Source organism: Urtica dioica, chromosome 7 (genome assembly GCF_054948205.1).
Source record: "Urtica dioica subsp. dioica isolate 48M chromosome 7, U.dioica_male_clone48M_v1_H2, whole genome shotgun sequence".
Lineage (NCBI taxonomy): Eukaryota > Viridiplantae > Streptophyta > Magnoliopsida > Rosales > Urticaceae > Urtica > Urtica dioica.
This window is the reverse complement of record NC_142762.1, coordinates 46,150,787-46,277,429: the sequence shown is the minus strand read 5'-3', so window position 1 is coordinate 46,277,429 and position 126,643 is coordinate 46,150,787. Positions and strand designations below refer to the sequence as shown.

The window sequence follows — 126,643 nt, the reverse complement described above, 5'->3', positions numbered from 1 at the left end:
CGTGGATCTAAAGTAGTTGCTTTAGTTTACTAGTGATAAAGCTAGGTCTGAGTTTAATATCTTGTAAATGATTTTTATCGAATTAACTTATGTGACATAAAAAAAATTAATAAAATATAAAATTAAAGTAAATAATAAATTAAATTATTTAATCATGTTCTTTATCTTTTGTAGAACCATCAATTATAGACCTACTAGCTCCCTGTATTTAACCAAATTAAGATTTCTATCACAAATGATGTTTGTCATTCATTTTTATTCGATAGCAAAAAAGTCGATATAGACTTCTTATGATCTGAATAAAATAATATCGATAAGCCAATTACTCAGGTGTTGTGATGGGAATGAATTTATTTCCTAAACTCACAAATTCTCTAGTCTATGAAAATAATTGTCTAGTCAACTTAATTGGACATGTCACATAATGTAAACTAATCATTTAGTAAGCAAATTATTGGGGACAAATTAATTTGAAATATGGATATTTTTGCAAACTAATAATGTGATGTATTGTAGTTCTTGACTTAATTAATTATTTATATAAATTATATTGGACACCATACTCACACAGAGTCACACGGTTGGAATTGGATTGGTTATATGGAAAACTCACTTTCATAATTTCCAAAAGAAAAGTTTTGTGACATTACACCTATATATTAGCTATATAATGTGAATTACATTAAACCAAATATATTAATAATTTAATTCTTTATAAGATTAATTATATAAATCAAACGAGTTCCTAAAAAAATTTGTATTAATTAAACAAAAAAAAAGGCTTAAATATATTAGTTTGCGCTTTGAATATTACCAAAGTACACTTAGATTAACAGTCCAAAGTCCAAAAGAATTTATCACACACCAACTTCGCACTTATTAAGTATCAACCAATAACTCTGATTTGATGCCAAAAAAAAAAAAAAAAAAACTCTAGACATTGATTTGTTGCCAGATAAACTTATTAACGAATAAGCTACGAAATATAAAAATAAATAAGAATATTATTATTCGTAAAGCACTACGTTGGGCCACACACCCCATAAAAACACAATCAAAATCCATTGCATGCACTGTTCATACTTTTTACGTGCATGTGTGTCCCTACTAACACATCGTCAAGCTGTAAGCCTGTAACCTTTGAGAATTGCCAATTCCTTCTTTTGTACGCAGAGATTCAAATACTAGTTATGTATGTGGAACAATAAAGCATAATTAAAAAAGAAAAAACAACTATTCGATCATCGTTATGACGATCAACAGTAGGAGAAATTGTCCGAGGGTTTTGACATTTGGTTATGGCTGACTTACCATATGGCTTTGTATAAACTTGGGCAAATGGTGGGTTTTGAAACTTTCAATAGGACGGAATTTTGATCATTAAAAACGGTACAATTCACAAAATTAAAAATTAATAAAACAGTTTTAAACTTGAAATATATCTTATTATATAAAAAATTTATCACATAAATAATACAAGAAAAATATTTGAAATTTCAATTTAGTGAACCTCCCGAACATAATTACTCACCCTTACATTTTTTATCTTTTGATTAATTTTGGTTTCACTTTCACTATTATCTCTAAAGTGAAGTTAATCACGGATATCGGTGGTTATACTTATGGGAAGGTCTATATCAATGAAGACTTTCGATCATTAAGTACCAAAAATTATGGAATATTGGAAGTGGAAGCTTTTTTCCGGTGAGTTATGATAATAAAAATAGAAAAATTAAAACTTAAAATATATCTTATAATCCAAAATATAAAATTGGATGAACACTATGTTCCAGAAATTCCAAATAAAAATGCTATTTTGAGTTGTTTTTTTTTAAGTAATCAACTATTTTTATAATAATCTACTTTATAATACCATTGATATCATTTTCTTATTAAATACTATTTGATCCTATTTTCCAACAATAATACAACTCTTCAAACTCTTTGTCATCTTTCATCTTCTTTTTTATTTGTAAGTCCCCAAAATAGGATTCCTAAATTGTCTAATTTTTAATTTTATTTTTGTCGATTGAAATTAATACATGCAGACAGGGCTTTGTGTTAAGTCTGTATAGTGTCGCGCAATCTTTATGGAATATTGGATTCCTAAAGATTGTTATTTGTTTTTTATGAATTAATTCACTAATATATGAATAACCTTCTAGGAATCTAGCTATTTACTTCAAATAAATACACAACTCTCTATGACATCTTGCATCGGATTTCGATCCCTCTGACAATCATCACATGATTGACTTTCTTGTCATGGTTTTTATAAATTTTTGAAAAGTTTTTGCATCGATATCTCAATTACTTGCTCTAAACACAGTACGTACACACAAGAAAAATAATTGTCAGAATTGTATATGACTTGGCCACAAGGCACACGTTTGAGAACAATAGTTAAAAAAAAATACTTCGAAATAATCCTTTGGATTTAATTACTATATGGTATTTGACCGAAGATTGTACTTTAGTTAGCAGTCTTCAAGCTTATACCCAAAGATTTAAAAGAAAAAGGAGAGATCTCGTTCTTTTTGACTATGTGATAATATATTAAAACCAGGTGGACAAAGTATAGTTAGTATATTTAGGTCTTGTTTGGTACGAGAGAAAAGAGGAGAGATGGATTATATAGGAGGGATGGATTATACATTTGTTTTGTTTGGTAGGAAGAAAAAAAAAATGGAGGGATGGATTTGTATCCGTGGGATCCACCAAAAAACTTTCCCCTCTATTTTGGAAGGATTGTAGAAATCCATAGCAATTTATTCATGAAAATTACATTTATAATATTTATTGATGCAATTTCATAGTATCTAATTATTTTATACACAATTTATTTTCTAAATTATTTTGGATGTGAAACAAAAATGAGTAAAAGTTAAACATAATTTTAAAATTAATGTTATATACTTTTATTTATGTACCTTGATTATATATTTAATATGTAGACAATATAGTTATTTTACTCACATATTTTACAATATATAAATATTAATATATATATATATATTAAATTGTTCAAATTATTTTTGGATAAATTACACAATTTGGTCTCATATAATAAAAGAGTTATTAATGTCATTAGTATAATAAAAAATAGTCATGTTTTTCTTTATTATTTATACCAAACAACAAGTGTATGGATTTTAATCTTTTCTCTTAACATACCAATCAAGTTTTTAGAAAGATACAATCCATCCATTTCTTTTCCTTCCATTTCCCTCATCTTCAATCCCTCCTTCCATGTTTCCCTCCTCTCTACCAAACAAAGCCTTATTAGGCTTGTAGTAGACCACTTTATTTTCAAAAAACGGATATTCTTTTATATTCTATCATTTTCTGTATGCAGATGCTTTATACTTAATTTCGCAATTCGACTTCCAAATGTACACATATATATATGAATTTCGATTGTATAAAATATTCGTTTGAAGTTAATCAATTAGAAAAACTGTTTGAGATTCGTAACATAATAGTCACTTTATTAGTCATTTAAAATAATAGTCAAATTATCAACTCATCTAGGCAAATAGTCAATTGTTAATCAGAGTTCTAAAAAACCATTTTCCCCCAAATTCACACTTGATTCACCACTATTATTGGAATTCTCGCCCCAATCTCCACCGTTCCTCCAGTCGAAACCGTATCCCGAGCCTCCACGATCGCTGCTAAATGGTCCTACATGGCGATGACTCGGATCTCGCTCCACGTAATGTTATCTCTAAGCCGTACGACAAAACTCGAATTTTGATACGTCTGGTTCAGATTCTGATTGGAGATCGCACGAAGGTATTAACTGTGAAGGTTAATCTGATTAAATGTGATGAACTTCATCCGGAAACGATCTCGAACAACAGAGAGTCCTAGTGATTGGGCCGATCCGACTGCTCGAACCTCGACGTGGTGTCTTCTCGTATTAACTGTGATAGTTAATTTGATTAACTGTGAATGTTAATCTTATTAATTGTGACGATCCTCCTCTAGAAACAATCTCGAACAACGGTTAGTCCAACGGTTGAGCCGATCCGACCACTCGAACCACGACACACGAGGTATTCGCGTATTAATTGTGATAGATAATCTGATTCACAGTGAAGATTAATCTGAATATCTGTGACAATCCTTCTCCGGAAACAATCTCGAACAACGGCGGGTCGGAGCCTCTGTCACAGATCGAAGCTCAATTTCACCAAGCTGATCCCCGACAACGACGAGCGAACCATTGAGATATGCAACAGGCGACAACGAGGTCCGGATGGAAGGATTTTGGCGTTCCCTCCGTCGAGTTCGCCGCCGAAAAACTTATAAGAAATACGCAAGGACTAAAATTGAAAGTGTATGAATTGATTTGTTATTTTTATCTTCTGCGGAGAAGAGAATTTACAAATGCACATGCCGGTGACTATGACTTCTCCAGCACCGATACATATCGGATCTCCGAGCGACAACATGGTGGAACTGAACGATGTGTCGTGGTGGATCGACACAAAGCACCGATCTGCAGCAACGACAGAGCTCACCGGAGAAGAAGACCTATCGTTCTCGAACTCAAACCCATCGTTCATCGAATGTAATTTTTATAATCGTGAAAATGGATGTATTTGAGTATTTTTATTAAAGGGTGCAATTGGAATATTGTAAAGTTTGTAGTTCAGATTGGCTATTTTCTTAAATAAACTAATAGTTTGACTATAATTTTAAATTAGGTGGACTAAATGAGCTAAATGCTTAGTCCGCCTTTGTTAAAACTACAAAATCTTTACAAAAGTAGTCAAAATTAATAAAAATATTAATCCTATTATATGATCTTTTTTTTTTTTTTGTACATTTTCATAAAAAGAAAATAAATAAAAAATTAACTAGTTTTCTAATTTGATGATTATATTGCGAATCCATTTGTTTATAGCTCTCTCTCTCTCTCTCTCTATATTATATATATCATAACCCTTCGCAATAGGATATATAATCTCGCACGTGCCACGAAATTGATCATAATTTATCACTAAACTCACTAGTGGTCCTTTTTAAACACAAACAAGATCATTTTTATCAATGCAATATGTGGGGTTCAAGTTCAAAACCCCAAAATTTTTGAATAATTGAGCAGATTCCTTTTTTAGTTGGTAGGTTTGCTTAGTTGCTTTGCTTTGCGTAATTTTCTTTTACTTATTCTTGTTGTTCTTCTTAAAAATCTTTGGTCGAACCGCTTTTCCTATATATGTCAATTCAATTCAAATTTCACACTCCCGTAAAGTTCATCAATATCTTAGTAAGCAATGTTTTAGTGGGGATTCCACAAAAGAACTTTAAAGATGAAATATACGTCATATATATTCGATCTTCGAGATGAGACAATGTTAAGCTCGCCTGTTTAGGTGATGTCTTTTCTCATTCATAATATCTATACAATGTTGAGACAATGTAATCATACAGTTCTTGCTAATAATGTGTATATATATATATATACATACTTTATATATATATATATATATATATATATATATATATATATACTTTATACTAGTGTCACAAGTTGTCGCTATATATAAATCCACTCCTTAGGATACGTTTCTTCAAATTTATAGCGAAACAAAATAAAGTGGAGATTATCTGACCTACCATGTTTGTTTGTTTGTTTTTTTTTTTTTTTTTTTTTTTTTTTTAATTGAGAGTATATCGGTTCTCTTTTTTATTCCGAAAATACCTAATTTTTTTTTTATAGTTTCTTCCTTCTTGTTTTTTCCCAAAAATAATTTTTTTTTTCTTAACCCTTTTCTTAAATGGGCTTGGACATCTCTAGCTTCCCAGGCATCAAATGTTATCTTGCTGGGCTCAATATAATATTCCAGCCCAATATTTAAGGTTTGGCAGCAAAGGCTTTAATAACAAATCTAGAGCCCAATTCAAGTTTGTTTGTTTGTTTTGTTTTGTTTTTTTTGTTTTTGTTTTTTTTTAATGTTGCAACTCAATAGTCTCAAAGTTCAAAGTTCAAACGACTAGACCATGATTTCCGGAATATCTAAAATTTTGATATATTTTATAAATATCTCACTTTTAATTTTAGGTAATTTCGTTCTGTAAATAACTAAAAAATAGTTAAATAAAATGATAAATAATAAACAAAAAAGCCAAATCAAACTTAAAAAACTAAGAAAAATTGTAAACTAAAGTATTATCTTAAAAAAAAAAATGAAATATTCTAAAAAATAATTTGAAATAAGTAAAGTCGAGTAATTTCTATATTTCTTATAATTCTAGTGGCAAATAAAAAAAACTTTTATGTCACATAGTTTAGCACTACCGAGTACTCTCGTAATTCGTAATTCTTACATGTATCATAAACTTATATCTTATAGTACACAAATTTTTGTTTGGATTGAGCTTTGCATTTTATCCTCCCTCGTGTGTCGTGGCTGAAAAAGTGGATTTTTTCTATAAGAGAAAAAAGTATATTTGCTTTTTTTGCTTATTGTAAATGATAATCATACAGGCGTCACTGAACTTTTTTTATTTATTTTATTCATGTTAATGGAAGAAAACTGAATAAAATATAACCTCCAGATATACCATCATTCGTCCCCTTTCATTTTGGATCACTATATATAGTGGAGCATCTACACACAAGATATTTATGTCCTATATTTAATAATTATCTTCTTAATATTCATTTCATTATTTCACAAGTGTAATAAATTTTATATTTATTGCTCTTACTTTTTTCGGCCCCTTTCAAAATTTTAAACTTAATGTCGTGTATCGCATGTACATTAGTAAATTAGATACTCCCAATAAAATCCATAACCGAACTTTTGTCGTCGAGTTTGGTCTCACTCAATCGACCACGATATTCATTTACAACAGCAACATATACAATGCAGTCCCCGAAAGTGCGAACACGCCAAATGCAAAGAAAAAAAAATTACGCGTCATCTCAATAGAAAAACAAACACATATTTCTTTTTGCATGAAAAAAAAATCCACTGTTTCTACCTTATCTCTTAGTCTCAGCAACGGATATATTATTCAACGCCTTAATAACTTTCCCATTAGTAAATAAATAATAAAAAAATGACAGCACTGCTTTCCATATATTCCTAGACACCAATTCCCTTTATCCAATTCCCCATGAGCCCTGTACTTATCTTAACTTAAGCAAATTCAAATATTCAATACAGATGTTTTTTGCTCTCGTCATTATTGCTGTCCTAACTCGCACACATGAATAAATACTGGCATGACTCATAGAGGTTTCAAATTTCAATATCTCACTCACACTCAAACATAAAGAGATCTGATGGCGAACAGAGTGGATATGCTTCAAGGCATTCCTTTGCCACCATTGTTAACAACCACTGCAACAATCGGTGGTCTCTCTTTGCTGCTTTTTTTCACCTTTAGACGTTTCGTCCTTCCCAAAAGGCCTAGATTCGTCTCAAATCTCCCCCCAGTACCAGGTTTATTGCTTTTTGAAAAAGAAAAGAAAAAAAAATTCTTCGTTACGCGATCCAGGTTGTTTAAAAAACTTTATTAAATTAAATTTTGTTTTTTTGTTTTGTTTGGGCAGTGGTTCCGGGTGTGCCGGTGATAGGGAATCTGTTGCAGCTGAAAGAGAAGAAGCCGTACAAGACGTTCTTGAAGTGGGCCCAGAGTTATGGGCCCATTTACTCCATCAAGACCGGGGCTTCAACGCTTGTCGTTCTTAACTCCACCGAGGTCGCCAAGGAGGTACTTTTCTCTTTCTCATCATATCATTCTTTTGTACTCATCACAGTAAAATTGTTTTCAGAATATATTGTCAATACATTTTGTTTTGGCTTTTTTGGCTCATATTCTCTTGCAAAATGGTCATAAGATTAAATTTTTTTTTAGTATATTTATTGATCTTTGGATGAAATTTATGACTTGAATAAGCTTATAAACAGATTTACCGTAGATTGATAATTTTATAAATATAAAACTAGTTAAATTGTGAATACTTTAAAAAGTCGAAAAAAATCTGGAATTTTGCTTTAATGATATTTTATAAAATTGTGAAGACGTTATTTAAGTTTATATGTAGTTAAAATGTTACAAAATCAAAGTGGTTCACGGACTATTTGGCTAAAAAGCTTATATTTGTTCAACAAGTATTGCAATGGGTTTATACTCTCTACACATATGAAAAGTGTAATTTGATTAATTTAAGTAATGGTCTAAGAGATTGGAAGGACATTCTAGTTGAGCAATAATGCCTCTGCTCTAGCTTTGATGAATTGCTTTGTGATGGTTTGTGATTCACACACAGGCCATGGTGACAAGATTCTCGTCGATATCAACGAGAAAGCTATCGAAAGCCTTGACGTTGCTCACTGCCAACAAATGTATGGTCGCAACGAGCGACTACGACGACTTTCACAAGACGGTCAAACGTTACATACTCGCCAACGTTCTCGGTTCCAACGCTCAGGTTTTGCACATATTTCTCAGCTATATGAAATGATAGTAAATAAATACATGTGTTTTAATGTTCTGATAATGTCTCAGAAACGACACCGTGGTCATAGGGACACCATGAGAGAAAACGTCGTGAAGCGGCTCCGTGATCACGTGGAAGAGCACCCTAACGAAGCCGTGAATTTCAGAGAGATTTTCGAGTCTGAGCTCTTCGGACTCGCGCTGAAACAAGTGAGCCAATTTATTCTTGCCTCTCTGAGCTCTACAAATTTGAATATCTGGTTTCTCATGTGAGTTTTTTTGGGTGAAAAGGCACTGGGAAAGAATGTGGAGTCGATCTACGTGGAAGAGCTCGGGTGCGAGTTGTCGAGAGAAGAGATATTCCAGGTTCTCGTGCACGACATGATGGAAGGTGCGATCGAAGTCGATTGGCGAGACTTCTTTCCGTATTTGAAATGGATTCCTAACAAGAGCCTTGAGAACAAAATCGCTAGAATGATTTCCCGAAGACAAGCCGTGATGAGAGCTCTCATCAACGAACAAAAGAAGCGAATCGCCTCAGGCGAGGTGAAGTTTTATTTTATTTTATCATTATTACATATATTTTTATTGCTTCTAAGCAATGGTGTAAAACAGGAGTTGAATTGCTACCTTGACTACTTAATCTCGGAGGACAAAGCGCTGACGGACGATCAGATAAGCATGTTGTTGTGGGAGACGATAATCGAGACTTCGGACACCACTTTTGTCACGGCGGAATGGGCTATGTATGAGCTGGCTAAAAACCCGGAACTTCAGGTTTGTTAAGTGATCTTCACATCGAGAGAATAAAGAGTCAGATTATTGAGATTTATATCTTATTTTTTGCACTGAAACTTTGGAACTAGGATCGGCTGTATCGGGAGATAGAGAACGTTTTTGGATCGGAGAAGGTATCAGAGGATCGTCTGTCCCAAGCACCGTTCTTGATGGCGGTTTTCCATGAAACCCTGAGGAAGTACAGCCCGGCCCCGATTGTCCCTTTGCGATACGCCCACGAGGACACCCAGTTGGGAGGATATCACATTCCCGCCGGGACTGAGGTCAGTCAAACTTTTCCTCTTAACAAATTATTAAACTAGTGTTTCTAAGCTATTTTTAGCCTAAATAGTCACTAAACTACTATACACCTGATTTCTTTTCAGTCCTGGAACGGTTGGTTTCGTAGCAACTTAATTAGTCCAACTCATTGAATAACTTGTTTAGAATACCAAAATCTTCATTCATACAGTCTTATTCTAACAATAAAAGTTTGTCACTTTTTTTTCAAGTGTTTCATGTTTATTTTATAATTCATTTAGTCTTTTCTAAAGAAAGATGTAACAAGCTATATTCAAATTGTTCTCTTACAAAATTAATGATATTTTTTAAAAAACAGAAAATTAGGAAAATAGCCCACTTAAACGTTTGACATTATTAAATAGCCAACGTTTGGTAAATCTTAGGTAAATAACCACTTTCAGACGTAAATATCAGGTAAATAGCCAACGTTTGATATATGAAAAGTGGCTATTTACTTAAGATTTATGTCTGAAAGTGGTTATTTACTTAAAATTTACAAGACGTCGACTATTTAACAATGTCAAACGTTTAAGTTTTCTATTTTCCTAATGGACGAATTAAGAAAACAATAAACGAACGCTACAAAACAACAATTCGATGATTACTATGAGGCTATTTGAAAAAAGCTAGCATGGTCAATAAAGATTCAGAAATCTCAAAGGAAAGAAGTTTGGTGTGGTGTTTAGATTGCGATCAATATATACGGATGCAACATGGACGAGAAGCAATGGGAGAGGCCCGAGGAGTGGGATCCGGAGAGGTTTATGGGCGGGAACTACGAGGCGTCGGATCTCCACAAGACGATGGCGTTCGGGGCCGGGAAAAGGGTCTGCGCCGGATCGCTCCAAGCGATGCTCATCGCGTGCACCATTGTCGGCACGCTCGTTCACGACTTTGTGTGGAAACTCAAAGACGCCGAGGAAGAGAATGTCGACACCATTGGCCTCACTACCCGCAAGCTTTATCCGCTCCAGCCCCTCGTCAAGCCAAGAACAAGAGCCTAGTTATACTAGCTAGCCACAATAATATTTTTTTTTTTTTTTTTTTATGTTGCTGGGGAAACACAACGGTTTTTTGGCCATGTTATAGCAAATAAGGATCGTTCTTCAGAGTACCTCAAATTTAAATGAAATATTTTGCTTGGAAAAACTCTTGATAAGAAAACAAAAAATAAATAATATTTTTACACAATTTTGAAGCTAATTGATTGCAAAATAGTTTAAAAAAATTTGACGCTCTTAATATTTACAATGACTAGGCTACGACTACCGTTACTGTTGACTTTAATAAGTTAGTATATGTCGTTTTATTCTTTTATTTAAGTTAGTAAGCTAAACGACAAGTGGAGTTATTTACAATTTATATTACCGTTATCAGTGACGTTGATGGGATATAAAGCATAACTAGCTTATTGTGTATTGATCAATTTTCATAATAATAGATTTTTATATCTCGATCTATTAATCACTACTTTCGTTTCATTTCTTCTTCACTCGTCCCTGTAGTTGATGATGGTACCAGAGGTATTCCACGTTCTTCAGTAAAATTCAAAAATCATTATTTTTCATCCTTTCTTTATTGAAAACTTCGATCTGATTCTCATCTTCTATGGGAAATCTTAGAGACACATCGACATAAATCTCTCTCTAGAATCACCGGAGCTCATAAACAGATATCAAATATTTATGATCCACTTAGCTCGTTCTATCTACACTGCTTTGACTCTCCAAGCGCAATTCTTGTCTCTCGTCTCCCCAATAGAGACATTATGTCTTGGAGCCGATTCACGAAGATCGCTCTTTATGTTAAGTATAAAGTGGGTTTTATTGATGAATCCATCTCGAAACCAACCTCAAATGATGTAAATCTTCTCGATATGAGAATCACAATAATAAAGATATTGTGATTTTGTGGATCTTGAACTCTATTACGAAGGAGATTACATCCACTATGCTCTTTGGCAAATATGCGATTAAATTTTCAAAATAAATCGAAAAAATAATCCAACAAAGCAATGGTCCAAAAATCTTCCAATTACGGCTTGAATTCATTAACTTCATTCAAGATCATAAGTCAATTGATGCCTACTTTACCAAATTCAAGTCGATCTATGAAGAACTCAACAACTTTTGTCTAAGTTGTTCTTATGAAAAACTGTAGTTGTGGAAGAGTCGAAGAATTGAATTCCTTCCTAAAGAATAAGTATGTTATACAGTTTATGATAGGAGTCCACGAGTCTTTCACACTACCAAGAGGCCAAGTTCTTCATATGGATATTATCCTGCCTAAAAACAAAGTTCATGCCATGATGTCTTGTCACTCGGAGCAGACTTGCTTGGAAATATAGATCAACCATATCATATCGTCTTGGTCGTTGATGACGGGCAAGAAAGATTGACCGATTTGTAAGCGTTGCAAGATGCTCGGTCACACTATTGACAAACGCTACAAAATTCATGGTTTTCCACTAGGCTACAAATATAAATTCAAGTCACAAAGCCACAATATTGCAGATGGATCATGAATTGTCTCACAAGGCTCATGTGGAGTGAATTCCATGGCGAGTCTTACATTAGAGTAATGTCACCAATTGATTTACTTGCTCTCGAATCATTTCACAAGATCAGCATCTAAAGGTAATGCAAACGGGATCAACATGACTTCGTTTTCCACACGTTGTTTATGGATTTTGGATTCGGGCGCTTCACAACACATCTGTCTTGAGTCTTGACAAGTCCTTGTTCATATCTCTTAAAGATGTTACAAAAGCAAAATTCACTGACCACCATAACCTATTCTTTCTCATAAATCTCCTTATGGATTTACAATACTGTAAATTTGTTGATTGCGATTCATTGAGTGTGTTTCATTGTTTAACTTTTGCATCTACTTTGAGAGCACACATAACTCAATTTCAGCCTTAGCGCAAGGAAGTGCATTCTACTCGGATACTTCTCCAGGAGTTAAATGATATAAATTATTAGATTTTGAAACTAAAAAGGTGTTTCTATCAATGTTTTAAAGGCGTAAATGGTAATTGAGCTGGTTTCTACTTTGTGAGGTGAGGCGGAAGCCTCAATGCATATTGAGGTGTGAGCCTAAAAAATTAGGTGTAAATTAAATATATTTTATAAATCTCAAATAATTTTTAGACTTATAGTGCAATTGATAGTGTAGGTGATGGTCAATCTTAAATGATTCTTATTGATACCACAGTTATTAAATCTTCATTTTAAAATGGGATCTAACTTTGAAATCGAATCTAAGGCACAATTCTGATAATGAAAATATTGATATTTCAGTCGGAGAACCATGACAAATCTTAGACGACAAATCTTCACCTTCAAGGCAGAATTGCGAATATATTGTCAATCATCAATTTAGTTATTAAATTGTCAACTATTCCGATGTTGATCGGTTAATTCTAAATGTTTTAGTGAAAATTGATTCGTGAAAAACTACACTAGAATAATTTTTATTTAAGATACCCATTTATGGGTTGTCTAGATCTAGAGACAACTATAACTAGATAATTATACTTAGAATTCGTGAGATTAGAAACTAACAGTGTAGATTAACCGTAGCCGATAAACAGTCAGTTTAGTAATGATGGTTTGATTGGTAGCAAGTGAATATTTCCGGGATTTAACTTCCGAAAGTATGGCGTGAATTGAGTGAGTGATGTCCCAATCACAGAAACAGTAACGATGCGTTTTTAAAGTTTTAGTGGTTTGTTGTTGTGGATTCTCTTTTCTTACTTACTTCTTGTTGTTTGTTCGTTAATTTGTTTGTTTGTTGTTGTAGCTTTTCTATCCAGATATTCAACTCTCTGCTTGCTAGTTAATAATCTCAACTTTATTTACTCTTTTTAAGTTGCAAAGATTCATGGCAAAGCTATACTACTAAGTGGGTTTTTCTTTTTCACCCATGCTAGGCAGTAGGAAGTCTATATAGTAAGTCAGAAAACGAAAGTATTGTCCTCGCATGAAAACCATACCATGACAATTGCAATTTGGTCACATATAAAATAATCAAAAGAATCTGGTGCCTAATAGATTAATACTATTTAGTATTATTATTGTTATTATTATCATTATACATGCACAAGAAAGAAAGTGACATTTACTCTCATTAAACACGAAAAGTTGCCGACAGTATAAATTGATTCCCCCAAATACACACCTTTGAGGGAAATTCCGTAACTGACTCGTAGACTTTGTGAATGAAACAACAAGCACCGTTGATTTCTCAGTAGCCAATATTCTTTGGTATAATAAACAAAAGCACCTAATAATCACAAGTTCATTATCCACAATTTTATCCCATATCAAGTATCAGCTCAGATTGCCGTCTTCGTAAAACGTGATTAGCAAGAAAGCGTCTCACACTTTCCTTCCCGGCCTAAATATGACAAGTTTATATTCCTTTGTAAAAAAAAATTTAATTTTTTTTGGGTGATTGTGTGAAAGAGCAAAGAAGGTCGGTGGGTTTTAAATTAAACCAGAGAAACAGTGGTGATGTGAGATTTTGGTATGACTATTGTGTCACTCACTCAGAAACCAATGACCCCAAATTGAAAACAAGACACTAGTCTTTCCTTTCCTTGTATTCCTTTCATTGTGTTGGGCCTGAATATTCAACACTGTGAAAGCGACACGTCCTTTGTGCAGTTCCACCCGGTTTTTGACAGCGACGCAGAGATTACGATAGAGACGTCCACACACAATTCCCGGTCAACACACTCGCAGAGACGAATTTCTGACACTACTAATTACAGTCTAGTCACTGGTGTGTGTACAAAACAATACTAGGCTAGGCATAGGTTTGTGTATTTTCTTTTGGACACATAACACAAATTAAAGGTATAGGGATATATTATGATGAAGTTGATGAGAAGGCAAAATCAAAGGCAGTGGCTGATATCACGGGGACCGAAAAATCAGGTCTCCTCAGCTTAGAGAGAGAGAGAGATATGAATAATTAGTGGAGAAAGAAAAGGCGTATATGAATGTGACAATGTGTTTAAGAGGTTTGCCCACTGAGGTAGGCAAACCCAATTATTGCTTCCCACGCTTTCCGACACTCATTATGTTGTCGTTTTCTCTCTCACAACCTTTGACGGTTAAAAAGAAAAAAAAATTAACTTTTTTCACCACCAAGTTCCAACAACGAATTAATCCTAGGAAATAGTTTGTCGCGCTCGCTCGCACTTATCCATATTCCATTTCTCTCTAATTTATAAAAAGAAAATAAAAAAAGATGGTGAAAGGTGAAAAAAAACAGTGATGATTTTCTATTCCACGCTATGACATTGACACCTATGTGCTAAGCATAAACCTTAGGGTAGAATTTAGAAAAAAATAATAATAATAATGATCCCAAAATCACGCTGTGATAATACCTCATAGCGCAATAAGTTTGGTGCAGTCGCCTTATGCCACGTAACACCCGCACGAAATTAATCATACACTCGTCCGCAGGAGATCGATCTATGGAACTGAAAGGAGAAAAAGATAGCTAACGAAAAACGTACGGACACACCTCCTTTTAATTTGTCTTTTTCACTCATTCCTTACAATAACCTTTTTTTTTTTTTTCATTTTTAATTTTAATTTCCCCCAAATTCTCTCGTTCATATACACGTACCGCCATTGCAATCCCACTCACGACTCCACTCACCACTTCCGAAAAACAAAACCTCCCAATATTCCTCAACTCTCTTTCTCTCGTAAATCTCCCGAAAATGCCCTCGGAGTCCGTCGACCACCAAAACCAGCACCTAGCTCCGCCGCCGCAGACGACGGAGGCTCTGCCGTGTCCTCGGTGCGACTCGGTCAACACCAAGTTCTGCTACTACAACAACTACAACCTCTCTCAGCCACGTCACTTCTGCAAATCCTGCCGGAGATACTGGACCCAAGGCGGAACCCTAAGAGACGTACCCGTCGGCGGAGGCTCCCGGAAAAGCAGCAAACGCCACCGCTCCTCCTCCACCGCCGCCGCCACGTCATCATCGTCGTCCTCTTCCTCTCCCTCCTCCGTCCTCATCCCTCACCCGACCAAGTCCGAGCCGGTCCCGACCGCCTCGGTCTCCGACGAGCCGAACCCGAACCTGAGCGGGCACGAGTGCGTGACGTCAGGCAACGGAATCGGCTTCACGTCGCTGTTGAACTCTCACCACTCTCCCGGCGGCGGATTCTTGGCTCTCGGCGGCTACGGCTTGGAGGAGATTTCGGGCTTCGGGTACGGAGCTAGTAATAGTAGTAAGGCGGTTTGGCCTTTCCACCACGAAGTTGGTGATTTCGGAGTCGGTGTGAACGGGAACAACACGTGGCAGATGGCCATTGGAGGAGGCGGTGGCGGTGGTGTTTCCGACGCAGGATTGGTTGACGGGTCTTCTTCGGTGGATTGCTTTGTTTGGCCGGACCTTTCCATTTCCATGCCCGGCGGCAACGGTTTGAAGTGATTTATGTCGTTTTTCGTTACATGTTGCGTTTTGGAGTCAGAAAGGTCGTATTTTTAAGTGCTGGTTTCAATTACTCCGTTTGAGTTCTTTTTCTAAATAAGGGTTTGGTTGTTTTGTTAGGCTCTTTGAGTGGGTTTGTGGTGGTTGGTATAGACTATATAGAGTATATGGTATAGTTGTGATGAAGAACAAGAAGAAGAAAGTTGTAGCTTTTCTTTACTGGGATTCTAAATCGTTTTTAGGTTTTCTTTTGTTTATTTATGTTTATGTAAATCTTTTGGGTTCAATAGGCAGTCTCTGTCACGGGACAGGAATGGATGTTTCTGAGAAAAATATGGACAAAAGGGAATTAAAGAAAGAAAAAGGAAAGGAAAGGGAAAAAAGAAAGAACATAACTGCTTTTGGTTTTTACTTGTAACGAAAAAGGAAGTAAATGCATTATCCTATTTTGCAATTCTGTTGCATGCACGATTTTTCTCTATTTATTTTTTCTGTCTTTCCTCTTCCCTGTTTCGTCGTAAAGAAGTTTATTTGAATAGGATCTTGTTTTCAGTTTGTGTTTTGTTGGATTATTGTGTAAATTTCTCCGATAATTGATCCAGCAAATATTATTTGGTATTGACTAACGTACACAAAACAGATAACTACTCACTTTATTCAAGCCTTGTAACAATTTGAAGTTTGAACCACCATTTCCCACTATATTTTTCCGAAACTAGTTCTGGAGCAATAAAATTGACTTGTGTCCACTAAGTTGATATTTGTAGATCATATTAGGGTTTACATTGTTCACACTTCTTCATGTCGGCATGTGCTTGATTAATGGAAATCAAAAAAGAAATAACAATAATGAAATAAAAACTAATTTGGTACTGGCGTGATAAGATTTTATTCGGCTTAAATAGTTCATCACATTATTGTTTGTGGCAATGTTGTGACTATGAGCGCATATTTGGTTGAAAATTTCGGAGTTGGCCGTCATGGTGGAAGATAAATATCTATGCTTATAGTTAATAAATACATGTGGACAAAATATGATATCATTAACTAGGAATTTTTTATCAATTAATTTATGGACTGTACGAGTATGGAATATCAGAAGAGAGTCCACTTTATCTTTGGAATTTAAGCTCCCAATTATTTAAGCAGAAGAGACCAAATATTGACCATCTTCTTCTATAAGCTAGCCACCTTTTTAGGCCGCTAACAAGGATTTAAAAGTATTTAAAAAACCGCCCAATATTAAAGAACGTAGTGAGTGCATTGGCGACCTTTTTAGTATATTGTTGAATAAAATAATTAGACTGCTAGTCAGTTGATATTTTGATATTGAAAGCAGATAGCGCCAAAATTGTCTACTACGAGACTATAATCAATACGCGAAACGTGTACTTGATATATTAAAAAATGTAAGTACATGCAATGCCGGACTAAAGAGTATATTAATACTATAGTATTTTTCGTCATATTATAAAAAAATTATACAAAATAACCATTTGAAATTAATTGATTAGCAAAATAACTTAAGTTTCAAAATTTCAGAAAATAATTAAAGTTATTTTGTCAAATTTATTTTGACAATTATTATAAGCAATTTATCACTTTAAAAAATATTAATCATAAGATTAATTTTTTTTTCGAAACTTAATTATTGTATATTTTGATTATTTTTTTTAATTTTAGACAAACTTTAACGATTTTGCAAATCATTAGCTTCAGACTATTTATCTAAATCACTACAAAAAAAGTACTATGTATTCGGTCCTTCTTCTCACCGCTTAGTGAGAATAAAGCTTAGAATTATTTTATTGTAAATCATGAAAGTGTCATGTACTAGGAGGACATTTAGCATATTTATTCCCACCAAAAAATCAATAAAATTATTGCGCAACACTTCACATGCAATTGTATAATATCCAATTGTCCTAAAAAAAAAAAAAAAAAATTGTATAATATCCAATAAGGATCATTTGTGTATGTCATATTAACTCTTTTTGTATAAACAAAGAGGAAGGACCACCATGAGAAAAACAAAGGAAGGAAAGCTAATTGTCTCGGCATTCAAGGAAGCGTCTATTATTATTATCATTCGGAACCCCACTTTGGTTAGGAAATCATATAATTTTTGTTACCACTCTGCACCTACTTTGGACACCATTTTGACTTCGTCTCGCTCTTTTTTTCCTTTTATTGTCTTTATGTATCTCTATCTGTCTATCTAATCACTATCGGTAATTATTGCCGGACCTATATATCTATTGGCATGAGAATCCAACAATCATAGCAATCAATGGCGTTTTTTGTTTACTGTTCCTCTTCCTTTTCTTGGTTTGGGGTAGTCAACTTTCTTTCCGTCGACCGTGACTATGACGGGGTGGCCAGGTTTGAAACCCCGCAAGATGCGGATATAATAGTTTACCACAACTTTGCACAAAATCGAAACGAAAACATGTATTTATCTTCTGCTGAATATCAGATCATGTAGTGTGATTCCCAAATTGATCGAGTTTTTTTTTTATTTTTTTTTTTTATTGGTGACGTAGTTAAATATCTAATTTAAAGTTACAAATTTGTAAAATAATCAAAGTTTTTCTTAATTTAGTGAAATAAGCAAAACATGAAATGACCTGGTTTAAAAAAAAAATTTGATCCAAAGAGTAATTTTTTTTAAGTGATAAATTGCTTATAATAATCGTCAAAAAATTTAATCTTGATTGTCAACAAAATTTTGAAAACGTATATTTAACTACTTTATTAAAAAATTTAAACTTTAATTATTTTGCTAATCAATAAGTTTCAAATGGTATAGAGGGACTAAACCAAAATAGTCTTATGACCTCCCTCTGCTAAACTTATAGCTTAATAAAAAAAATAAAAACTGTGTGGCTCGATCGCATGCTACACCTCATTTTATGACAAATTCCTTTATGTGCATAGTTTTTTCATGTACAAATTTTTCATTCAAAAGTGATTTCGTAATTGATGTGGGACAAATTCAGGTGATTACTTTTGAGGACTAAGATTTTTCCTTGGTAAATAATGTCTCACAATGAGTTTCCCTGGTTTGTATATCATTGTCCATTAGCAGGGTGGTCTTTATGATTTACCAAAATTTTCTTCACACATAATTGTCAAAATTTTCTTTACAAGAAGAAAACCATTTAAATTAAATTATGAGCAACGAAGCAATGTAGCCTTTAGTTTTTCGCTATTAAAAAATAGCTAGTAGTTTTACTTTTAAATGAATAGCCAATTGGCCAATCTAATTAAGATAATTCATCTAAACAATAGAGAAGTTGGGCGGCTCTATAGACTTCCCTTATTTATTGATTTAAGAAGTGTATACATACATTATATTTTCAATATTATATACCTTTTACTAAAATTTACATTTCTCTATTTTTTTTTTGTGTGGTAAGTACTACAAATTCATCTATCTTCATTAGCTACTACCTACTAATTTCTTGAAGTGGATAGTGTGAAACATATTTACAATACACAATTACATAATTTTTTTTTTTTTTGTTGGCATTCTTCATTTTGTTAAATTGGAATACTCCACGAAAAACTTCAGTAAATTAACAGACATACACTTCAATTCTTTATGACCGTATCAGAGAAAAGCATATTACAAAAGCGGAAGAACTTGAAACATATATAAAAGCTACACACCCGTATTCAATAAGGCAGACCAAAATCAAATTGTACAAAGGAAAAAAAAAAAAAAAACTAGCTTTGTTTGTATATAGCACATTCATAATAACCCAATTGAACAAAATTCAAAACTAGCTAGGCTTGAAAAACTTCAACTTGAGGCCAGTGTTGACCATGCTCCAAATACCCCCAATAGAAAAGGCCAAGCTGAAAGCGACCCCGAGCCAGCCGAGGATCCAGTTGAAGTACCAGTTGAAGGAGTATTTCGGGGGCTTCTTGATGAGGACCCACATGAAGCAAGGGTACGCGAAGGTGATCGGGAGAGTCAATCCGCCGAGAAGCCCCGCGAAGCTGGAGAGGAACGGGAGCGCGACCCCGATGAAGAACGACACGAAGCCGTAGAAGACCCTGAACCCGGATCGGACCCATATCGAGCAAGGCCGGTTGGTTCGGCTCGTGTAGCCGGCCTCGAAGCTGTCGAAGACGGGCATCGAGTAGATTTGGAAGCTGCTGAGGCAGTTGAAGACAACCAAGAGGAACGTTATCGCGAGGAGGCCCCGGGATATGTCGTGGACGTGGAAACCGTATAAAGCGTTTAGCATTCCTCCCGATGGCATCTGCGTAAATTATACGTTACGTTACTTAATATTATCAGAAAATTAGGAAAATAGCCAACTTAAATGTTTGACATTGCTAAATAGTCAACGTTTAGTGAATCTTAAATAAATCGTCGTAAATAATGACGTGGTCTAATATATCGATGTGGCTATTCATCTAAGATTTACGTCTGTAAATACATGAAAATGATTATTTACCTAGGATTTACCAAACGTTGGTTATTTAGCAATGTCCAACGTATAATTTGACTATTTTTCTAATGAACCCTGATATTATTTACTGGACCAAGCGGTAATGTTGTGGATTAAAAAAAACACTTACGAGGTTTCCGTATGCCCAATAGCCTCCGATGGCGACGGGGAATAAGCAGAGCGCGATGAAGAAATAGGCGACTTTTGCGCCTCTCCACATCGGCACGTGAGCCGGGTTCTTGAATGTTGATGGCATTGTTGCCTGCAAAATCATTCGATTTTATTTTACTTTATTAATATCCGATCATATATGTTTGGGGAAGAAAAATAGAAAGCCGGTATATAATCCTTTGGGATACTGTCTAAGCTTCATATTTTGGAAATTGCATAAATAGCTGATCATTCTGGAAAGAAAAGAAAAAGAACAGAAAAAATCGGCACCCAAGAAGCATGAAATTGAGAGAAGAAAGCTGAACTATGGAATAATTTTCTTAAGGAATTTAGCTAAATGCTTTGATAATAAGTTCAGTTTATGAAAATACTATTTTGTTAGCTCTTTTGTTTCAGCTTTATTGATTAATAAAAATGGAACTTTTAAATATGACATATGGTATAGAATGCCTAAGGAATGTTGAAAATCAATTTAGATTACCAAAAAATAAAAATAAAATAAAATAAAATTCTGGCTGACAAATTGCAAAACTTGGCCATTTTCCAAGGATTTTGATGTTTATTTGGCAGCTAAATGCTATGATTAAAAAAAAAAAAAAAAGAGCGTTGAGAGCAACAAACAATTCGAGTATATACCTGAATCTCGAGTGCCAAATTATGACCTCTAAAAGCAAAAGCGACGATCCCAAGCGCGTTGAGGACGGAGAACACGGTGGCCGTGGACGAGGGAAACGAAAGAGGCTCATACGATATCGGAGGCGGTCTCTGCTGGCTAACCGAGAGCACCCAAACCATAGTCGAGTAGGTGATAGCCGTCACAGCCCCGACAAGAGATAGTCCGGCAATGGAGTTGAGATTCGGCAGCTGAGACAACACGATGCAGAGCGACGTGAACACGAGGTACCACTCGACAGTCGTCAAAGGGTTCGAAGTGCAGAGCGGGCCACAGACGATCTGGAAGAACAGCTTCATCGTCTCTCCTCCGATCAAGATCAGAGCTGTCGCCGTTCCCGCCGATAAGTACACCGTCGGAAACAGAGCCAGCCACACGCCCAGCCTTTCCCCTGCAGATATAAATAACCAACGTTTTGTAAATTTCAGATAAATAAACCAATGGTTTGTAAATTTTAAGTAAATAGCCAACATTTTGATAAAGCATTTCTATCAATTTATGCGAAAGTTGACTAAATGATGACAAAACAAAATTGTAAATAAGACTATATCTAATGGACACTATAAGCAAAGCAAAGATTTTTATGGTGGTTTTTTTAAATTTAAATTTAATTTTATTTATTTACCGAAAGCGGCTTGAGCGAGCTCGACGTATCGGTTGTATCTCTTCCCCGGGACGGCTTCGTGGAGCTGAACCAAGACCCATAAAGTGTAGAGCTGCCAGATATACGCGACCGTCAACGATAATATTCCCCAGCTCCTGTGTATCCAATTAAAGTAATTAACATAAAAAAAAAAAGTTAATTAAAACATATTTAGTTGTTCAACTGCATAGCATCATTATCACCATAGCAACAAAAAAAGTGAATCTCCACATGGAGTAACACAATAGCTTTAGTCAGTGTAAGTAACTTTGGGTGACGCTATTCAAGTCAAAGAGGCGCTGCAATATTAGTAGTAGTACCCAAAGAGAATGACACAAATCATGGGATTAAACAGTGGTCCCAAACCTTTTTTTTTTTTTCGTGGAAGAAAAGAGGAAGAAAAAATTTGAAAAAGAAAAACAAGATATTCTACATTATTCCTTTAAAAAAAATAAAAAATCCTAATCCACTTTAATAATAAAAAAAAACACAAAGGATTCAAAACCAAAAGCCCTAGATGGATTGGATCCACATGACGAAAATGATATGAAGGAATAGGAAATATGATGACAATTATGTAGCATTGAAGTCAGATATATTAACAATGCAGTCAAAAGAGAATAATGTGAATCATAAATACAAAAAGAATGGTCCCAATTTATTAATTTTTTTTATAATTAATGTATGTAGCTATCAAATCAAACAACCGATCTAGTCTAGTCCCTTACAGCATCCAAATCCTAATAAACTTTCCGTAATAAATAAACAAACAAATTAAGACGATAATAATCAAGCTAAATAAATGGGAAATAGATTAGAGATTAGGTGGGGCGAAATGTGTAGTACCATCCGAGGAAGGCGAAGGCGACGGGGAGGAGGAGGGCCTGGAATCCGACGCCGGCGTTGAGGTTGTGGAAGGCGGCGTAGTGGGCGTTGCCGTTGCGGGACTCGGTGATGGGAAGCCACGCGTCCTGAGGGTTCAGCTTCGTCAGGTGACCCACTTCTTCCAAGTACCCCTTCATGTTCACCAGCACTCTCTTCATCGGCGTCCCGATCGGCGATATCAGCGACGTCGGCGTCCACCCCGCCCTCCCCCGCGGCGACCTTTGCCCCGACTCCGGCGTCGACACCCCCCGCGGCGTCGCCGGTATCGATATCAGCTCCGTCTCAGGCCTCTCCACCGCCTCCATTGCTCACCTCTCTCTCTCTCTCTCTCAAGTCTCAACGCAATGAGGAAAAGAAGAGTGCTAACTAGTAATGGACTGTGTCTGTGGGACGTAGTATTTAATTAAAGCTCGTAAGATAAGAAAGTGGGTTTTAGATTTTTAGCCCTTTTGTTTTTTTGCTCTATTGTCGGATTCGGCTGTAATCCATCAATTTATTTTCGTGGACGCACCTTTTTAAGATATTTAATTGGCGCGAGTAGAATTAATTTGAGCTGCATTTTATTACATTTTTTTTTTAATTGGCATAAAAAAAAAAAAAATTAGCCAAAAGTTAGAACCTTTTTTAAATTAGCCCCCCTAATTAATAAGTAATAACTAAGCTCTGCCTTCAGTCTAGTTTTCCAACCGGATCTAATTTCCCAAGTTTATCTCTTGCAGAGTCCAAAGTCCAAACAAATGACACACTAAAAAAAAAGGAATAACATTAAATAATCGCAAAACTAATAAAAGAGCTTCATGAGTTTCCTCTCGCTGTCTAAGATGAAAAATTAGGTACATGCATTTGGGTGTTATTTTTTTGCTAGAAAACTGCATTTGATGTGCTATGAGCGAAGACGCTAAATATATATCAAGAAATCAATTAAATTTTAAAGAGTCATAAATTAATTATTCAAAATGGATGGGACAATCAATTTAGCTAGAGAAATAAAGAGGAAAACAATTGCTTAATGACTTTATTCAAGCCTCTGATAAGCATATAAATCGTCCTATATATGTTAGCTATTCACAAAGAAGTGATATTTTAAAAAATAAGACTCAAAAGAGGAATTAGGTGGCATACTCCTAAAGCTGAGGGAGTTAAAATGAAATTTCATTATTCTACAAATATTTACAGTTTCAGACTTTCAGTGGGTTGGTCTTTGCATGCAGAGCCCAGTCTGACTCCTCGTTGAAAATAGAGCATGTCATGAGAGTTTGCGTAGATTCGATCACAACCGTTGATCTCTGATCGCGTACAGTGTGGTGTACCGTACATACACAAGAGCTGAAAGCGAGCGAGTGGTGGTGGTTGGTGGTGGTTGGGCTTGGGTCTTGTGGTGAAGGAACATGCTAAAGCTACGGTGTGGGGACCAGAGTTGGTGAAAATATCCCACAAAAGGATACGGTTGTGATGACGTGTCGCATTATGTGGGGTCCACGGGAAATGATGAGTCATCATACTGATTGGGCTCGGGTCGGGTGGGTCCCGGATTCTGGAGGCGATGATGAAGTAGTGAAGAAGCTTTGAAAAAAGCGAGGGTCGTAAGGCAAACAACAAAACAGACCGCAAAAGATCAAACTTGTCAGATTTTATTTTCCGACACTCTCACGTGCTTCTATGCCACGCGCGTGTTGCTCTTTGCCACGTCAGATAATTTATTATTACTTTCTATGTTTCAATTCAACGAAAAAACGGTGCTATTAGCCTAGAGATAGCAAAGCATGCGCGTTAACCATAATGATAAATAAAACACAATTATATTTATTAATAAGCTTGTATATTTTATTATCTTTAGTCAATGTTCTAATGGTTGATTTTTTTTTTTTCGTTTTTATGAGGTCTGATAATCATTCTCTTATATTTTAGAAGAAAATAAAGCAGCCGAAAGAAGTCCGGCACTACCTTCTCCGGGCAGAAATATATAATCGAACATCTTTTTAATATATTTTTTTTCAATGCTCCGATGAAAATAAAGATACCGATTAAAACTTTATTAAACTGTTTAGTGGTTATAGCACTTTTGCAGACAACATTTTGCTTTTATCAAAGCAAAATAATAACTTCTATAATCGTTTTTGCTTTTTTATATAATATAAATAAATCTACATAAATATCGTTAGCTGTCAACTATCGTGGTTTTCTATCTTATGGGAATATATAATATTTTTCGGTTTTCGTCTCGCTCTCTCTCTCTCTCGGAGTTCAATACTTCATATTTGGTCGCGTCGTGAAATATGGAAAGACCGATAATTATTTTTTTTTTTTAAGAAAAAACGTATTTGCCTGGCTTAGGCATCTATCCATCTTTATGGGCTTTATAAGAGTGAAATGCCAGCCCATCTTGAGTCATGGGCTTGACTTTATAAATTGGACATGAATCATTTTGGACTTTTGGCATCATAAATCTGAATTTGAAGATAAGTTTGTCATAAAAAATGGGATTTATGAAAAATGAGAAATGGTCTCAATTAATAGCAATTTTGATAATTTTGAAAAAATAATAACTATGTTTTTTGACACTTTTACTAGTAACTGTAGACTTATATATATAATTGTTGCTAATTGTAGACTTATAAGTCTACAGTTTATGACAACTGTATACTGTCATGTCTACAATTACTAATAAAAGTGTCCAAAAACATAATTATTATTATTTTTGTAAAAATTATCAAAATTGTTACTAGTTGATACCATTTCCCATGAAAAATTTATAATATCTTATAACAAATTCGATAATATGTTTAGGAAAAAAAAATGATTAATTTTGGTAAGGAAAAAAAAACCATCCAAGATAACAATATTGATTTCCGATTCGCAGAGGTGAAAGTGAAATAAGAAATTGGTTTATGTACTTTCTTTATAAATTTAATCCCTCAAATAAGTTTGTACTTTTTATTTTTCTGGTTTTTAAGAGTGTTATTTGTCTTATTATTATTTTTTAAAAATCTTCACGATTTCAATTAACTTTTTTCTTTGAAGTTTACAGCATAAACTAAATATTTATGGAAGTTTTAAGACTTTAAAATATTCAGCGAGTGAATTGACACTTTCAAATCATATATTTGTTTAACTCTATCAAGCCGTTTTTGATAGTTCGAGTTCCACAAATTATTTTTTTAAAGTTCGTGACATTAACAGAATTCCACACCATGAAATATTCTAGGAATCTACATATTGGAGGTGTCTTTATATTGGACTCTAATCAAAAGTCTATATTATTGGATACATATATTGTTTTTGGCATATAGTAATCACTCGCATCAAACTTAGAAGCAAAAACGGTATTGTCCTCGTCCTTGGCCTCGTGACCTGTCTATATACATTCAATCAAACCAATGTTTTGTATCCTTTTCACACTTGATCACAAGTTTCATACATTTTTTTTTTGCTTCAACATCACAAGTTTTATACATATGTCCCCCCATATTAGTAACACTACTAGGATGCCAAATAAGACAGGTAAACCAAAACTACTTTTAATTTTATTTTACCCTTTAAACCAATTTTTTTTTTTTTTTTTTTTTTAAGGAACCACGACCTCCATAAATGATGTAAAATTATAATCTAAAACTATAATGTGCATGGTATTTTGATCCTATCCTTAATTCTATGAATAAAATTATATTTTAAATAACAATTTGAATTTTTTTTAGCAAGTATTTGTTACAACAAATCAATATCTACTTTTTTTTAAGAATTTAGCACAAATTTCATTTTATTAGGAAAATAATTCATCGGGTCGAAGTTAATTAAATTCACTGTTCGGTTAATTTATTAACTTCGGACCGGTGTGTTATTTTCTTAATAAAATGAAATTTTGATATTTTTTAAAAAGAATGTGAACTATTGGACTACTGACCTAATTGTTTTTTTTTTTGTCATTTTCAAGATAATTTTATAAATTGTCACTATAGGAAAAAAATCAAGTTGTTCCGTTCCGTATATGCTTATTGTCGATAAAGCCCCGAGTAAAAAGCCTGCTGATGCCAATGTAGAAAAGAACCAACTCATAACATAAGAGCGTTATCCACTAAGCATAATTAATAATAGGGTAATTTAGCAAAATAGCCAACTTAAACGTTGAGAATTGCTAAATAGCCAAGGTTTTGTAAATAGTAGGTAAATAGCCATTTTTATATATTTACAAACGTAAATATCAAGTAAATAGCCACTGTCATATTAAGCCACGTCATCATTTATGGCTATTTACTTAATATTTACCAAACCTTGGCTATTTAGCAATATCAAACGTTTAAGTTGGCTATTTTTCTAATTTTTTGTTAATAATATTAGAGAAGTCAATTGTTGAATAAGACAAGTCAAAGTACGGAAAATAAGGTGGCCATGATATCCGAATAATCGTCGAAACCATGAACACAAAAATTATCAATAAGACATCTCGAGAAGTCTTGAACTCGGCGGTTACTAGTAAGTAACCAACCCATGATGAATGAACTAAAATAATTGATCAACAGTAGAAAAGGGAAAAAAAATCCCTGACGATTTTATGAGAATTTATGTATTGACATTTTGTACATGTTTAGTGTTGTTGATTATTTTTTTTTTTATAAAACTGTAATAGTGGCGTTGAAGCAGAGATGAAGATGATGGTGGACCGGTTGTATGGTTATGAAGAAAAAGATGGGTGATGTGTATGTTTGTGTTTGCACGAGCAGGAGAGACTCTTTTATTTATTATTTTTAAAATCAAATAATTTAAAATAGAAAAAGAAATGTATTGTTAAATTTGAACCGTTAATTTGAGGTAGGTAGTAACAATGATACTGAAAGTAAACAATAGGTGTTTTACCCGCCGAAAAAAAGATTAGGTAGTAAACGGTATCCAACCGAAAATTTTAGGTATTTATGTCGTGATTTTTCCTTTTTTATATATAGAAATAAAATCTGCCTTATAAATGATATAATATACTTCATTGGTAGAAATTGTCCTCTAATCAAAGTTAATTGTTTATGAAAAAAGTAAATTGCATAAAAAAATCAAGGGTGATTTGGTCGACTTACAAATAAAATTTTAACCTATTAATTTCTGAAAGATAGAAAATAAATTAAATATAGGAAACAAATTAGACCTAAACCTGATAGATGAGGTAAAAGGAAAGAGTGCTCTTTAAATCATGGTCGTCGTCTTCTTTGCATCTGATTACACCAAACAATTTCTCCTTTGTGACTTGAATGAGATATTGCTTTGAAGGTGCCAAATTCCTCACTGCAAACCTATCAAAAATTGGAGAGATATCCTCCTATATATGCCAATACAATTTGAATTTCGCCAAAGTTTTAGTTTGGGTAAATTTTAGTAATAAAATATTGACATGTTTTATGAAAACCACTAAAATTTCGTAGTTTATAGGCTCAATCTAGACTTGCTCACGTCAATAAGAGATGGTTTTTTGTGTTAAAAATAAATAAACTGTTTGTGATTTTTATTTATTAAAAAGTATTATTTTCTTTGACAAAATTTTAAAAAGTATTTAATTGCAATGTAATGAAAAAAAAAGGTTGTGATGTGGACAAATAAAGCAACATCTTGCGAATAGGATGTAAATCAGGGGAATGCACTTCATAATAATAATAATAATAAATGAGATGTTTTAATTTTAATTTTTATATGTTTGAGTATATTTTTCTGGTACATATTTGTTTGAAATTGAATGGATAAATTCGCTATCTGAAAACATTTTATAATATTTTTAGACACGTGATAACAACTTATTATTATGACGATTCGACATTATTGATCTGTCCAAGTCCAAGTTCAACTACCTGAACTGGCGAAAAAAAAAAGTCCAACCCTGATATATCAATGGCCATGAACGGTTCTGATAATAAAAAAATGGCCATGAACGTTTATAATGAAAGCAAAAAAAAAAAAAAAAAAAAAAATTGTAAAAATTGTTGACGTACGCGCTTCTGTCATCTATTCCAGTTTCAATATTATTTTATAATATTTATTTCTAGAAGATAGTAACCATTATCAACAATATGTATCTGAAGTTAGAATTCTTCTCTGACCAAAAATAGGAAAAGGTTAGAATTCTTCGTTATTTGATAAGTATCCAAGCCTATGACAAGTACCCAATTCGAAAGGAATGCTTTATAATTTGCGCGCTTAAATACAATTAATTGTACATGTGAAAATATAAGTATGCAAAATTGTAAAAATATAAAAATATTTCGTCTAGTGGTTTGCATAATGTTTTTGTTCCTTTGTATTACTATTTCCCACACAAGTTTCAGAAGTAACAAAATCCATAAGTCATGTCTGTTGGAGCTGATTGTATATTTCAGAAATCTCTTGGGGGAGCTATTGAGAAAATGAAAATTAGTAAAGCTTCATGCTTGGAATTTCAGTTGTTTCCTCGTAGTTGGCTTGGATTTGGAAGGTGGAATTTAATATAGAGCCGGGAAACAGGTAGGAAGGAAAGTCACAGTCGAAAAGTCATCAGTCAAAGTCAACCATATCACAAAGATGATAATGCCCTCGGTTTCTATACAAATTTCAACAACAAACATCGACGTGTATTTTCGTTCCCTCATCAGTCGATTGACGATATTACCCTTTTTCATAGGAGAGTAGACTGCTTCCACAAAGGAAATGAAGCAATTACACTTTTTTTTTTCTTCTACATGTTAAAACTATATATTATTCGCAAATATTCAATGTGAATTCCATATATATATATTAAGGAGTAAATATGGGAACCGTCGAGAAAACCGGCCGAAAACTGATTTTTAACTCTTCCCAACAGGGATTCAAACAAAATTCATTCAAATGCTGTAACAATGAATTTATATAATATTTAGATGTTGTAAACTAGATGCGTGTAACAATGCTGGATTTTTTTTTTTTTTTTTTTTTTTTATTTAACTTCCTCTCAAACACTTGCACTATTTTGCATTGTTTATTATGTCTGTTTTTAATTTTTTTTTAAGTTAAATTGTATTTAAGTGATTAGTAAAATTACTTTTTAAAAGTTAAAAATTAATTTTTAATATTTTAACTACAAATTTAATATTTAAAAGTTATATTTTGAATTTTTTTGTACTTAATTTTGCTTTAGTTTTATACTTTCTCTTTTTTCTAACTCTTTTATTCTATTGCTTAGCTTTTAATTTTAATTATAATTATCTTTATCGTTAAATATACGCTATATACGGTGTATTACGACATTATTACATATATACATACGTTGTATTACGTCCATTATTACATACATATCTGTTTTATTTTTTTAACGTTTGTCTTATATATATAAGAAGTAAGAGGATATATACATTTTGTAAAAAAAAACATAAGACATTAGGCATGCATATAATTAAAATTTTAAATATATATATTGAAATTATGTTTGGTTGAATACAATATATCGCACACAATGTAAATTTAATGTATGCGACAACTTGTTTCGATACAATAGATGTATAAACAAAAGACATTGCGTAAAAGAAAATGACACAAAGAATGGTAACTCAGTTCGGTGCAACATCATCTACTCTAGAGGGTAGTGTGTCAAGTGAAAAAGAAATTCACTATACGAAAAGTAGTCAATAGTACAACAATGGACTTACATGAACGATCTCCACTTCAAGACCTTTTTTCTTATTACTGCCCGTGAATTTCAACGCAGGCTCCCCTGAATCTGATATCCCCCACTTCCACTCTCAGACACTCTCCCAAGTGTTTGATGTTCTTCGATATCAAAACTTGTGAACTCTTCAATCACGAAATCACATAACCCACGCAATCCTCAGACACTCAATAGATCTGGAATAATGTCTAGAGAATTACACCACACAATTAGTTTTTCAGTTCGCCTGTCGTCCATGTCCAAGAACCCTAAATCTATGAATGTATGCGTTAAGACTATTAAGGGCATAACATTGACTTTTACAGTTGTCAACATCTCTGAAAGACAAATTAAAGTTTCCTTACTCATTCACACGGAGAAAATAAATGTAGAATGTCTTCCGCGAAGCATTCTGGTGAAATAAAAAACTTTTCAGTAATACAATTATACACATAGTGACCAAGATGTCTCAATATATCAAGAAGCATGTTGCAAGACATCTTGCCAAACAGACTTGCACTAAAAAAATAAGCCAACAACACACATAACAATATATATATATATATATATATGTATGTATATATATATATATATGTATGTATATAAATTATACGACCAAGCCACATGAAATATTGGAATTCCAAATTAGCCAATGTTTCAACATATTTAGCAAAATAGCCAATAGTTATGATGCGGCACTTTAGGCCCTTTTTGTATTCCAAGTTTAACCTTGATTAATATTTTCCTAGGTACTCATTTTGTATGGGCTTTTAGTCTAATGTTTCTATTCATGGACTTTTTAGTGAAAATCTGTTTGACAAGATATATTGCAACATGCTCCTGTATATATTGAGATATTAGACTAAATTATATGACTAAGGCGCGTGAAATATTGGAATTGTAAATTAGTCAACGTTTCTACATATTCAGCAAAATAGTCAATGTGACACTTTAGCCCATCTTTGTATTCCAAGTTTAGCATTGGTTAATATTTTCTATTATTTATTTATTTATTTTTAAAAACAAAATCCTAGTCTTAATTAAGGAAAATCGGTTATTTTATTTGAAAAATTATTTAGGCAATTAAGTGATTCTATATTATCCTCTCTCTCTCTCTCTCTCTCTCTCTCTCTCTCTCGTGTTTGTGTGGGTTTCAGCATTTTCTCTCTCATTTTTTTTCTTGGTGGATTTACAATAGTTTTTACCTTTTACGAAAGCTCAAATATTTCTATATATATATATATATATATATATATATATATATATATATATATATAATATAAGGAGATGAAAAAAATGTGAATTTGATTTCATAAAGCTCATATCCACTTCCATTTTCTTTTCGCTTTTCAAGTATTTTCACTCTCTCACTCTCTAAATTGTTTTAATGAATATAAACTCGAAATAAACAAGATTTTTGTTCATATTATTTTGGTTCGTATAGTTCAGAGGATAATAAAACTTTGAATCAGTCTCTTTCAAGATTCTATGCTAGTGAGTATATATTTGTTTTCGCTCATTTATTGTTCGAATATGATTTTTTCAACACCTTGGCTTGGACCAATACCCAACAAAAATTCTTTATCTTTATGTCCTTCTAAAAAGCTTTAGAACTTTCATTATTTGGGTCGAGAGTATATCGATCTCCTTCTTTGGTGGTTTCAATGTATATTTTTGATCCGTATATTTGTTGTGTTTATGCAATAGGATCAATATGTTTTGTATTTATTTGTGTTAATATCGGTATATTTGTGTAAATATTGTAAATTTGTCACAAGAACGCAGACTTAATAAATCTGTTATACTACGACGCAACCTTCAAGGTGAAGCTCCCTTGGCCGGTTTTCAATCCATCACTAAAGATCTCAATCTATTTTTTCAAATTTATGGGGTTTTTTGTAATCTATAATAAGAGGAGTTATCTTTCGTTGTGTATTATTATTTTTACCACTCATTTCTTTTATTTTTGTTAATTTATTTATATTCGGTAACTGTTTTTTGAATGAAAGTTTTTTTTTTGTCTTTAGTACTCGTTTATTTTGGTTAATGGCTATTATACAATATATATCAAACGTTGACTATTTAGATAGTTCAAAGTTTTACAATGGCTAAATAGCTATATCGCCCATATATTCAATTCCCATATCTTAGACATACATATTATAAATGGAAGTTTATTTAATTATTGATATAGCTTATTATAATTTTAATTAGTAATAACATATCATAATTATTGAAATACTTAAATTTTTTATTATTCTTTATTGCTATTTATATTTTATTATTATTATTATTATTTTGCTTAGCAATCAACATTCGAGTCTTCGATGCTAATAAAAATCAATACATGACAAATTTAATTATTCTAAAATATTAAAATTCTATAGTTTTTTTTTTTTAATAACTGTTGAAGTTCAGTTCGTCTTCTCAGCTTGACTCATCTTCAGTTCGTCTTACCAACTAGTTGGAACAAACTGGCACGACTTCGGAATCATCATCGATATTCGGACAATAATATTGGAAATTGTGTATATTTATTATTTTATCTTTTTCGATATAGTTAGTTAGAAATGTTCCTATTTTATTTATTGTTTTCTGTAACTTTATATATACTTGCAAATTCATTATTCTCAATAACAAGTAGAATATAATATTAGAATCGAAACTCTATTCTCTCTTAAATTCTACAAAAAACGTTAATAACATTTAGTTAGTAACTGAAAAAAAAACCACTTCTATTATTAAACAAATCGCCATATCATCAAATTAAATATATTTTTTTATTTTTATTATCTCTAATCAAATTGGTAATTTATTTTTATAAATTAGCCGTTGGCTGAAATGTATTTGATAAGTTTTATATGTCGTAGTTAATTATAGTTACGTTAATTTTGTATTTAATTTAAATAATACTAATTACCATTAGTAAAATGTTTTTTCTACTCGCTAGATAATCAATAGTTTCGAAGTTGCTTCTTTCGATTTCACTTCCAATGTAACTGACCGAATAATAATAATAATAAAAAAATCCAAGAAAAAGACAATGAAAAATAAACAGAAAAACCGGGATGAGAAATTCAAAGATCGACCCATACAAAAAAAAAAAAAAAAAATGATCGTCAAGGGACAAAAGTGGAAGCAAAAAATCAATGCTAACGAAAACGGGTATTGTCGTAAATAAAGATCGAAATAGGTCTACTCTTGACGCGGGAGTTAGAAACGCCATTTCTTTAAAACCCTATTTCTCCACCATTGTTTGGCTGTTTTTCTCTCTTTGCATCCAAACACCTCTCTCCTTCTTCTTCCTCTTCTCTCTCGGAGTCGGAGCTCGGAGACGCAGTTCTCTCTCCGAGCTTTTACTCTTTTCCCTTCCATCGCATAGCTGTTAACCCGTGAAAGTTTCAAATCGCCTTAGGTTTCTGAGAAAAATCCCCAATTCTCAGAAGCCAATTCCGACTCACTGATTTCTTCAGCGTAAATGGAATTTATCGGATTGTAGGCAGTCGTAGGTCAACTATCCAGGCACTCCCAGAGGTAACTCTGTATTTTTTCTTCCTCAAGCTAATACAATTCGTCCTTATGGCTATCCGAGTCACTTTCTCCTTCTCCGGCTATGTCGCCCAAAACCTGGCCTCCTCCGCCGGGATCCGGGCCGGAAACTGCCGCGCGGTCCACGAGTGTTGGGTACGAAACCGGATCTTCGGCCCATCACAAAAGCCCGATCTCGACCCGCCCTGTCCCAATCGCAGTTACCGATCCGATTTCCTCCGGAGGACCAAACCCCCGTCTTCTTCCTCCTCCTTCTACTCAACCGTCGCCGGAGAAATTCTCGGCGAGGGCCTGATCTCGATCATGAAGTCAAGGGTCAACGCTTCCTGTGGTTCCGGCCCGTCTACGGCGTTCGGGATCTCTCCGGTGAAAGCCGCGTCGGTCGTTCCGTTTCTGAGCGGCTCGAAATGGCTTCCCTGCAACAACGAGTCGGTTCCGGTCTCTTCGGTCCGGCTCGAGGTCGATAAAGGTGGGACCTTGTGCGGCGAGGTCATCGTCTCCGGCGAGAGCTCGTTGATGAATAAGAGTGGTTGGATCTCTCGGCTGGTGAATTCTTGCTCCGAAGACGCCAAGGCCGTCTTCACGGCCGTCACAGTCAGTCTTCTCTTCCGCTCGAGCTTGGCCGAGCCGCGATCCATTCCCTCGTCTTCGATGTACCCCACGCTCAGCGTTGGTGATCGCATTTTAGCCGAAAAGGTACGAAATAGACTCTCTTGTTCTTTCTTCTTGGGTATTGATTTGATTCTGACACGGTTTATTGTTTCAGGTGTCGTACCTGTTTAGGAAACCTGAGGTTTCAGACATAGTCATTTTCAAGGCACCTAAAATTTTGCAGGCAAGTGATTGTGTGCATTTTTTAGTTGCTGATATTGATTGTGTTTGCTTTGAGTGTTCTCATTTGATTTTTGTTTGGTCCTCAGGAAATTGGTTATAGCTCCAATGACGTGTTCATAAAAAGAGTTGTGGCCAAGGCTGGAGATTCTGTAGAGGTATGCTCCTAGGATATTATCTTCTTTGGATTATTTACATTCTATACGCTTCTGGTTTTTAATTTTTTTTTTTTCCTGATGTCTGGTTTTGGATTTTAGGTTCGTGGCGGAAAATTGCTGATAAACGGGGTGGAACAAGATGAAGAATTCGTTTTGGAGCCTCTGGCATATGAAATGAAACAAGTGGTATAACAATCCTCTTCTGTTTTTGGCTATATGTTTTTCAGTGATTCCATTTTTGGTGCGCATTATTAACAAAGTCTTAACGCATTTTTTGTGTTGGTTGATCTTTCAGATTGTGCCAGAAGGCTATGTGTTTGTACTGGGAGACAATCGAAACAAGAGTTTCGACTCCCACAACTGGTAATAATCGGCTCTTAACCTTGTTTGAAGTACAGTATTTTTCTTTGATTTTTTTTTTACATAATTAATATGATGAACTTGTTTGTTTTACAGGGGTCCACTGCCAGTGAAAAACATCGTCGGTAGATCTGTATTTCGTTATTGGCCACCCACTAAAGCGGTGGCGGTTTCTTGACACCCCATTTTCCGGCAGGAAGAGGATCTCACTTGACAATTTTTTCAAAAATGATTTTAAAATTTTTTTTTTTCTCACTTGCATAAGGCTCACCAATGAGCAGTTGTGAATAGTAGTTTTTTTTTTTTTTAACCGTCCTGGTGTCTTCATGGACACTGTTGGATGATGATATTTATGTTCCTTCAGAGTGTGTTCCTTTTCATGTTTTTCTGTGTATGTAGCCGAATATATGGCCTTTGCTTGATGAATTCTTTTATTTCTTTTTTCTGTATTGACCATTTAAAGACTTATCAATCATAAGAGTGAGTGGGAAAAAAAAAGAAAAGAAAAATGATGTTGTCCGGGAAATGGACATTGTCTAACCGGTGGTGGCTATTTTTTCAGGTTGTAACTTGTATCTATTCTTAACTTTCATTTCTTTACGTATGTATTTCATTATTATTGTTCATTTAGCGTAAGATACTAATAGTGCATTGGTTGTAACTTGTAATTGACAGAATCAAGAGATTGTTAGTTGATTAAAAAAAAAAAGTAACATCAAATGAGATAGAAGAATAGAATGACGAGCAAAAAAAAAAGTAAAAATATAAAAAAAAAGTAAAAAATATATTATTTTTTTTCCTGAATATCTCGTCTTCACTGAGTTAAAAAAAGTTGGTCCATGGAATTGGCAAGTTACAGTTCTTCTACCATTACCGTTTTGCATTTTTACTCGATATTTCTCGTAAATAATTTGGCGAACCGCTAAAAGAGAAAAAAAATATGGCTAAGATGAAACGTGTTAATTTTACATGAAGGCAAAATTTGTCAAAAAGAAAACGAAAAATAAAAAAGCAAGAAAGTTTACAATCTTGCAATATATGTGTGTGTTTTGGATAACGGAAAAGAAAACGATGAACCCTTTCCCAGAACCTCAAACATTGTAAAGGCTCGAGCTTCGCGATTGCTTTACGAATCGGATCTCTCCATTGACGATGGCAGCGATAATCAATCTTCTACTCTTCTTCATCTTCCTTCACCGTTGTTTCATTCCACTTTACTCTTCTTCTTTTTCTCCTACAAACACAAGTTTTCTCTTACAGGTACGTCTTTCGCTCAGATCTTTGCCTTTTAAGCTATCTCACTATCCGTGCCAAAACCGTTTCGTGTAATTTTTATTTATTTATTTTTTATATTTTGTTCTGTGAAAAGGACGTGTTGAAGGAAATCTCGGCGAATCATAAATGGGAACTTCGAGACATCAAGGTCGCAAGATTGGACCTTCGGAGATTCAAGTTCGGGGCTAATCGCCGATTCGGGTTCCGAGTCGGGCTCGGATCGCCTAACCTGTCGCTTTCGGGTCATTTCTCAGACGACGTGTCGTCATGGAAGAAGTTCAGAAAGCCAAGAACCGATTTCGCGTCTCTCATCGACGAAGTTCGTTCTTTCGCTTTTCTTGACACCTTCAAACTCAAAGGCCCTTTCGAGCTTCGCGCCGGCGATGACGAAAACGACAATCCGTCTCTGTTATTGCCGGTACGAGACGGACTACATAATCTTTGGTGCCCTAATTTGTCGTTAATCTTGTTTGATTTGATTGAACTTTGGCAATTAGAAAAGTTTAAGGGCAAAATCCAATGTTAATTTATATACTGTTAATCTTCTTTGGAACGGACTCATTTGAAACCCTTTGGTCTCCAGATGAATCGAACACACACTGGGTTTAAGAGAATCCTTGTCAGTGAAGGTATTACAGTCGAAGTTCGAAAAGCACGTGCTGTGTCGGCTTTTCAAGCATCCGAACTCGGTTCAACCACCAATCGAAGTCGCAACACCGTGATCGATAAAGGCGATTTTTGGCCCATTTCGCATTCGATTTGTAGAGCGTTGGTTCAGATTCAAGTCTCTGGTTCCGCGACCTTTATAGCTTACGCGGCAAGTAACCCCGATGGCCTTGTTGAAAGCAATCGAATCTCAAAGGAGACGATCGAGCTGTTGGCTGACAAGTGCTACGATGGTGGCGTGCACCGGAAGAAGAGATTTCCTGTGGATTCATTGAGTTGGGGATTCTCTAAGCTCGAGAATTTTCTGAAGTATTTAGCCAAAAGCACCGACGGTTTAGTGGCTTTTATCAGAGGGAAAAACAGCGCCGTAATTTGGATCCGGTTTCAGGTCGAGATTGAGGGGGAATCTGGAAGCAATGTTTCTCGCGAAGCGGACTTTGGTTGGAGAACGAGACCCGAAGTTGAACGGGTATGGTTCGATGTATTGGCGAGCGTTGAACAAGATGGGCTTTTGAAGCTTGTTGGGGCTAAGAAGATAAAGTCTCCTTTTATAGCTGACACAGTTCTATGGAGTAATTATTTGTCGAATACGACCTTAACGAAGTTCCCGTCTCTACTCGTTCCGTCTGAAGCTTTAACATTGGATATCAAATGGTAGGCTTTCTTAACCGCTCCTTGTAACCATAGGTTTCGTATCAGTTTTCATTTTCATAAATGTCCAAGAGATTCTACAGATAAAAAAAGAAGACTGTTAACCTTGTTTACTTGACTGATTGTAACAGATTAATTCTGTAGTGTGTTGATTGTAACAGCATAACCACTTTGTAAATAAGTTATCTTTTTTTTAATCGAAGAAGTCAGCAAAATATTGCCCTGTTTCTTGACTACGGAATTTTGATGAGAATATATAAAACAAAAACTAAACCACCATGGTGTTGGTTAACCTTAGTTGTCAAAGGGACCACATAGTATAGATTAACGAGTTCATAGTTGCTGGAAAGATTTATAATTAAAGAGGGCTATTCATGTTGATATGACACTAAAGTCTGCTCAGTCAAAGGTAGCTTGGTTGTTTTATCAGAACCAGGGCATAAAAGAAGTATATAATCAATAAAACTCTTGTATGCTTTAGTGTGACTTGATTACGACGGTGATTGATAAATTTTTCATTTAGATGGTTGAAAATATTATAGTGGTTTAGAATATAGATGATACTAGTCAAAATTGACTTCCATTCATTATAGTGAGTTTTGAAGAAACACAAACATAGAACAACCCCTAAAACACAGTATGCAAAAAAAAAAAAAAAAAAAAAAAAACACCCCTTATAACCTGAATATCCCTAGGCTCTAATTTGCTTCACTTCGACCTGCTTATACTTATACCAAGACGCACACATCACATAGACTCCGAGATTTACCACACTCAGCCCAGACAAGAGCCAATAGAAACTGTTCAAATTGTTCCTGTTGAGATTATTACTGGCCAACCAACCACCGCTGAGCTTGTTCACGAGCTGGACCACGACCGAGCTCAAGTAGTACCCGAAAGCCATGGAACACCACGATATGGCGGTGCCGAGGGACTTCATTCCCGCGGAGCTCTCCGCGTAGAAGAACTCCAACAGACCCACGAGCGTGAACATGTCGGCGGCCCCGAAGATGGCGTACTGAATTCCGAGCCAGAAGACGCTCATGGGCAACGGGTCGAGGCTGTCGACCATGCCTCGCTCCACCGCCAGAGACTTTCTCCGGCTCTCCACCGCCGCCGCGACCGCCATCGAGACGGACGAGAGGACGAGCCCCACCGCGATGCGGTGCAGTGGCCGGATTCCGGTCGGGATTCCGGTGAGTCTACGGGCGAGGGGGACGAAGATTTTGTCGTAGATTGGGAGGAGGATGAACATGAAGAGGAGAGGGATGACGGGGATCGAAGGACCCGGGATTTTGAAGCCGAGCAGGTTCGTGTCCATCGTCGTGCTTTGTTGGATCGAGAAGGTTTGGAGTTGAGCCATGCACGTGTTCATGAACACGGTGCTGAATATGATCGGAAGCATCCGGAGCAGGATCTTCGTTTCTTCGACTTGAGTCACCGTGCAGAGATTCCATGGTCCTTCGTGATCATTGGTTCTCGTTTCGCTGCCGGTTCTCCTCGTCACGGCTGCGCGGTCCAAGAATCTGGGAACCAAGTAAGTATTAACTCTCAAGGCTATTTGAGTTTGTATTTTTTTCCTTCTTGAACTGGGTGTTTATTGATACATTAACAGTAACAAGATTTTTAATGGACCAATAGCATGAGTCTCGAGAATAATGTAGTTTTGTAGGCGTTTAACGTACCTGAATTGCTTAGTTCTCTGAAGAATTTCATAGTCCGATCCAGCTTCTTTGTCCTGTGTCAACTCATGTAACTCGGTTGCGTTCTCAGGGACCGGAAGCTTTCGGTTTTTAATCGAAGCCACAAAAACCTGAATAAATGAATGGTTAGAGAAACTCTAGCCACACTATCTATATTTTAGCCAAATTTTAGTTAAGAAAGCTAAAAAAACTATTTTAGATAGCCTCTCTTGGGTTACTCGCTCCAACCACACACACTGTTATTTTAATAGTAATCTATGTTACTTTGATGAGATTTATCTTGAAAGAAAGAATAATTTTTTTGACTAGCTAGCTATTTGTGGGCTATTGATTTTTTTTAGGTATTCCCTTAAGAGGGCCAAACAGCTAAAAATTGTCAAATCTTATAGCTAAAGAGAAAGAGATCAGTAGTGTAGCTGGAGTTGCTTTTATTACCGATAAAGTTTTCCTATCCAAAACCTGTTTAAAAACTAAGAAAGTTTCAATCTTTATCCGTTTTTTTTTTCCTTTTATCGTTGGAAACCTGTAGAATTCGAAGAAGAGGGCTTCCTTTAGGGACGTTGTTGCGGTACAGAGAGCGTCCCATGGAGAGGAAAACGATGGCGGCGAGGACCGCGGCGGCGCAGACTCCGAAACCCCAGTCCCAGCCCTTGTTGGTGCTGATCCAGACGAGGAACGTGACTCCGAAGATGGAGCCGAAGGTGAGGCTGAAGAGGAACCAGTTGAAGAAGCTCGACAGCTTGGCGGCCTCGCTGGGCTCGTTCTCGTCGAACTGGTCGGCCCCGAGAGCCGGCAGGGCTGCCTTGAGCCCGCCGGTGCCCAGAGCCACGAGGTATATTCCGGCGAAGAGGACGGCCTTTTGCTCCGGCGAAGCTCTCTCGCACACCTCGTGCCTCTGGTCCGGACTCACGTTCTTGCACGCTGTTGGTCTCAGTTCCGACACATGCGCTTGCGCCGTCAATATCCCGTATCCCTGCATTTTGTCCAAGCAATGTCCAAATTACCGAATAATGTCCGAAATACTAACGGAATTTCGTAAAACTCTTTTTCATGGATACACAATCAACATTTTCCGCGATTTATTAAAGAATGTATTCAGATTTTAGATTTTTTTTTTTTTTTGAAGTAACGAGTTTCAGTGTTACCTTAATTTTAATATTTATTTGGGATAATTTTCAATATGATTTTTTAAATATAAGATTAAATAAATCTCAAATTTAGTAATTTGTATATTCTATGAGTATTGGCGATATAAATCGACTTGGCTAATAAGACACACTTTTGGATTACTTTTTTCTCTTGTTCATGCGAGTAAATGTTTAGTTTATCATGAGTGAGCTTAATTTAGGCTCGAAGAAAGGACATCTTTGGAATGATTATTAGACCATAACCATCGCTCATTTCCATTATTTAAGGGTCCACGATTCCCTACTCATTTCCCGCTTTAAAAATGAGCCATATAGTGGCAAGTACATGCCAAAGTAAAAAAAAAAAAACAATTATAATATGATAACACTACTAGACTCTATTCTCTGAAAGAACAGACTAAAAAAATTAAATATCAAGAAGAACTATAATGATCCCATTTTCTCTAGGTAAACGTACCAACAACTCGAAGGCGGCGAAGACGAAGCAAGTCTTGAATCGCGACAAATAGGTGTCGGAGACGAAGCCTCCAACGAGGGTCAACAGATAAGCGGTTCCCATGAAGTTTGTGAGAGTCGTCGATGACGTGGTTAGGTCAAAGTTCATGTAGTTGTAGAAGTAAGTCACCAAGCTTATGGCGATTGAAACAAACGCCATGTTCTCTAGACCCTCCATAGCTGTGATCAAATTATCTCATATCATCAAGCCCTAGAAGATGATGTGCTTAGTAGTAAATAGTAAAAACGGCTAGTTAAATTACCGTATACAAAAAGCGTGGCTCTTGTTCCTCCCACCCTAGCGGCGTCTTGCTTAGGCCGGGGCTTACAATAATCCATGCAAATTCCCTAGTGATCAATTGGCATTATTATATTTACGTAAAAATATGTATAATTCACAACACTTAATGAAGGGGTTAATGAATTACCATAATCAGTGTGCTTTTGAAAATCTGATCTCTTTGAGAACAAGGAAACCTAATCAGACACCTATTTCGTTGAATGCTTGCTTCTCTCTCTCTCTCTCTCTCACTTATTTGGCCTCTCCACATAATATATATATATATATATATATATATATATATATATATATATATGAGTTAATTACAATATGATTTGGTATGGACAATCCATGTGTACAATCTTATGCTTCACACTAAGACGTGCTTTAATTTGTTTTTTTTTTTTTTTTGTTTTTTTTCTATTCATTTGTTTAATAACATTAATCGAGTGGTCATTCGGGCTAAAGATGTTTGACCGTAAATTGTTGGCATGGCATATGCAAATTAATAACCTTATCGTTTCCACATTAAGAGTACGATATATTGTTATTGTATGTATATGAGCGGACTAAATTGGCATCTCTACTCCAGTATGGCCGTTTCGAATATTTTTCAAATGTGACAACTAATTTTTTTTAGGGGTCGTACCAAAGTCGAAGGACTACATCCCATTTCTTATTATTAAAGCACAATTGTTGATCATCATTTCATTTTATAATTAAAAAAAAACGGATACTAGAGAAAATTAGTATCTAGAGGTGCAAAATGATGGTGCTACAAAAAAGTAGTAGACAATATGCAAAAAACTGGATATAAAATTAAGGTGATATGATTTCGAACTTTACTAAAAAATAATATTAGAGGATCATACAAACATGGTTTTACACCTAAGCGGTATAGACCAAATTAATCTACACCAGAAAAAAAAAATAATGAAAAATAATTGAGGTTTAACAAGGTGTGCTTTGATTACAACCCACCATTTCAAAATGATGCGGAATTGAAACCATCCCAATTCCGATTCAACAAAATTAATGATACTCAATTCAAAAAAATTAAATAAATGCTGGCTCTCACTCACCCCATGTGCCTTGTAAGTTTACTATCTTCCTTTCTTATAATTCTTCGCCTATATCTAATCAATAAACCTCACTATTTTTATGGATCGTCATTCTATTTTATGATTAATAATATACACGTTTATTTGCATGATTCGAACGCAGAGTAAAGTAGTTAATGGCACGTATTTTGTAGAAACGATCCAAATCCAATCTTTGTTTCCTATAGTACTGCCATACCACTATCGGAACATATAACACATATAATATGTATATGTATTTGCGGATATATAGCAAAGTATCACGAATGATTGAGATGAGCTTATAAACAACTATCATTCATTTTTGTGGACGAATAAGCCTCTGCACATGTGTATCATGAGAAAAATCATACCCAAATTGACAATATTTCCAACAACACATTGTCACCTCGACAAAAAGGGGCTTTAGACGCGACTAAAGCCCCAAAAGTAACAAATCCCGACTTTAATACAACTGAAAGAAATAGCCAAAAACAATTTTAATGTAGCTGATCAAAGTCTTGAAAACTCGTTAAAATCGAATTTGTTACGCTTCGAGACTTTGATTCGGATTAGAAAATTAATTGGGCCAAATTGTCGCACAAATTGTTATAATAGTTCATGTAACGATTTCGTACAAAAAGCCGTACAGACTCATCACGATTTATAACAATCTGTTTTTTTTATAACAATCTGTTATATATTGCTTGTTAATCCCACTATTAAATGTGCGGCAACAATATATACATAAAAGTTATATATATATATATATATATATATATATATATATATATATAATCAATTAGTATTCTTTAGTTAAGAATAAAACTTTAAATACAACTTATTGCTATCGCAACGCGCATCTATGATTTTACTGGTACTCCGCGTACTTCTAAAGTATTCAACGGATTTTGGAGATAATATATATATATATATATATATATATATATATATATATTGTGTATAAATAGAAAATAAAAAGTAAAAAATTAAAAGTTTGGAATATATGAAGTATTTGTGGTATAAGTTTTGGTGCGGACATAATTTTTTGTTTTTTTTAATTTATTTATTACGGTATTTGAGGTAAATGAAATATATTTATAGTATTTGCAAAAATATAATGATATTTGAATATCACATGCGAGATCTTCATATCGCGCCCACACTCTTGTGAGTAACGGAATACTGCTTATATACATGTACCACGATTGTCGATTTTTATATAAATATTAGCCCATGATGTTTTTAAAACATATTTCACTCAATTTTAAGTCATTAATTTTTTTAAAACTGAAATTTAAATCTAAAGAAACTAAAGTGTTGGATAAAACGGATTTAAAGAACTTACATTGAAAAATAATATTGTTTGTGAAAAACTCTCAAGAAAAATGACGAAAAAAAACCACAGAACAATATTCAAGCCCCCAAAATTAGCTTCGAAGCATGAATCTATATACACTCGGGTCAAGGACTATATGTATGTGTGTAAGGAAAATTATAGAAATAATATTTTAAAGGTGCAATATTTTTAAAATAGTGAGTGTTTTAAATCTTTTCAAGAATAATAATATTTTTTTTCAAACAGTAACCCGTTATTTTTCTTAAAAATGAAACTATAAAAATTAAACAGAGTTAAATGAAGTATAATAAACAATTTTTTTTTTAAATTGGTTACAACTTAAGAAAATTATTTTGTGATAAAAATTTAGACAATCTATGGGTGTTAAAATTTAAATAATCTTTTAAATCCTTCTGCAACGACTCAACTTTCAATCCTTTTGCAGTCGTTTTACTATCACCTGTAACGATACTCCTATTTCCCGCGGCTTGACTCCCACGCTAAGTGTGAATCCATTTAATTTAAATTCCTCATTCTTCGTAGTTTATATCTCTTTTATTTTCCTTTTCTAGAGTTCCTCAAATTAGGTTTTAATTGATTTCATAGTAAAGAGATCTTTCTCTCGCAGGTCCCTATAAATCCTCGTTCGCCTCATTCTTCTTCTTCAAGAACAGCCAAACCACAATCGACTGTCTTGCCGTTAAAAGCTCTTCTTCTCTGTTCTGCGAATTTAGCCCCAAATTTAACCTTGCATGTGTACAAATATGTTATTTCGAACGGAATAGCTGGTAAATAAGAATAAGGATGAGTAATACTGCAACAATTCTCAAGAACTACTAGCCTGAGCTCTCTTGTACTCCTATTAGATTATTTTTTCTTCAATTATTTTGATTTCGTGGTTTTTTTTTTTTTTTTTTTTTGGGTTCAGTCTTGCTGATCTTTTTCTTTTCTTTTGTTGTTCTTTTTGTTGCACCAGTTCTGTTATCCTTTTCTAATTCTCTGTTCCTGTTCGATTAATTTTTCCGAAATGTTCCAATGAAACAGGTTCGAATTTCCCTTTTTCTTTTCAGGAATAACCATGAACACTAGGGAAGCCATGATCAACCAAACCGACGTCGCTTTGCGGCTCTCGAAGCACGTCCTTGAGACAGAAGGCAAGGGAAAGAACGTAATTCTGTCCCCGGCGTTGATCAACGTGGTCCTCGCTCTCGCCGCCGCCGGCTCGAAGGGTCGCACGTTGGATCAGATTCTCTCATTCCTCGGCTTCGAATCCGCAGACCATCTCAGGTCCTTCGCGTCGAAGCTCGTCTCCGTCGTCTTCTCCGATGGAAGCCTCGTTGGCGGGCCTCGATTGTCCTACGTCAATGGTGCTTGGGTCGAGCAACGTTTTCCTCTAAAAAATTCTTTCAAGCAGGTTCTGGAAAATTCTTACAAGGCTGCTATTTCTCAAGTTGATTTCGTCAACAAGGTAATCGAAGACTTTCTTTCTATATTCTTTCTCAAGAAAATTTCAAATTGAGTTTAATTGGATTCTTCCTATGAAGATGTTTCCTGATTAGATTTCAAATTCCCTTTTATGGCGTCGTTAGTTTTGTTTAGTGACTTTAACATATTCATATTATTAGTGAAGATGTTTAGGATTGTGCAATGATAATTCCCTTTCTTGGTTGTATTAATTGAGTTAATGTCTATTTTTCTTTCATTCATATTATTTTATATCTAGGAGACCTTGCTTTGTTTCAAATGCTCTGGTTCGTTATGTTTAAAAGCATCTTCATATTGTAGAAACTTGTTTTGATTACTGTTGTTATTCTTCAGGCTCCTGAGATTTTAGAAGAAGTGAATTCATGGGCTAAGAAAGAAACCAAAGGCCTTATCAAGAACCTTCTTCCTCCTGGTGCGGTCAGCAAGTTCACGATGCTGATCTTAGCGAATGCGCTGTACTTCAAAGGAGAGTGGAAGAAAAAGTTCGATGCTTCTAGAAATATAAACGAATATTTCCATCTTCTGAATGGGGGCTTTGTCAGAGTGCCCTTTATGAGGAGCTGGGAAAAACAAATCGTCGAAGAATACGACGGATTCAAAGTTCTCGGGCTTCCTTACAAACACGGAAAGAACACGAAGAGCCGTTTCATGATGTACATCCTACTCCCGGACGCCACAGACGGGCTTTCTGCTTTGGTCAACAGAGCCGGCTCCGAGCCCGGATTCCTCGATCGCCATCTTCCGCGCCAAGAAATCGAGGTTGGCAAATTCATGATCCCAAAATTCGAGATCACATTCGGGTTCGAGGCTTCACATATTCTCAAAGGCATGGGACTTTCGGCTCCTTTCTGCATGGAAGGTGGTCTATCGGAGATAGTTGACTCGCCTGTTGCCGGTCAACTCCTCTTCGTTTCGGAGATATTCCACAAGTCGGCGATCGAAGTCAACGAGAAAGGCACCGAAGCCGCTTCTGCCACGGCCGCTGTGAAGATGTTAGGGTGTGGGCGGATGGTTCCGAGGAAGAAGATTGACTTTGTTGCCGATCACCCATTCATGTTCTTGATCAGAGAGGACACAACTGGAACGGTGCTCTTCAGCGGCCACGTCCTCAATCCACTTCAGTAGAGATCAGTTTGCTGGACAAATTCATTATTTCGGTTGGCTGATATTCATCACACTGTTTCTCCTACGTTTTGTTTTCTCTCCCTGAAATGGCATCATTTTTCGGGTGTTTTAATTTTTCTGTTAGTTCGTACTTTTGAGTCTTAAACCCACTTTCAATTTACATAATCAGCTGTTATATGTGTGTAGCCAATTTTTTCAACAATTTGATCTATGCCGTCGTTGAATTTCATTCTCGTTGCTTCCGTATAATGTTTTCCTCAGTTGTTAGTTAAATTAAATACAGCAATGCTTTGTCATTATTGTCAAACCACAGCGCTGTAATGAGGACCGATCATGATGGATTTAACTTACGAAAGGTCAAATGGATCATGATGGATTTAACTTACGAAAGGTCAAATAGTCCATTGATCGAGTTTAATTATTCTATTGGCTTTAATATACCTCGACGAAAAAACGGAACTCCACGTTGTTGTGTTGGTACTCTTTGGTGGTCACGTTTTCAATCCACGGATGATAAACTTTATTTTGTTGCGTGTTAGCTCATGTTCATAGTTAGAACTCCGTGGCTGGTTTTAGTAACGAGAAAGTAAACGACAAATTTTAGTAACCAGATATTCTTGCGAGACAAGTTAAGCGATCGGTAACGAACAAAATGAGACGAAGATACAACAAGTATGAAAACGACACAGACTTTATCTTGGTTCGGTCAATACAACCACGCCGAGCTTTGAAAACCAATCATGTATCAAGATCTTGAATGATTGGTGTCATTCCATTTACCAACAGTCAACACATTCTCAAAAGCACTTCAAGCTTACAGACTTAACAAATTCTCTCTTTTGTGTTTCTCGGCTTTTTTAGAATGATGCACTCTTGCCTCTCCTTTCTCTAACTCTCATCTACATTTATGCTTCTCTATTTTTAAATCGTAGAGAGATTATTATTACAGGATAACTTGACAACTAAGCAATCAAATAATTGATTCATCAGACAAAAAAAGCTGAAGTATTTTCCAAGAAAAAATTCTCTCGCCTATCAAGAATTAAAAAAAATAATAAAGTGTGAAATTGGCGTAGTTTTTCTTTTCATCTAGTAATGCTCACTTTTTTTTTCAAATTTGACTTGAGCTACAAGTAAATGAATTTTGCAGCGAGACCACCTTTTAGCAATATGGACGTCAGGCAAAAACTGCGGAAGCCTCGCTGGCGGTAACGAAGACTCTCTCTCTCCATTTTATTTATTTCAAACATATTATTTGTCATATTAGGTTTCATTTCGATATCATATTAGTTTAAAATTTAGCTTTAAAGCCTTATGTATTTCGTTTTTTCCCCTTATTTCATTTATGTAAAAGATCCCACCAAATATATGAAAGGCGAGAAAGAAGGAATACACGAAGTTTCCAATGATATTCAACTTTAGTTATTCCGAAATTAGATTAAAAGCGTTAATCTATTCATACGCTCGGGTTATAATTACGGCCCATCAAAATTTACTCATACTTGAGTACTTAATAAAAACGCTCTAGATATTTCACGGCATATTCATCGATTCATGCCGTGGTCTTGAATTGAGCCTCATCATTTGCAATATATATGAGTAAACTAATTAAATTATTTTGAAAATTGATTGATTACAGTTTTAAAAATTTATTTTCTTGATAAAAACTTTAGAGTTTAGACACACTATATATATATTTATTTGTGTTTAAGTTTCAAAAAATAACTTTAAATCTTGCGACGACACAACTTTCAATCCTTTGTTGTCGTTTTTCTATAATCTTGCAACGACACCCCTATTTCCCGTGGCTTAAGTTCCACGCTAAGTGTGAATCCATTTAATTTAAGGTATGTCGTTTTTCTATAATCTTGCAACGACACCCCTATTTCCCGTGGCTTAAGTTCCACGCTAAGTGTGAATCCATTTAATTTAAAGGTATGTCGTTTTTCTATAATCTTGCAACGACACCCCTATTTCCCGTGGCTTAAGTTCCACGCTAAGCGTGAATCCATTTAATTTAAATACCTTCCTCATTCTTCGTCGCTTTCAAATATTTCAATTCTTGATGTTCAGAGCTAGAAATCTGGAATATCTCTCAAAGACTTATAGTTTCCATACTATTGGAAATCGGTAATTACACTTCGTTCTTGAACCATTCTTGGAAATATAGAGAGAAGTTTCCTTATTCAGATATTCGTTTCGAAGCTCTTATTCATTTGGAGATTTCACGAACAAGGTAAACAATCTCTATTTTCTTTTTCAGGAAATTTTCAACTTAGGTTTTATTTGATTTCCTAGTAAGGATTAATTGCCTAAATCTTTAACTCGCACGTCTATATAAACCCTAATACGCTCATTCATTTTCTTCAACCACAGCGAAACCACAATCTACCAAACACTCGATTGCCTAGCCGTCAAAAGCTCATCCCCAGGTCTGATTTTTTCTTCTCTGTTCTGCGAATTTTTCCCCAACTATTACCTTGCATGTGTAAAAATAAGTTACTTCCAGCAGAATAGCTGGTAGATACGAATAAGGATTAGAAATACTGCAACGATTCTCAATAAACTAACCTGAGTTCTCTTGTGCTCCTATAACTTCTTTTATAATTGTTTTGTTTTCGTGGTTTTTTTTTTCTCAGTCTGTGATCTGTTTCTTTTCTTTTGTTGTTCATTTTGTTGCACCGGTTCTGTTATCATTTTTCTAATTCCCTCTTCATGTTCGATTAAATGTTCGTTTGAATAATTTTTCTTTTTCTTTTCAGGAGTGACCATGAACACTAGAGAAGCCATGATCAACCAAACCGACGTCGCTTTGCGGCTCTCGAAGCACGTCCTTGAGACCAAAGGCAAGGACAAGAACGTAATTCTGTCCCCGGCGTCGATCAACGTGGTCCTCGCTCTCGTCGCCGCCGGCTCAAAGGGTCACACGTTGGATCAGATTCTCTCCTTCCTCGGCTTCGAATCCGCAGACCATCTCAGGTCCTTCGCGTCGAAGCTCGTCTCCGTCGTCTTCTCCGATGGAAGCCTCGTTGGCGGGCCTCGATTGTCATACGTCAATGGCGCTTGGGTCGACCAACGTGTTCCTCTAAAAAATTCTTTCAAGCAGGTTCTGGAAAATTCTTACAAGGCTGCTATTTCTCAAGTTGATTTCGTCAACAAGGTAATCGAAGACCATTTCCTTTATATTCTTTTGCAAGAAAAATTTCAAATTAGATTTAATTGGATTCTTCCGATGAAGATGTTTCCTAATTAGGTTTTAAATTCCCCATTTGTGGTTGTCGATATGGCTTGTTTTGTTTAGTGACTGTAACATATTCATATTATTAGTGAAGATGTTTAGGGCTGTGCAATTATATTTCTCTTTTTTTGGTTGTATCAATTGAGTTAATATCTAATCTCTTTTTTCTTCGTTTCAAATGCCATGTTCACTTTGTTTAAAAGTATCTGCATATTGTAGAATCTAAATTTTGATAACGGTTTATTATTCTTCAGGCTCCCGAGGTTTTACGAGAAGTGAATTCATGGGCTGAGAAAGAAACCAACGGCCTTGTCAAAGACCTTCTTCCTCCTGATGCGGTTGACAAGTTCACGATGCTCATCTTAGCGAATGCACTGTACTTCAAAGGAGCGTGGAAGACCAAATTCGATGCTTCTAGAAATAGAGACCATTATTTCCATCTTCTTAATGGGAGCTATGTCAAAGTGCCCTTCATGACCAGCCGGGAAGACCAACTCGTCAAAGAATACGATGGATTCAAAGTCCTCGGGCTTCCTTACAAACATGGCAATGACATGAAGAGCCGTTTCACGATGTACATACTTCTCCCGGACGCCAAAGACGGGCTTTCTGCTTTGGTCAACAGAGCCGGCTCCGAGCCCGGATTCCTCGATCGCCATCTTCCGTGCCAAGAAACCGAGGTTGGCATATTCATGATCCCAAAGTTCAAGATCTCATTCGGGTTCAAGGCTGCGGATATTCTTATAGGCATGGGACTTTCGGCTCCTTTCTCTAAGGATGGTGGCCTCTCGGAGATAGTTGACTCGCCTGGTGTCGGTCAACTCCTCACTGTTACGGAGATATTCCACAAGTCGGCGATCGAAGTCAACGAGGAAGGCACCGAAGCCGCTGCTGCCACGGCCGCTGTGATAGGATTCGGGTGTTCTGCTCCGATGGTTACGAGGAAGAAGATTGTCTTTGTTGCCGATCACCCGTTCATGTTCTTGGTCAGAGAGGACGTGACTGGGACGGTCCTCTTCAGCGGCCACGTGCTCGATCCGCTCGAACAAGCAGATCCTAGCACTATCGTTAGACAGCCGGCCAAGTCTCCTTTTTGTGCTAATTGGTTTTCTTAGCGAGTCCTTTGTGGTTCCGTTTATTTCTCATTGGTTACAAGATAAATATAAGTGACACGGTCAATTTCCCTTACACTTTCCTTCAACTCGCCTCCGACCTCTGAACCCTTTCCAAACCGAGACGTGCTTCAAATATTCTCTGACAAGTGTGGATAGTGCAGTAAATTCAGCTACATATTGTAGAAGCATATATATTTTCCGGATAGCAAACTACGCGTGTATCACAAGAAAATAATACAAAGTTGCCAATATCCCTTTGAACATATGCTCTTTCTTAAGACGTTTATAGTAAGGATTAATTAGTACAAAAATTGTCTCTGAACTCTTTCACCATTAACAAAGTACCCCTCCATATCTTTGAATCGTTAAACGTTTACCATATATGTTTTCCATTAATAAAGTACAATAAAATCTCATAAATTCATCTTTTTAAGGTAAACGTTTATAACGATATGGTAAACGTTCATAAATTCAAGACGTTTACCATATAGGAAAAAAAATCTCAGAGATCAAGAAAAATACAAAATAATTTCAAAAAAAATATTTTTTATTCTCATATATGTTTTACAAGCAATAGGCTCCGGTGTTGCCCGGGAGGTTTGAAAAATTTTAATTTAGATAATAATGTGAACGTTTTGCAATTGTTGGTTTGTCGCTTGTCATATGTAAAAATTAACATTTTTTTTACCACTTTTTAATATTTATTTAAACCATTTTAATTAAATAATAACTTAGATATAAAAAAAATTAGAAATCGTAAGTTGTAATTATGAACACAATTTTTTTTTAGCAATACAAAAATTATGATTAACCAACACAAAAATTATGATTAACCAACATCATTACTTATATGTTCATTAGTTTTCAATAATTGTACTGATCATAAGTAATTTGAATTATAAAACTATTAATCGGCTAATAATTTTTTTATCGTTTTAAAGTTAGAGTTGTTTATGGAATTTTCGCTTTTTAGAGTTGTTTCTGGAATTTTCGTTTTTTAAAGTCGTTTCTGGAATTTTGTTATACGGTTATTTATGTAATTTTAAAACTTAAATAGGTATTTTTGGAAAATTTAAAAAAAATATATTGGAGTTACTGTACTATGAATAGTAAAATCTGGGTTTTGCTTTATATATATATATATATAATAATAATTTTCATTTTTTTTAAATAAATCTTAATTTGATCAAAGTCGACGAGGAAGGCACCGAAGCCGCTGCTGCCACGGCCATGTTCGAAAAGAGTTGACTCTGTTGCTGACCACCCATTCGTGTTTTTTTTTATTAGAGAAGACATAACCGGAACGGTCCTCTTTAGCGGTCAGGTCCTCAATCCACTTCAAGATGGTGATACTTAGACACGACATTCAAACCTTTAGTTGAGAAAATAGATGATGAACTTTTTATTTTTATTTTTTTATTTTGTGTAGCTCATATTTCTTTGTCAGACTTTTGTGGTGGTAGTGTTATCATGAGTGAATATCATTTATTTCGATTTCTCTTCATGTTCTCCTTACGAACACGTCATGATAATCAACAAATGTGCTGCGTGGTTCAGATTAAAAAGTCCTGTCTTTTTTTATTTTTAGAAAAAACTAAACTGCTTATCTAGTGTTTTGCAAAACTGTTTTTATAAAAAAACTTCAAAAGCGATTTTAGATTTTGTACATGAGATGAAAAATGTATTCTTAGCTTTTAGAAAAAGTGTTTTTAAGTTTGGTATATAAATTAGTGTAATATCCTCGTACAAAATATTATTCATATATATGTATATAAATAAACATATTAATAATTATTATTTAATTATTAAGAACATATCTATTTTAGTCTTTTTACTATAATATATGTATTTTACCAAATGCTAAATCAGTTTTTGTTACCAGCAACAACTGTTTTATAAACAGTTTATCAAACACCTTGTCAGTTTTTGAAAAAAACAGCTAAAAGCACTTTTTTTTATAAAAAAAAAGCTATGTCAAACGGACCGTTATCTAGCAATGAAGCTCTTTGAATACAATTTACTATTGATTAATAAATTTATTCTTCCTCCATCTATGACACGCTCTTTATGACAAGCTCTTAGAGATATACAAAATGGGGTCGATTGGCTTACTAGGACAAAACGAGCGTATAGATGCGACAATTTCCGAATCCAAAAGTAAAAAATGTCACATCTTTTTCGCATCTAAATGCGACATTAGATGCGACAACCATCGCATCTAAAAGTCTAGGATACGACATGTGAGAGGGAGATTGAGAGCGAAACACAGAGATATAGACGAATGAATGTTGCGTGAGGATGGAGCGGCGGCTTGCGTCTCTGAGCGGTGGCAGAGGTGAGACAAAGAGAGATGAGTGAGAGAGAGAGTATGAGTGAGAGCGCGAATAAAAGAGAGAAAAAGAGATGGTTCTAAAAGGTGGGAATGTTGAGTGAAGCCATGAGGAAGAAGAGGCTTTAAACATATTTGACTTATCTTTTAGATGCGACATGTTGCATCTAATGTTGCTTCAATACATTAGATGCGACATATCACTTCTAGATTCTGAAAACTTAATTTAAAAGCACAGCTTTTCGTGATGCCTTTAGATGAGACATATCGCATCTCATTTGACTCTTCATCTAAAAGCCCATCTAGTACTAGTAGTTGGAGAAATCCTTTTTATTTTTTGCCTAATAAAATAGTATTAATTACCCTATTTTTAGAACAATAGACTTTTATTATGCCCTTTTATGTTTATTTTTACTAATAATATCCCATAATACATATAATTTTATGCTAAAAAAATATATTAATTTGGAAACAAACTTAGAATTGAATATAATTACCTATACTAAAAAGAAAATGCGGCAATCTTCCCAAGTCCCTTTTTTATCCTTCCCGAAACAACAATATTATTGTTGGCATTTTTAGTCTCTCAAATTTTAGTAAATGTACTTCATGTGTTTGCCTAATTTGTCCTTCTATTTGATCAATTCATTAGTTGGAAAAATAACATTAATTACCTTTTTTTTTTTCAGATAGTAGATTTTTATGTTTTTTCGTTTTTTTTATAATAATAAACATTTACATAAAATTTTACATTAAGAACATATAAATCAGTAAAAATAATGTAATTTTAATGAAAAAAATGACATCTATTGCCTTTATGATGGTGAATATATATATTTACATTTTTTTTTTAAATGGTGAATATATATACATTCTTCATATTTTTTTATGAACATATTTTACATTTACAAATAATATAACACTAAAAATATACATTAATTTTGAAATAGGTTTAAAATAAAGTAGAGAAGCCCACGTTAAAAAGATGGACATCTTGTCTAGATCCAGGGACACCCATGGTTGAAAATTTTAGGTTGCTTAATTAGTATTGTGGCTTTGTTGAGGGTTAGGATATTCAATATTGACACTTCATTGATTATGATACGATGTTCTTATACCGGAGTCCATTCCGGAAATCCTAGAACACCACAAATCAGAAGTTTGTTGCACACGCGATCGACTTTGCAAAGCCATTTCCAATTACAAGAAGTTTATGTATGTCGACGAGTATGACAAATTGGTTTTTTTTTTCAATTTTTGTCTTTTTCCTTTCGAAAGGTCTTTCGACTATAGCAGCTGGGAGTAGTACTTTGAAAGACGATGTTCGAACAATGCCCACAAAGATATTAGAAATTGAAAGGTTGTATGGATGGATATGTCACGCAACAAAAGAGCTTGGCTATTTTAAAATAACACAAAGAAAAAGTTGTTGGTGCAATTTTATGTACATCAAGAAGTCATTGTTTAAGTCATCATAAAGTAGAACACCACGAATTGACTATTAACCTTAGGGTTGCAGATTTTGCACATGGACCATCGTTTTCTCATAAACTTCAACAAATTTTGAAGACCATAGAGCCATTAATTCATTTACTTCACACCCACCTCACGGATAAGTTTCCGAAAAAAACTTTATTCCGTAAGTTTTTTTTGTTTATTTCGTTTAAATTAAGTAATTTATGTCCAATAAATAGTAAGTTATTTCCTTATAGGTCTCGGGTGAAAAATATGCTCGCTTTGTTTAATAAGTTACAATTATTTTATAATGTATTTTATAAAGGTCAATAAGTTACAAATTACTAATATTTTATAATGTATTCAACTGCATTATAATATGTTAATAACTCTCCGAGGGAGTGCTGCGAGCGCCAGTCGGTCCCGTCGAGCCTCAGAGCGGATTCGAGGGGCAGCTTGTCAAGGGGGGCTTTTAGGGGCGGTTACAAGCGTCCTCTTGCCAGGGGCTCCGCTTGTCGAAGCTGCTACTTCCAACCCTTGCAGCGTGTTGGAGCAGGTCTTTATGGAAGTAGTCATGCTTCTTCTTATTCGAGAACACATTAAAAAATCTAGTCCGGATTTTAAACAGTGATCTTTCCTTTCGTCAGCGCCACCCTCCTATTCTGAATACCAATTTTTTAATGTCGCTTGCGGAGTCTTCCTCCGCAAAGTTATCTGCCGAGTTTCCCATCGCGGCTATTTTCCTGAACAGCAACAGTACTCAAATATTAAGAAACACCAAAATACTATTGAATTTTATACCATAAAAAAAACCTAAATTTTTTGTTCACTTCAATGTTTAAGTAGATGTCCTCTCACCCTATCGCTAAATTCAGCACTTTTTCGATTTTTGTTTTAGGTATCACTTACCCTCAACCATTATTGAGACGCAGCTGGATCAGTGTTCATCCAGTTCTACTAGTGTTGTCTGAGATTGTTTCCATCCATAGATGCCATCGTGAAAATAGGGTTGTAAAAAATGATTTCTTCTGCAGATCATGTTGAAAAAATAAACATTTTGTAAAATAAAATTGTATTTGTCAACATACAAAATTCTAAAACATATTTAACATATATTCATATACAAATGAAATGTTTCATAATGTAATATCAACTACATTCTACTATATTTTGCGTGCATTTAAATCATCTGCAACGCATTCACAACTAAAAATTAGACGAAAATGTTAACAATTCATTTTTTTTCTTTTAATTAAAAATTAAAAAAAAAACACAAAAGATGGATGTAAATCCCAAGAACTCTAGCTCGTTTGTAAAATTAATAATATTAAAGAATTGAATGTGAATTTTGTAAACGATCCAAATTTGCATGAATAATTAAAGGGGCAATCAAACCAGTAGCCCAATAACCCACCCTCTTTTTAAAAATAGTCAAAATTTCATTTTATTAATAACATCGCTTACCAGACTTAAGTAAATTAATTAACTCATTATGTTAATTTACTTCAGAAAATATCCTACCAGGTCGAAGTAAATTAGTTAATCTGAACATTTAATTTAATTAACATCGGTCTGGTGGACTACTTTTTTAATAAAATGAAACTTGGATTAGATCCTTAAAAAAATAAAGAATTGACTAGTTACAAGAAATACTTGATAATTAAATATGTGTAGTATTTTATAATGTAATCAACTACATTCTACTATATTTTGATTAATAATACATAAGCAGGAAAGTGTATAGTACTTGTCATCGGTCGGCAGAGGCGACCTAAAAAGCAGGCTCTTGAAGCATGGTAAAATTTCATGTGGTGTTGCTGTAAATATGATTTAGACAATCCTAATAGGCAAGATCTTAGAACTAAATGATTTTCACATATCATTAGAGATCAAGAAAACCTACATCGATCCATGACGAAAACGACGACGGCGGTGGCGGAATTACCGGAATTGACTTCTCTCTCTTCACCTTTTTAGTCTTGATAGCTTTTCTGTGATGACAAATGAAACTATGTTATGGGTTGAAGGATGACCAATCCTTATGGTTAACTTTATATAGTCCCACAACAATGGTATAATAAAAATTTACTTTTTTTTATTTATTTAATTAACCAATATAATTTATATTATTCATTAATAAACCAATATATGTAAATGCTCTGTACTTTAAAGGAACGTGGAAGACAAAGTTCGATAAATCTATGACCAGAGAGCATGATTTCCATCTTCTGAATGAGAGGTCGGTCAAAGTGCCGTTTATGACCAACAGGAAAGACCAACTCGTCGCAGTTCACAAAGGATTCAAAGTTCTCGAGCTTCCTTACGAACCGGGCACCGAGAAGAAGCGCCGCTTCGCGATGTACATTCTTCTCCCGGACGCCAAAGACGGGCTTTCTGCTTTGGTCAACAAAGCGGGGTCCGAGCCCGGATTCCTCGATCGCCATGTTCTGCATCGGAGAATCGAGCTCGGCAAGTTCGGGATCCCAAAGTTCAAGATCTCGTTAGGGTTTGAGGCTTCGGATACTCTCAAAGGCATGGGACTTTCGGTTCCTTTCCGCATGGAAGGTGGTCTCTCGGAGATGGTTGACTCGTCTGTTGCCGGTCAACTACTCCTCGTTTCGGAGATGTTTCATAAGTCGGTGATCGAAGTCGACGAGGAAGGCACCGAAGCCGCGGCTGCCACGGCCGCTGTGATGCGATTTGGATGTGCGCCGAAAAGAGTACTTGGCTTTGTTGCTGACCACCCATTCATGTTCTTGGTCAGAGAGAACGAGAACGGAACGGTTCTCTTCAGTGGCCAAGTCCTCAATCCACTTCAACGGGATTAAAATTTATTATGGTTTTTGAGTAGATAGATAATCAACTATAATTTATTTTTAATTTTTTGTGTAGCTCATATTTCTTGGTCAGATAGCTGGACAAATTCTCCTCCATCGTTTTTGTTATTTTTCCCTTCCCAGGCAACATAATTTTTGTTGGCGTTTTTAGTCTCTGAAATTTATTTTTAATTTTTTGTGTAGCTCATATTTCTTGGTCGGATAGCTGGACAAATTCTCCTCCATCGTTTTTGTTATTTTTCCCTTCCCAAGCAATATAATTTTTGTTGGCGTTTTTAGTCTCTGAAATTTTACTAAATGTCATTTATGTGTGCCTAATTTGTCAATCAATTTGATCAATCCATTCCTAAAAAAAAATGATATTAGTTACCCCTATTACCCATAGTGAAATTTTATATTATCTCGTATACTTTTTATAATGATGTCTCATATCAATATATAATTTAACGTTAAAAATAGACATCGACTTAAAAAGAAACTTAAGATGACGCCCAAACAAAAATGACTACTATATTCTTATTCAGGGAGGCACATTGTGTGTGCCCCTCAGAAAAAATGTATATATATATATATATATATATATATATATTGTATATTTTAAAATCTTTCTTTTTTATTTTACTTGAAAATTTTACAAATTAGCACTCTCCCTCCCCCTTAAAAAAATTTCGTACCCATTAGCTCCCTTAATACACATTTTTGGCTCTGTTCCTATTCTTATAGTTTAATTTCATCTATTTTTGTTGATTTGAATCTAAAAATGAATAACTGGCATAGTACCCAAAACAAGTTATATATGCACTACATTTAGCTTAATTGTTGGGATTTCAACCAAGTACCTTTTTTTAATAGTTGTAAAAATATGAGTAGTTAATATCATTTTTACTTAGTTATTACTATCAATCCACTTTAAAGTCAGAATATGGGAATTTTAACCAAAAAAAAAATACAAAAAAATTGTCCTTTATTTTATGATGGCAGGTATTTCTAGTTATGCCTTTTTTTTTTTATATATTTATCTCATAATAACGACATATAATTTAACACTAGTAGAAGTTGAGTGAACAGTGATTTGCAAACAAACTTAAAAATGGGTCATTAAAGCCTATCGCTAAAAAATAAACATTCACATCCAAAAGTTTTGCTAGATTTCTATACCACTTGTATTTTTCTCAATGTAATTTCTCAGACGTGATATATACACTACACTTAGCTTAATTAGTGGGATATTTTGACCGGATTACCTCTTTTTGATAGTTATAAAAATATGAGTAATTAATATCATTATCACTTGGGAAAATATCATGAGTGTCCCTCGTGTTTAATCGAAATGCGAGATTTATCCCCTATATTTCTAGAAATATCGGACATATCCCTTCAGTTTAATATAAATGACATATACATCCCATAAAAAAATATTATATTACAAATATCATCCTTTTTCGTTTATTTTTTACAAAAAAATAATTTGAACTCCCCAAAATACCCTGAATGAAATAGTTTTTTTTTTTATTTTCTATTCTATATACAAAAAATTTAAAATTTAAAAATTTCTTTATAAAAAGTTAATGATTTTTTTTTATAAAGAGAGATTTGAATTTTTTTTAATAAAATAGTAAATAAAATTTATTCTATTAAGGGTATTTTGGGGAGTTCAAATTATTTTTTTGTAAAACATAAACGAAAAGGGTGATATTTGTAATATAATATTTTTTTAGGGGAGGTATATGTCATTTATATTAAACTGAAGGGATATGTCTTATATTTCTAAAAATAGAGGGGATAAATCTCGCATTTCGATTAAACACGAGGGGTATTCCTGATATTTTCCCTTTTCACTTAGTTATTACTATCAATCCACTTGAAGTCTTATAATTACGTACGATTTAACACTAAAAGTGAAGTGAACAGTGTTTGCAAACAAATTTAAAAAATGGGTCATTATTGTTTATCCCTAAAAAATAGACATACGCATCCAAATTTCGAAAATTAGTAAAAATTTATTATTTGCTCCTACGTCGATTTCTATACTACTATTATATTTTTCTCCATGTAATTCCTCACATGTGAATATAATCTTACCTTAAAAAAAGAGTGTGTTGGTTCGAAAAGAAAAGTTGGAATAGGAAACAGTGTCCATTTCTCAAATTAATGCCGTTTTTAAACTTTTTACAAGGAACCCATTTTCTGTCGTTTTATCGGCGACGACATCATTATTCCAGCGTACGCAAAGTCAGGAGTCCTCATTCTTGATATTTAATGTCAGGAGTCACGACTCAGGACACGTGTGTTAAGATAAACGAAACAATCGTTTATATGTCAAACGACAACTCTTATGTGGTGATACTATCAGATAAAGAAATGCTGAGTCATATTTCTTACCGTTACAGCAGCAAGGACAGTGACAGCTTGCCAAGGACGACTACCAGCTATTTTCTCATTGTATTCTTTATTCACATATCATTTTTGTAAATATATTGTTGGCTGTACAAAAACCCTAAACATGTCATCCCTATGCTATAAAAGGGAATGAATAGTCTTAATAAAAGTAAGCTGCTTTTATAATCACATCAGAGTTTTATTACCCGTTTCTTTCATGGTATCATAGCTACTGTAGCTTCTGAAATGGCAGACTTACCAGCCCCAGAAATACCAGCTCCAAATGCCCTGCAAAACCAAAACAACCCACAAATAGCCTTACCACTTCAGCCTGTAATAAATCCAGGAAATCAGGTCCTAGCAATACGTCTCATAGACACAAATTACCTACTGTGGAGACATCAAGTTACAGCTGCTGTCAGAGGTCATGGCCTCACAGGTTTCCTGACTGGAACAACCCAACCATCACCTCAAACCATAAATAATCTGCCAACCCAGCCTATGACCACTGGGAACGTCAAGACCAGCTTCTGGTCTCTTGGCTCCTTGCTTCCATTAGTGAGACTGTTCTGACCACCACAGTTGGTCTTGACACCTCCTATGAAGTCTGAACAGCTCTCTCACAAGCTTTTGCTGGTGAGTCTAGAGCTAAGATCCTACAATACAAGTTGCAGGTTCAAACAATGAAGAAGGGTTCAATGAGCATGCGTGAATACCTCACCAAAATGAAGTCATGTATGGCCTTCTTGGCTTCAGCTGGTCACAAGCTCAACGAAGAAGACCAAGTCCTGCACATCTTGGCAGGATTGGGAAGTGAATATGATCCAGTGGTTGTGCCCATCACCACCAGATCTGAGCCCTTCACTTCCAACGATGTAGGAGCTCTTCTTCTCAGCTTTGAAGCCAGGCTTGACAGAAATCCTTCTTCTACCCATGACACTTCCTTGCCGAGTGTCAACCTTACCACACAAAGAAGGCCAAGCTACAACAACAATGGAGGCTTCAGCAACACTGCTAGCCGAGGAGGTGACCGAGGAAACAGCAGGGGAAGAGGACGTTTCAGCTCCAACAGATCCATTCAATGCCAGATCTGTGGCAAGCAAGGACATTCAGCTCAGAAATGCTACAATAGGTTCAACAGCAACTACACCTACGAGGGCAACACCAACTACTCCCACAACAACAACAATAGCAACAACAACAACAATGGTGGCTACAGCAACAGTGGAGGCTTCCAGGCTCAAAACCCATCGGCAATGGCAGCCTTTTCTCGCCAAACGACCAGATGGGAGATGAAGCCTGGTACCCAGACTCCGGAGCAACACCTCACGTCACAAATGACCTGAACAACCTCAATGTGGCCACCGAATATAGAGGGAACAACCAGGTTCAAGTTGGGAATGGTAAAGGTTTACTTATCTCGCATATTGGTAGCTCATCCCTTGCTTCGTCAATTCATAAAACCAAAAAATTCCATCTGAGAAAACTCCTACACGTCCCTACCATTACTAAAAACCTTATTAGTGTAGCTCAGTTTTCATTTGATAAAAATGTGTTTTTTGAATTTCACCCTTACCATTGTGTTGTGAAGGATCGAACAACGGGGTGAGCACTTCTTCAAGGGCGGCTTAGACAAGGCTTGTATCAACTCCATCTCTCTCCCATCCAAACCCTCAAAGTCAGCAAAGTCAACCAGTCAGTCAAAGTAGTCAACAACAAAAATGTGTCTTTAAATTCCCTAAAAGTCACTGAACCTTGTGTCAACATGGTTCAGCAGACTAGAGCGTCTGTTTCTAGTGAGTCTAGTAATTCAAATCAGTCAAGTGATGTAATTGCATGGCACCAAAGACATCCTACAATCAAGGTTATCAAAAAAATTGTCTCAATTTCTCACTTCCTGTTTCCTAAAAATTTCTTTTGTACAGCCTGTCAACAAGGAAAGTCTCACAGACTTCCTTACTCACACAGTGAAACCATTGTCTCAAAACCCCTAGAAATTATTCACACCGATTTATGGGGACCCTCACCAATAACTTCAAGAAATGGTTACAAATACTATGTAAGTTTTATAGATGCCTACACAAGATACACTTGGATATATTTCTTAAAAAATAAGTCTGAAGTTCAAGAAATTTTCATCAAATTCAAAGCCAAAGTTAAACTTCAACTTAACTAAAAAATAAAAAAAAATACAGTCTGATTGGGGTGGAGAATTTCAGGTTCTTACCTCTTTCCTTTCCATGCACGGTATTGAACACTCGGTGTCTTGTCCTCATACACCTGAACAGAATGGCGTAGCAGAACGTAAGCACCGTCACATCGTGGAGACCGGTCTTACGTTACTTGCTCAGGCTCATATGCCTCAAAGGTTTTGGGATGATGCCTTTTTCTCAGGAACATACCTCATAAATCGCCTGCCTTCAAGCACCATTAAATTCCTCAGTCCCTTTGAAAAACTCTTCAACAGAAAGCCAAATTATCATCTCCTCAAAGTCTTTGGCTGCCAATGTTTCCCACACCTAAGACCCTACAACAAACATAAGTTAGAGTTTAGGTCTCAACCATGTACATTCATAGGGTATACACCGCAACACAAAGGGTACAAATGTTTGGCTTGTGATGGAAGAATTTATATATCTAGGGATGTTTCTTTTAATGAGTCTGTGTTTCCCTTTGCCTCTCAGCCACAATTTCATATCAGTTCAACAGTTGATACAGCCCCATCACAGCAACCCTTGATCACGCTTGGCTGCCCCAATGTCGACAAGGTAAACCCACTTCTCCATTCTCCTTCATTATCCACTGAGCCTTCTACTCCATTACCTGCAACTTCAACTCCACCACACACAACAAATCTGTCATCATCACCAAACACATCTGCCACTAACTCATCACATGCAAATCATAATGAGCAACCAATATTAGACATGAGTATTCCTTCACACTTCCAACAGAACCAACACCCCATGATAACAAGAGGGAAAGCTGGAATTAAAAAACCCAAAGCTTACAACATTGATGTTCAATTGAGTACTAACCTTTCAGAAACAGAGCCGTTAACAGTTGCCTCAGCTCTGTCATCTTCACACTGGAAGAAGGCCATGCTTTTCGAGTTGGGTGCCCTCAGCATCAACAAAACCTGGACTCTCACTTCACCACCGGAAGACAGGAAGATTATCGGCTCTCGGTGGATCTTCAAGGTAAAACGACATTCTGATAGTTCGGTGGCAAGATATAAAGCGCGATTGATCGCCAAAGGGTATGATTAGGTCCCGGGGTTCGACTACAATGATACCTTTTCACCGGTTGTCAAGCCAGTCACGATAAGGATCATACTCACCATTGCTCTTGCACGGGGCTGGAAGGTACGACAGCTAGACATCGACAATGTCTTCTTAAACGGGAAGCTGAGCGAGGAAATCTTTATGGAGCAGCCACTGGGGTTTGAAACCTAATCACCTCAGCCTCTGGTTTGTCGCCTCCATAAAGCCATCTATGGCTTGAAACAAGCTCCGCGCGCCTGGTTCAATACGTTGAGCGATACTCTCCTGAAATTTGGGTTCATCGCGTCAAGGGCTGATACATCCCTATTTGTCAGATTTACACCCAGTTCAACAACATACCTGCTCGTCTACGTCGATGATATTATCATCACTGGCATCAACGAAAATGAGGTCCAGTGGATGATTCAACAGCTGAACAATGCTCACTCGCTCAAGGACTTGGGCGTCTTGAGCTACTTTCTGGGAATCGAAGTTCAGCACGCACCGGAGGGTATGCATCTGTCTCAAAGACGATACATCATTGATCTTCTTCGTCGAACTAAGATGCTCGACTCAAATCCATCGCCGACGCCAATGATTAGGAGCCTTAAACTCACAAAATTTGATGGAGATCCGGTTGAAGACGACACTCTTTATCGAAGTGTCGTGGGTGCGCTTCAATATGCCACAATCACAAGACCTGAAATCAATTTTAGTGTCAACAAAGTGAGTCAATTCATGCACTCACCTCTTCAACCACATTGGAAGGCTGTGAAAAGAATTCTGAGATACCTTCGGGGAACGATGAATTTTGGGCTTTTTCTTCATCGATCACCAACTCTCAACATCACCGGATTCTGCGATTCAGATTGGGGCAATGACACTGAAGACAGACGATCAACTAGCGGAATGTGCGTCTATCTTGGAGAAAATCTTGTGACATGGTCTTCGAAGAAACAACCAACAGTTTCGAGATCGTCGGCGGAGGCAGAGTTTAAGAGTCTGGCCACAACCACGGCTGAAATTCTTTGGCTAAAATCTCTACTCGGAGAACTTAAATCCACTGGAAATCGGACTCCCGTTATCTGGTGTGATAACCTCAGCGCAGTGTTTCTCTCAGCCAACCCAGTCCAAAATTCACAAACGAAACACATGGAGCTGGATCTGTATTTCGTGCGAGAGAAGGTCATCGAGAAAACACTTCGAGTTCAGCACCTGCCAAGTCAAGATCAAATAGCCGACATTCACACCAAACCCCTATCTCAAGGATTTTTCATCACTCTGAGAAACAAACTTGGAGTTGTGCCGTGGGGGAGGCTCGAAGAAAAAAGGGAGTGTTAAGATAAACGAAACAATCGTTTATATGTCAAACGACAACTCTTATGTGGTGATACTATCAGATAAAGAAATGCTGAGTCATATTTCTTAGAGCATCTTTAATGGGTTAGCTAAATGTATTAGCTCTATTTGCCACATAGATTTTTCTAGAGCTAAATAGTTAAGCAACTAGCTTAATAGAGCTAATTTGCTTAGCTAAATCAATAGCCAATATGCAAAACAATGGTTAAGCAACTAGCTAAATATTTTTGATATTTACAAGCAAGTCCCTACAATTATTAAACAAGAAACCATTAAAGATGCTCTTACCGTTACAACAGCAAGGACATTGACAGCTTGCCAAGGATGACTACCAGCTATTTTCTCATTGTATTCTTTATTCACGTATCATTTTTGTAAATATATTGTTGGCTGTACAGAAACCCTAAACATGTCATCCCTATGCTATAAAAGGGAAGGAATAGTAAAATAAGCTGTTTTTATAATCACGTCAGAGTTTTATTACCTGTTTCTTTCAACGTGCCCATCACTTCCAAACGAATGAAACTTTCCTCATTCTTCGTAGGTCGATTTCATTTTCCAGTTCCCACATTTATTAATTATTGATCTTTCTGAGCTTTGTTTCGGAGTCACAATGGACGTCAGGGAAACCGTAACCAACCAAACCGACGTGACTTTGAGTGTTACGAATCATGTCCTCTCTACCAAAGGCAAGGATTCGAACGCGGTTCTGTCTCCGTCGTCGATCAACGTCCTTCTCAGCCTCATCGCCGCCGGATCGAACGGTCCTACGTTGGACCAGCTTCTTTCATTCCTCAAATCCAAGTCCGCCGATCATCTCAGTTCCTTCGCGTCGGAGCTCGTCTCCGTCGTCTTCTCCGACGGAAGCCTCGCTGGCGGGCCGCGATTGTCGTTCGCCAACGGCGCGTGGGTCGAGAAGTCTCTTCCGCTCAAGAATTCTTTCAAACAGGTTGTGGGCGCTTCTTACAAAGCCGCTATTTCTCAAGTTGATTTCCAGACCAAGGTAAACGAAGATCTCCTCCTTTTTATTTCTCTTGAAACAGACCGTCAAATTAGGTTTTATTGGATTTTCTTAGTGGAGTTTAATTCGTTATTGTCTTGTTCTATTTCACTTTCGTCCTAGTGATAGTGATATGGTTGATCAATTTTTTTTTTTTCCCTGAGCTATTTAGTGATAGTAACATAAACTGTTCCGTAAATTGACCCTATAATGAAACATAGGGCGTGTTTGGCACAGCTTTTTTAAGCCTGTTTTTGCTGTTAGCAAAAACCAAACTGCAGTATTACTGTTTGGTAAAACAGTTTTTAAAAAAAAATTCAAAAGCGATTTTAAAAATTGTACATGAGTCACAAAAGCTACGAATCTTAGCTTTTAGAAAAAGCGTTTTTGTATTTGATATAAAATTACTTTAATATCCTCACGTGATTATCCATAACACTGTTAAATATTTATTTTATGTCTATTTTAGTCTTTTTACTATGATATATTTATTTTACCAAACGTAAAATCAGTTTTTGTTACCAGCAACGAACAGCTTACCAAACACTTGTCAGTTTTAAAAAAAACATTTTTTTTCCAAAAACTAAATCTAAAAGCGTTTTTTTGTAAAACAAAGCTATACCAAACGATGCCATAAACTAAAACTACATCTCAACTTAGTTCAACCAAGAGTTCAACTGTCCTACAATTTCTAGTAAGTTATTGAGTAGTGTCAATTCTATCGATGACCAAATTTAGAGGAAAGTAAAAACTTCCGTTTAAATTTTGTTTTGATCTTGAAGTCTGTAATTACTTCTCTCTATTGCGATGATGAATTTTTCAAATAAATCGTTTAGCATTACAATTCAATACTCGGATTGTAATCTGTCTGAATCAACCATTCAATTTGATCTATAAACCGTCAAAAAAACCTTGCTTTGTATCAAATACTACCCTGAAATCAGTTGTTTTCGCAGAAAGCTTCTCCGTTTACTAAGTTCTGTAGTGTTTTTTGATGATAATTATTCTTGAGACGATTTCGTTTGATAAATTTAATTCGATAATACTATATTTCCGTGTAACCGAGTAATGAGTTTTCTCGACCGCGACGACAAATTTATGTAAAAAAAACTCAATTTAGTATCACGGTATTGCTCTTGATTGTTTTGATCGTAATTATTCTTCAAGGCTGCCGAGGTGACGAAAGAGGTGAATTCATGGGCGAAAAAAGAAACCAACGGCCTTATCGAAGAGGTTCTTCCCTCGGGATCGGTTGACAGCTCAACGAGGCTCGTCTTTGCGAACGCATTGTACTTCAAAGGAGCTTGGAGCAAGCAGTTCGATGCTTCAAAGACCAAAGAGCACGACTTCCACCTCAAAAACGGGACCTCGGTGAAAGTCCCCTTTATGACCAGCAACAAAAAGCAACTCATCGCCGTTCACGAAGGGTTCAAAGTTCTCGGGCTTCCTTACAAACAAGGCGAGGACAAGCGCCGATTCTCCATGTACTTCTTTCTCCCCGACTCCATAGCCGGGCTAACGGAATTGGTGGCCAGAGCGGGCTCGGAGTCCGGATTCCTCGGCCGTCACCTTCCAAACCAGAAACTCGAGGTGGGCGAGTTCTTGATCCCAAAGTTCAAGATCTCGTTCGGCTTCGAGGCCTCGAAGATTCTCAAAGGCATGGGAGTCTCGCTGCCATTCTCCGGCGAAGGCGGTCTCTCGGAGATGGTTGAATCCCCGGCCGGGAAAAACCTCTACGTCTCGAGCATATTCCACAAGTCGGTGATCGAAGTCAACGAGGAAGGCACCGAAGCCGCGGCCGCCTCTGCCGGGGTGATCAAACTGATGTGTTTGCGCATTGTCGAAAAAGTCGACTTCGTGGCGGACCGCCCGTTCTTGTTCTTGATCAGAGAGGACGTGACCGGAATGGTCCTCTTTACCGGTCATGTTCACAATCCACTCCTCTCGGAGTGATTAAATTCCGGTGAGAGAACACTTTGTGATAATTGTGGCGTTTGTATGGTACAATATGTATTAGTATCATAAAGCTAAGCGCTATACTATATGGAGAAAACAAGTTTAGCGTGTATTTGAATAAACCCACTTACGTATTATGAATAATTATGTGAGGGAAGACTTTTTCTGTGTTTGTGCAGATTTGCATAAATAACAATGTGAGTTTTTGAGGCACATGTGACGTGTTTTCTGATCTCGGATTCTGCCGGGGCATATGCATATCCTCTTAATTGAATCTTCACAGTGAATACTTTTTTTCTTCTTTCTAAATAGGTTTCAAATGCGTATCAATATTGCCCGAGTAACATAAAAGCGAGAGAGATTCATAATTGATTGTGCAAACTTCGGTCTTGAGCTTGAATTGATAAATACTATACTTGCTTTTGCTTAATCTTTTTGGTGTTAGCGATTGTGTTAACGCTAGGACATTCTTGCCATTACTTGGAATGTAATCTATTTTGGAGCTTACAAATACCTTGTTGTTTTTTGGAACTTGTTAATCATGGTGGTTAATTATTCTACAGTCTTCAAAGGTTTTACAAGAAGCGAATTCATGGGTTAAGAAAGCAACCAACGGTCTTATCGCGGACATTCTTCCTCACGGATCAGTCAACAGCTTAACGAGTCTCATATTAGCAAATGCTCTGTACTTCAAAGGAGCGTGGAAGACAAAGTTCGATAAATCTATGACCAGAGAGCATGATTTCCATCTTCTGAATGGGAGGTCGGTCAAAGTGCCGTTTATGACCAACAGGAAAGACCAACTCGTCGCAGTTCACAAAGGATTCAAAGTTCTCGAGCTTCCTTACGAACTGGGTACCGAGAAGAAGCGCCGCTTCGCGATGTACATTATTCTCCCGGACGCCAAAGACGGGCTTTCCGCTTTGGTCAACAAAGCGGGGTCCGAGCCCGGATTCCTCGATCGCCATGTTCCGCATCGGAGAATCGAGCTCGGCAAGTTCGGGATCCCAAAGTTCAAGATCTCGTTCGGGTTCGAGGCTTCGGATACTCTCAAAGGCATGGGACTTTCGGTTCCTTTCCGCATGGAAGGTGGTCTCTCGGAGATGGTTGACTCGTCTGTTGCCGGTCAACTACTCCTCGTTTCGGAGATGTTTCATAAGTCGGTGATCGAAGTCGACGAGGAAGGCACCGAAGCCGCGGCTGCCACGGCCGCTGTGATGCGATTTGGATGTGCGCCGAAAAGAGTACTTGGCTTTGTTGCTGACCACCCATTCATGTTCTTGGTCAGAGAGAACGAGAGCGGAACGGTTCTCTTCAGCGGCCAAGTCCTCAATCCACTTCAACGGGAATAAAATTTATTATGGTTTTTTAGTAGATAGAGGATGAACTATAATTTTTTTTTAATTTTTTTTTGTGTAGCTCATATATCTTGGTCGGATAATCGTTTTTGTTATTTTTTCCCTTCCCAAGCAACATAATTATTGTTGGCGTTTTTAGTCTATGAAATTTTGCTAAATGTCATTTATGTGTGTGCCTAATTTGTCAATCAATTTGATCAATTTATTCCTCAAAAAAATTATATTAGTTACCCCTATTACCCATAGTGAAATTTTATATTATTTCGTTTACTTTTTATAATGATATCTCATATCAATATATAATTTAACGTTAAAAATAGATATCGACTTAAAAAGGAACTAAAGATGACGCCCAAACAAAAATGACTACTATATTCTTATTCTTATTCAGGGAGGCACAATAACATTGTGTGTGCCCCTCAGAAAAAATGTATATATATATTGTATATTTTAAAATCTTTCTTTTTTATTTTACTTGAAAATTTTACAAATTAGCACTCTCCCTCCCCCTTAAAAAAATTTCGTACCCATTAGCTCCCTTAATACACATTTTTGGCTCCGTCCCTATTCTAATAGTTTAATTTCATCTATTTGTTGATTTGAATCTAAAAATGAATAACTGGCATAGTACCCAAAAACAAGTTATATATGCACTACACTTAGCTTAATTGTTGGGATTTCAACCAAGTACCTTTTTTTTTAATAGTTATAAAAATATGAGTAGTTAATATCATTTTTACTTAGTTATTACTATCAATCCACTTTAAAGTCAGAATATGGGAATTTTAACAAACAAAAAAATTGTCTTTTATTTTATGATGGCAGGTATTTCTAGTTATGCCTTTTTTTTTTTATATTTATCTCATAATAACGACATATAATTTAACACTAGTAGAAGTTGAGTGAACAGTGATTTGCAAACAAACTTAAAAATTGGTCATTAAAGCCTATCGCTAAAAAATAAACATTCACATCCAAAAGTTTTGCTAGATTTCTATACCACTTGTATTTTTCTCCATGTAATTTCTCAGACGTGATATATACACTACACTTAGCTTAATTAGTGGGATATTTTGACCGGATTACCTCTTTTTGATAGTTATAAAAATATGAGTAATTAATATCATTTTCACTTGGGAAAATATCATGAGTGTCCCTCGTGTTTAATCGAAAAACGAGATTTATCCCCTCTATTTCTATAAATATCGGACATATCCCTTCAGTTTAATATAAATGACATATACATCCCCTAAAAAAATATTATATTACAAATATCATCCTTTTTTCATTTATTTTTTACAAAAAAATAATTTGAACACCCCAAAATACCCTTAATGAAATAGTTTTTTTTTATTTTCTATTCTATATACAAAAAATTTAAAATTTAAAAATTTCTTTATAAAAAGTTAAGGATTTTTTTTTTATAAAGAGAGATTTGAATTTTTTTTTAATAAAATAGTAAATAAAATTTATTCTATTAAGGGTATTTTGGGGAGTTCAAATTATTTTTTTGTAAAAAATAAACGAAAATGGTGATATTTATAATATAATATTTTTTTAGGAAATGTATATGTCATTTATATTAAACTGAAGGGATATGTCTGATATTTCTTAAAATAGAGGAGATAAATCTCGCATTTCGATTAAACACGAGCGACATTCCTGATATTTTCCCTTTTCACTTAGTTATTACTATCAATCCACTTGAAGTCTTATAATTCGTACGATTTAACACTAAAAGTGAAGTGAACATGAAGTGAACAGTGTTTGCAAACAAATTTAAAAAATGGGTCATTACTGTTTATCCCTAAAAAAATAGACAACTTCCAAATTTCGGAAATTAGTAAAAATTTATTATTTGCTCCTACGTCGATTTCTATACTACTATTATATTTTTCTCCATGTAATTCCTCACATGTGAATATAATCTTACCTTAAAAAAGAGTGTGTGGGTTCGAAAAGAAAAGTTGGAATAGGAAACAGTGTCCATTTCTCAAATTAATGCCGTTTTTAAACTTTTTACAAGGAACCCATTTTCTGTCGTTTTATCGGCGACGACATCATTATTCCATCGTACGCAAAGTCTGGAGTCCTCATTCTTGATATTTAAAAAAGTCAGGAGTCACGACTCAAGACCACGTGCCCATCTCTTCCAAACGAAGGAAACTTTCCTCATTCTTCGTAGGTCGATTTCATTTTCCAGTTCCCACATTTATTAATTATTGATCTTTCTGAGCTTTGTTTCGGAGTAACAATGGACGTCAGGGAAACCGTAACTAACCAAACCGACGTGACTTTGAGTGTCACGAATCATGTCCTCTCTACCGAAGGCAAGGATTCGAACGCGGTTCTGTCTCCGTCGTCGATCAACGTCCTTCTCAGCCTCATCGCCGCCGGATCGAGCGGTCCTACTTTGGACCAGCTTCTTTCATTCCTCAAATCCAAGTCCGCCGATCATCTCAGTTCCTTCGCGTCGGAGCTCGTCTCCGTCGTCTTCTCCGACGGAAGCCTCGCTGGCGGGCCGCGATTGTCGTTCGCCAACGGCGCGTGGGTCGAGAAGTCTCTTCCGCTCAAGAATTCTTTCAAACAGGTTGTGGGCGCTTCTTACAAAGCCGCTATTTCTCAAGTTGATTTCCAGACCAAGGTAAACGAAGATCTCCTCCTTTTTATAATATCTTGAAACAGACCGTCAAATTAGGTTTTATTGGAGTTTCTTAGTGGAGTTTAATTCGTTATTGTCTTGTTCTATTTCACTTTCGTCCTAGTGATAGTGATATGGTTGATCCATTTTTTTTTTTTTTTCCCTGAGCTATTTAGTGATAGTAACATAAACTGTTCCGTAAATTGACTGTATAATGAAACATAAACTACATCTCAACTTAGGTCAACCAAGAGTTCAATTGTCCAACAATTTCTAGTAAGTTATCAAGTAATGTCAATTCTATCGATGAACAAATTTAGAGGAAAGTAAAAACTTCCGTCTAAATTTTGTTTTGATCTTGAAGTCTGTAATTACTTCTCTCTATTGCGATGATGAATTATACAAATAAATCGTTTAGCATTACAATTCAATACTCGGATTGTAATCTGTTTGAATCAACCATTCAATTTGATCTATAAACCGTCAAGAAAACTTTGCTTTGTATCAAATACTACCCTGAAATCAGTTGTTTTCGCAGAAAGCTTCTCCGTTTCGTCCAAGTTCTGTAGTGTTTTGATGATAATTATTCTTGGGACGATTTCGTTTGATAAACTTAACTCGATAATACTATATTTCCGTGTAACTGAGTAATGAGTTTTCTCGACCGCGACGACAAATTTATGTCAAAACACTCAATTTAGTATCACGGTATTGCTCTTGATTGTTTTGATCGTAATTATTCTTCAAGGCTTCTGAGGTGACGAAAGAGGTGAATTCATGGGCGAAAAAAGAAACCAACGGCCTTATCGAAGAGGTTCTTCCCTCGGGATCGGTTGGCAGCTCAACGAGGCTCGTCTTTGCGAACGCATTGTACTTCAAAGGAGCTTGGAGCGAGCAGTTCGACGCTTCAAAGACCAAAGACCACGACTTCCACCTCAAAAACGGGACCTCGGTGAAAGTCCCCTTTATGACCAGCAAGAAAAAGCAACTCGTCGCCGTTCACAAAGGATTCAAAGTTCTCGGTCTTCCTTACAAACAAGGCGAGGACAAGCGCCGATTCTCCATGTACTTCTTTCTCCCCGACTCCATAGCCGGGCTAACGGAGTTGGTGGCCAGAGCGGGCTCGGAGTCCGGATTCCTCGGCCGTCATCTTCCAAACCAGAAGCTCGAGGTGGGCGAGTTCTTGATCCCAAAGTTCAAGATCTCGTTCGGCTTCGAGGCCTCGAAGATTCTCAAAGGCATGGGAGTCTCGCTGCCATTCTCCGACGAAGGCGATCTCTCGGAGATGGTTGAATCCCTGGCCGGGAAAAGCCTCTACGTCTCGAGCATATTCCACAAGTCCGTGATCGAAGTCAACGAGGAAGGCACCGAAGCCGCGGCCGCCTCTGCCGTGGTTATCCAACAGAGGTGTTTGCTCGTTGCCGAAAAAGTCGACTTCGTGGCGGACCGCCCGTTCTTGTTCTTGATCAGAGAGGACGTGACCGGAATGGTCCTCTTTACCGGCCATGTTCACAATCCACTCCTCTCGGGGTGATTAAATTCCGGTGAGAGAACAATTTGTGATAATTGTGTTGTTTGTATGGTACAATATGTATTAGTATCATAAAGCTAAGCGCTATACTATATGGAGAAAACAAGTTTAGCGTGTATTTGAAGAAACCCACTTACGTATTATGAATAGTTATGTGAGGGAAGACTTTTTCTGTGTTTGTGCAGATTTGCGTAAATAACAATGTGAGTTTTTGAGGCACATGTGACGTGTTTTCTGATCTCGGATTCTGCCGGGGCATATGCATCATTTATAATAACAAGATGGATTTTTAGGCCAATCTCTTCAGCCTTTTTTATAATCCATTATCCGAAGACCTCGGCATAGGATTCCCTGCTAATAAGAAGAATAGAGGATCCTGTGACTATTCATTAAAGAAAAACAAAAGGGAAATCTAGGTACTGATATATTTGATGATTGCTTAAAATAAAAATATTATCATTTATGCGAAAAATACAAGCATACAGGTGATACTTGTTATGCAAGTAATATGTTTATAAGGATCCACATGTATTTGACTCAGTCAATTCTTGTTCAAAACGGTTTTAACGTACCTCCATTTCTCGGTTGACCCACTCGAGGCATATGCATCATTTATAATAACTGGCATAGTACTCCAAAACAAGTTATATATGCACTACACTTAGCTTAATTATTGGGATTTCAACCAAATACCTTTTTTTTTAATAGTTGTAAAAATATAAGTAGTTAATATCATTTTTACTTAGTTATTACTATCAATCCACTTTAAAGTCAGAATTATGGGAATTTTAACAAAAAACAAAAAAAACAAAAAAATTGTCCTTTATTTGATGATGGCAGGTATTTCTAGTTATGCCCATTTTATATTTATCTCATAATAACGACATATAATTTAACACTAGTAGAAGTTGAGTGAATAGTGATTTGCAAACAAACTTAAAAATGGGTCATTAAAGCCTATCGCTAAAAAATAAACATTCACATCCAAAAGTTTTGCTAGATTTCTATACCACTTGTATTTTTCTCCATGTAATTCCTCAGACGTGATATATACACTACACTTAGCTTAATTATTGGGATATTTAGACCCGATTACCTCTTTTTGATAGTTATAAAAATATGAGTAATTAATATCATTTTCACTTAGTTATTACTATCAATCCACTTGAAGTCTTATAATTACGTACGCTTTAACACTAAAAGTGAAGTGAACGGTGATTTGCAAACAAATTTAAAAAAATCATTACTGTTTATCCCTAAAAAATAGACATCCGCATCCAAATTTCGAAAATTAGTAAAAATTTATTATTTGCTCCTACGTAGATTTCTATACTACTATTATATTTTTCTCCATGTAATTCCCCACATGTGAATATAATCTCACCTTAAAAAAGAGAGTGTTGGTTCGAAAAGAAAAGTTGGAATAGGAAATAGTGTCCATTTCTCAAATTAATGCCGTTTTTAAACTTTTTACAAGGAACCCATTTTCTGTCGTTTTATCGGCGACGACATCATTATTCCATCGTAGGCAAAGTCAGGACACGTGCCCATCTCTTCCAAACGAAGGAAACTTTCCTCATTCTTCGTAGGTCGATTTCATTTTCCAGTTCCCACATTTATTAATTATTGATCTTTCTGAGCTTTGTTTCGGAGTAACAATGGACGTCAGGGAAACCGTAACCAACCAAACCGACGTGGCTTTGAGTGTTACGAATCATGTCCTCTCTACCGAAGGCAAGGATTCGAACGCGGTTCTGTCTCCGTCGTCGATCAACGTCATTCTCAGCCTCATCGCCGCCGGATCGAACGGTCCTACTTTGGACCAGCTTCTTTCATTCCTCAAATCCAAGTCCGCCGATCATCTCAGTTCCTTCGCGTCGGAGCTCGTCTCCGCCGTCTTCTCCGACGGAAGCCTCGCTGGCGGGCCGCGATTGTCGTTCGCCAACGGCGCGTGGGTCGAGAAGTCTCTTCCGCTCAAGAATTCTTTCAAACAGGTTGTGGGCGCTTCTTACAAAGCCGCTATTTCTCAAGTTGATTTCCAGACCAAGGTAAACGAAGATCTCCTCCTTTTTATAATATCTTGAAACAGACCGTCAAATTAGGTTTTATTGGAGTTTCTTAGTGGAGTTTAATTCGTTATTGTCTTGTTCTATTTCACTTTCGTCCTAGTGATAGTGATATGGTTGATCCAATTTTTTTTTTTTTTTTTCCCTGAGCTATGTAGTGATAGTAACATAAACTGTTCCGTAAATTGACTGTATAATGAAACATAAACTACATCTCAACTTAGGTCAACCAAGAGTTCAATTGTCCAACAATTTCTAGTAAGTTATCGAGTAATGTCAATTCTATCGATGAACAAATTTAGAGGAAAGTAAAAACTTCCGTCTAAATTTTGTTTTGATCTTGAAGTCTGTAATTACTTCTCTCTATTGCGATGATGAATTATACAAATAAATCGTTAAGCATTACAATTCAATACTCGGATTGTAATCTGTTTGAATCAACCATTCAATTTGATCTATAAACCGTCAAGAAAACTTTGCTTTGTATCAAATACTACCCTGAAATCAGTTGTTTTCGCAGCAAGCTTCTCCGTTTCGTCCAAGTTCTGTAGTGTTTTGATGATAGTTATTCTTGAGACGATTTCGTTTGAAAGACTTAATTCGATAATACTATATTTCCGTGTAACTGAGTAATGAGTTTTCTCGACCGTGACGACAAATTTATGTCAAAAACACTCAATTTAGTATCACATACCCCGAAATCGGTTGTTTTGTCAGTATACCTTCATGGTATTGCTCTTGATTGTTTTGATCGTAATTATTCTTCAAGGCGTCCGAGGTGACGAAAGAGGTGAATTCATGGGCGAAAAAAGAAACCAACGGCCTTATCGAAGAGGTTCTTCCCTCGGGATCGGTTGACAGCTCAACGAGGCTCGTCTTTGCGAACGCACTGTACTTCAAAGGAGCTTGGAGCGAGCAGTTCGACGCTTCAAAGACCAAAGACCATGACTTCCACCTCAAAAACGGGACCACGGTGAAAGTCCCCTTTATGACCAGCAAGAAAAAGCAACTCGTCGCAGTTCACGATGGATTCAAAGTTCTCGGGCTTCCTTACAAACAAGGCGAGGACAAGCGCCGATTCTCCATGTACTTCTTTCTCCCCGACTCCATAGCCGGGCTAACGGAATTGGTGGCCAGAGCGGGCTCGGAGTCCGGATTCCTCGGCCGTCACCTTCCAAACCAGAAACTCGAGGTGGGCGAGTTCTTGATCCCAAAGTTCAAGATCTCGTTCGGCTACGAGGCCTCGAAGATTCTCAAAGGCATGGGAGTCTCGCTGCCGTTCTCCGGCGAAGGCGGTCTCTCGGAGATGGTTGAATCCCCGGCCGGGAAAAACCTCTACGTCTCGAGCATATTCCACAAGTCCGTGATCGAAGTCAACGAGGAAGGCACCGAAGCCGCGGCCGCCTCTGCCGGGGTGATCAAATTGAGGGGTTTGCTCGTTGCCGAAAAAGTCGACTTCGTGGCGGACCGCCCGTTCTTGTTCTTGATCAGAGAGGACGTGACCGGAATGATCCTCTTTACCGGCCATGTTCACAATCCACTCCTCTCGGGGTGATTAAATTCCGGTGAGAACACTTTGTGATAATTGTGTTGTTTGTGTATGGTACAATATGTATTAGTATCATAAAGCTAAGCGCTATACTATATGGAGAAAACAAGTTTAGCGTGTATTTGAAGAAACCCACTTACGTATTATGAATAATTATGTGAGGGAAGACTTTTTCTGTGTTTGTGCAGATTTGCATAAGTAACAATGTGAGTTTTTGAGGCACATGTGACGTGTTTTCTGATCTCGGATTCTGCCGGGGCATATGCATCATTTATAATAACAACTCGTAGAAAACACTTTTCTCAATCACCCCAAAAAATTATAATTAAAGTTAAAAGCCTTGAAGAACTCTCCACATGGAGCGACTGATCTATTATAATTTCAGTTTGATTTTATTTTACTACATTTGGTGGGTTTTTACTTTTTATTATTTATATAATAATTGACTAACAAACCGCACTGAAGGGAAAATAAATATATTATTATGGATCTGTTTACACTACTACTAACAATTCAAGCGGAACAATGCTTTTGTTTGCTTCTTTGTCGGTCATTTCTTGTCATTGTCTTTTATTTAAGATTGACCTTTATATTTTGTATTGTTTGCTTTAAGTTTAACATAGTCCAGTGTACGTACTCAGTTTATTACTTTTTATATGATTTATCACGTGACTGTGGCTTTGCTATAAAATTTAGTACCAATTATAAATAATGTTGCGGGATATTTAAAAAATTCCTTTTTAACGGTAGTTTCTGTCGTCTTTTATCGGTTCATTCTTAGTTTTTTTTTTACATTCTTGCTAAAAACAAAACCCACCGACCTGAAAATCTGAATCTTTGGTTCATAAAATTGCCTTTCTTTTTAGTTTTCGTAAAATCTTATAGAATTTCCCGAAAAGCATTTATTACACTGTTTTTTCTTGGCCTAATAAATGCTATAAATATTAGTTTGAAAAAAAATTAAATGTTGAGTGATAAGACAATTGAAAAAGACATCTTCATCGAGGTAATTTTGTTTTTTAATTTTTTTTATGGATCATTGAGGTATAATAAACAGTGAAAATATCTCACATCAATTAAATTTTTTCTTGGCCTAAATGCTATAAATATTAGTTTGAAAAAGAATTAAATGTTGAGTGATAAGACAATTGAAAAAGACATCTTCATCGAGGTAATTTTTTTTTTTAATTTTTTTTTAATGGATCATTGAGGTATAATAAACAGTGAAAATATCTCACATCAATTAAATTTTGTCACAACTCACAACAAAGTTCTTTTTTGCTTTATGTATATCCGTTTTGTGGCTTTTGTTCCGTGGGACCGTGGGTCAGTCTAAAGTTTAATTATTGCATCCGGTGAAAATAAAAGATGAAATAATTTCGTAAAGAGTACTTATATTATTATTACTTTTTTATTAGACATCATATATAACAATTTACTATATTACTCATATTTGTTTGAGAGTTACAATTTAATATATTTTGTTAGACCGCTTTTTCGATCCAGAGTCTCATCATTATCTCTCTCTTTTCACACCTGAGAACAAAAAGAAAAACATGACACGTCTAATTGATTCAGTTTTTTTAATTTAAAGTAGACTAAAATCATTAAATCTTATAAGAAAAAAGACACTGGACTAAATAAAGATAAGTGAGCTTGATACACAAACAGAATCCTTGACGCTCAAGGTTAAACTTAATTTCTATTTAAAAAAAAAAACATATTGCTAATGTAGAATTCATGATTAGAAAATGGAAAATAAAATCAATTTTCATGAAGAATCATCTTATTAAGCTGATAAGAAACTAAATTTTCCTTGGACTAAAAAAAAAAAAAATCATTTTTCCGAAATTCTCATAACTAAAAAATTTATTATACCCATACCAAATTTCCATTACGGTTTCTGACTTATGAGTTATGACTCAACTTTAAAGTACTCTTTAAACGACAAGATACAATAAACGTAGTCACTCTTTTGCCATTACACCGCACTCTAAAAAAGGGAAATCAAACAGAAAATAAACCACAACAAAAATATCAAAGTATTCGCATACAAAAGTTCAATTACATTCAGTCTATTTTTGTGTGGCTTGGTTCTGTGTATTTTATGGGTAGGAGATTTGGGCATAAATAGCTATTTAAATAAGCCAAATAAATGACTTGGACCGTATTGTACTCGTATATCTAAATTTCCTTTCTTGATAGTTGATTTGATTCAAGACAATTCTCTCTCTCTCTCTCTCTCTCTCTCTCTCTCTCTCTCTAGATATACCTCCTCTCTGAGGATTTCCAAGTTCTCTCTCTCAGAGTCTCTCAGACTCTCAGGTTGTTTATTCATTTACAATTATTTATTACAAAAGAGCAAAAACTTCTTTCACTTAGTTTCTCACACACACAAAATAGAAGAAAAGAAAGAGCTTTAGAAGGAACTAGAGGGGTAAATAAAGCGATGGGAGAGGGTGCACACTCCGCGCCGCCACAGGCCGTCCACGTGGCACCGCCGCCGATGCAGATGCCGATGGGAGCGGCGAGAGGTCCGACGTGGGCTCCGGCGGAGCAACTTCAACAGCTTCAGTATTGCATCCACTCCAATCCTTCATGGCGTTAGTCTCGCTCTCTCTCTCTCTCTCACGCAAACATCTTTTTATTAAATTTTGTATTCCACTTTGGATTTTACTTTCTGATTCAGATTACTTTTTTGAGGATAAACAAAAGAAAGGAAGTATTTTAATTTTATTTTATCCGTATTAGAAAAGCTATATTCTATGGCTATCTTTTTGCTTATTCTGCTGAAAAGATTAGTAAAGTTGAATTATTTTTTTCTTTCCTTTTTTTTTTCCTGTATGTTTTGATATTTTTTAGGTAGAAAGTTGTGATCTTTTATTATTATTTATTTATTTTCCTAATGGGCATCTAGCTGATTGTATGTCTACATCTTGGGCGTGCGGTTATGGTGGAGATAGTTATGACGTTTTCCTACTCCACAATTTTGCATATCAGAATTTTTTTTCTTTTCTTTGAAGTTCATCTTCAAGTCTTAATTCTTGCTGTTTTTAATTTGTGTCAATTTCGTAGCTCGTTGTTTTGATGAATTCAGCAGGGTTTTTTTTTTTTTTTTTTTTTGTGGGGTCTAACTTGTCTACTTCTTAGTATATTCTCAAGTCAATTTATTTAATTCTAAAGCTCAAGTCTTTTTCTTTGAATATGTTCTTAACAAGCCAACATTTTCATTAAAACATTTAAGCATATAAGCTAGTACTTTAGTAGTTGAAGATTTGCTAAGCAGTTAGATGTTCCAGGGGAAAATGAAGGCGAGAATATCATTACTAATATTGTTTAAAAGACATAAATTAAATATACTTGGACTAAGTATACCTGGACTGAAATTGATGTATATAAAGTTGTTAAAAATAGAGGTTTTTTTTATTAGAGATAAAGCACTATTTGATTATAATAGGGTGAGAGAAACTATTTGATTATAATAGAAAGCGAAACCGTATAAAAGAGTTTTGGGTTGGAGATGTCGTTACTGAAGAACATTCTAAGCTCCTTCTAATGTTTTAGAAAAGAATATACTCTATATCTGATTTTTGTTTAAATTTAATGGTTTTTATCTACAGCGATAGCATGCCTTTTAGCATTCCAACATTATATTGTGATGCTTGGGACTGTAGTCTTGATCACAAATATGCTCGTGCCTCGTATGGGCGGTGATAATGTAAGCCAATTTCTACCCCGGATTGTATATATTTTATTTTCCCGAGAGTGAAACAAATCCACAGAACTTGACTTTGACATATTACTGTGATGATTGTGTAATTCAGGGCGACAGAGCTCGCGTGATCCAAACATTGCTCTTCATGTCGGGAATTAACACTCTGCTTCAGACGATGATTGGGTCGAGGCTTCCAACGGTTGTGAGCGCCTCGTTTGCTTTCATGTTGCCCGTCTTGTCAATTATCAATGACAATGGGGAAAATCTTTCGGGACATGAGGTATATATATATATGCACATTGATTTTATACGGTAGAAAGCCTATATTACGTCAATGTGCTTAAGCGTACGAATTTCGTGCTTGAACACTTCTTGTAGCAAAGCATGACATAAAAAGGTTGTTAGTTCATTTGATTGTTTCTCAAATTAAGAGAGATTACATGTAGTTGTGCTTACTCTAGTTTCATTACAATTGAGATCTAATGGTGTTGATTGGTTATCACATCGATGATTTAGTAACTTGCAATCACGGTGCTTGCAGAAATTTCTCTACACAATGAGAACAATTCAAGGATCCCTAATTGTCTCTTCCTTTGTCAATATGATCCTTGGTTTTAGCAGAGTATGGGGTAACTTGACAAGGTACTACAACCCGTTTCTATTAATTTAATTATTTTTGTCTTCTTCTGATAATCCATTATATAAATATTATTGTAAAGTAAGCATTCCTGATTGTCACTATTCACGGTTTTACCTTGTAGATATTTTAGCCCTGTTGTAATCGTACCGCTGGTTACTCTCGTGGGTCTCGGCTTGTTTGCGAGAGGCTTTCCACTTGTAATCCCGCTAATCCAAAACCCATCTGTAATTAATTATAAAATAAATGAATAAAAAGTGTATGATACTCATTTTGTTTGTTCACACGCAGCTTGCTAACTGCGTGGAGATTGGCGTGCCGATGCTGATCATTCTCGTCGTGTCTCATCAGGTGAAACTTAAAAGCCTAATAATCTACCACTTGATCTCTCTCGCGAGGTTACTGTAGTAGTTAGCATATAAGTGTCTCTAAAGTCTCAACCTTTAACATTTTTCAGTATTTGAAGAGCATTCATCCGATAGCTCACGACGTGCTCGAGAGGTTTGCTTTGCTTCTGTGCATAGCGCTCATCTGGGTTTTCGCTGTCATTCTCACATCCGCCGGTGCTTACAACCACGCCAAGCTTCAGACTGAGAGAAGCTGCCGTACCGATCGCTCGTTCCTCATTTCGTCCGCCCCTTGGTATCTATCTCCCTTTTAAAACGTGGAATTTTTTTTTTCCATGAGTGAAACGAATTTCGAATGATTTCGAGAGTGAAATGAATTTCGCAGGATCAGAATTCCGTACCCGTTTCAGTGGGGCACTCCGATATTCAAAGCGGGCCATGTGTTCGGCATGATGGGCGCTGCTCTCGTCGCGTCTGCCGAGGTTTTAATCTTCAACCGCAATATTTTTTTTTATCAAATCATTTACGGGACCATGTACTGCAACTTTTTTTTTTTTTTTTTTTTTTTTTTTTGCAAAGTCTTACAAATTTACATTATTTAACCTGAAATTTTCTTATATATCTCCCTTACGTGAAAGGGTACACAATATTTGTTGACAGTGATATACCAGCAAAACACATGCTCGAGAATAAAAATTTCGAGAAAAAATAATAGGAGCCAATGTGTCACCACCCGTATAATGTAATGGCCTTGAATGGACCCTGAATAGCCTAACTGTAAACAACTTTTTCGTTCCGTGGATGGGAAAGAAAAAAAAAATTATATGTAGTGTATTATTTGCCCATCAGTTTTGGATATTATTTGCCCAACTTTTTTTGTGAAGGTGTTGATCTCTGTACTTCAACTTGATGCAGTCCACAGGAACACTTTTTGCGGCGGCTCGGCTCTCTGGAGCCACCGCTCCTCCGGCTTATGTTCTCAGCAGAAGTGTGGGCCTACAGGTTTGTTTATGATTTTTTTTTTAGTTCTGTGAATTCTTTTATATCAGACGGAAATCTGGATATTCGTTTACCGTCAAAAAATATTTATAAAATAAAGGCTCTAATATACGTCCAAATGGCAGGGTATTGGCATGCTGATCGAAGGGATTTTTGGTTCTCTTGTTGGAAATACTGCAGCTGTGTAAGTGATTATTCTGACCTCTTTAGGTTCGTTGGCCGATCTTTTTTTGCTTTCAGAAACTCTGATCATCTGCGAAACCCCAATGCAGTGAAAATGTTGGACTCCTTGGATTGACACACATTGGTAGCAGAAGGGTGGTTCAAATATCAACCGCTTTCATGTTCTTCTTCTCTATATTTGGTTTGTGATTTTCTTTTCTTTCTTTTTTTTATCCATATCGAATTTTCTTCGTAATTTGAGGTCACTAAAATCGAAACAATCCTAGGAAAATTCGGTGCATTCTTCGCCTCAATTCCAATGCCGATATTTGCCGCGATATACTGCGTTTTGTTTGGCCTTGTTGGTGAGTCTGGTTCTAAATAACAACACTTGATAATTCCCTTGTCTTCTTTCTTTGTTTTTTTTCCTCCCAACATAACAAAGTTATTTTTTTTATCGGTTTCCGCAGCGGCTTCTGGGATTTCATTCATACAGTTTGCAAACAGTAATTCGATGAGAAACATGTACGTTTTGGGGCTTTCATTGTTCCTCGGTATATCGATACCCCAATACTTCGTGTCCAACACAACTGGAGCAGGTCACGGTCCGGTTCGAACGAACGCCGGTTGGGTAAGTTATTATTCCCCAAAACCCCACTTCCATTTCCATTTCAAAACCCCAAAATCTTCAATTGACATTTATCGATTGAAATGACTTCAATTCGACAATTTCGTTATTATTTATTTTTTACAAAATCGATTTTCATCAATTGGGACTGCGGTCAGCAGTCGCGCTGATGTCTCCCAATGAGTGGAGCCCAGCTGTCCGGTGGGTCCCACATTTGCGAGACGAGAGCGGTTGGCTGACCGCTGATGAATAGAAGTGCTCTGTAATTAAATATTGATTCATCGGAATTTATTTTTGGTTTCGTGAAAAAAAAAAAAAAAAAGCTTGATCATAAATAATAAGTTATGGATGTTTACTTTTTTTTTTTCCCCGCACTGTCTCGACGGTTACAGTTTGACGACATATTGAACACGATATTCTCGTCACCACCGACGGTGGCGATAATTGTGGGGACGGTGTTGGACAACACGATAGAGGCGAGGAAATTGGATGACAGAGGAATCCCGTGGTGGAAGCCGTTTCAACGCAGAAAAGGTGACATCAGAAACGACGAGTTCTACAATCTTCCCATGCCCATCCATACCTACATGCCCACCAGATTTCTCTGAACCCAAAACATTGTAACTTACTTTTTTCTTTTAAGTTCTGGCTTTGTACATTATTACATCACCTATTCTCTCTTAATTTTTGTGTACTAATTTATGTGTACTAAAGAACTAATCTATGCTGTTGTGTATGGTATGGCCCATAATCATATGGAGAGGATTGTGTTATAAAAATCATAGTGAAATAACATTTGGTTGGTTTGCATTTGTTTCTTGTTTTTAATATAGTGGGGATCAAAAAATATGTACTCGGTCAAATAAATTTCTTATTTGAAAATGGACGATAAAGTACACCGTAATCCGAAAGACGACAAGAAAGCTGAAGTTTTTTTTTTATATATATATATATGAGCTTCGTTGAGTACACTCAGCGAACTCGGCTTTGTTTTTTTTTTTTTTTTTAAAAAAAAGTCATGATAGCAACTCTCTAACAGCAAATAAAAAAACCAAATTTGGTTAAAAAAATTATGTTGAAGAATTGTTAATTGCCAAACTAATTGGCGGTCAATAGAATTTTCAAGAAGATAGATAAGCCTCTCAAATTGGACGGTTCATGATTCATGAATGAATCTCAGCGATTGCCTACTTTTTCATTCTTAAAGATATATTTCAATCCAATTGTGTGTGAACTGTGGGAAATATATACAAAAATTGACTAAAGAACCTTCGATAGCTATTTCCTACTAGTACTACGCGTTTTCATTCATTTCACTTTCACTATATCCGCGTTTGACTAAGCTTCGATATCCAATCTCATTAATTTTATCAAGACTGAAAAATAAAATTGAAAACAGAAAAATAAAATATTACTTTTTGTACATTGTTCATGAATTTTATTTTAGCTTGAGATCGGCGGTAGACGTATATGGGGATTTGAACGGACCCCCTTTTTTAAGTTTTTTTTATTTTTATTATTGTTAATATTATTACGCGTGACATTGAGCGTCTAACAAACTCTTTGGGATTCATTTGGATTTTGGAGATTCCCTTTTCTTTTAATTAATATATTTTCCGGTCCTACATTTTCTTTTTCTTGGGACTCACTCATTCAATAAAAAGACGCCACTGACGGACTATTATAATTATATACAAATTATATACATAATCATAATCATTGATTTCGTCCGTTCACACTTCACCATCACTCACTCGTCAAGCCAGTCCAGGCTGTAGTGCTTTTCGGGCACCTGGACGTGGGCGTTCGGGACCCACTTCTTCACGTCCCGCCACAGCCACGCCACGTCATCGTCGCAGATGACGTGGCGCAGCGACCTGGCGGGAGCGGCGAACCCGGGAAGCCGAGAGAATTTCGAGCAGTCCCTCATGTCGATCTTGGCGAGCCGGTCCATCTTCTCGATCCCGCGCGGAAACCGAGCCAGCCTCAGGCACCGCGACACGTCCAGGTACTCGAGCTGCCGGAGCTCCGGGAGGCTCGCCGGAAGCTCCCTGAGCTCCGGGCACCCGTTCAGCCTCAGGATCCGCAGAGCGCGGGCCCGGCCCAGCTCGGCCGGAAGTGCCCGGAGCGCGTGGCAGTTCGTGACGCTGAGGGCGTCGAGCCGCCGGAGCTCGCAGAGGCTCTCCGGGAGATCGACGAGGTCGTCGCAGCCGTCCACGGTGAGCTCGGCCAACGACTGGAACGCCTCCGCAGAGAGGTCCTGGTCTCCGGCGTTGACTTTGCATTGGAACAAAGAGAGCTTTCGGAGCTTGGCGGCCGCGGAGGAGAGCCGCGAGGCTGAGACTCTCTCGAGCCAGAGGCTCCGGAGGGTCGAGATCTCGGGGAAGTTCCGGAGAGTCGCGGTGGTCAAGTGGTGGTTGACGATCACCAGCGCTCGGAGTTTTGGCATCGCGTCGAGGAACGGCGGCAGAAAGAAATCCTCGGCCGAGAAGTTGATTATGAGAACTTCCGCCTTTGGGAAGTCCATTTGGAACCAGTCCATTTCGCCCATCTCGCCTGTGATGATACATTGATTGTTAGAAATCGATGACGGCAATGAAACACGAAAATCAAAAAGCCAAAATGGATTTGAGCGATCCGTGGTTGGTACCTGTGTGAACAGACACGATCCTGGCGTTGAATGGGCGGTGGGAATTCTTTTCCCATTCTTTAGGGGCTCCGGATTCCCTTTTCGCCATGAACAAGCGAGTTCGGTCGGCAGCGCTGTCGCGTCTGCTCAGATGAAGAGCCAGGTCTCTGAGCACGTCGTGCTGAGAAACCGAAATGTCGTAGTAACTGAAATCCTTATCTCCGGATCTGCAATACCGCATCGAATCAGGCAACAATGAAGAAAAATACAGATTGCTGTCGCAAGTTGAGACCAAGGAGGCTCTTGTTGTTGTTGTACCTCGCGTCCTTGTGGAGGGTCAGGAGGTTCTTGTTGGCGAGCTCGACGACAACTGCGAAGGCCTCGTCGGGGTCGATGCCGTGGAGCTCGGCCCAGACGTTGACGAGGCAGTCGACCGGAATCTTCCGGTCTTCGGGGAAAGCTCCGAGGTCCAAGAAGCATTCGCGGACCATCTCGGAGAGATGGTTGACGCTAATGGCCATCCTATCGAGGAGATGGTTCTCGTGGGATTCCCCGATCGTCTCTCCGCGGGAGAGCTTCTTCACCGCCGCCTTCCATATCATCTCCGGCTCGTCCCTCAGCGACGCCCCTATCACTTTCAGGGCCAAAGGAAGCCCTTTACACTCGCTCACTATCTGAAACATCAACAGTTCCCATTAAGACGGTGCTCAACTATGACTCTATAGGCCAACTATCATGAGATTCCATAACATGCTCACTCAGAATGAAGGCGCTATTAGTTAAGAAAAAAAAAATTGGATATCGGTGGCAAAATGTAAATTTTTTGCTTCGCTATCGACGATTGTCAAAAGGATGCAATCAAAGAAAAAATCGAAGTTCCGGCTAAAAATCGCCGGAAATTTGAAATTCGGGGAAACATGGATTTTTTTACTGAAATTTCCATCGTGACTGGGAGGATTTCGGGAATTCCGGTCAGCGGTATGTTAGACCTGCTTAAGGAATTATGGTTCTAAACTTTATAAAGGGTCTTCTGCAAGATCATGAATATTGACTTGCTATCCAAGTAACAAAAAAAAAAGTTGGTTTTTCACAATGAGTACCTGTTGGACGAGGTTGTGGTCGGCCATGGGCGGGATCGAGGGCTGACCGAAAGCGGAGAGACATAAGAGAGTGACGGCCTGTTCTTCGGTCAAGAAAGCCATCTCATGGGTGGCGTTGACCACCGTGGGGAAGCTAATCCGGGATGTGACCAAGGTCTTGCAGCCGGGGACCTTGATGACGAGCCTCTCGAGAACCGCCAGAGACCACACGTCGTCCAACACCACCAGCCTCCGCACCGAGGGCATCGGGCGGTTCAGGTTCAACCGTGGGACCACGGAGTTACGTCCGTCGCTGTTTCCCGTCTGAAACGCCCAAATTTTGGATCTCAGCTGCTCCACGTTCGGCGACTGAGACACCGTCAGAAACAAAATCTGATCCTTGAAGAAGTCTGCACAGAGATTATTGAACAGAGTCATTACATGATCAATTGATTCAATTGATTGAGTATTTGAGGAATTTAATTCTTACGTCGCACGTTTTCGTCGCGGATTATCTCTCTGACGAGCGTGGTTTTGCCGGAGCCGCCGATTCCGCGGAATCCGACGACGCTTAGGTCATCCCTTCCGATCACCATTTCCTTCACCTTCCTCACCGCGAACTCCATCCCCACGCCGGGCGTCGCGTCCTCCACCGCTTCGGCGGCGGCGATCGTCGCCGCTGCCTCCTCCGCCACCATCCTGGCGGCGCCGGAGCCGGAGCCGATGGTCAAGACTCGGAGAACCTCCTCGAGCTGCTGGCCGTGGCGATCGCCGTCGCGGTCGATGCGGTCGAAGCGCCCGTCGGCGGCGAATCTCGCGTTGTGGACGTCCGCCAAGATGTACGCCTGGAGTGGTCCCCGGAAGAATTGATCGACGGCGCGGCTGATCTTCTCCATCTTCTGCGTGAGTTTGTAGTTTTTTAAGACGTTGTAGCGGTTTGAGAGGAGAGCCATGTTGGCGAGCTCGAGGCCTTCGCGGAGGGTTTCGGAGAACCTGTCGAGCTGCGATTGCCGGAATTCCGGGAGCTCGACGCCGGAGAACTTGATCTCCTGTATGATTGGGAGGGTCTTAGCGATGGAGGCGTGGAAGTTCTCGACGACGGACTTGCGGACGTAGGCCTTGCGGGAGAGTACCAGGAGCTGTTTCAGGAGCTCCGTGACGATCTCTCCGGCAAAGAAGTCCGTCACAGTCATTGATTTCGGTAGAGCCAAAGAAAGTAGTTCGAAAGGTTTGAATTGAATTTCCTTGAAGCTTCTCACTTGTGTTTTGTACTAGTGTGGTTGCTTTGTGAGTAGCCGCGTTGAAAAGTCTTGTGTTCAACCGTATTTATATATTTATTTTTGGTACCTTCGATTTTCATGATAAAATTATACTTTTGGCTTCGATTAATTTTTGAAAACTCAATTTTACCCTCAATTATTTAATATTTTAAAGGAAAAAAATTCTCTCTCTCTCACGGCCTCCAAGACCGTCAATCTTTTAACCTCGATCGTGTTTTCTTGTACCACTTTGTCGTTGGAGGTTTCGTCTCTGGAGGATCTTCTCATATTTGAAAAGCGCGACCATTGGGCATTTTCCCGAGCCTGGACTCGCTCACGTAAGAAGTTCGTCGCGCTATTTTTTTTTTAGGCTAAAACGAACTAGGTCAAATGTTTTTCTTAATTAAGAATTTCAATGTAGAATAAAAAAATTGATTTTTTAGCAAATCAATGTTTATTTTTCCAAATGTATTGTGGATTGCTCTCAATTGCTTTGAGAGAGAGAGAGAGAGTTTTCTATTTCTTTTATAAAAAAAATATTTTTTTCTTTAAAATAGTAAATCATTTAGGGAAAAAAATGAGTTTTCAAAAATTTGTCAAAATCAAAGGTATAATCTTGTCATTTTCATCAAAACGAATGTCAAACACGAGATTTTGAAAATCAAGGGTATAAACTGATCATTTCACATAAACTCATAGTTTATATATGTTGTTTTCTCTGGAAAAAAAAAATGAAAAAAAAACTAACCAAAATATTTCACACATATTTTCTCGTATTCTCTCTTTTGTCTTCTCGGCGTTTTATCTTCTCTAATCTAAACTTACGTCGTCTGAACTCTTATCGCATTGTCATAGTTTGCGTTGCAGTGCTAGAGCATCCAACTGGCCCTAAAAAACAAAACAAAACCAAAATTACAAAAATTTACAATGAACTGAGGTATGCTGCAACTTTTTTTTTTTCTTTTGTCTTCATTGGTATTTTAGTCCAAAGATCTTTAGTTTTCTAATTTTTTTACAACTTTCATATATAAACTTAATTTTGTACTTCATTAGTCATTATTAATGAAATTCTCTTATATAACTACACTGTAAACTTTATTATAAAAAAAAAAGTTGAAAAAAAAACGCAAGAAGCACAAGATGATCATATAGTTGAAGATGGAAAATTAATTATTTCTTAAATACTAAGTACAACAAGAAAGAATACAATAATTATAGTCCGTAAAATTATAACATATCTATAAAAAATACATCAAATGGTTAATACGCAGTTTTGCTCAAATTCAAGCCCGGCTCAAGGGAAGGGTAAAAGGGGCAATTGCCCAAGGTCCACACCATTCATTAGGTCCCACTTAAAAAAAATTAAAAAGTTATTATATTTATACATATGTGGTTGTGTACTAATATCCTAATTTAAATGGAATTCTCAACTTAAAACAATCGAATCTGTCAAGGAGTTTTTGTTTGATTAATAAATGTCAATAGTATTGTAGTTTTCTTGGTACTTTATGCATAATTAAAGTAAACAGAAATACGACAATAGTATACTGAAGGATAGACATATTAATTATATCTATATTAAGTAATTTCAACTTTATCAATCTTTATCTCCTAATTTTTTCTATTGTTTTTTTTATATCATAATTTTTAATTTCGGTTTCGTATTCTTATTTTCAACTGATTACTAGTTAGTATTTAATTGTGAAATTGAGTTTTATCCTAGAATACAGATTAGATATGACTACTATGAAATATTTATTAAGATGTAACTTCATTTTTATGATTTAATTTATCATTATTTGGTTATGTATAATTTCTAATTCTTTTAACTTATGATATTTTAAGGCCCCTTAATTTGCTTATCGCCCAAGGCATCCGTATATGTCGAGCCGTCTCTGCTCAAATTCTCTCTTCAAACCATGTTTTCAACTGAAGATGAAAAACAACCCTAACTATAACATGAAATAAATCAATTAATGTTTATTTACCAAAGATACAGAAGATGATCAATACATATTTATCATAGATACATTAGATGATGAATACATATTTATCATGGATACATTAGATGGGTACTACATATACTATAGGTAAATTTCATCAGATGTAATCTTATCGTGGGGGAGACGAAGTTGAAATGGGGGGAAATTGGGATGGGTAATTCCAAAATAAAAATCTCACATTTTAATTGGGCTTCAAATTTAGAAGAAAATATATATTTATATTTTGGAAAAATTGTATGAAATAGCCAATTCAAACTATGACTTTTGCAAAATAACCATAGTTTCGTTATGTATAGCAAAATAGACAATTGAGAGTACTACGACTTTTAATCCTGCCTCGATTAATTTTAATCCAGTCTTCATAAAGCTTGCATTATGTCTTTATAGTTCGTTGGGATTAAATTTAATCAAACCTAGATTAATCTTACTTTGGCTAGTTTGCTTATAGTTGACAAACTATGGCTATTTTGCAAAAACTTAAGTTTTATTTGGCTATATAGTCGCTTGACCCTTATATATTTTGCGTGAAATTGGATGGTAGCATAAAAACGGTTGAATCTCTCTCTAAAAAAAAACCTTAAAAGTTTTTTTTTCTTCTGTCCCCGCCCTTTTGGGTCTCGGACGCTCGGGTTTTTTTTCTCTTCGTAACTCTCCTTTTCCATCTTCCATAGTATCATTCACTAGACCTTTTTTCTCTCGTTTCCAGTTAACCCTCGTTTTCATCCGCCATCGCCGGTGACGCATTTCCCTTTCGATTCGGCGATATCCAACGGAGGCCGTACCGCGATGGAAATGGCGGCTGCGACTGTGTGGCTCTCGGTGGTAGCGCCAGTGCTCGCCGGTAGGAATTTAGACTAGCTTTTGGTAGCAGGTTTGTTCACGGCGGCTGTGGGCTGTCGAGGACGACAAGCTCGGTTAAGGGGCTGAGCTCTGGCTTGTTTGACGACTTGTCGGTATATCATCGGCTTGCGGTCCTCAAGTTGCGGTGGTACTTCGCATTGGGGATCCGAACGGTTGGGAAGTTCTGCAAAGGTGGAGTCCTCGGCGAGGAGGGTTGTAGATTGGTGGCTGGGCGATGAAAGAAATCCGCCGGTTTTTTGACTTGTACTATGGTTGTTGGGATTTTCTTTTATGTTATGTTTCGGTCGTCTATCTTGTCTTGAATGTTTATTGTTGTTTATTTTCCTTTATTTTTATTTCAAATTTTTTTTGTGGTTATGAGTTTCTTGTTTTGCTTTTAATGAGAGACGGAGGATTAGCTATTATCCCCCTTCTCGGTTTGGGTTTCCTGATTGATTTAGGTCGATACAAGCTAAAGAATTATTTTTTTCATGGTCACCGGATTACGGCTAAGTGGATCATTCCACCAACTATTATGGGCATTTTTAAAAAGTCTATGAGTGCTCGAATTTTGGACTGCTATTTGTTTTTTCTTTTGTCGAAAACATGCACAGCATGAGTGATTATTTGTACCTAGTGTTAGATTCATTCCGATTTAGGTCTATGATGTGCTTTGTAAGTTGTTATTCTCCTGTGGTCAAGGGTATGTTATCCTATATCTAATGGAAACTCTTTGCATTTAAAAAAAATTGGTTAAATTTTCTTTTTTTTTTAAGAAAAAATGAACTATTTGTGAATTTCGATTGTATTAAATGGTATTTCATTGTATTATCGACCTTTAAAAAAATGATATTTTATGGTCTTCAATGGTACCCTCAAAAAGCAACAAGGACGGTAAAATTTCATTAAGAAAAATTACATGGATTAGCTAACCTCAAACTTAGAATTGCAAATTAGCCAATGTTTTGAGATTTTTGTTTAAATAGTCAATTCTGATGATGTGACAATTAAATCAAATTTTAGCTTCCAATTATATCTTTTTTTTTTAATTTTCAAAATAAAAATAATAATTAATGAACGATTATTTATTGTACATTAACACAATCAGATCTCTCTCTTTCTCAGTCCTAATCCTCAAACCAAACACAACAACCGCACGACCCAAACACGATTCAGCCCCACTCGAACGCGATTGAAGCCACCACCACTGGTCTTCTTCCGCTGCGTTTTCGATCGAAAAATTGGTGGCTCAAGTCGAAAATGTCGAGCCTGTGCATTCTATGGAGTCACTGCTTCAGGTAGAGCGGGCCGAGGTGGAAGTGGTGAAAGTGAGGAAGGTATTATGTCTCCGGTCAGAGAATTGGCGGCTCGATACGAATGACAAGTTGACCCGGCGGTGAAGATCTCGTAATATTTTTCATTGTTTTAGGGAATTTTATAATCTATTAATAGAAGAATTATTTATTGTAATGTTTTTCATTTATTTAGTTTATTTTTGTCTATTAATTGATATTTAATGAAAGGTATTTTTGTCAGATCGAGTTGATTAATGCGGTTTATTAGCTATTCTACAAAATAAACTAAACATTGGTTATTTTGTAAATTTAAATTTAATATAGGCCAGTCTAGAACTGAGCGCTTATTTTGGTAATGAGTTGGTAATACCGTTCCGCTGTATATCGTTTAATTTCATTAAAAAAAATATTATATTTTATTTTTTAGTTTTAATGTAGTCCCTTTTCCTACTATACATATATATATATATATATATATATATATATATATATAAAAGAATATACATATATATTATGCGGGGACGTCCACGAAATAGTCCCATCGAACCAAAAAGAAGCAAAATTCTAAATGAACACTTGTTATTGTCTACGATCGACTGCGACAGAAAAACGACAGTATGTCCAATGCCAACCTCAAGTTCAACTCTTCCAATAAAATTTCAGTATGTCGCGTTTAATCATCTAAAAAAAATGCGTTGAAATTCCCATGTAACATAAACTCAAAAACATCCACACAAAAAAAAAGCAATAATCAATATAAAAAAAGCATATCTTCACTCCGTATCTTATGATCTTATCACCTCACCTTATATATCCGCTCGCCTATTATTTTAAACTTTAAAGTGCAAGTCATGCCATTAATTTCTTCACTTAAACAAATCCTTCTTTTACATACCCTTTCAAGATGTCACTTTCAATCATTTTTATCTTTTCATGTACGCTTACTCGTCGTCTCTGCATCCAAAACATTGGTAAAAAAAAAAAAGTCATCTTAGTGCTGTGGTTATTTTGGAAGAGGACGTCAAATGACAACACTAATCTTGAGTGCTTTGAATAATGCGGCTCTTCACTATATTAAAATGCAAACTCCTTAAATTATTAAGTTAATTACTATGATATCAACACACATTTGACCATCATTCTATGTTGTACATGTAGGTAAAAAAAATTAATTTTTTCTTAAGAAAGGGCCAGGAAGCTTCCTGTTATTAGAAATAATATCCTCTCCCAAATGATGTGGTAACTATGTGGCATTATGAATATGAAATGAAAGTTAGATGTTATATCAACTCTCTTAAGTCACCTTTCTCCAATCTAATTACGTATGCAATCACGGAAGCAGAGCTAGAAAGTCAAAACATTCAACGTCTTAAACTATAGACTGCCATATTATTTCACTAGCATGATTTTCTTTAGCCACCCAAAAAAAAAAAAAAAAATTAGGCAGTACAATAGATGGAGTTTCGTACTTGGTAATCAACGACAAAAGGGTGTTCCAATCAACCAATTCTACTGATAAGACCTTCAAATAATACCCGATTGATTCGATAAAAAAAGATTATTTGAAAAACTCAAAAGAAGTAAAATAAATTAGACCGTAAAATTTTGTCAATCTGGTTTTGTGAGATGTTAGACTAGTAACACACTAAATTCAATTTGTATCCTTTAAAAAAAAAAAAAAAATTCAAAATACAACTCATTGAATCAATATAAGAATTATATACCCATTGTTTCGACTTTCGACCTATTCCGGAAAAAAGGATGGCTGCATCCACTTAGTCATAATTTTATCGATTAGTTTGGTCTATTGAGTCATATTTGTTGTGTTTGACATTTTTGGAATAAAAATAGATTTTAGTGGTATTAAACATTTTTTTAAAAAAATTATCAATTTATTGCAAGGTTTTAAATGTTGACAAAAATCGGCGACTTTCATCGGCGCCGCCACCACCAGTGGTCTAGCTGCCGACGAAAACTTGTGTCGCCGCTGCCCGTGGTCTAGCGGCCGACGAAGACTTTATTTTTCATTTCACCTTAGAATTTCGTTCGATAATCGCCGAAGCGACGTGTCGTTCCGTCAAAAAAATGACCGAACGTCTTCGTTGTATATAAATGATAAAAATTGCATAATCTCGACGATGACATAGGCATTTTTTTCCTTCAGTGGGATTGGTTTTTTTTTTTTTTTTTTTTTTTGTCGAAGAAAACACTTTTTGTGTTTTAGAGGAGAGAAATGATTGTCGGCTTTTAATAATTTTTTTTATAATAAAAAATCAATTTTACATAAGTTATGTCTGCGTGGAATGACGACTAGTCTGACCATTTGCTCACAAAAGCATAGAGCTACTACCATATACTTATTATATATTTATTTTATTTTATAGTAAAAGAATCTATTTTATTTTATATTAAAACAAGTTGTATTTTGTTGTTTGTGAGAAGATAGTGGGAGAAAATAATAATAAATTTATGACGTTATGCCAAACCAAGCCAACCATACTGTTGATACGTTTTATACACATTCTTTTATTACAATTGTTGTACGAATTTTAAGCAAATATACAATATAAAAAATTATAGAAAACAAAAAAATATAAATTTATCATATTTTATGAATTAAATATAGTAATATACAAATTTTGGACCATATTTACAAATATCTTTCTATTTTTTTTATTTTACAATATTATTTTCATTCGATTTTTCGTTGACATGTCGGTTTTTTTTTATGAAAAACGGCATATCAATTTCCTACTTTCACATTTTTTCCGTTCGATTTTCCGTCGACGTGTCGATTTTCCGTAAATCATGAGACTCAAAACGGCGTCGAAAACGCTATTTTAAACCTTGACTTATTGTAATATTTGTAATCTTACACTATACATTAGTTTACACACGCAATAATTACATACAAGAAGTCACCCAAGGACAAGGTTTTGTCACCCAAACCAAGTTAAGCCACCCAGGCTTTTTGAAGTTCTAACTCCGATGATGTCAAAATTGAAAGATAATATAACAGAAAATTAGACAGACTTTATATCCCAAACTCCTATGATGCCCCCAAAGACTGAGTTTGTCTAATTCTCTCACCAATCAGTCAAAGCTGTGCGCGAAGTGGCAATCAAGAATTATTTTAGACCCACAAAGTCGCACACTCGCACCCACACATTTTCATTTGCTTGCCCGTTTCACACCAAACGCCGTGGTCGTATTACTAAGCCCTACTATGGTTTAACTTTTAAGTACCTCGTCCGAGCAATACCAGCTGTTCTATTTTTTTTTTAAATAACAATAATAAGGCAACTTTATGGAGTCCTTGGAATATAATTATTTACCGAATACAAAATTAATGTATGAAAAAAAAAAATCAAGAGGGTTACGGGAAGAGTCAACATCCACCCACTAAAAGAGCTTGCCTCGGTTCTGTGTACCAAGAAAACTTTTGATAACAGACTAATTTGTTACTAGCACATGTTTATGTTCATTTACAAGCTTTTTGTTTCAATATGAAACTTTACGTTAGTCAAAAAGAGGGTATTGAGGACACTAAATCGGCTAATTGGTCATCAGCATTTGTTGTAAGGTCATAGAGACTTGAGAGGTCAATCAAGAACGTGCATTGACTTTAAAAGTCTTTTCCTTCCTGGCTCTGTACCTTTACATGATATCATTAACAAAGGTGAAAGAAAGACAACAACAACAACAACAAAAAAACTCTCATTGTATACCAAAATATAGAGCATTGGTAAAACTAAAACAGCCAGTCTATTAGCTTAAAAGAATGAGTGAACAAGTGGGATACTAAGACTTTGGTAATCAGAACTGTGAATTTGGATATTTCGGGAGCTCCGACAGTTCAAGAGAATAATCTCAATCTAAATGTTCAATGCATTTCTCTCATAGCTATCCCCTATTAAAATATTCTATATTAACCCATAACTATCCATCATTTATTTCAACCACACCCCTAGAATCTTGACATGTAACTCTAAAAAACTGTCAGGAAAATATATTCAGCACTTTGTTCGACAGGCGATTTCAAGTCCAAATATAGTTGCATAACGAACGACAAAAGGAAGAGCTTGTTATCGGTCACTATCATTTTAGCCAAGAGGTCTCGGGTTCGATTTATGAGGTCTGATTCCCACTAAAAAATATATATATATTCGAGTCCTTTCCTCGTAAGATTGTAGAGTTTGGCGGGTCAAGTCAAAAAATAATAATGATGATAAGAAAATGGAGAACTACTGTTATCTTCCCCTTTATTCTATCTTTCTTGAGAAATTGCTCAAACTACCACCTTATCACTAATATTTTCCAAAAATCTAACAAAGTGTAATTTTGGCCAAAAATACAAGTTGACCACTTGTGAAAAACCAAGTTTACCCTCCATTTTAAATTTTCTTTCAATCTCACACCTATCCTCTCATACCTCATTTAATACCATCATTTAATCCATTCTGAATTAATTTTTGTTTAATCTCTCTCTCTCTCGTCAGAAAAGAGCTCAAAGCTCAAAACCAAAAGAGAACCAAAACCCTAGATTTGAGCTAACCCAATCCTTGCCAAAGTTGAGCTGACTCAAACCCTTGGATTTGAGCTCCGACACCCTCAAGGAAGCACGACCAAAGCTCATAGATCCGGTCACGACGAAGACCGTAGCTCCGACCAAGCACGTAGCTCCGATCCTCGCCGAAGGTTAGTTTTGTTTTTTGTTTTATCAAACTTTTCTTTCGTTTTGTGTATGTTTATTCTGGGTATGTTTAAATTTGGGGCAAAAATAAGGTTTTCGTGATTCTGGGTAATTTTTGAAGTTGTTTAGCGAAGTTCGTAAGTTTCGCAGATGTCAACAGTTTACGTCAACAATTGACGTCAACAGTTGACATCAATTGTTGACATCTTATGTCAACAGTTGATGTCATCTGTTGACATATATTGTTGATGTATAAAGTCAACAATTGACATCAACTGTTGACGTCAACTGTTGACATCTGATGTCAACAATTACTAACTTTGGATTTCTTCTTTATTTGTACAGTGATAGCGGAAATTTATTTATTATTCAAGCAAGGTGGTACTTTGGTTGAACCTAGTCGGTATCATGAGAAAAGATCTTTCGGAATTATGGTGTCATCTGAAGTGAACTTCGCTAGCTTTGTTCAATACCCTTATGCCATCGAATCCCCTTATGCCATCAATACTCGAGGAGGAGTGTGATTCGGTCTCAACTCATGAATCGTCAATTTGTTCTACATTAGGATTGGATGACTAATTTTTTATACTTTGTTCAGACTACTTTTTGTTAATTTATTATGCTTTGTTCATACTACTTTTGTTTAAGAGTCTATTTGTTTAATTCATTATGCTTTTTGTTCAAACTACTTTTGTTAAAGAGAATCTCTTTTGTGCAGACTACTTGTTGACCTCAACTGTTGACGTTGATGTCAACAATTGACGTCAACTGTTGACATCAATGTCAACAGCATCAATGTCAACAATTGACGTCAACTGTTGATAACAATGTCAATAGCTGACGTCAATTGTTGACATCAATGTCAATAAACAGAGAGCTCATAAATCACAGATGTCAACAATTGACGTCAACTGTTGACATTGATGTCAACAATTGACGTCAAAACCATTAAAAAAACAACTACAGATTGATAATTGATATATTGTTGATATTCATTAAACATGCTATCAAAAACATACGAAAAGATTAAGATATGAGTAGTATGTGAACAACATTGCTATCAAAAGCATACCAAAAGATTAAGATAAGAGTAGTACATGAAACACATTGCTATTTATGGTTTACATTGTTTCCTGATTGTCATAAATCTCCATGTCCGATCCAACATGGGTCGCTAACTTCACTGCCCCGTGCCGGTATAAGTCGATCGTGAACTTTTGCCGGTGCATGTACATCTCCTCTTGTTTGACATCTTGCAGATCTAAGCCGTGAGACATAAACGTAGAATTGACTGTCGTACCTGATCGCCAAGTCATTCTTCTTCGGTCCAGAGTTCATAGTAAAATGTCTTCAATTTGATTTCAACTTCTGTAAAATTTCATCCCTATGACAATTTATCTTCTAGTGGCTTGTACCAATGCCTTTCCTCATCTTTCTTCAGCCAACTCTCAATTGCAGTGACGTCCTCAATAAATTTTCGTCACCACTGCGTACAAATCAAGAAGAAATCCAAAGTTAGTAATTGTTGAATCAGATGTCAACAGTTGACATACAGTTGATGTCAACAGTTGAAGTCAACTGTTGACATTATACATCAACAATATATGTCAACCGAATCACACCCCTCCTCTAGTATTGATGGCATAAGGGGATTGAACAAAGCTAGCGAAGTTCACTTCGGACGACATCATAATTCCGAAAGATCTTTTCTCATGATACCGACTAGGTTCAACCAAAGTACCACCTTGCTTGAATAATAAATAAATTTCCGCTATCACTGTACAAATCAAGAAGAAATCCAAAGTTAGTAATTGTTGACATCAGATGTCAACAGTTGACGTCAACAGTTGATGTCAATTGTTGACTTTATACATCAAAAATATATGTCAACAGATGACATCAACTGTTGACATAAGATGTCAACAATTGATGTCAACTGTTGACGTCAATTGTTGACGTAAACTGTTGACATCTGCGAAACTTACGAACTTCGCTAAACAACTTCAAAAATTACCCAGAATCACGAAAACCTTATTTTTGCCCCAAATTTAAACATACCCAGAATAAACATACACAAAACGAAAGAAAAGTTTGATAAAACAAAAAACAAAACTAACCTTCGGCGAGGATCGGAGCTACGTGCTTGGTCGGAGCTACGGTCTTCGTCGTGACCGGATCTATGAGCTTTGGTCGTGCTTCCTTGAGCGTGTCGGAGCTCAAATCCAAGGGTTTGGGTCAACTCAACTTTGGCAAGGATTGGGTGAGCTCAAATCTAGGGTTTTGGTTCTCTTTTGGTCTTGAGCTTTGAGCTCTTTTCTGACGAGAGAGAAAGAGAGAGAGAGAGTGAGATAAAAAAAAATTTAATTCAGAATGGATAAATGAGGTATGAGAGGGTAGGTGTGAGATTGAAAGAAAATTTAAAGTGGATGGTAAACTTGGTTTTTCACAAGTGGCCAACTTGTATTTTTGACCAAAATTATACTTTGGTGGATTTTTGAAAAAAATTAGTGATAAGGTGGTAGTTTGAGCAATTTCTCATATTTCTTTCCCAACTTTTAAAAAAAATATTCCATATCAGCAATATATTATACAAAAATAAATAATGTACACAGGTAAAGCATTTAAACGCCATTGAGTGATCCGATAGAATGCAATTTGCTGTCTCACGGGAGCAACGAAACATACCTGGCAGAGATTCAACACAGTATTCATGATATCTTTCTGTACTTGAGGGGTATCCAAAGACCACTGTAACTCTGAAGTATAAAAGAAAAAATTCAAAAAAATTATCCTCCTTTCATGAGACAATTCGAATCACTTTGTATTGACAGAACTACATACTGTGATTCATGGGTTGATCTTATGCATCATCATCATCATAGTCCCAATGAGAGAGACGAGCTCGACGACCTACCGGTTCACCGTCACCTCGTTCTCCCAGTCTTATGTCATGTAGTTCAAGTTGCTTCTTAACCCATGGCGGATCATCTGGACTCAACCAGAGACATTCACCGGTATCCTTGTGCCGAAAATCAGGACTTCTTGAACTTTTTTTACATTTTCTATTATCCCACCATTCATATGGGCTGTAAAAGAAGACTTGCCACAAGTGTAGCCGATCTCTGTGCTCCTCGGCGATAGTGGACCCACCTGAGAATTTATCAACACTTTATTCAGGCCCGAAGAGTAAATCTGATCACACTGTATGAATATAACAAAGTAGTACGGATAGAACAAATTAATTTGAAGAATTGTTAATTGCCTAACTAATCGGCGGTCAATAGAATTTTCAAGAAGATAGATAGCCTCTCAAATTGGACGGTTCATGATTCATGAATGAATCTCAGCGATTGTCCACTCTTTTCTCTCTTAAAGTTATATTTCAATCTATGACATGACTATTCAACTTCGTTTTAGAGTAATCTTCCAATTTAAAGTGGCTGAAGTTGAAAGTAGAAGAACAGGTATGCATCAAATAAGGTTTTTTTTTTTTTTTAATTCTAAGCTCATCGATTCCTGAAGACAAATAAAGACAAGAAACGACGATTGCACACAACTCTCAACTTCACTGATTATCAAGAATTTATCCAGAAGCCAATACAACATATATCAACACTCAAAACTCTCTCCCATACATCTTAGACCCTTTGTCTAAGGACTTCACTTTCCAGGGGCGAAGTTGGTCGCTAAGGCCCTGGCGTTGTTGTTGACCGGCTCAGCGAGGTGGTCGGCCAAGTTCTCCAACGGTCCCTTTCTGGTGACTATGGCCTGAACGAAGAAGCCGAACATGGAGAGCATGTCCCAAGGGAAGTCCGGGTCGTCGGCAAGTCCCAAGGAATCGAAGCTGCCGCCGGGGTAGATGGGGTCGGTGATCTCTCCGAGGGGCCCGCCGGCGATTCTGTAGCCCTCGACTTGGGAGGAATAATCAAGCAACAGTAATGACTAACAGAGGCATTTTACACATTGACTTTTTGTGATTTTTAAAATGATGACCAAACTCGGTCACAGCGAGAGTGTCCACGTGGCAGAGGTGTCTACACTACACCATAAGGCGGGCTTCCGTTTAAAGTCCTCACTCTGGCGCTCGAAGACGCCACCGCTAAGTCAAAAGCGTCTTTTCTGCGGTCTCTTTGAATGTGTAGTTTTTCCTATTAAATTAAATTAAAAAAAAAAATTAAAAAAAAAACACACACACACACTTGTGTTAGGGAATAATAATAGCTCATTGTTTTATTTGATAAACTTTGAAATATTCTAATGATTATTCGAAATTATCACTTTAAATTCATGCAAATTAGTATTGATTGATATTTTTGTTTTCCTGAGCTTCGTGTGCGCAAGAGAACTTTCCTAAATGAATTAAATAAACTATAGTAATACATTAATAATTATTTGTTGTAACTAGTCAATCATCTAATCTAGTTCAAGTTTCATTTATTAGTAAAATAGTCTATCGGGCCAAAATTAATTAAATTAACTTCGGTCTGATTAGCTATTTTCTTAATAAAATAAAATTTGAGCTTTTTTTTTTTTTTAAATGGAGGATCATTTGGTTACTGGGCTAATTTCCTCATGATTAAACTATTTTTTTCGCGTATTGTATTGTGGAGAAATAATCTACTTGAAACATTAAAATTTATTTTAATAATTGGAATTTAGCCACTCCTATTATTAATTAAACCGTCACGTCATCGAATTAATCAATTTACACTCTTATTATTATTATTATTATTATTATCACTTTTTATGCAATCAAAATGGCTAATTTTCAATTATTTACTTGACGTTAGTTAAAATGCAATTGACAAGTTTCCTGTGTCTAACTTCTTGCTAAACAAAATAATGGTCCTATTATTATTATTTTTCTTTTGTTTTCTTAATTACGTCAAACTCTTGCTAAACAAAAATACCATGATGCTGTGTGTAGTCGGCGACATGTTGTGTGGGTACAGATTCTGGACAAATGCGTGGTCGAGCAGCTTCGAAGCCGAAGGACGGTCCACCGGGTTTCTCCGGAAGCAACAACTCAAAAAATCCTTTCCTTCCGAAGAAAGACTCTCTGGTATCGGCGGAGCCGAGTTCAACACCTTGAACATTGCTTGCGGCTGAAGAAAAGAAAAGAAGAAAGAAAACATTAGTATTTTATTACAACGAGCAAATAAAGGTCTGTTGGATTTACGCACGGGAGTGAATTCGATCCAAGGCGGTTTTCCGTTGATCATCTCGATGATCGTGCAACCCAAGCTCCAAATATCGACAGCCAACGCCGAATCGGGGCTAGCGTTCCTCTGCATCTTGGCGTTGATTACCTCCGGAGCCATCCAATAGGGACTTCCCTTCAACGACAGGTCGTATGAGTGTCCCGTGAGCTGAAGCGCGCACACACAAAAAAAAAAAAAAAAAAAAAAAAAAAAAAAAAAAACCGAGTCATCAATTCCAAACAAAGTAAATAAAACAAAACAATTTTTTAGTTTTTGAGCTCACATGTTTGGCCACCCCAAAATCGGCTAGCTTGACCGCACCGGAGGCGTCCACGAGTAGATTCGCACCTTTGATATCCCTGCAGAGAAAGAAATTAACAATGCAAAAAACAGTAAAATGGTTGTCATATATATATATATATATATATATATATATATATATATATATATGGGATTAAAGCGTTTTCATTGCTGACCTGTGGACAGTCTTTCTGGCGTGTAAATAAGCGAGTCCGGATAGGATATGGCGTGTGAAATTTCGAACCACGGATTCGGTCATGGCTCCGAAATGTTCGCACACGTACTTGTTAATTGAACCAGGCTGTACATACTCTAAATATATGTAGAAATGATCATCAACCTGTGACAAATAATATCACAAAACAAATCAGTAACAAAAATAATAATAATAAGAATTAATGACATTTTTGGCCCCTCGTCTTGGACCTCTTTAACACTTTGGTCCCTGATTAAAAAAACTTACCGTCTTGGTCCATTATGACCAGATGATTTTCATATTTGGTACTTCTGTTAATTATTCTGTCAAAATTGGCGGATTCTCATCACATGCAAGTCACGTGTGCGAATTTTTATTGTTTGCTTGAATTTTTTTTTAGGATATTTACATAGAATGGAATAAATGACTAAAATAACCTCATCTTCTTCTTCCCCATTTTCAGACGATTGTACCAGACACAGAGAACGCACACAGTAACAGGGCCTCTGTCAAATTCGAAGCCACTTAGACGACACAAGCGTCCTCGGGGACGAGCGAGACTTCGAAGAAGCTTCCCTTTTCTCCCCGGCTCATCAAATTCCGGGGACCAACAATAATCTCACTTTTTCCCCGGCGGAAGATGATAGGGTTTCTACATCGACCACAATAATCTCCTCAATTTTATATTTATTGAATAATCAAACATTCGAGATGTATTACACAGGCGGCGATGAATATCGGAGGCGGCGCTCCTCAGAGCGGGCGAACCCAATGCAAATCTACACGAAACCCGTCCCTTCAACTTTCGCCCCGAACCCCGTCCCGTCTCCGGCGCCGGCCCCGCAGCCCCCGGCCCTTCCTCTCCCCGTCTCGTCAGCTCCGGGCTATCTCCGAGGGCCCACCGCCGAAGACCCGAATAACGTCCCCGGCGTCGTCGTCAACAACAACAGCAACAACGCCGCTGCTCTTCGAGGGCTCACGCCCAATCTTGTGATGCCCTCAGCTTTCTCACGCCCAATCTCAGCGGCGGCGGCGGTTCTGGAACCAGATCGCCACCTGGCGCGGCTGGAGCCCGAGGTCCTTCGCCAGCTGGACCTTCCTCTCCGGCTCGAGCTTGTTCTCCACCTCGAAGCTCTTCTCCAGAAACTGGACTTGGTCAACGCTCAGACGCCTCTTCTTCCCGGCATGGTGCTCCGTGAAATACTCCTCCAGATCGTCGTCCAGACCACCATCGTCCACCACGCCGAACGAGCGGAAGAACGGCTTGTTCGATCCTCGAACGTCCTCGAAGCTCACCATCGATCTTGATCCTGTAATAGACGAATGAATTAATAAAAATCCTCTCAGAATCATCGACTAACCAATGAAAAGGCATGGAAAGTGAAAAGGCAGAGATGTACCAGACACAGAGATCAGACCATCGCAGAAGTAGAGAGATTGTTAGGGTTTTAAATACCAGGAAAAAGAATAGATGATTTATATAACTTTAGCTTTCTGGGTGGTGCGTTAGATCACGAGAAGAGCATTGATTGAATTGGTTTTGAGAGTGAATGAAGATAGAGAAAGTGAAAAAGGAAAGGAAAAATCACGAGAGGTTTGAGAGAGACAAAACGCACAGTAACAGGGCCTCTAGACAAAATGCACAGGCAGTGAATGAAGAAGAATTTTATCAGACGAAAATGGGGAAGAAGAAGACTAGGTTATTTTAGTCATTTATTCCATTCTATGTAAATATCCTAAAAAAAATTCAAGCAAACAATAAAAATTCGCACACGTGACTTGCATATGATGAGAATCCGCCAATTTTGACAGAATAATTAACAGAAGTATCAAATATGAAAATCGTCTGATCATAATGGACCAAGACTGTAAGTTTTTTTAATCAGAGACCAAAGTGTTAAAGAGGTCCAAGACGAGGGGCCAAAAATGTCATTAATTCTAATAATAAATTAAACAGAGGTGAATCAAAGACTCTTTGACTTACTATTTCACTCCCATAGCATTGAACGATGTTTGGATGCTTCAATTGACGCAGCATTTCAATTTCCTGAGAGAATATTTCAATATCAGAAATTTGTGACGCTAATTATAATACAATAAAAAATTAAAAAAAAATAGGATGTTTCAGAATAAAACCTGCTCTGATTGCTCAATACATTCAACGGATTTAGGATCGTCGAGAATAAGATCCACTTCCTTCATCGCACAAAGAGCCCCAGACTCTCTGCCACAGTTACAAGACTCAGTCAACAAACATATTCCTTTATTTATTTATTTATTAAATCAATTAAATACCTGTTGAATCCAACGTAAACTCTCCCGAAAGTTCCACGGCCGATGAGTTTCCCTTTATGCCACTGGTTTTTCGCCGGAGGACCTCCGGATCCGGGAGGCAGAGGCAGGGGATGAGCTCCAGAGCTTGGAGGCTCCGCCGGAAAAGAGCTATTGTAACACACCGGGGATGAGATGGCCTTCTGCGTTATTCCGCCGGATACGGCGGTTCTCGCCGCATTTCTGCCGGGGAATATCAAGAGCTTCGGGGCGTCGGAGGCTCGCCCCGGACTGGTCGGAGCGCTCCGAGAGCGAAAGCTCGCTTTCGGCTTCGTTTCCTCATCATCGTCATCGTCTTCCTCGTCGGCGTGAAAAGACGATATTATTTCTCCGGCGTTCGATCGGACGCGAATCATCGGGGATACGGAGATCGCGGGTGATCTGAAGTGGCATCGGTTGCTCGTTGTTCTTATGACTTGGTCAACGTCTCTCTTGATACTACTATTGCCAGTGTCGTTACTCTTCTCGGGCACCTGGACGTAGGCGTTCGGGACCCACTTCTTCGCGCCATGCCACAGCCACGCCACATCATCATCGCAGATGACGTGGCGCAGCGACCTGGCGGGAGCGGCAAACCCGGGAAGCCGAGAGAATTTTGAGCAGTCCCTCATGTCGATCTTGGCGAGCCGGTCCATCTTCTCGATCCCGCGCGGAAGCCGAGCCAGCCTCAGGCACCGCGACACGTCCAGGTACTCGAGCTGCCGGAGCTCCGGGAGGCTCGCCGGAAGCTCCCTGAGCTCCGGGCACCCGTTCAGCCTCAGGATCCGCAGAGCGCGGGCCCGGCCCAGCTCGGCCGGAAGTGCCCGGAGCGCGTGGCAGTTCGTGACGCTGAGGGCGTCGAGCCGCTGGAGCTCGCAGAGGCTCTCCGGGAGATCGACGAGGTCGTCGCAGCCGTCCACGGTGAGCTCGGCCAACGACTGGAACGAATCCGCGGAGAGGTCTTGGTCTCCGGCGTTGACTTTGCATTGGTACAGCGAGAGCTTTCGGAGCTTGGCGGCCGCGGAGGAGAGCCGCGGGGCCGAGACTCTCTCGAGCCAGAGGCTCTGGAGGGTCGAGATCTCGGGGAAGTTCCGGAGAGTCGCGGTGGTCAAGTGGTGGTTGACGATCACCAGCGCTCGGAGTTTCGGCATCGCGTCGAGGAACGGCGGCAGAAAGAAATCCTCGGCCGAGAAGTTGATTATGAGAACTTCCGCCTTTGGGAAGTCCATTTGGAACCAGTCCATTTCGCCCATCTCGCCTGTGATGATACATTGATGTTAGAAATCGATGACGGCAATGAAACACGAAAATCAAAAAGCCAAAATGGATTTGAGCGATCCGTGGTTGGTACCTGTGTGAACAGACACAATCCTGGCGTTGAATGGGCGGTGGGAATTCTTTTCCCATTCTTTAGGGGCTCCGGATTCCCTTTTCGCCATGAACAAGCGAGTTCGGTCAGCAGCGCTGTCGCGTCTGCTCAGATGAAGAGTAAGGTCTCTGAGCACGTCGTGCTGAGAAACCGAAATGTCGTAATAACTGAAATCCTTATCTCCGGATCTGCAACACCGCATCAAATCAGGCGACAATGAAGAAAAATACAGATTGCTGTCGCAAGTAGAGACTAGGGAAGCTCTTGTTGTTGTACCTCGCGTCCTTGTGGAGGGTCAGGAGGTTCTTGTTGGCGAGCTCGACGACAACTGCAAAGGCCTCGTTGGAGTCGATGCCGTGGAGCTCGGCCCAGACGTTGACGAGGCAGTCGACCGGAATCTTCCGGTCTTCGGGGAAAGCTCCGAGGTCCAAGAAGCATTCGCGGACCATCTCGGAGAGGTGGTTGACGCTAATGGCCATCCTATCGAGGAGATGGTTCTCATGGGATTCCCCGATCGTCTCTCCGCGGGAGAGCTTCTTCACCGCCGCCTTCCATATCATCTCCGGCTCGTCCCTCAGCGACGCCCCTATCACTTTCAGGGCCAAAGGAAGCCCTTTACACTCGCTCACTATCTGAAACATCAACAGTTCCCATTAAGATGGTGCTCAACTATGACTCTATAGGCCAACTATCATGAGATTCCATAACATGCTCACTCAGAATGAAGGCGCTATTAGTTAAGAAAAAAAAAATTGGATATCGGTGGCAAAATGTAAATTTTTTGCTTCGCTATCGACGATTGTCAAAAGGATGCAATCAAAGAAAAAATCGAAGTTCCGGCTAAAAATCGCCGGAAATTTGAAATTCGGGGAAACATGGATTTTTTTACTGAAATTTCCATCGTGACTGGGAGGATTTCGGGAATTCCGGTCAGCGGTATGTTAGACCTGCTTAAGGAATTATGGTTCTAAACTTTATAAAGGGTCTTCTGCAAGATCATGAATATTGACTTGCTATCCAAGTAACAAAAAAAAAAGTTGGTTTTTCACAATGAGTACCTGTTGGACGAGGTTGTGGTCGGCCATGGGCGGGATCGAGGGCTGACCGAAAGCGGAGAGACATAAGAGAGTGACGGCCTGTTCTTCGGTCAAGAAAGCCATCTCATGGGTGGCGTTGACCACCGTGGGGAAGCTAATCCGGGATGTGACCAAGGTCTTGCAGCCGGGGACCTTGATGACGAGCCTCTCGAGAACCGCCAGAGACCACACGTCGTCCAACACCACCAGCCTCCGCACCGAGGGCATCGGGCGGTTCAGGTTCAACCGTGGGACCACGGAGTTACGTCCGTCGCTGTTTCCCGTCTGAAACGCCCAAATTTTGGATCTCAGCTGCTCCACGTTCGGCGACTGAGACACCGTCAGAAACAAAATCTGATCCTTGAAGAACTCTGCACAGAGATTATTGAACAGAGTCATTATATGATCAATTGATTGAGTATTTGAGGAATTTAATTCTTACGTCGCACGTTTTCGTCACGGATTATCTCTCTGACGAGCGTGGTTTTGCCGGAGCCACCGATTCCGCGGAATCCGACGACGCTTAGGTCATCCCTTCCGATCACCATTTCCTTCACCTTCCTCACCGCGAACTCCATCCCCACGCCGGGCGTCGCGTCCTCCACCGCTTCAGCGGCGGCGATCGTCGCCGCTGCCTCCTCCGCCACCATCCTGGCGGCGCCGGAGCCGGAGCCGATGGTCAAGACTCGGAGAACCTCCTCGAGCTGCTGGCCGTGGCGATCGCCGGCGCGGTCGATGCGGTCGAAGCGCTCGTCGGCGGCGAATCTCGCGTTGTGGACGTCCGCCAAGATGTGCGCCTGGAGTGGTCCCCGGAAGAATAGATCGACGGCGCGGCTGATCTTCTCCATCTTCTGCGTGAGTTTGTAGTTTTTTAAGACGTTGTAGCGGTTTGAGCGGAGAGCCGTGTTGGCGAGCTCGAGGCCTTCGCGGAGGATTTCGGAGAACCTGTCGAGCTGCGATTGCCGGAATTCCGGGAGCTCGACGCCGGAGAACTTGATCTCCTGTATGATTGGGAGGGTCTTAGCGATGGAGGCGTGGAAGTTCTCGACGACGGACTTGCGGAAGTAGGCCTTGCGGGAGAGTACCAGGAGCTGTTTCAGGAGCTCCGTGACGATCTCTCCGGCAAAGAAGTCCGTCACAGTCATTGATTTCGGTAGCCAAAGAAAGTAGTAGAATAAAGGTTTGAATTGAACTTCCTTGAAGCTTCTCGCTTGTGTTTTGTACTAGTGTGGTTGCTTTGTGAGTAGCCGCGTTGAAAAGTCTTGTGTTCAACCGTATTTATATATTTATTTTGGTACCTTCGATTTTCATGATAATCTTTTTTACTTTACCATGACACGTTTCAGTCATTTCTTGTCAGGAGGAAATTTGCAGCTATGGTCTCCATGTCGCTCCGCAACTGGCCTCTTGTATGTTTGTATTAACGTGTCTAAAGTTTACACATCACAACAATAATGTATTTCAAGCTGTAAATATAGTAATTTTTCTTTATTACAAAAAAAAAAAAAAAATTATCGTTTTGTGTTCAATTCAATTTTGCTTACTGGTTACTTATAAGAAAAATGATCGTTACGTTTTAAAAAACTACTACGCTTAAAAGAAAAATGATCGTTACGTTTTAAAAAACTACGACGCTTAAAAGAATGTAGAACACCCACTATTTAGAAATGTTGTGTCTGTAAAATACTATTCCTATAAATTTTTTGAGACAAAATCAAAGAGAAGAAATAAGAAGTTAATCAAATATAATCCTTATAATCTCAAATTAATTATTGTTAGTGTAAACATTTTTCAAGTTGGATATAAGATATTATTTATTCTAAACTTAGGTCTCTGACCACCACGAATCATTCTACGTGGTGGTGCTACACCACTAACTACTAATTAAGTATTATCTATCGGATATATTGTTATATTTAGTTCGGCGTGATGCTTTTCCATTTTTTTTCTTTTCTTTTTTAATGGGATAAAGTGGGAGATTGTTTTATTTTTAAATATTTGTTAGACATAATTTGATAACAACAAAGCTACAGTGAAGCAGCCGGCTGCTGATCACCTTTACCATGACATTTTATAATCTCAAATGGTATATCATTTTTTGTAGGGTTATATAGCTAAATAGCCTCCTAAAAATATACAGTTTTGGATTTAGCCAACATTTGGTTAATTTTGTGTTAATAGCCAGACGAATTTATTTACATAGTTAAAAATACCAATATATCCTCACAACTGTTCCCGCCCGTTTCCCTATCGAAAATAAAATCAATTAAAGCAAATCTTTGGATAATAACTGCCGCGTATTTCAAGGGCCTTCAATAACCTCTGTAATTAATACCGAATATACACGCAAATATTCTCTCTCATTCAAACACAAATTCAAAAACGAAATCCCAAAAAAAAAAAAAAAAACCGAGCTCTGGTTTTGCAGCGTAGATCTCCCAAGCATTCTTCAAGAAGCCTTTGTCGTACATGTTGTTCTTGACAACGACCTCGACGTTTTGCAGCGGAGATCTGCGAAAGAAGGCTCGCCATTTGCTTTCAGAAGAACAAGGCTTGGGTTCGGTGCTCAGACCGCTGATGCTTGCTTTCAGTGCCTCTGCGCTTTCAGTGCCTCTGCGCAACATGGAGGCCAGGGTTTCTCTTCAGGTCGCTTCATCCCCAACCAGATCGGGCACGATGACCGGCGAAAGCACCAGATCGGGCGCCGATGACCGGCGAATGCACCAGATCGGGCACCGATGACCGGCGAATGCACCAGATCGGGCGCGATGACCGGCGAATGCACCAGATCGGGCACCGATGACCGGCGAATGCACCAGATCGGGCGCGATTCCTAGATCTAGATCTAGAAATCGCGAGGGCAAGGCGCGCGACGAGGATTGCTCAGACTTCTCCGACGCCTCGTCGGAGTATCTGGCGTGGGGGTTCTGTTTTTATGTACCTAAAGCACCACCGTCTTTTCCAAGAACAACGCCGATTCGAATGAGCGCTAACCGAACATCCTTGTTCACTCTCAGAGCACTTCCTTCCCATTCTCTGCAAACCTGAACGAACTTTCCGCGTTTACTAATATATACACACATATGTAAATGTTTATGATACAAATACTAGGTTTTGTTTACCTCGGCTAAGTAAATGTTTATAGTTAGTTAGAGCATGAAACTACAAGATATTACAAACTTTCGAGAGGCTTGTTCTAACATCCCAATTTTTCACTCAATAATTGCATTTTACTCCCCTTTTTATTCATACTAAGTAATTGCTTAAACTAACTATTCATTTCTACTACCCTTAAGGTCCTAACACTTACCTCGGGAGACCATCTTGTACTAATGGATAATCCGGCCAAATTAACGACGCCTATTTACAGTATGTTCGTGTAAATAGAAATCATTTTTACATTATATTCGTGTAAATACGAAGTTTATTTACAGTATATTCACTGTAAATACAAAGCCTATTTACAGTTAATCGTGTAAATAAACTGAATGGAAGCAGAATAATATCAATGAATGAAGAATTAATTCGAAATTAATTACCTAATGAATTGCAACAAAATTCAAATTTCAAATTTGAAAACTTCCCTTAGTTCCCTATTCGGTTTCAATATTTAATTCGAATTTTTTTAAAAAAAATGCCTAATTAAAATAGCGTAAGGACAAAAAGGTAAAACTAAATCAATTAATAAGCTGCCACGTAAGCAAGATGGCTATTTACGGGAAATGAATAAAAGGTTGGCTAAAACCAAATTGCTAGTGTTTTAGATGGCTAAACAGCTAATTATTTGTTTTTTTTACTTTATATATTTTTTCTTTAAAATAGTAAATCATTTAGGGAAAAAAATGAGTTTTCAAAAATTTGTCAAAATCAAAGGTATAATCTTGTCATTTTCATCAAAACGAATGTCAAACACGAGATTTTGAAAATCAAGGGTATAAACTGATCATTTCACTTAAACTCATAGTTTATATATGTCGTTTTCTCTGGAAAAAAAAATGAAAAAAAAAACTAACCAAAATATTTCACACATATTTTCTCGTATTCTCTCTTTTGTCTTCTCGGCGTTTTATCTTCTCTAATCTAAACTTACGTCGTCTGAACTCTTATCGCATTGTCATAGTTTGCGTTGCAGTGCTAGAGCATCCAACTGGCCCTAAAAAACAAAACAAAACCAAAATTACAAAAATTTACAATGAACTGAGGTATGCTGCAACTTTTTTTTTTTTTTTTGTCTTCATTGGTATTTTAGTCCAAAAATCTTAGTTTTCTAATTTTTTACAACTTTCATATATAAACTTAATTTTGTACTTCATTAGTCATTATTAATGAAATTCTCTTATATAACTACACTGTAAACTTTATTAAAAAAAAAGTTTAAAAAAAAAACGCAAGAAGCACAAGATGATCATATAGTTTGAAGATGGAAAATTAATTATTTCTTAAATACTAAGTACAACAAGAAAGAATACAATAATTATAGTCCGTAAAATTATAACATATCTATAAAAAATACATCAAATGGTTAATACGCAGTTTTGCTCAAATTCAGGCCCGGCTCAAGGAGAGGGTAAAAGGGGCAATTGCCCAAGGCCCCCATCATTCATTAGGTCCCACTTAAAAAAAAATTAAAAAGTTATTATATTTATACATATGTAGTTGTGTACTAATATCCTAATTTAAATGTAATTCTCAACTTAAAACAATCGAATCTGTCAAGGAGTTTTTGTTTGATTAATGAATGTCAATAGTATTGTGGTTTTCTTGGTACTTTATGCATAATTAAAGTAAACAGAAATACGACAATAGTATACTGAAGGATAGACATATTAATTATATCTATATTAAGTAATTTCAACTTTATCAATCTTTATCTCCTAATTTTTTCTATTGTTTTTTTATATTATAATTTTTAATTTCGGTTTCGTATTCTTATTTTTAACTGATCACTAGTTAGTATTTAATTGTGAAATTGAGTTTTATCCTAGAATACAGATTAGATATGACTACTATGAAATATTTATTAAGATGTAACTTCATTTTTATTATTTAATTTATCATTATTTGGTTATGTATAATTTCTAATTCTTTTAACTTATGATATTTTAAGGCCCCTTAATTTGCTTATCGCCCAAGGCTTCCGTATATGTCGAGCCGTCTCTGCTCAAATTCTCTCTTCAAACCATGTTTTCAACTGAAGATGAAAAACAACCCTAACTATAACATGAAATAAATCAATTAATGTTTATTTACCAAAGATACAGAAGATGATCAATACATATTTATCATAGATACATTAGATGATAAATACATATTTATCATGGATACATTAGATGGGTACTACATATACTATAGGTAAATTTCATCAGATGTAATCTTATCGTGGGGGAGACGAAGTTGAAATGGGGGGAAATTGGGATGGGTAATTCCAAAATAAAAATCTCACATTTTAATTGGGCTTCAAATTTAGAAGAAAATATATATTTATATTTTGGAAAAATTGTATGAAATAGCCAATTCAAACTATGACTTTTGCAAAATAGCCATAGTTTCGTGATGTATAGCAAAATAGCCAATTAAGAGTACTACGACTTTTAATCCTGCATCGATTAATTTTAATCAAGTCTTCATAAAGCTTACATTCTGTCTTTATAGTTCGTTGGAATTAAATTTAATCCAACCTAAATTAATTGGGCTTCAAATTTAGAAGAAAATATATATTTATATTTTTTTGGTGAAATTGGATGGTAGCATAAAAACGGTTGAATCTCTCTTAAAAAAAAAACCTTAAAAGTTTTTTTTCTTCTGTGACTGTGTGGCTCTCGGTGGTGGCGCCAGTGCTCGCCGGTAGGAATTTAGACTAGCTTTTGGTAGCAGGTTTGTTCACGGCGGCTGTGGGGCTGTCGAGGACAAGCTCGGTTAAGGGGCTGAGCTCTGGCTTGTTTGACGACTTGTCGGTGTATCCTCGGCTTGCGGTCCTCAAGTTGCGGTGGTACTTCACATTGGGGATCCGAACGGTTGGGAAGTTCTGCAAAGGTGGAGTCCTCGGCGAGGAGGGTTGTAGATTGGTGGCTGGGCGATGAAAGAAATCCGCCGGTTTTTTTACTTGTACTATGGTTGTTGGTATTTTCTTTTATGTTATGTTTTGGTCGTCTATCTTGTCTTGAATGTTTATTGTTGTTTATTTTCCTTTATTTTTATTTCAAATTTTTTTGGTGGTTATGAGTTTCTTGTTTTGCTTTTAATGAGAGACGGAGGATTAGCTATTATCCCCCTTCTCGGTTTGGGTTTCCTGATTGATTTAGGTCGATACAGGCTAAAGAATTATTTTTTTCATGGTCACCGGATTACGGCTAAGTGGATCATTCCACCAACTATTATGGGCATTTTTAAAAAGTCTATGAGTGCTCGAATTTTGGACTGGTATTTGTTTTTTCTTTTGTCGGAAACATGCACAACATGAGCGATTATTTGTACCCAGTGTTAGATTCATTCCGATTTAGGTCTATGATGTGCTTTGTAAGTTGTTATTCTCCTGTGATCAAGGGTATGTTATCATATATCTAATGGAAACTCTTTGCATTTAAATAAAATTTGGTTAAATTTTCTTTTTTTTTTTTAAGAAAAAATGAACTATTTGTGAATTTCGATTGTATTAAATGGTATTTCATTGTATTATCGACCTTGAAAAAAATGATATTTTATGGTCTTCAATGGTACCCTCAAAAAGCAACAAGGACGGTGAAATTTCATTAAGAAAAATTACACGGATTAGCTAACCTCAAACTTAGAATTGCAAATTAGCCAATGTTTTGAGATTTTTGTTTAAATAGTCAATTCTGATGATGTGACAATTAAATCAAATTTTAGCTTCCAATTATATCTTTTTTTGTTTAAATTTTCAAAATAATAATAATAATTAATGAACGATTATTTATTATACATTAACGCAATCAGATCTCTCTCTTTCTCAGTCCTAATCCTCAAACCAAACACAACAACCGCACGACCCAAACACGATTCAGCCCCACTCGAACGCGATTGAAGCCACCACCACTGGTCTTCTTCCGCTGCGTTTTCGATCGAAAAATTGGTGGCTCAAGTCGAAAATGGCAAGCATGTGCATTCTATGGAGTCACTGCTTCAGGTACAGCGGGCCGAGGTGCAAGTGGTGAAAGTGAGGAAGGTACTATGTGGTCAGAGAATTGGCGGCTCGAGACGAATGACAAGTTGACCCGGCGGTGAAGATCTCGTAATATTTTTCATTGTTTTAGGAAATTTTATAATCTATTAATAGAAGAATTATTTATTGTAATGTTTTTCATTTATTTAGTTTATTTTTGTCTATTAATTGATATTTAATGAAAGGTATTTTTGTCAGATCGAGTTGATTAATGCGGTTTATTAGCTATTCTACAAAATAAACTAAATATTGGTAAAACAGCTGATTTAATTCTAATTTTTATAGAATCTGCTACTTCTCTCTCTCCAGGGATGCGTTTCGCCTCTCTGTAAAAAAAATAAAACAGCAAACCCTAGTTGTTGAAGGCGCCGCCGCCGCCGCCCCTCCAGGACCCGGCCGCCGCTGCGGTGGTGTGTTCCGACCTGGAGGGAGCTTACAAAATTTCTCTTCTTTTATTTTTCTGTTTTTTGCTTGTTTGTTTTTTCAGATTTTCTTTGCATTTTTTGGGGTCCTTGCTCCGACTTTCTTCTTCGTCTTGGTCGGCGTCTCACGGTCTTGCTTCCGTCTTTCCGGCGCTCTCCTCGGGCTTCTGTCTTTGGGTGGCTTTTTGTGGTCTCTTTCTCCGACGACGGTTGTCCTTCTCCGCCGCTCGTTTTGGGGATTTGGCTGCGATTGGGCTCTTCGCGGCGTCGATCCTGGAAGATGGGAGGTATGCCCCACCTTTCTGTTGCTTGGTTTCGTGTCGCGGGTTCTCGGTGGCTGAGGCGTGGCGGCTCGGTTTCTCGTCGATGGAGCTTCATTCGCTCGGCGACGACGGTGCGGCTTGTCTCCCCTGCGTCGTCAACGGTGCGCCTCGGAGCCTCGACGGTGATGCAGCTCCTCCCTCGACGACAACAGGGCGACTCGGTGCCTCGACGACTACGGAAAGGCTCAGCTCCTCAGCAACAGTGGTGCTACATGGCTCTTCGGCAACAACAGTGCTACGTGGCTCCTCGTGGTCAGCATCCTCTCATCGGTTCGGTGTTGAATCTCGTGTGTCGGACCTGATTTTGATGCTAGTTTTTCTTTTTAGTTTCAGTTTTAATCGGCGTGTGAAACTTATTTATTTTTCTGTTTGGTCTCTTTTGGTTTATTTTGGACTCGGATTAGCACTTTTGGTTTGTTTTGGACTCGGATTAGCCGTAGTCTCATCTCCCGTAGTGGATTTCCTGTTAGGTTTTGATCTATGCAGGTTGAAGAGCTATCTTATTCGTGGCCATCGGACCAAGGTTGGTTGGATTTCTCCATCGCCAATCTTTGGGTTTTTTAACAAGCCTCTTATGTGCTCTATTTGTGCTTGTAATTCTTCTCGTTGTCGGAAGTTTGCACATAACGTACTTTTACCGGAACTTAGTGTTAGATTCACTTGACTTAGGTCTTGTTGACTCATGTACTGAGGTGTTTTTCTCCTGTATTGATGGGTTTTTTTTACCCAATTTTAATGGAAAATCCGTTCTATTAAAAAAAACTAAATATTGGTTATTTTGTAAATTTAAATTTCATATAGGTGTAATGTATAAACTTTTGTAAACGCTCGACTTGTGAATTTGAATAAATTGGGCGAGTTTTAATTCAAATTCTTGTTGCATATGAGACGTCCTTAGATTATAAATATCTTGGAATATGATAATATTTAAGGTCGATGAAATTTCGGAATGAGAATATTCGAGTAATTCAATATTATTATTCGGAACATACTCGGAGATTTGAAAATCTCAAGAGTAAAAATAAATTCCGGAATCCCTTAAATATATTCAAGATAACGGGAAATGATAATAATTTTCTCGGTTATTTTTCAAGATTATTTTTAATTAATTAAGGACACAATTGTGAGGTTTTATTTTAAAAGGACTTATGTGCAACATTTTAAAGGACGAGATTGAAAGAAAAAGAGGAAAACGGGGTCGTTTTAAAAGAATCGTGGCAGTATTTGAGTGGACCGCCTGGGTGCATGTGGCGTGGCGAGAGTGTGCCACATAGCCACTTATTCCACTCTCCCTCTCTCTTTCGCTGCCACCTCACCATCCCTCACTCTCTCTATTTCTCTCATTCTCGGTCTCTCTCTGCTCTCTCTTCTCCTTCCTCACATCACTCGGCCGAAAGAACCAGACAAGAGGAAAAAAAAAACCCCGAGCTCGATCTTCAGCCGTCACCAAGCCCCATCATCACCGCCATCCTCTCTCACTCTTCTCCTTCCTTTCCTCTCCGCGCGTCACCCAGCACCGAGCCACCGCGCGCGCCTCGACCGAGCAGAGCAATTCCGCCGCGAGCTCGCCGTGACCACCGAGCCTCATCGAGCGCGCGACTGCCGTGAAGGTTGAGCCGCCGCGAGTCTCGGGAGCTCCGGTGAGCGCCTCCGACGTGGAAAAAAAAGTGAAGTGACGGTTTGGGTAGCTCGATTCTTCAAGTGAGGTAAGGATTTTCGTGGATGAAATTGAGGAATTTTGAGGTTAGGGTTCGTCCTCAAATTTGGGGCTTTTCCTTAATCCGAAATGTTTATGAGGAATTGAGTGAAATTAGTTGTTATTTGAGTTTGATTGTTGAAGTTGATGGTTTGAATTGGTGGATTGAACTCAAATTTAGTTGAATTTTGTTGGCCGTGGGTTTTTCATTTGGTTTGGCTGAATGGTTGTTTTGCTGAGTTTCTGTTGAATATGGCCGTGAGTATGTTGGTTGTGTGATTTTGGCCGTGAGCCATGGTGTAGCTTTGACGGTGTTGTGACTGTTTTGTTGGTTTTAGTCACTTTCGCCGTGTGGTTAGTTGATTGATTTGGAAAATGGATTTGAGAATTGAAATGTTTAATCGGGATTTGATTTGTGATTGAGTTTGGAAGTGGTGATAAATTATTTGAGATATGTGATATGTGGGCTCGGTTTTTGTTAGCTCGATTTTGAGATTGAAATGTGAATTTATTGACAAGTTTGAGAGTTTTGTGACGAGTTGTTAGACTTGGGAATTAAGTAGTTAAGAGGATCGGTTTCAGACTCTAAGTCGAGTCGGGAGTTGGATTTGTAAATTGACTCGATATTCGTTTTTATTTCACAGCTCCGTCACGGATCGGAGGGAATCGAGCGAGAGCCGGCAGAGCTGAACACGTCGAAGTTGGAAAAGAAATAAAGAATTCAGAAAAAGTTTTAAAGCTCGATCTCACTCGTGAGTCGTTTATCGCTTTATAGCGTTAGACTCGAGTCTTAATTTTAGATTTGAGATTTGTATTCAAGGATTATTAATTATTTAATTAAGAATGTTCGAGAATTAAATTTCTGGTTAATTAATTCAGAATTCTCGGTTTGTATGATTTTTCGGATTATTCATTTAATTTATTTAAGACTCGTTAAATAAAGATTTGGATTTTATTTCGTACTCGTTCTCTGGTACGAACTCGCACGAGTCTTGAATAAGTTTAAATTCCGAAAAGCCGAGAAATAAGTGAATTAAATTCTCGAACCCCTGAACCGACTCGCAGTGAATCCCGATAACGAACCTTAAGCTCGTCAGCTTCTTCCGAACCATTGACTAATGAGATTTCAACTTCAGGTTTTAGTTTCTCGACGCTTCAGGACGTGTTAACGCTTCAGGACATGTTAACGCTTCAGGATGTGTAGAGTCTCGGGAAGCATGAAAAGCAAGGAAACTCCGGATGCTAGTTCTTTCGACGTTTCGACAAGAGTCAAGTGCCTCGAAGAACGTGTGAAGCAAGACATATTCGGGAATCGTCGAGCTTTCTGTCAAATAATTACAGGTAAGTGTGGAGACATAAGTCAACTACTTACCAAGGGAATAACCCTGTTTGTTTGTGCATTTATTTGCTAGTAAACAAGAGTAGGTGAAAGCCCTAAAATGAATAAACTTAAAAGTTAAGGCTTCGGCCACTCTTGCTTGAAAATTTAGTTCGGGTACGCCCGTTAGGTTCAAACGCTAACTTGAACCAGCCACGTTTTCTATGTGTATAGTTAGACCTCTATTCTAACTCTAGGAAGTAGGTTAGAATCGTGAAGACGGAAGAGCGACAAGACTCTCGAATTCAATCGGGAGTAGAGAGTTCGAAAGTCACATTTCGAGCTTTCAGCTTAAAACACTTAACGAGCTTCAAAGGGAAATAATAATTTCTTTCGGGGTTTATCCCGTTACGCTCTTCCGTATATAAGTTTAACGTGTACGCTGCTAGCCGCAGAGTACCCAAACTTTAATTAACTCGTGTCGGTGGTACCCACAAGTCAACGACTTGTGTTTGTGGCAGACCTAGGTGGTCTGTATGGCGCTGAGTACTCAAAACTGGGGAGAACCCAACGGTAACGGGCAGTCGCCACGAGCGAACCCGATGGTAAAGGGCAGTCGCCTCGAGCGAACCCAACGATAACGGGCAGTCGCCACGAGCGAACCCGATGGTAATGGGCAGTCGCCTAGAGTGAACCCATTCAGAAATGAGCAGTCGCCTCGAGTGAACTCATTGTCGTGCCAAGGGGGCACACATGCGCCGACGTCAGATGAAGATGGTACCACTAGTGGATCCCAGACAATCTTAAAACACCCAAGCCGCCGTAGGACTGCTGCTCGAGGTCTGAGGCTGGCTTATTGTCGTTGTGGAGATCGTAGCAGAAGAGGATGTACGATCTTGCAGAACGACAAGTGAATAGATAGAGTGTGATATCACGCGTCAGTCATGCTCTATTGTTATGTTCTAGCGATATCTAGCAACCATTCTGCATTCTTGTATGCTTGTTTGCACGTCACATGGCATTAGTCGTTTTACTTTATAGATAGACTCTCACTTACTGAGCCAATCGACTCATAGTTTTATGACCCTTGGTAATGTAGATAAGGGAAAAGCTGGTAAGCGGGAAACGAGATTGAAGACCGAGACCGAGCGCGTATTGCCTTGACCTATGGGCTATGGGGTTTCTTAATCGGGGGTTAGTGTCTTCTGTTAAAACGTTCCGGAACATATTTGTATAGAAGTCGCTATAAGACTCTAAGTTATAAAAGCGAAAAATTTCCCCGAATTTTCGCAAACTATTTTATTATGTTTAATTTATGTGTTTATATTATGAGTTATGTACAGATTTGAGTTGATCGGTCGCGGCTCGTGGGCGAGCCGTCGCTCACGGGTCGTGACAATAGGCCAGTCTAGAACTGAGCGCTTATTTTGGTAATGAGTTGGTAATACCGTTCCGCTGTATATCGTTTAATTTCATTAATATATATATATATATATATATATATATATATATATATTATTTTTTAGTTTTAATGTAGTCCCTTTTCCTACTATACATATATATATATATATATATATATATATATATATATAAGAATATACATATATATTATGCGGGGACGTCCACGAAATATTTGGGGAATTGACACACATAATACCATATGAATGTCTCTTACCAAATATAGCCCAAAATGAAAAATTTGACACAAGTAGTACTTTTGGTAGGTGAGAGAAATTAATTTTTCCCCATCTACCCTCACCCCTACCCTCCCTCATTTAGTTACGTTTTTTTTTTTCTGCTGAGAACATAACCCAGGAGAAGAAGAAAATAAAACAAAAAAGGAAAGAAAAAAATCGCGCGTCTTCAAGGACACCGGCGAACTCAACTCAAACTCGCGCGCGCTCCGCCGAGGAAAAGAGCCGCCGCGCGTCTTCAAGGACACCGGCTGAGAAGAGCTCGCCGGAGAAGAAGGAGAGAGAGACGGCGACGGAGAAGGTAATCTCGATTTTTAATTTCTCTTCCTCTATGGTTCGGATTTGAGGAAAAATGAAATTAGGGTTTTGAATTGGGATTTTCTGACTTCGTGGGTATGAGTTTGAGAGTTTGATTTCGATGATGACATAAATGAGTTTTTTATTTATGTTCGTGTTTGATGCCTTGTTTATTGGTTGGGCTCGGATTCTATTTGGTTCTGAAATTGTTTCTTATGGCCGAGTGTAATTTTGGCATTTTGACGTTGTTGATGTTCTGGTTGTTTTCATATATCGGATCTGAATTGTTTTCATCGTTGAAATTTCAATGAGTTCGAGCTTCGTTTAGACCTGGAAAAAAAGGTTGATTTTGTTTTACTTTCTACCTATTGTTGTGGTTTTCGCTTCAGCGAGTGAATGAAGCGAAAACTAGCTCAGCAGAAATCAACGTACAGATGGAAGAGAAAGCTTTTGGCTGTGGTATTGCTAGGTTTTTGCTTCGGAAGCTTATGGCTGACTCAGACTCGGTACAGTCAAATTATGACTCTCTCTTCTCTGCGAGCTCCGAAACCAAAGATCGCGTTCTTGTTCATTGCTCGGAATCGGCTTCCATTGGACATAGTTTGGGATGTTTTCTTTCAGGTTCACATTTTGTTTTCTAAAAATTCATTTTCTTCTTTTGATTTATTTTTAGTAGTGTGGATTTAGTTCTGAGTTTCTATTTCAGTTTCGTTTCTGTTTATAGAAATTACGAAAGGAAAAAAAAAGAAAGAAAAAAGAAGAAGCAAACATTATGGTGAATTAAATCAAATTCCAAAGTTTCCAAAAGTAATACAATTTCTTCGACATATCCAATTAAAGTCGGAGCTAATTATAAAGATAATTTGTGTGTCTGATTTTGGTTAAACTTTGCTTTCTTATACAATGCTTGTTAACGAAGCAAATTCTTATTGTTATTTTACTATATTTTCCAGAGAGGTGAAGATAAGTTCTCAGTTTATGTACATTCAAGGCCTGGGTTTTTGTTCAACAGAGCGACCACGAGATCAATTCATTTCCTGAATCGTCAAGTCAATGATAGCATACAGGTTCTGCTTCTTAATCTAAATTTGTATAATTCCCAAGCTTAACTAGTCCCTTAATTATAATTTTATTACCAATTCAGCATATAATTATAATCATTATATATTCACGAGATCATAGTTTCAGTTATTATAAAAGTTGCTTAGGACCAAGCCGAGGGTGGGCCGAGTAGGAAAGGCCTTCGGTTTTTGTTCGGAGACTCGCAAAGTCTCGGTTTAGTGTTTAGTATTAACTTATTATGATATAGTTGAACATTTAAAATAAACGACTTACTATTAAACAGCCTCCAAATATTCTTACCATTGCATTGAAATGATAGATCTGTGGGACAATATTTTGAGGAGCATTGGGTTTTGTCCGCGTGCGATCTAGTTTGTATTTTGCTTCGTTCTAGATGAAGCTTCCCCTCTTTTTATAAACTTTTTCGATTTCTTTTGAGAAAAATGTATTCAGCAATGTAGTTAAATTTTGACACTCTATATAAGGGTATCTACTCTATAAATTTTGTCACGAAGTAAATCCAGTTTGTGACACTTCCAGGTTTTTCCAGGGTGTCACGAACTGGATTCACTTCGTGACACTAGTGTCACGAACTGGATTCACTTCGTGACACTAGTGTCACGAACTGGATTCACTTAGTGTCACGAACTGGATTCACTTCGTGACACTAGTGTCACGAACTGGATTCACTTCGTGACACTAGTGTCACGAACTGGATGTTTTTCCATGTTAATAACCGTTTTTTAATACTCATATCTAATATTTTTCCATACTTCCTCCATATCTGACACAATTGTCACGAAATGCATCCAGTTCGTGACACAATTGTCACGAAATGCATTCAGTTCGTGACACAATTGTCACGAACTGCATCGTGTCACATGTGTCACGAACTGGATGCATTTCGTGACAATTGTGACACGAATTAAATGTGTTTTTTATATTAGCAACCTTGTTTAAAGACTATGATCTAATGTGACCAATTTTATACAGATATGGAGGAAATATGTCTATATGCTAAGCATAGCGGGAAGTGGGTACAACCAGGCGTGTACCAAGAGGGTGGTACTCTTACACTTCTACTGCCTATCAACTTGAATTACCAAAGCTTGATGCAAACCAGGAGTTTTGGGCTACGTAAAGCTTAATGCAACTTCGACGAGGGGGTCCCACTTTAATCGCCGCTCTGGGGGAAAAAAATTTGGAGTCAAACCAAAGACAATCTTAGACTAGCTTTTAGTGTAAGATAAAATTAGGGTATGTTTTTGTATTAGTCTTCTACATACATTGTATCATTCAAGGAGTTATTCAAGTAAATAGGGCATGTTTTTTATTTGTTATGATTTTTTTTATATCTCATGACCCACTGTGTTGATAAAAATTTGGTCTTGGGTTATGGATTTATGGTGTTGCTATACAATATGTGTTGGTCCATCACATAATAGTAGAATTTTGTGACAGATGTGTTACGGACCAATGTATTTCGTGACACATCTGTCACGAACCAATGTAATCATAGGGCCGACCTTCTGTAATCACTTAAAAAAAGGATTTACGTGATTTTAGCTTTTAAAGTCCATATTATGCAACAAATACCCAAATGCCCAACTTGACAGACACCATTGTCAATTGACGAAGAATACTATGCAACCAAATACTCAACTTTTATGGTGGAATTCAACAACAAAAAATCATCAATAAATCACATACTCAATTCAACAGAACCACTTTATTCTCACATAATTCTCGTCAAGTAAAAAAAACAAATGCATTGAAGCTCGCATATATAACAACACTCTAGACTTAACAGTTACATACCAAATCACACACCCAATTCAACAAACTACATTTCCTTCACAGAGAAAGAATCAAGAAAGAATATATTCATCATCAACAATGGCGTTCAAGAACCATTCTTTCTTCTTCTTCCTCATCTTCTTCTTCTCATTTTCTTCTTAGCGCCAAAGATCGTATCTTTCATGGGTATCATAAACACCCAATCCAGTTCATGACAATTGTGTCACGAATACTCGTTCAGACTGAATCCAGGTGTATGATGTCACGAATACTCGTATTAGATATGTCCAAACACCATTTCCGCCATACATGTATATGTTCACTCGTATTAGATATGAGTATTAAAAAACGGTTATTAACATGGAAAAACATCCAGTTCGTGACACTAGTGTCACGAAGTGAATCCAGTTCGTGACACCCTGGAAAAACCTGGAAGTGTCACAAACTGGATTCACTTCGTGACACCCTGGAAAAATCGGGAAGTGTCACGAACTGGATCCACTTCGTGACACTAGTGTCACGAACTGGATTCACTTCGTGACACTAGTGTCACGAACTGGATGTTTTTCCAACCGTGCGTGTTCCTAGGACTTTTTCGAACACTTTTTGAGGCCTCCTTAACCTTGGTTTCGTTCAGCTTCGTCATTGAAGATAAAACCTAAAAAAATCAAGTCAAAGATCACCATAACATGTGACAAACACTAAGATATGTCTACAAACATCTCCAATACATAAATCAGATTCTAATAGTAACTAACAACACTCAGATTCTAATCTAAATCAACAAGCATATTCTAATATGTCTACAAGTTAAGTTCATTATCATCCCCAACAAATATTAAACAAATTAGAGAAGTTGAATGAAGTATCTTCTTTAGGACATAGCTTATAGATAGTATAAACAATAAAAATAATACCGACTGCATATCTCGTACCTCTTGTTGACCCGTTTGCTTCTTTTTCCCTTTCTCGACTTCGTTTTTCTTCTTCTCCTCCGGTTTCTTGCTCTTCTTGGCGTCATCGTCCTGCTTCTTCTTGTCGTCCTTGTCCTGCTTATTTTTCTTGTCGGCCTCGTCCTTTTTCTTGTCGTCCAAGACCAAAAGACTTCAATAATTCAAGGAATAATTTATGCAATAACACACAAATACACAAACATTGGACGAGCTTGGTAACCTCTTCTTTCAAGAACAATAAACAAGGCATCAAACACGAACATAAATCAAAAACTCATTTATGTCATCATCGAAATTAATAACAATTCATATGCTTATTTGAGTTCAACCATAAAATAATAATTCATAACAATTCAATAATTGAGTTCAAGCATCAAATTAATGGAGGTACCTCTTGAACCCCCTGTGTCCCTAACAACTCGTACTTTTCCATAGCCTCATCATTCATTTGGACTTCCAAACTGAGAGGGGAATCTTCATCACCCCAAGGTTGATGACCTTGTGTGTTTTCCACAGCAGTGTCGTCCTCCTGGCCATTCAAAATCATTTAGTTCAACATGAGTGTAATCATAATAACGAAATTCAGTGACTCCGTGACACTGTGTCACGGACTGGATTCACTTCGTGACACATCTGTCACGGAGTGAATCCACTCATCTCCGCATTTAAAATTTTAAACAATAAAAATAATACCGACTGCATATCTCGTACCTCTTGTTGACCCGTTTGCTTCTTTTTCCCTTTCTCGACTTCGTTTTTCTTCTTCTCCTCCGGTTTCTTTGAGGTCACCAAAAAAAAAACACCAAAAAGCTCTAATCCATTCTTTGAGGTCAGTGTCACAACTTCAAGGTAATTAAATTAATAATATGTGAAAGAAAAAGGCCAAACCATTGCCTCATTGACCCCACTTGGAACCAAAACTCAAATGATTTCAGAAACGGCCAAAAAAATAAACCAAGAGAAAAACTGACCAGCATTGCCTGACAGTGATGTCTATATCTTCTATGATCAAGTGAAATAGAAAACAAAAAATTAAAAAAAAATTAAAATTATCTACCTAGTTGTATCGATTTGTTCATCATCAGATTCCACAGCAGTGGCTTCAAACCCATCGATGTCTCCTCTGTAACTGATTATGGGCTCTCCTTCAATGGTTACAATGTAAACCTCTGATCTCACTGAACCCACAACAATGGCTAACAATACTATCGCCACACCAAATCCAAAACCCAATGCTCTCATTTTTATTTAATTTTTTTCAATGATTTAAGTCTGACACATGAAATCAGAAAATCCCAATTCAAACTCTCAAACTCATACCCACGAAATCAGAAAATCCCAATTCAAAACCCTAATTTCATTTTTCCTCAAATCCGAACCATAGAGGAAGAGAAATTTAAAATCGAGATTACCTTCTCCGTTGCCGTCTCTCTCTCCTTCTTCTCCGGCGAGCTCTTCTCAGCCGGTGTCCTTGAAGACGCGCGGCGGCTCTTTTCCTCGGCGTAGCGCGCGCGAGTTTGAGTTAACAATCGTGCGTGTCGGACATAAGAATCGCTGAGATACGAATCGCTGGGTATCGGAGTTCTAGCTTTCAAAATCGATGAGATACGTGCGGCCGATTTTTTTGAGCGAGAAAAAAAATGGGGGATCGTGCGAGAGAGAGAGAGAAGATGAGGTTTTTTTTTTTTTGGGAAAAAGATGAAGAATACTCAGGAATGGGTTTTGTGCGTTTAAAAGATTTCTGAGGATATAATAGTCTTTACATAATGGCTTAGGTATTACATGTGTCAATTTTTTGGTTTTGGGCTATATTTGGTAAGGGACATTCATATGGTATTATTCGTGTCAATTCCCTAGTCCCATCTAACCAAAAAGAAGCAAAATTCTAAATGAACACTTGTTATTGTCTACAATCGACTGCGACAGAAAAACGACAGTATGTCCAATGCCAACCTCAAGTTCAACTCTTCCAATAAAATTTCAGTTTTCATTACTCCGAGGGTGATATAAGATACGATTATGGCGTAAATGTCGCGTTTAATCATCTAAAAAAAACGCGTTGAAATTCCCATGTAACATAAACTCAAAAACATCCAAAAAAAAAAGCAATAATCAATATAAAAAAAGCATATCTTCACTCCGTATCTTATGATCTTATCACCTCACCTTATATATCCGCTCGCCTATTATTTTAAACTTTAAAGTGCAAGTCATGCCATTAATTTCTTGACTTAAACAAATCCTTCTTTTACATACCCTTTCAAGATGTCACTTTCAATCATTTTTATCTTTTCATGTACGCTTACTCGTCGTTTCTGCATCCAAAACATTGGTAAAAAAAAAAAGTCATCTTAGTGCTGTGGTTGTTTTGGAAGAGGACGTCAAATGACAACACTACTCTTGAGTGCTTTAACAGATTATAATGCGGCTCATCACTATATTAAAATGCAAACTCCTTAAATTATTAAGTTC

The 126,643-nt window shown here is 37.0% G+C and overlaps 14 protein-coding genes and 2 pseudogenes across 17 annotated transcripts; 12 read left to right on the top strand and 4 right to left on the bottom strand.

The window, feature by feature from the left end:
- Positions 1 to 7,176: 7,176 nt before the first annotated feature.
- Positions 7,177 to 10,718, top strand: GA3 (GA requiring 3). The gene is made up of 8 exons (XM_089620802.1): positions 7,177 to 7,460; positions 7,571 to 7,731; positions 8,291 to 8,452; positions 8,530 to 8,670; positions 8,752 to 9,006; positions 9,076 to 9,237; positions 9,327 to 9,521; positions 10,227 to 10,718. Exons 1-8 carry the CDS (start codon positions 7,301 to 7,303, stop codon positions 10,542 to 10,544), a joined length of 1,554 nt encoding a protein of 517 aa, XP_089476928.1. The 5' UTR covers positions 7,177 to 7,300; the 3' UTR covers positions 10,545 to 10,718.
- Positions 10,719 to 15,109: 4,391 nt separating this feature from the next.
- LOC149392205 (Dof-type zinc finger DNA-binding family protein) lies at positions 15,110 to 16,460 on the top strand. Its single transcript, XM_089621113.1, has one exon. The coding sequence runs from the start codon at positions 15,284 to 15,286 to the stop codon at positions 16,004 to 16,006; it is 723 nt and encodes a 240-aa protein (XP_089477239.1). The 5' UTR covers positions 15,110 to 15,283; the 3' UTR covers positions 16,007 to 16,460.
- A 3,134-nt stretch (positions 16,461 to 19,594) lies between these two features.
- Positions 19,595 to 23,323, bottom strand: LOC149392204 (Transmembrane amino acid transporter family protein). The gene is made up of 5 exons (XM_089620739.1): positions 22,803 to 23,323; positions 21,939 to 22,072; positions 21,277 to 21,704; positions 20,600 to 20,731; positions 19,595 to 20,277 (listed from the first exon to the last, which is right to left on the bottom strand). Exons 1-5 carry the CDS (start codon positions 23,144 to 23,146, stop codon positions 19,792 to 19,794), a joined length of 1,524 nt encoding a protein of 507 aa, XP_089476865.1. The 5' UTR covers positions 23,147 to 23,323; the 3' UTR covers positions 19,595 to 19,791.
- Positions 23,324 to 33,709: 10,386 nt separating this feature from the next.
- On the top strand, positions 33,710 to 35,835 carry LOC149392203 (putative thylakoidal processing peptidase 2, chloroplastic). Its single transcript, XM_089618764.1, has 6 exons — positions 33,710 to 34,716; positions 34,787 to 34,855; positions 34,941 to 35,009; positions 35,109 to 35,195; positions 35,305 to 35,372; positions 35,466 to 35,835. Exons 1-6 carry the CDS (start codon positions 34,051 to 34,053, stop codon positions 35,545 to 35,547), a joined length of 1,041 nt encoding a protein of 346 aa, XP_089474890.1. The 5' UTR covers positions 33,710 to 34,050; the 3' UTR covers positions 35,548 to 35,835.
- A 199-nt stretch (positions 35,836 to 36,034) lies between these two features.
- Positions 36,035 to 38,838, top strand: LOC149392202 (signal peptidase I). 2 transcript variants are annotated; one of them, XM_089618763.1, is made up of 4 exons: positions 36,035 to 36,629; positions 36,739 to 37,062; positions 37,228 to 37,964; positions 38,700 to 38,838. In XM_089618763.1, coding segments are annotated over exons 1-4 (1,170 nt in total). In that variant the 5' UTR covers positions 36,035 to 36,521; the 3' UTR covers positions 38,701 to 38,838. The 2 variants fall into 2 exon arrangements, with proteins under 2 accessions (XP_089474889.1, XP_089474888.1); XM_089618762.1 differs by lacking the exon at positions 38,700 to 38,838 and having other exon boundaries at positions 37,228 to 38,189.
- Positions 38,455 to 41,648, bottom strand: LOC149392201 (protein NRT1/ PTR FAMILY 4.6-like). Its single transcript, XM_089618765.1, has 5 exons — positions 41,571 to 41,648; positions 41,270 to 41,487; positions 40,188 to 40,637; positions 39,647 to 39,774; positions 38,455 to 39,487 (listed from the first exon to the last, which is right to left on the bottom strand). The coding sequence occupies exons 1-5, from the start codon at positions 41,644 to 41,646 to the stop codon at positions 38,653 to 38,655; spliced, it is 1,707 nt and encodes a 568-aa protein (XP_089474891.1). The 5' UTR covers positions 41,647 to 41,648; the 3' UTR covers positions 38,455 to 38,652.
- A 3,119-nt stretch (positions 41,649 to 44,767) lies between these two features.
- On the top strand, positions 44,768 to 46,615 carry LOC149392200 (serpin-ZX-like). Its single transcript, XM_089620956.1, has 2 exons — positions 44,768 to 45,473; positions 45,824 to 46,615. Exons 1-2 carry the CDS (start codon positions 45,084 to 45,086, stop codon positions 46,613 to 46,615), a joined length of 1,182 nt encoding a protein of 393 aa, XP_089477082.1. The 5' UTR covers positions 44,768 to 45,083.
- Positions 46,616 to 48,669: 2,054 nt separating this feature from the next.
- On the top strand, positions 48,670 to 51,209 carry LOC149392199 (serpin-ZX-like). 2 transcript variants are annotated; one of them, XM_089620364.1, is made up of 4 exons: positions 48,670 to 48,851; positions 48,992 to 49,046; positions 49,376 to 49,775; positions 50,108 to 51,209. In XM_089620364.1, exons 3-4 carry the CDS (start codon positions 49,386 to 49,388, stop codon positions 50,966 to 50,968), a joined length of 1,251 nt encoding a protein of 416 aa, XP_089476490.1. In that variant the 5' UTR covers positions 48,670 to 48,851; positions 48,992 to 49,046; positions 49,376 to 49,385; the 3' UTR covers positions 50,969 to 51,209. The 2 variants fall into 2 exon arrangements, with proteins under 2 accessions (XP_089476490.1, XP_089476491.1); XM_089620365.1 differs by lacking the exon at positions 48,992 to 49,046 and having other exon boundaries at positions 49,378 to 49,775.
- Positions 51,210 to 55,131: 3,922 nt separating this feature from the next.
- Positions 55,132 to 57,580, top strand: LOC149392198 (serpin-ZX pseudogene; annotated as a pseudogene).
- Positions 57,581 to 65,034: 7,454 nt separating this feature from the next.
- On the top strand, positions 65,035 to 68,024 carry LOC149392197 (serpin-ZX-like). Its single transcript, XM_089620723.1, has 2 exons — positions 65,035 to 65,593; positions 66,758 to 68,024. Exons 1-2 carry the CDS (start codon positions 65,204 to 65,206, stop codon positions 67,541 to 67,543), a joined length of 1,176 nt encoding a protein of 391 aa, XP_089476849.1. The 5' UTR covers positions 65,035 to 65,203; the 3' UTR covers positions 67,544 to 68,024.
- Positions 67,866 to 68,922, top strand: LOC149392196 (serpin-ZX pseudogene; annotated as a pseudogene).
- A 2,119-nt stretch (positions 68,923 to 71,041) lies between these two features.
- Positions 71,042 to 73,254, top strand: LOC149392195 (serpin-ZX-like). Its single transcript, XM_089620917.1, has 2 exons — positions 71,042 to 71,548; positions 72,294 to 73,254. The coding sequence occupies exons 1-2, from the start codon at positions 71,159 to 71,161 to the stop codon at positions 73,077 to 73,079; spliced, it is 1,176 nt and encodes a 391-aa protein (XP_089477043.1). The 5' UTR covers positions 71,042 to 71,158; the 3' UTR covers positions 73,080 to 73,254.
- Positions 73,255 to 74,604: 1,350 nt separating this feature from the next.
- LOC149392194 (serpin-ZX-like) lies at positions 74,605 to 76,872 on the top strand. Its single transcript, XM_089620546.1, has 2 exons — positions 74,605 to 75,124; positions 75,912 to 76,872. Exons 1-2 carry the CDS (start codon positions 74,735 to 74,737, stop codon positions 76,695 to 76,697), a joined length of 1,176 nt encoding a protein of 391 aa, XP_089476672.1. The 5' UTR covers positions 74,605 to 74,734; the 3' UTR covers positions 76,698 to 76,872.
- Positions 76,873 to 78,705: 1,833 nt separating this feature from the next.
- On the top strand, positions 78,706 to 83,991 carry PDE135 (Xanthine/uracil permease family protein). The gene is made up of 14 exons (XM_089619033.1): positions 78,706 to 79,294; positions 80,312 to 80,409; positions 80,516 to 80,686; positions 80,948 to 81,048; positions 81,168 to 81,243; positions 81,335 to 81,394; positions 81,501 to 81,685; positions 81,776 to 81,872; positions 82,306 to 82,392; positions 82,515 to 82,573; positions 82,662 to 82,753; positions 82,839 to 82,916; positions 83,022 to 83,182; positions 83,572 to 83,991. The coding sequence occupies exons 1-14, from the start codon at positions 79,141 to 79,143 to the stop codon at positions 83,785 to 83,787; spliced, it is 1,635 nt and encodes a 544-aa protein (XP_089475159.1). The 5' UTR covers positions 78,706 to 79,140; the 3' UTR covers positions 83,788 to 83,991.
- An 840-nt stretch (positions 83,992 to 84,831) lies between these two features.
- LOC149392192 (putative disease resistance protein At5g47280) lies at positions 84,832 to 88,183 on the bottom strand. Its single transcript, XM_089620584.1, has 5 exons — positions 87,378 to 88,183; positions 86,909 to 87,297; positions 86,127 to 86,482; positions 85,830 to 86,035; positions 84,832 to 85,735 (listed from the first exon to the last, which is right to left on the bottom strand). The coding sequence occupies exons 1-5, from the start codon at positions 88,078 to 88,080 to the stop codon at positions 84,930 to 84,932; spliced, it is 2,460 nt and encodes an 819-aa protein (XP_089476710.1). The 5' UTR covers positions 88,081 to 88,183; the 3' UTR covers positions 84,832 to 84,929.
- A 12,702-nt stretch (positions 88,184 to 100,885) lies between these two features.
- Positions 100,886 to 108,698, bottom strand: LOC149392191 (putative disease resistance protein At4g33300). Of its 2 annotated transcripts, XM_089618925.1 has the most exons (12): positions 107,872 to 108,698; positions 107,412 to 107,800; positions 106,630 to 106,985; positions 106,336 to 106,541; positions 104,970 to 106,242; positions 104,811 to 104,898; positions 104,659 to 104,721; positions 102,655 to 102,818; positions 102,462 to 102,537; positions 102,161 to 102,346; positions 101,888 to 102,082; positions 100,886 to 101,125 (listed from the first exon to the last, which is right to left on the bottom strand). In XM_089618925.1, the coding sequence occupies exons 1-12, from the start codon at positions 108,572 to 108,574 to the stop codon at positions 101,012 to 101,014; spliced, it is 3,813 nt and encodes a 1,270-aa protein (XP_089475051.1). In that variant the 5' UTR covers positions 108,575 to 108,698; the 3' UTR covers positions 100,886 to 101,011. The 2 variants fall into 2 exon arrangements, with proteins under 2 accessions (XP_089475051.1, XP_089475052.1); XM_089618926.1 differs by lacking the exons at positions 100,886 to 101,125; positions 101,888 to 102,082; positions 102,161 to 102,346; positions 102,462 to 102,537; positions 102,655 to 102,818 and adding an exon at positions 103,691 to 103,984.
- Positions 108,699 to 126,643: the final 17,945 nt, after the last annotated feature.

Excerpts from the sequence above, each read along its gene's own strand:
- LOC149392202 (XM_089618762.1), top strand. The coding sequence starts at position 36,522 with ATGGCAGCGATAATCAATCTTCTACTCTTCTTCATCTTCCTTCACCGT. Across the intron at positions 36,630-36,738 it reads ACACAAGTTTTCTCTTACAG|GACGTGTTGAAGGAAATCTC; the intron begins GTACGTCTTTCG and ends TTCTGTGAAAAG. Across the intron at positions 37,063-37,227 it reads ATCCGTCTCTGTTATTGCCG|ATGAATCGAACACACACTGG; the intron begins GTACGAGACGGA and ends TTTGGTCTCCAG.
- LOC149392200 (XM_089620956.1), top strand. The coding sequence starts at position 45,084 with ATGAACACTAGGGAAGCCATGATCAACCAAACCGACGTCGCTTTGCGG. Across the intron at positions 45,474-45,823 it reads AAGTTGATTTCGTCAACAAG|GCTCCTGAGATTTTAGAAGA; the intron begins GTAATCGAAGAC and ends GTTATTCTTCAG.
- LOC149392197 (XM_089620723.1), top strand. The coding sequence starts at position 65,204 with ATGGACGTCAGGGAAACCGTAACCAACCAAACCGACGTGACTTTGAGT. Across the intron at positions 65,594-66,757 it reads AAGTTGATTTCCAGACCAAG|GCTGCCGAGGTGACGAAAGA; the intron begins GTAAACGAAGAT and ends TTATTCTTCAAG.
- PDE135 (XM_089619033.1), top strand. The coding sequence starts at position 79,141 with ATGGGAGAGGGTGCACACTCCGCGCCGCCACAGGCCGTCCACGTGGCA. Across the intron at positions 81,049-81,167 it reads GTATGGGGTAACTTGACAAG|ATATTTTAGCCCTGTTGTAA; the intron begins GTACTACAACCC and ends TTTACCTTGTAG. Across the intron at positions 82,754-82,838 it reads GTTCTTCTTCTCTATATTTG|GAAAATTCGGTGCATTCTTC; the intron begins GTTTGTGATTTT and ends AAACAATCCTAG.
- LOC149392201 (XM_089618765.1), bottom strand. The coding sequence starts at position 41,646 with ATGGATTATTGTAAGCCCCGGCCTAAGCAAGACGCCGCTAGGGTGGGA. Across the intron at positions 41,488-41,570 it reads AGCCACGCTTTTTGTATACG|CTATGGAGGGTCTAGAGAAC; the intron begins GTAATTTAACTA and ends ATTTGATCACAG. Across the intron at positions 39,488-39,646 it reads CAGAGAACTAAGCAATTCAG|ATTCTTGGACCGCGCAGCCG; the intron begins GTACGTTAAACG and ends CTTGGTTCCCAG.
- LOC149392191 (XM_089618925.1), bottom strand. The coding sequence starts at position 108,574 with ATGACTGTGACGGACTTCTTTGCCGGAGAGATCGTCACGGAGCTCCTG. Across the intron at positions 106,986-107,411 it reads ACCACAACCTCGTCCAACAG|ATAGTGAGCGAGTGTAAAGG; the intron begins GTACTCATTGTG and ends TTGATGTTTCAG. Across the intron at positions 106,243-106,335 it reads GATTGTGTCTGTTCACACAG|GCGAGATGGGCGAAATGGAC; the intron begins GTACCAACCACG and ends GTATCATCACAG.
- LOC149392194 (XM_089620546.1), top strand. The coding sequence starts at position 74,735 with ATGGACGTCAGGGAAACCGTAACCAACCAAACCGACGTGGCTTTGAGT. Across the intron at positions 75,125-75,911 it reads AAGTTGATTTCCAGACCAAG|GCGTCCGAGGTGACGAAAGA; the intron begins GTAAACGAAGAT and ends TTATTCTTCAAG.
- LOC149392203 (XM_089618764.1), top strand. The coding sequence starts at position 34,051 with ATGGCTATCCGAGTCACTTTCTCCTTCTCCGGCTATGTCGCCCAAAAC. Across the intron at positions 35,010-35,108 it reads AGGCTGGAGATTCTGTAGAG|GTTCGTGGCGGAAAATTGCT; the intron begins GTATGCTCCTAG and ends TTTGGATTTTAG. Across the intron at positions 35,196-35,304 it reads CATATGAAATGAAACAAGTG|ATTGTGCCAGAAGGCTATGT; the intron begins GTATAACAATCC and ends TTGATCTTTCAG.
- LOC149392204 (XM_089620739.1), bottom strand. The coding sequence starts at position 23,146 with ATGGAGGCGGTGGAGAGGCCTGAGACGGAGCTGATATCGATACCGGCG. Across the intron at positions 21,705-21,938 it reads GCTCGCTCAAGCCGCTTTCG|GGGAAAGGCTGGGCGTGTGG; the intron begins GTAAATAAATAA and ends TTATATCTGCAG. Across the intron at positions 20,278-20,599 it reads ATTGGGCATACGGAAACCTC|ATGCCATCGGGAGGAATGCT; the intron begins GTAAGTGTTTTT and ends TAATTTACGCAG.
- LOC149392195 (XM_089620917.1), top strand. The coding sequence starts at position 71,159 with ATGGACGTCAGGGAAACCGTAACTAACCAAACCGACGTGACTTTGAGT. Across the intron at positions 71,549-72,293 it reads AAGTTGATTTCCAGACCAAG|GCTTCTGAGGTGACGAAAGA; the intron begins GTAAACGAAGAT and ends TTATTCTTCAAG.
- GA3 (XM_089620802.1), top strand. The coding sequence starts at position 7,301 with ATGGCGAACAGAGTGGATATGCTTCAAGGCATTCCTTTGCCACCATTG. Across the intron at positions 7,732-8,290 it reads CCACCGAGGTCGCCAAGGAG|GCCATGGTGACAAGATTCTC; the intron begins GTACTTTTCTCT and ends ATTCACACACAG. Across the intron at positions 9,238-9,326 it reads CTAAAAACCCGGAACTTCAG|GATCGGCTGTATCGGGAGAT; the intron begins GTTTGTTAAGTG and ends CTTTGGAACTAG.
- LOC149392205 (XM_089621113.1), top strand. The coding sequence starts at position 15,284 with ATGCCCTCGGAGTCCGTCGACCACCAAAACCAGCACCTAGCTCCGCCG.
- LOC149392192 (XM_089620584.1), bottom strand. The coding sequence starts at position 88,080 with ATGACTGTGACGGACTTCTTTGCCGGAGAGATCGTCACGGAGCTCCTG. Across the intron at positions 87,298-87,377 it reads CCGCGACGAAAACGTGCGAC|ACTTCTTCAAGGATCAGATT; the intron begins GTAAGAATTAAA and ends ATCTCTGTGCAG. Across the intron at positions 85,736-85,829 it reads GATCGTGTCTGTTCACACAG|GCGAGATGGGCGAAATGGAC; the intron begins GTACCAACCACG and ends GTATCATCACAG.
- LOC149392199 (XM_089620365.1), top strand. The coding sequence starts at position 49,386 with ATGAACACTAGAGAAGCCATGATCAACCAAACCGACGTCGCTTTGCGG. Across the intron at positions 49,776-50,107 it reads AAGTTGATTTCGTCAACAAG|GCTCCCGAGGTTTTACGAGA; the intron begins GTAATCGAAGAC and ends ATTATTCTTCAG.